The sequence below is a fragment of the Loxodonta africana genome, chromosome 2 (assembly GCF_030014295.1).
Source record: "Loxodonta africana isolate mLoxAfr1 chromosome 2, mLoxAfr1.hap2, whole genome shotgun sequence".
NCBI classification, from domain to species: domain Eukaryota; kingdom Metazoa; phylum Chordata; class Mammalia; order Proboscidea; family Elephantidae; genus Loxodonta; species Loxodonta africana.
In genome coordinates, this window is record NC_087343.1 from 225,812,584 (window position 1) to 225,931,170 (window position 118,587).

At 47.1% G+C, this 118,587-nt stretch overlaps 2 protein-coding genes across 6 annotated transcripts; both read right to left on the reverse strand.

Annotated features, from left to right (window-relative positions):
- Positions 1 to 49,545: 49,545 nt before the first annotated feature.
- Positions 49,546 to 68,721, reverse strand: ICOSLG (inducible T cell costimulator ligand). 5 transcript variants are annotated; one of them, XR_002787950.2, is made up of 8 exons: positions 68,434 to 68,721; positions 65,972 to 66,012; positions 60,529 to 60,876; positions 59,141 to 59,434; positions 56,353 to 56,511; positions 56,140 to 56,230; positions 54,475 to 54,510; positions 49,546 to 53,352 (listed from the first exon to the last, which is right to left on the reverse strand). XR_002787950.2 is itself a non-coding variant. In XM_010598678.3 (7 exons), the coding sequence occupies exons 1-7, from the start codon at positions 68,445 to 68,447 to the stop codon at positions 53,342 to 53,344; spliced, it is 903 nt and encodes a 300-aa protein (XP_010596980.1). In that variant the 5' UTR covers positions 68,448 to 68,721; the 3' UTR covers positions 49,546 to 53,341. The 5 variants fall into 5 exon arrangements, 3 of the variants coding, with proteins under 3 accessions (XP_010596980.1, XP_010596979.1, XP_010596981.1); XR_002787949.2 differs by having other exon boundaries at positions 54,460 to 54,510; XM_010598678.3 differs by lacking the exon at positions 56,140 to 56,230.
- A 7,925-nt stretch (positions 68,722 to 76,646) lies between these two features.
- On the reverse strand, positions 76,647 to 101,268 carry DNMT3L (DNA methyltransferase 3 like). The gene is made up of 11 exons (XM_003419038.3): positions 101,128 to 101,268; positions 100,860 to 100,904; positions 99,774 to 99,853; positions 99,581 to 99,693; positions 98,588 to 98,759; positions 93,496 to 93,583; positions 90,871 to 90,959; positions 87,564 to 87,639; positions 86,505 to 86,644; positions 80,300 to 80,385; positions 76,647 to 77,117 (listed from the first exon to the last, which is right to left on the reverse strand). Exons 1-11 carry the CDS (start codon positions 101,213 to 101,215, stop codon positions 76,952 to 76,954), a joined length of 1,143 nt encoding a protein of 380 aa, XP_003419086.1. The 5' UTR covers positions 101,216 to 101,268; the 3' UTR covers positions 76,647 to 76,951.
- Positions 101,269 to 118,587: the final 17,319 nt, after the last annotated feature.

The window sequence follows — 118,587 nt, forward strand, 5'->3', positions numbered from 1 at the left end:
CTTTTCTCTGTTTATCATGATGTCGTTCATTGGTCCAGTTGTGAAGATTTTTGTTTTCTTTATGTTGAGGTGTAATCCATACTGAAGGCTGTGGTCTTTGATCTTCATTAGTAAGTGCTTCAAGTCCTCTTCACTTTCAGCAAGCAAGGTTGTGTCATCTGCATAACGCAGTTTGTTAATGAGTCTTCCTCCAATCCTGATGCCCTGTTCTTCTTCATATAGTCTAGCTTCTCGGATTATTTGTTCAGTATACAGGTTAAATAGGTATGGTGAAAGAATACAACCCTGACACACACCTTTCCTGACTTTAAACCAATCAGTATCCCCATGTTCTGTCCGAACAACTGCCTCTTGATCTATGTAAAGGTTCCTCATGAGCGCAATTAAGTGTTTTGGAATTCCCGTTCTTCGCAGTGTTATCCATAGTTTGTTATGATCCACACAGTTGAATGCCTTTGCATAGTCAATAAAACACAGGTAAACATCCTTCTGGTATTCTCTGCTTCCAGCCAGGATCCATCTGACAGCAGCAATGATATCCCTCGTTCTACGTCCTCTTCTGAAACAGGCCTGAATTTCTGGCAGTTCCCTGTCGATACACTGCTGCAGCCGTTTTTGAATGATCTTCAGCAAAATTTTGCTTAAGTGTGATATTAATGATATTGTTCTATAATTTCCACATTCAGTTGGATCACCTTTCTTGGGAATAGGCATAAATATGGATCTCTTCCAGTCAGTTGGCCAGGAAGCTGTCTTCCATATTTCTTGGCATAGATGAGTAAGCATCTCCAGCGCTGCATCTGTTTGTTGAAACACCTCAATTGATATTCCATCAATTCCTGGAGCCTTGTTTCTCGCCAGTGCCTTCAGAGCAGCTTGGACTTCTTCCTTCAGTACCATCGGTTCCTGATCATATGCCACCTCTTGAAATGGTTGAATATCAACTAATTCTTTTTGGTATAATGACTCTGTGTATTCCTTCCATCTTCTTTTGATGCTTCCTGTGTCGTTTAATATTTTCCCCCATGGAATCCTTCACTATTGCAACTCGAGGCTTGAATTTTTTCTTCAGTTCTTTCAGCTTGAGAAACACCGAGCATGTTCTTCCCTTTTGGTTTTCCATCTCCAGCTCTTTGCACATGTCATTATAATACTTTACTTTGTCTTCTTGAGAGGCCCTTTGAAATCTTCTGTTCAGTTCTTTTACTTCATCAGTTCTTCCTTTTGCTTTAGCTGTTCGACTCTCAAGAGCAAGTTTCAGAGTCTCCTCTGACATCCATCTTGGTCTTTTCTTTCTTTCCTGACTTTTCATTGACCTCTTGCTTTCTTGATGGATGATGTCCTTGATGTCATTCCACAACTCGTCTGGTCTTCAGTCACTAGTGTTCAATGCATCAAATCTATTCTTGAGATGGTCTCTAAATTCAGGTGGGATATACTCAAGGTCATATTTTGGCTCTCGTGGACTTGCTCTGATTTTCTTCAGTTTCAGCTTGAACTTGCGTATGAGCAATTGATGATCTGTTCCACAGTCAGCCCCTGGCCCTGTTCTGACTGATGATATTGAGCTTTTCTATTGTCTCTTTCCACAGATGTAATCAATTTGATTTCTGTGTGTTCCGTCTGGCGAGGTCCATGTGTATAGTCACCATTTGTGTTGGTGAAAGAAGGTATTTGCAATGAAGAAGTTGTTGGTCTTGCAAAATTCTATCATTTGATCTCTGAAATGTCACCAAGGCCAAATTTTCCAACTACTGGTCCTTCTTCTTTGTTTCCAACTTTCACATTCCAGTCACCAGTAATTATCAATGCATCTTAATTGCATGTTCGATCAATTTCAGACTGTAGCAGCTGATAAAAATCTTCTATTTCTTCATCTTTGGACCTAGTGGTTGGTGCGTAAATTTGAATAATAGTCATATTAGCTGGTCTTCCTTGTAGGCGTATGGATATTATCCTATCACTGACACTGTTGTACTTCAGGATAGATCTTGAAACATTCTTTTTGACAATGAATGCAACACCATTCCTCTTCGAGTTGTCATTCCCAGGATAGTAGACTATATGATTGTCCGATTCAAAATGGCCAATACCAGTCCATTTCAGCTCACTGATGCCTAGGATATCGATGTTTATGCGTTCCATTTCATTTTTGACAAATTCCAATTTTCCTAGATTCATACTTCGTACATTCCAGGTTCCAATTATTAATGGATGTTTGCAGCTGTTTCTTCTCATTTTGAGTCATGCCACGTCAGCAAATGAAGGTCCCAAAAGCTTTACTCCATCCACGTCATTAAGGTCGACTCTACTTTGAGGAGGCAGTTCTTCCCCAGTTGTCTTTTGAGTGCCTTGCAACCTGGAGGACTCATCTTCCAGCACTATATCAGACAATGTTCTGCTGCTATTCATAAGGCTTTCACTGGCTCATGCTTTTCAGAAGTAGACTGCCGGGTCCTTTCTAGTCTGTGTTAGTCTGGAAGCTCAGCTGAAACCTGTCCTCCATGGGTGACCCTGCTGGTATTTGAATACCGGTGGCATAGCTTCCAGCATCACAGCAACACACAAACCCCCACAGTACGACAAACTACTGTAAATCCTATCAATATGATGTGACAAGATGGATTAATGGCAGTTATATTGATGAGATCTACAAGATTAGATAGTGTCTTAAGGCAATCTCTTTAGAGATATAAAAGAGAGAAGCAAGCAGAGAGACATGGGGACTTCATACCACCAAGAAAGCAGCACCAGGATCAGGGCATGTCCTTTGGACCCAAGGTTCCTACACTGAGAGGCTACTAGTCCAAGGGAAGATCGGTGATAAGGACCTTCCTCCAGACCCAACAGAGAAAGCCTTCCCCTGGAGCTGATGCCCTGAATTTGGACTTCTAGCCTACTAGACTATGAGAAAATTAATTTCTCTTTGTTAAAGCCATCCACTTGTGGTATTTCTGCTCTAGCAGCACTAGATGACCAAGACAGGGCCTGACATGCCATTTCAGCTTTGGGATCTCCCAAGTGGAAAGCCAGGATATGGAAAAAGTCCTCAGTCCTACCCATTACGACTTGAACAGTTTTTCCTGAAAAGATATGTGAATGTGAACTTTGTTTGGAAATAGGGTCTTTCTTTGAAGACGTCATCAGTCAGGTTAACATGAGGTCATACGGGAAAAGGGTCTGAATCCTTTCCGAGTGGTGCCTTACAAAAGGGGAGAAGAGACATATGGACAGGGTCGCATAGGAGGAGATGCCATACCATGTAAAGATGCATTTAAAAGCCAAGGAGCACCAAGAAACAACCAGGACTACCAAAAACTGGAAGAGACAAGAAAGGATCCTCCTCCAAAGCCTTCAGAGAGAGCATAGCCCTGCCGATGCCCTGACCTGGACTTCTAGTCTCCAGAACTGTGGGAGAATACAGTCCTGTTTAAAGCCACCCAGTCTGTGGTACGTTGTTATAGCAGTCCCAGGAAACAAAGACACTACCTACGGAAGTGACAGCCTCTATGTGTACTGAGATGTTGTCCTTGTCTTCAGGGGTAATAGCTCATCCACGCTTTCCAGTTACGGTTAGGCAAAGTCAAATGTGTGAGGCCACCTCCAGGCCTGGTCCCCAAAACTCTCCCATGTCCAACCCTCCAAATCCTCTCCCTGTCCTCTGGCTGAACAAGAAGCCTCTGAGGGCCTAGAAGAGGCAGAGCCACCCAGGAGGGAAGGCACCTGGTTCCCTGTGTGACTACGTGGAGCAGATCCCCTGTCCTAATCTATGACGGGAGTGGGAGGGGATAAATTGCTCTGGGTTAAACCAGAGATTCTGTTAGGACAATGGCTTCCAGAGATAAGTATAAACTTTATCCTCACAGCTGACACTTGCTAGGATCACAACAGGTGCCTCTTGGCCTTCTAGCTCCATTGGTCCTCCACATGCATCTGATTGTGTCACCTCCCCTCTCTAAGCCCCTCAGTGACCCCCAGCTGCCCACAAGAGGAAGTTCCTGGCACACAAGGCCTCCTTTGCTGGACTGCACACACCTTCTCTGTGACTAGACCCATGATCCACACATGTTTTGGCTCACATACCCCTAAATGAATTTTGAGAAATTCTATCCCCCCAGCCCATTTGAAATTTAACACCTAAAATTTCTCATGATAAGTTCAAATCGTTGCCACGGATATGATTTTTGATATATTGTAAAAATCAACTGCAGCGCTTTTCACAATAGCCCAAAGGTGGAAACAACCCAAGTGTCCATCAACGGATGAATGAAGGAACCAATTGTGGTCCATCCATACAATGGAATACTGTTCGGCCATAAAGAGAAATGAGGTCCTGATATATGCCACACCATGGACAAACCTTGAAAACATTATGCTGAGTGAAATAAGTCGGGCACAAAAGAAAAATACTGCATGATCTCACTAACAGGAAACACTGAGAGTAGGCAAAGGCGTAGAGCTCAGAGTTGAACAGTGGTCACTAAGGGCGGGAGGAAAATGGAAAGAGGAGAATCTTTGTTTAGCTAGCATTGAGTTTCTGTTCATGGGAATGGAAAACAGGGCAATGGACGCTAGTGATGGTTGCACAACATGACTGATGTCATTGTTTTCTTGAATTGTACAACTGAAAAACGTTGAGTTGGCAAGCCTTGTGTTACCTATATTTTTATAACACTAAAAAAGAGAGAGAGAAAAAAAGAAATTTAAGTGAGTAAAAGGACACACTTGCCCTACATTATCCATACTTTTAATTATTTGAATCTTTTAAATAAAAAAAGTTTTCCTGTAAAAAAAAATGAGTAAAATTGTTCCCTGGACAATAAACTATTGGAAAAATGCTCTTTGTAAAAAAATCAACATTTAAAAACATAGCTGTGATGTCACCCTTGTAAATGTATCCAAACACCGCAGGGATTTGATAATCACCGTCAGCCATTTCAAAAACACACAAGCAAACTCTTCTTTAACATATGGGCATTTTATATTTTCCTTTATTTTCTCTTACGAGGCGTACTTCTCCTCTCACAGAACTTTCTCTAGAGTAAGTGTCAAGAAATCCCATTAAAAAAGATTGGTAAGACTCCTCTGGGAGCCAGCTCAGTTAGGCCCTCCTGGCTGGAAACGGGAAATCTGACGTTCAAAAGGCTTTATTCAGCAGCCATTTACATAATTGTCTTCTGAATTTCTGGGAAGCAGACCAAAAGTCTTTGCCAAACTGTAACTTAGATTTTTTGGTTTACTTTCTTACTAGAGGAGCTCTGGTGGCACGATGGTTAAGAGCTCAGCTGCTAACCGAAAGGTCCACAGTTCAAATCCACCAGCCACTCCTTGGAAGCCCTGCGGGGGGCAGTTCTAGTCTGTCACTATGAGTTGGAATTGGCTCGATGGCAATGGCTTTGGTTTTGGTTTTCATTTAGAGGTAACTTGTTTAAACTTACCTACTTACAAGCAGTTGAAAAATTTTTTTAAAATGTTGTTCATTTCATCCCATCTTTTCCTGCAGAGTAGTTTTGATAATATGCTGCTATGGATTGAATTCGTCCCCCCAAAAATATGTGTTGTAAATTCTAACCTCTATACCTGTGGTTTTAATCCCATTTGGGGATGAATTGTGTTTATTATGTTAATGGACAGGATTAGTGTAGAGTGCATCTTGAGTCAATCTCTTTTGAGAAATAAACGAGATTAAAATAAGCGAGCAGAGGAGAGATGGGGTAAGACTGATGCCAAGACACATGGAGATCTCCAAGGAGCCAGAAAGCAGAAATCGAAGAGACAGGGACCTTCCTTCAGAGCTGACAGAGAGAGAAAGTCTTCCCCAGGAGCTGGAGCCCTGAATTTGGACTTCTAGCCTCCTAAACTGTAAGAGAAGAAATTTCTGTTTGTTACAACCATCCACTTGTGGTATCGTTACCAGGAGGAAACCCCAGGTTCTGCTCTGTGTGACTCGAATCGGCCAATAAACAAGAGACTGAGGTGGGAGAGTAGAAAGGTGTCTTTATTTTGTTGCACAAGGAAAGGAAGCAGCTGAGGTGGCATGAGTCGGGGACCTCACACCACCAAGACAGCAGCACCAGGAGCAAAGGGTGTCCTTTGGGCCTGGGGTTCCTGCACCCGAGAAGCTCCCAAACCAGGGGAAGACTGAAGACAAGGACCCTCCTCCAGAGCCAACAGAGAGAGAAAGCCTTCCCCTGGAGCCCTGAATTTGGACTTGGAGCCTACTAGACTGTGAGAGAATAAACTTCTCTTCATTAAAGCCATCCACTTGTGGTATTTCTGTTACAGCAGCACTAGATGACTAAGACAACGCCTAACATAATTACTGTATGCATTTATAATAAATTATACATGCAAGCTGAGTCAACATACTTCACCTTGTTACTTTGTTTTTAATAATGTAACATAATCCTAGCTAAAACTGTGAGCTCTTTGCAAAAGAAGAGCATTCCTTAGTGAATTGTGTATACGTGTGTGTTTGTGTGTGTGTGTGTGCCAGGAAATATAAGTGCATGAATGAGTATGCACGTGACCTTGAGTACATGGGTGTGGTGTGGTGTGTGGGTATTAGATGTGTGTTTGTGTAAGCATGTGAATGGGCTTAACTCTAACTTGTGGGGGGACTTGCTTAGGTTGTGTGTGCTCTCTTTGCTGTGACTCAGGGTCCCCACACCCCAGTCTGGCATTTCCTGACCATGGTTGGGGCAGGCCAGAGCATTGCCCACCCTCCTGCCGCCTCACTCTGCCACCTGGGAGGACCCATAGCATCCTGGCTCCAGGCTCCAGAGTCATCCAAACCAGGCTCACCCTTCCTGGAGCCTGTGTAGGCCAACCAGTCACTGAGGGGGTGCGGGGCAGAGCAGCAGATGTGACTCGGCCAGCTGAGCGTCCTTCCTCCCATCCAGGGGGACATAGGTGCTTTCAGCAAACCAGTCATCAGGAAGGGAACAGATGGAAGCTGAGGGTCCCCTCCCATGCCCATGTGCTCCTGGAAAGTGCTTAGAGCTTCTGTGTCCCCTCTCTGTCCTGGCACTCAGCTCCTGGTCCCTCCCTCATCCCTGGGCTGGCCTGGCCCTGGTACAACCTCACTTGTACCGTAGGTGTGATAGGTATTATTATGGATTGAACTATGTCCCCCCAAAATGTGTGTTGTAAATCCTAACCTCTATGCCTGTGGTTATAATCTCATTTGGGAATGGTTTGTCTTTGTTATGTTAATGAAAAGGACTGGCACAGGGTGTGTCTTGAGTCAATTTCTTCTGAGATATAAAAGAGATTAAACAAGCGTGAGAGAAGTAAAGATGAAGAAAGAGAGACGCCAAGCCATTAGATAACTAAAGTGGCCAGCATTTTGAAGATAGGGGCTACAGAATTTGCTTTCCTTTGTAACTGAAAAAAGGTTATTAAATAATGTTGTTTTTGTTGTTAGCTGCCCTCGAGTTGGCCCTAACTCATGGCAACCCCACGCACAGTGGGATAAAACACTGCCTGGTCCGACATCATCCCCCTGATCCGATGCAGATCAGACCGCTGCGATCCGTAGGGTTTTCATTAGCTGATTTTTGGAGTTAGATCGCCAGGCCTTTCTTCCTAGTTGGTCTTAGTCTAGAAACTCTGCTGAAATCTGTCCAGCATCATAGCAACACCCAAGCCTCCATTGACAGGTGAGTGGTGGCTGCCCGTGAGGTGCATTGGCGGGGAATGGAACCTAGGTCTTCCTCAGGGAAGGTGAGAATTCTACCACTGAACCAGCACTGTCCTCTATTAAGTAATAACTCAGTTTAAACAAACAAAGAAGCAAAACACAACAAATTATTCTAACGATCTTATAAAAAAAAAAAAAAAAAGATGTCCTTGTGTTTACCTCGCCCACCTTTCCATCCTTTTATAGTCTTTTCCTTCTGCTTCTGATTGTCATCTCTATGCTCACACCATTATTCTACATTTTTCTCCTCTTCAAATACTTACATAGATGATGGCCAATGTTTGCTGCAAGCTCACACAAAACCAAACCCCTCTCTGATCAGCTGAATAATGATCCCCCCAAACATGTCCCCGTCCTAATCCCCGGCGCCCGGGCCTACGTTACCTTACACAGTACAATGGTCTTGGCAGATGTAACAAAGTTAAAGAGCTTGGCTGGAAGAGTATCCTGGATTACCCAGCTGGGCTCAGGGTGATCACAAGGATCCTCAAAAGGGAAATGTAGGAGGGTCAGAGTCAGAGAGAGAAGACGGTGGAAGAAGAACTCAGAGAGGAGAGAAGACAGTGCTGCTGGCCTTGAAGACGGAGGAGAGGCCATGAGCCAAGGAGCACAGGAACCTTTTTGAAGCTGGAAAAGGCAAGGAGACAAATTCTTCTCTAAGACTTTCAGAAGGAACCAGCCCTGCCAACACCTTGACTTTAGCCGGTGAGACTCATCTTGGACTTCTGACCTCCAGGACTGTATGATACTAGATTTGTGTTGTTTTAAGGCACTTACTGTTGTTGTTAGTCACCATCTAGTTGGCTCCAACTCGTGGTGACCCTGTGTAGACCAGAATGAAGTGTTGCCTGGTCTGTGCCACCTTCACGGTCATTGGCATGCTCAAGTCCATTGTTGTGGCCACTGTGTATTTTGAGTGTCTTCCCACCTGGGGGACTCACCTTCCAGCACTATATCAGACAATATTCTGTTGTGACCCATAAGATTTTCACTGGCTAATTTTTGGAAGTAGATCTCCAGGTCTTTCTTCCTAGTCTGTCTTAGTGTGGAAGTTTCACTGAAACCTGTCCACCATGGGTGACTCTGCTTATATTTGAAATACCAGTAAAATAGCTTCCAAACTTTTAGCAACATGCCAGCCACCGCAGTACAATAAGCTGACGTATGGGTGGTGGTTTTTAAGACCCTAAATTGTAGTCATCTGTTACGGTGGCAATAGGAGACAAATACATCATTTGTTATCAGCATTTCCATAAAGCGTGCTTAAACAGCCTGCGAAGGAAAACGTGGCTAGGAAAACTTGGATTACAAGTTCAGGTTTAAGAAAGGCCAAATAACGGGAAGTAATTATTTAAGTGGTATTCACATAAACAGCTTGCAAATATATCTTAACAAACGGAGTGGCCTTAACACTGATGCTTATTTTACCACTTAGAAGAGTAAGATGGCCTTCATTTTAATTACCCTATTAGGAATGTTTCCACATTGTCTTCCTGCTGGCAGCTGCAGAATGAACACATCCATCAAAGCCCTGGCGCTGGGTCCAAGCGTGCAATAAAAAAGTGCTCCTGGCTGCTTCCCATGCCGCAGAGAGGCTGAGGCAGCCGGAGTGGGCGTTTGGACCAGGGAGAGGAGGAGAGGAGAGGAGGTGGGAGGAGAGGTCCCACTTTCTTTCCTACTTGTCTCACATCGCTGGGGTTAGACAGTCCTACTACCAAGGGGGCTTCTCAGCCTGAATCTGGACCCAGAAGAGCTGTGAATGGGCCCTAGACACATCAAAGAAGCACCAGATCTGAGTCTCATTTTTCCTAAACTTCAAATGACCAGGTGGGCCTGGCTTCTCAAATTTCATTGTGATGCTCCCTGACGTGGATGGTGCTCCCTGATGGAGACAGTGCCTCCTAATGGGAATGGTGGTCTCTGATGTGGATAGTGCTGCCTGATGGAGACAATGGCGCCTAATGGGAATAGTGCTGTCTGATGTGAATAGTGCTCCCCGATGGAGACAATGCCTCCTAGTGGGAATGGTCTTCCCTATTGTGGGTAGTGCTCCCTGATGGAGACAATGTCTTCTAACGGGAATGATGCTCCCTGATGTGGATGGTGCTCCCTCATGGAGACAAGGCCTTTATTGGGAATAGTGCTCCATGATGACAATGCTTTTTGATGTGGATGGTACTCCCTGATGTGGGTGGTGCTCCCTGATATGGATGGTGCTCCCTGGTGGGGATGAGAGCCCTGCTCACAGCTGGAGGAAATTCAATCAGCACAAAGAGTAGATGTTGTTTATGGGAAGGAGCTAAGCAAACTTTTTTTTTTTTTCAGGATGTGAAATTTCCTTGGAATGTGGTTCTCTGTGAAGAGATTTAGTTTAATTGTTACCATTCCTGCTTCTTCTTACAAGAAAACAAAATCCATTATGGCTTTAAAACCAATATTAAAATCTGTCATATACTGTTGAGAAAGGAAATGTTCCCAGGTCTGGGACAGAAGGTTTTTCTTTCCCACGATGTGCTTTAGAGTACTTCTGGAGAGGGACCAGCATTCCCTACAAAATGCTGGAATGCGTTTCTGAGTGACCTGAATGAGCCAAAGCCCCTGGCGAGGAGTGAGAGCAGCCCCAGCCAGGCCGCCGTTGTCTGTCCTGGAACCTCACGGTCCTTAACCAAATTTGCTTTTACTTTAGTTAACCGAGTCTAACAGTGATCATCTAACCAAGAGGACTCCATCAGCTGCCTCCCATGGAACTCGTTCTTTCACTGCTACGTAGAAAAGAACTTTGCCATGTATTCCTGCTTGATTCATCAAAATAGTTGTAACACTTTATTTATAGTCTGAAATGTTCAGTATCATTTTATAAAAGATTTGGACAATGCAAACTTCCCCCCAAAGATGCAAAAGAACAAATTATCTAAAGATAAAACCATTGCTGCCGAGTCCATTCGGACTCGTAGCGACCCTATAGGGCAGAGTAGAACTGCCTCACAGGGTTCCAAGGCTGTACTCTTTACAGAAGCAGGTTGCCACATCTTTCTTCCTGAACGGCTGGTGGGTTTGAACCACTCACCTTTTGGTTAGCAGCTGAGTGCTCAACCACTGTGCCACCAGGGCTCTATCTAAAGATAAAATTAAAACCAAACCTGGTGCTGTTGAGGGTCAATGCCAACTCATGTGGGAAATATCCAACTTCTGGGATAAAATTTTAGATACAACTTTTTTTCATTTCCACTAGCTAGGAGAGGTCTTGTCTAAAAATGGGCTGACCACACCAAAATCCCACACAAGGGCTAAGTTCCCTAGTGTGGATAGTGCTCCCTGATGGAGACACTGCCTCCTAATGGGAATGCTGCTCCACGATGAGGACAATGCCCCTTGATGTGGATGATGCTCCCTGATGTGGATAGTGCTCCCTGATGGAGACTATGCCACCTAATGGGAATGGTGCTCCATGGTGAGGACAATGCTCCTTGATGTGGGCGGTGCTCCCTGATGTGGATGGTGCTCCCTGATGTGGATGGTGCTCCCTGGTGGAGACAATACCACCTAATGGGAATAGTCCTCCAGGATGAAGACAATGCTCCTTGACGTGAATGAATGTTACACAAACTGTGGTTAATAATTGGAAACCGTTTCTGCTTCTCTGAGGGATCTGAGCATTTAATAGGTGGGGTTTTCCTGCCCATCAGTAATAAAGATATAATTATAGACTTCAATTGCTTACGATTTTGCCAACTTCCATCATTTATTCAGAATTTGGAATCCACTCGATGGCAATGAGTTTGTTTATATACACACCTTCAACCTTTTAGAGTTGATAGTAGCAGGTTAGTAAAGATTACCCCAAAGCAGTGGCCCTCAGCTGGGGGTGATCTTCTCACCAGGGGACATTCAGCAATGTCTGGAGACAGTTTGAGTTGTCACAACTGGGGTGAGGGTGTTGGGGACAAAAGACTTGGTTTGGCCCTTTGTCTCTGGTTTCTGAAAATTACCTGAGCAATCAAGTTGCCTTTGTTTTCTAAAATAGCCAGGCGAGTAGGAGCTACACGCCCCCACACGTGGCAAACTAATTTCAGGAAGAGATAGGGAGCCTAATGAAGTCATGCATATTTATTGATTGGATCGCTCATAACTATGCATCAAGGCCCAAGTCATACATATTCAGTGAAAAAGAGGAAGACCCTCAATGGGACGGATTGACACAGTAGCTGCAATAATGAGCTCAGACATAGCAACAATGACTGTGAGGATAGTGCAGGACCGGGCAGTGTTTTGTTCAGTTATTATTCATAGGGTGGCTATGAGTCAGAATTGACTCGATGGCACCTAACAACAACATACATATTCACTGAGGTCCCAATGACTAGGAGTCCAGAACCTTGGAGCGCTCTCTTTGGGAGGGCTCCTGGATTGGTGTGAACATCCATGCACCGGAGAGGGAGTGACATGTCCCTGGGGACAATGGAGGCCTCTGTGCTGAGACCTCTCACAGACCTTGATTGGATGCATCTCTACACTTGTATCCTTTCTGGAGAAAACAAATGGGTAACTGGAAGTATAGGTAGCAGTCTCAAAAATTTTGTGAGCTGTTATAGAGGATTAATGAAACCACAGAGCAATGAGCCAGCAGGGGCTGGGAGTACAGAGCTGATTTGTGTAGACCCAGCAAGGGCAGTTGATGAAGAAGGGTAGAGTCCTTCTAGCTTGTGACTTGGTCATCCCAGGGGAAGAAGGAGAGAGAGTGAGAGAGAGAGAGATCAGCTAGTCTGAAGTACAGGGAGTTGTGCAGACTCCTGAGCCTACGGCTGCTCTCTGATGACCTGGCATCAGGTGGCCAGGGATGTTTCAACCTGGCTCAGGATAGCTGGAGGTGAGATCTGACCTAACTCTGGGTAGTCAGGGTCAGAGAGAGAGTTTTTGCATGGAAATGGCTGGTAGTGAGATGTAGAGATATGGGGAGGTGAGGCTTGGATCCACTTCCAGCTGGGAGATGATTCACGCTGGTCCTTGCCACCATTAGAGATAAGTGTGGGGTTTACACAGCCTGCCCCTTTTATAGTGCAGTGGGTAGAGTCAGAGTCCTCACAAGGTGCTGATGGAATCTAGCGAGTGGCGGCCGGGAAAGCTGCTACACATCTCACAATGCAGAGGACAGTTCCCCACAAAGAATTATCCAGCCCCAACTGTCAACAGTGACAAGACTGAAAAACTTTGCCCTAAATAGTTGAATGGTTGGAGCTCAGGAACACTTGCTGAGCTTTGTAGAGGTCACAGGTAGCATTCTGCTGACTGACTGCCCATTAGTGGGTAAGGTGCTTACACCAGGCCTACAGGATGCATGAGAGTCCCTGGGTGGCACAAATGGCTAAAGTCCTTGGTTACTAACCAAAAGTTTGGAGGTTCAAGTCTACCCACAGGCACCTCAGAAGAAAGGCCTGGTGATCTACTTCTGAAAAATCAGTCATTGAAAATTGTGGTGCAGCCAATTACTTAATCCGGGCCTTCTAGCCATAGCCTTTATGACTACCGTGCAATGATTGGGTGGGGGCTGTGCAAATAAGGTGCTTGTGGCTCAGCAGGTGGGTTGGACAGCTTGCTGCTAATGCAAATAAGGTGCATGGAGCCCTTGTGTGGGTGGGACCATGCAAATAATGTGTATGGAACCCTAACGAGGGAATTGCTCAGTGTTGCCATCTCGCTGGGCTTAAAGGGTGATACGGAGAAAGAAAGAAGAGTTGTTACATGGAAGACAGCAAGAGAAGACAGAGCAGCAGTAGCAAGAGTGACAGCAGTTCAAGACAGTAGAAACCAGGAGACTGGTGTGAGCAGGGCCCAGCAGCAGAAAGTGAGAAGAACCTGTCCTGATCAAGAACTGTATCCTGAGTTGTCCCTGTTACTTCTGAGTAATTCCTGATCCCGAGTTGTATCATGTTATTTCCCTAATAAACCACTTAACTGTAAATTTGGTTCATTCTTGAGTTCTGCCATGGAGTTGATTCCGACTCATAGAGACCCTATAGGACAGAGTAGAATTGCCGTATAGGGTCTCCAAGGAGCGGCTGGTGGATTTGAACTGCCAACCTTTTTGTTAGCAGTGAAGCTCTTAACCACTGTGTCACCAGGGCTCAGTGTAGGGAGGGTCCTTAACCTAATCACTTTCAAATGTTAAAAAGAACAGATAGACAGGAAGACACATACAGGGGGAATAGGTGCCAAGGAATGCTGAGGATCACAGGCAGACACCAGAAACTAGCAGAGAAGCTCAGAGAAGGAATCAACATGGCTGAGACCTTCATTTCGACTTTTGGTCTCCTGACTTATGAGAAAATCAATTTCTATTTTTTAAGTCCACCCATTTGTGGTTTCTGTGTTATGGCAATCGTAGGAGGCTAAGATACCAAGCTTTGGCATTCAGTATGAGTCACCACCTCTCCGTCCTGTTAGTATTGTTAACGTCAGCCCAGGTTTGTCTGCCTGCAGAATACAGAGTCTTCCACAGCGCAGCTTCTCTGTTCATCCCTGAAATCTCCTAAATTTGGGGCACAAGCTAGATGAGTTGTCTCCAGTGGTACCCACCATGCAGCTGGTAACTGCTTGCTTTCAAGTCATTCAGTTTAGCACACCTAGTCATTCCTATTTTCTTTTATGTCATGCTGTAGGCTCAGAAATGGTTTGAAGCCATGTTCAGTCCACAGAGTTAAAGAAATGTCAGAGAAAGACAACAATGATTCATTACACGATTCTTCATTCAGTAGTTTAGCCAAGTTCTCTTGGGATAGCATTTTTCATAATTCACTTCCTGGAGCTAAAGATGTGGCCAAAGATCGTCTATAGGAAAGTTGTCCAAGTCAACATTCGTGAGGTCTGCCAATGAAATAAGAAGACTTGGTGGTACTTGGGTGCTAACTGAAAGGTCAGTAGTTCAAACTCATCAACAGCTCTGTGGGAGAAAAATGTGGCAGTCTGCTTATGAAAAGATCACAGCCTTGGAAACCCTATGGGGCAGTTCTACTCTGACCCATACAGTCACTATGAGTCATAACTGACTCAATGACAACAGGTGTGAGCTAATGAAATACTTGTCTCAGCAGCTCTACAATATCGCTCAAAGCTGTAAGCTCTGAGAATGTTGTCTCACTTCGGAGTCCTTAGTGTCCCTGTGGTCCTAGTGACCTGCTGGCCAGTAGAAGATGCCCCAGCCTGCTGCCCTTCGTGGCCTATTCATCTCGGTGAGTCTTTGTTTTGGGACCCTGAGGTCCTCAGCGAGGTCATTGAAGACCTCAGGGGAATAATGCATCTCATTTCTAAGACCTGCTAATCTGCTGTCAGGAAAGGCATCTGGCTTATAACAGTTATTCTCACTAATAACAATTTCATGAGCAAGTTCCTTGCTATGGTCATCCCATCATCAAACATAGCAACCCTGGAAAAGTTGATTACCGTAGGAAAGGATTGGCCTTGGGGCTCTTTTTATTCAAAGGGGAAATCTTTAGATCATTGAGTCAGCCATGGGGCACTCCAAGCAATGTTCCTCCACTGGGTCATGTCTACACTGGAAAAGGCAGAGAAAAGGGAAAGAGAATGAGCCCAGGTCATGGGTCTCTAGACATCCCACCATGGACCTGCTACTCAGTCTCAGAGAAACTCATCAATCACTTGTCACGCTTGGTTCTCTGGGTGGTGTTTGAATTTACTATAAGGACCCCAAAGAGTTGGACATGGCATAGCTTATTCTGCCAGCCAGTGGGATGGAGGAGAGAAGGTCAGTAGGGAAAGGAGACGTTGTAACAGAGAAGGAAACCCAGGCCCATATTGTTAGTTGTTGATTTATCATTCTTAGACCTTATGTATTGGTTTCCTGCTATGAATAGTCAGGTTTAAGCTCTTTTACACCATAATTTCTACTCCTTTGTCTCTCAATATCATTATTTTTAACCAATAATCAGTGTTAATGTTGTTTTGATTGGATAAGTATCACTTACAGCAGAGACCTGTAATGTATTATGATTACATTTCTTATATTGCCATGTTTTTCCTGAACTTTCTAACTGCATTTCTTTCATATATTATTTTATTCATATCCTTATTTTTTTATTCTCTTCATCATGTCCTGTATTCTTTTTTTCCCCAGAGATTTCCAGTTCAGAGCCCTGCATCCGCCTTCTTCAATTTTGATTGGTTTTCTCTAGTTTTGCTGAATGGGAGTTATCTTGGATTTTGTGTTGCTCCTTTCATGAGTTTTTGGGATCCATGTCTTCTTTCTTAGCTTACGCTCTTGTTTTGCTGAAGCGTGTCCTCAAGGGGCTTTCTAAGAAAGGATGTGTAGGAGGTACATGTTTGAGTCATTGCATGCCCATAAACACTTTTATCCACCCTCACACTTGACAGATAGCTAGGATGGAGAGAGAATTATAAGCTAAAATAATCTCTGCCAGCATTTGGAAGCCCTACTCTGTTGCCCCCCAGCAGCTCATGCTGTTGATAACAAAACAAAACAACAAAAAAACTCTGCTGACAGGTTGATTATGGCTCCTCTGTAGGTGACATGTATTTCTTTCTCAAAAAATTTTAGAATCTCCTCTTTTCCTGGATGTTCTGAAATTCACACTGATGGTGTGTGTTTTTCACTCATTGGATGCTTTTAGCCTGAAAATCCATATCCCTTCAGCTCTGAGAAGTTTTCTTCTATTATATCTTTGATGATTTCCTCTGCTTTGTTTTTCTCTGGTTTCTCTTACTATAATTCTTATCAGTCATATATCAAACCTTCTAAATAGATCTTGGTGTTTCCTATCCTTTCTTATTTTCTATGTCTTCTTTTTTACTTCTAGAGAGCCTTCCTTGTCCTTATCTTCCAACCCGTCTACTATGGATTGAGTTGTGTATCCTAGAAACATATGTTTAAGTCCTAACCCACTCACCTTCCCCCCACCTGTAAACATGACCTTGTTTGGAAATGGGGTATTTGAAGATACTATCAGTTAACATGAGGTCATACAAGAGTAGGATGAGTCCTAATCCCATCTGAGTGGTGTCCTTATAAAAGAGGACAAAGTACATAGAGACAGAGAGAGGGAAGATGGTCATGTGAAGATGCACCTACAAGCCAAGGAACGCCAGGGAATGCCTGGGGCCTCCAGAAGCTGGGAGAGACAAGAAAGGGTCCTTCCCTAGAGACTTCAGAGAGGGCATGGCCCTGAATTTGGACTTCTAGCCTCCAGATCTGTGAGAATAAATTTTTGTTGCTTTAAGTCATCCACAGTTTGTGGTGTTTTGTTACGGGGGCCCTAGAAAACTAACACACTAAACGAAACTATCCTGCCATTGAACCTTTAGTAGTGATTTCATTCTAATTTTACAGAAGTTTTTCTTGTGTCTGTTCCTGTTTTACAAAGGCAATGTCTTCTCTAAGGATGTTAACAGCAGGGTGCTCTTTTCTGGTAAGTTCTCTTTCGTTCCTTGATTTATCTATTTCTTTGGGAGTTATTTTTCCTGCATATCTTGGTTTCTCTCCATGTCACAAGGTGATCACTGGCTGTCTGTCCTTAGGAATCAGACAAAAAGGAACCAACTGGGACTTGTGCAATGTCAGGAATCTAGCCATTATGCTGGGGACCTGATAAACTCCAGAATTCAGAGTCTTTGTCACATGGGTTGTTTCTGCCCCTAAGGTAGCCACACGTCCAAAGGCTGGGACGGTCACCTCCACTGCTTGCTGGGGCTGTCTGAGACAGAGCCCCCACAGTGCAGTATTCTTTATCTGGCCTTCTCCCCCACAGTGTTGTATTGAAAAATCATTCCCTTTGCTGGGCTCCCCCTGCCCCCCACCTCCACTCTTGCCCCAGCTTTGCATTTGAATCCTGCTTTTGCTTGGAGGTTATATGTAAACCCAATACAGCCTGCATACTATGATTAAGAATGTTGCCGACGAAGTACGGAACCTGTATGAACTCCCTACTCCTAAACCCCTTTAAAGATAACTTGCCTGCTCACCCTTGGCGAGCAGTCTTGGTGGCAGCAGCTCCAACTGACTTCTTTTCCTTGTAGATGGAAATAAAGTTGCCCTTCCTGTTCTCCCACCTCAATCTCTCATTTATTAGCCAATACGAGTCGTGCCAGCAAAGACCTGGGGTTTCCACTTAGTAACATGTCCAGGCTCAGCCCCTCGGAAGCCTGGCAGAGCAGGGGGCTGGGAGTGAAGAGCCCAATAGAGGGGGTCATGCAATGAGGGGGTGGGCAGGGCTGCCCCAGAATCTGCCCTGAGCGTCTCCTTGGACAAAACTTTCTGTGAGGTGTTAAAAAATAATCAAAACTCACTGAAATTTGAACACAAGGTTTATTCTGAGCAGTTATTCTATATGTCTATGGGGAGGCCATTTTGATTTCCAGAAAAAGCAAATGGCTCGAAGAAGCTAGGTACAATGAGGTTGTAAGGAGAAAAACCTGTTGCCCTTGAGTTGATTCTGACCCATAGAGACAAGACAGCTTCCTGGCCAACTGATTGGAAGAGATCCATATTTATGCCTATTCCCAAGAAAGGTGATCCAACCAAATGCAGAAATTATCAAACGGTATCATTAGTATCATGCGCAAGCAAAATTTTGCTGAAGATCATTCAAAAGCAGCCGCAGCAGTATATCGACAGGGAACTGCCAGAAATTTAGGCTGGATTCAGAAGAGGACATGGAAAGGGGGATATCATTCCTGATGTCAGATGGATCCTGGATGAAAGCAGAGAATACCTGAAGGATGGCTACTTGTGTATTATTGACTATGCAAAGACATTCGACTGTGTGGGTCATAACAAATTATGGATAACATTGCAAAGAATGGGAATTCCAGAACACTTAATTGTTCATGAGGAACCTTTACATAGATCAAGAGGTAGTTGTTTGGACACTGATTGGTTTAAAGTCAGGAAAGGTGTGTGTCAAGGTTGTATCCTTTCACCATACCTGTTCAATCTGTATACTGAACAAATAATCTGAGAAGCTGGACTATATGAAGAGGGATGGGGCATCAGGATTGGAGGAAGATTCATTGAAAAACTGCGTTATGCAGATGACACAACCTTGCTTGCTGAAAGTGAAGAGGACTTGAAGCACTTACTAATGAAGATCAGAGACCACACAGCCTTCAGTATGGATTACATCTCCACATAAAGAAAACAAAACTCCTCACAACTGAACCAATAAGCAACATCATGATAAACAGAGAAAAGTTTGAAGTTGTCAAGGATTTTATCTTACTTGGATCCACAATCAACATCCATGGAAGCAGCAGTCAAGAAATCAAAAGATGCATAGCATTGGGCGAATCTGCTGCAAAGGACCTCTTGAACGTGTTGAAAAGAAAAGATGTCACCTTGAAGACTAAGGTGTGCCTGACCCAAGCCATGGTATTTTCAATAGAATTATATGCATGTGAAAGCTGGACAATGAATAAGAAGACAGAAGAAGAATTGATGCCTTTAAATTGTGGTGTTGGCAAAGAATATTGAATATACCATGGACTGCCAAAAGAACAAACAAATCTGTCTTGGAAGAAGTACAAACAGAATGTTCCTTAGAAGCAAGGATGGTGAAACTCTGTCTTACATAGTTTGGACATGTTGTCAGGAGGGATCAGTCCCTGATGAAGGACATCGTGCTAGGTAAAGTACAGGGTCAGCAGAAAAGAGGAAGACCCTCAATGAGGTGGATTGACACAGAGGCTGCAACAGGGGGCTCAAGCATAACAATGATTGCAAGGATGGCGCAGGACCGGGCAGTGTTTTGTTCTGTTGTGCGTAGGGTTGCAAGGAGTTGGAACTGACTCGACGACACCTAACGACAACAACAAGCCAGAGTAGAACTGCCCCACAGGGTTTCCAAGGAGCAGCTGGTGGATTTGAACTGCTGACCTTTTGGAAAGCAGCCTGAGCTCTTAAAGGACGAAAAAACAAAACAAAATAACCAAACCCATTGCCATTAAGTCCAACTCAGAGTGACTCACATGGTTTTCAAGGAGCACCTGGTAGATTTCAACTGCCAACCATCTGGTTAGCAACCATAGCTCCTAACCATTACACGACCAGGGTTTCCTAAAGGAGAAGAGGAAGGAGAAATACAGAAGATTAACCACTGACCAACCTTAACATGATTGATTGAACCTTGCCTTCCCACTTTACTGAGATCAATGGATATCAGTTCACTAGATGGTCTCTGCCCCTCTACCCTGATGTTCAAATTTAGTAGGACCGGCCTCTAACAGGAAAGAAAGGATTTGGGACTTAGGATGCAAGAAAATTGGCCGGTGGCATGATTTTGATCAGGGATTTCTTTAAAGTGAGTATTCGGTTTTGTGAGTAAGAAACCCTCAAATCAAAGCAAGGTATCTGCTATCAGTTTCTCTCTCTGACAGAGGGTCACTGCATAGGAGGCCAAAATAAGTTGGGCTTTTCAAAACTTTAGGAAACTTCTGTGGATTGCCTGTGATGCATCACCTTCTGGCTTAACGCTTATTCGATAATAAAACTTTTTTTCTCTTTAAAAAAAAAAACTTAGGAAATATCCAGGAAGAAGACAAAGCAAATACTTTCAGAATTACCAACAGGGCAGGAAAGCCAGAGCAGGCATCTTCTCTCCCTGGGGAAGAAAGGACCTGAGAGGCCTATATCCTGGAGCGCCACCATCCTCAAGGTCTGCAAAGGCGCAGCCACCTTTTCGGAGCTTTTCCTCCACTTACCTGTATGTGTGGGCTGATCCAGGTTCAGTCCTCACCTGATCCCCTATGTGCCTCAGTGACCTCATCAAGCCCCCTGCTGTAAATACCACCCCACCCCCCCAGGTGGGTGAGCCCCAGCTGTATACCTGTTACCAAGTGCCAGTCTGAAACAAAGGGTCCTTGTCTTTTCCCTGAGTAAGAATACTCAAGAAAGACAAACTTTATCTGCAGCAAGCTTTATTTTGCTCCAGTCAAGCAAAAGGAGTCGGCAGGGATCTAAGCCTCTCCAAAAGACTGACTTGAAAAGGGAAGCAAGGCTAGGGCTTATACGGGCTCGGTGGAGACAATAGAGTAATGAATATTTAGTGGGCTTCTTTCAAGGGGCAGGTACTTCTCAGAATGGTGGTGTATGGTAATTAGGTTGTCGTACATCTGCAGTCTAAGATAGAACCCACTGATATTCAAGATGGAGTCCTCTCGGCAGCCCTTTGCATCACTTATTATCGGATATAGTGCACGAGCACTTGATCTTTGGCGCTACATCGCCATCTTCAGAGGGCTAAGGAAGGTCAAACAGTGGTCACACTCTGCTCCTCTGCGCATACGAAGTCTGCAAAGAAGGAGGGGACTAGAAAGACACTAAGAAGGAGATAGGAATTCTTGGGCTGCCCCAATCCTATCTCATGTTGACAGGGTGGGTTCCTGTTTACCCAACTTCTAGATGATAAGCTTTTAAAAGCTTTTTTGTTCAGCCACAGTTAATCCTATCAGTCTCATACACCCAGCTCCATCTCTCCAGGAGCTCCCAACTTGGCCCTCTCTGCCCCCACCCCATCTCCACAGGGGAGACAAAAGGCATCCCAGCTTCCTCTGGCAGCCCCTCCTGATCCTCCTCCCAGGCCTCAAAGCAACACTGCCTGCTCCCAGGCCCCCTTCTGCCCCTGCATATCAAGTCATGCAAATACATGCAAATAGATGCAATGGGCCGCACTCCAACATTTTTCAGAGGCCCCTGGGGCCTCCTGACCTTTACTCTGAGGGATTTCTGGTTTCCCTGGATAAATGAGGATAATGAGCAGCTTGAGGAGGGAAACTTCATCTTGTTTGTGTCTGTGACCTCCAGTGGGCACCAAGCATGCAGTAGGCACTCAGTAAGTGCATGCTGAATGGCAGAGTGGCTGACCACTCCAATTAGAGATAAACAAGGAGTGTTGGCCAGTTGGGCTTGGGTGAGGGCTGGCAGAACCTGTGGGGAACAAGTAGTTTGCTCTGTTTGCTTTGCTAGGAGCCGTGGACACAGGGGTCTAACCCCATCTCACCGAGGTCAAAGTGCAGACTTGGAATGTGCTTCTCTTGAAAACAAATTCCAATGACCCCAATACTTGGGGCTTTCTGAGCTCACTGCTTGTGTTTAGAGAAGAGAAAATGTGGCTTGGTCTCCAGAAAATACTTAGGATTCTTCGGAGGACCTGACCATATCCCTGCAGCTCCAGGAAGCCTGAGTGGACACTTGGTCCTGTTCCCTCCCCAGCGCCTGCTCTGGGCTGAGCCTCTAGGGGTGACACCAGGCCCCAGGGCACTGCTCATGTGGCCCCTGAAACCTCGGTGGAAAATGTTGTTGTTAGGTGCCATCAAGTCAGTTCCGACTCATAATGACCCTATGTACAACGGAACAAAATGCTGCCCAATCCCACGCCATCCTTACAATTCATTATGTTTGAGTCCATTGTAGCTACTGTGACAATCCATCCCATTGAGGGTCTTCCTCTTTTTCACTGACACTTAACTTTACCAAGCATGATGTCCCTCTCCAGGGGTTGGTCCCGCATGATAACATGTCCAAAGTACAGGAGGCCAAGTCTGGCCATCCTTTCTTCCAGTGAGCATTCTGGCTGTACTTCTTCCAAGAAAGGTTTGTTTGTTCTTCTGCCAGTCTATGGTATATTCAATATTCTTTGCCACCATAATCCAAAGACATCAGTTCTTCTTTCGCTTTCTTTATTCAAAGCCCAGCTTTCTCATGCATAGGAGACGATTGAAAATACAATGGCTTCAATCTTTTCTCCATTTGTCATGATGGTGCTTTTGTGAGACGATTTTTGTTTTCTTTATGTTGAGGGGTAATCCATACTGAAGGCTGTGGTCTCTGATCTTCATTAGTAAATGCTTCAAGTCCTCTTCACTTTCAGCAAGCAAGGTTATGTCATCTGCATATCACAGGTGGTTAATGAAACTTCCTCCAACCCTGATGTCCCATTCTTCATATAGTGCAGCTCCTTGGATTATCTGCTCAATATACAGACTGAATAGGTATAGTGAAAAGATACAACCCTGATGCACACCTTGCCTGGTTTTAAACCCTACAGTATCCTCTTGTCCTGTTTGAACAACTGCCTCTTGGTCCTTGTACAGGTTCTGCATGAGCACAATTAAATGTTCTGGAATTCCCATTCTTCGCAATGTTATCCGTAATTTGTTATTTGCATAATCAACAAACACAGATCTATATCGGTGGAAAATGGACCTTCTCATGTCTTCCTGACAGCAGCTAGTTAGCTAACTTGGAGCCAGGTGCATAAGTTAGACTCTGGATCTGGGGCACTGTCTTCGTTGATGATGACCTTTCAGAGAGATGGATCCCAAGTTCTTCAGAAAAACATTCCTGGTGTGTAAAGCTGGCAAGAGGCTTATTTCACTTTTAAAAGGATTTACCTCCATTTCAAAGGGACAGAGAAGGTGTTACTGGGAACTCCAAGTCCTGTTCGTTGTGACCTCATCACAGTCAATAAGCAAGAGGCCGAGGTAGGAGCTCAGAAAGCCAGCTGTATTTTGTTGCACAAAGAAAGGAAGAGTCAGGGCTGATGCCTCCAAGACTGCTCAAGGACAGTATTTAGGGAGGTCGCTTTTATAGGGCTTACAAGCAAGGAGATCACGTAAGTTACATCAGCAACATTCTTAACCATGTTACTCAGGTACGGTAAGGGTAACGTATAACTTGGTACATTGCATGTTCAAAAATAGCAGACTATCTCTACCCAAAAGGTGGGGAAGTTACTATGTATGAGGCACTTAATGAGCTAAAAGTTTTCCAGAGTGTCAGTATGGCACCTAAACTAGTTTCAGTGGCTATCATCTAGTTGAGGGCAGCAGTTAAGGAAAGGGGAATCAGGATGTTAATGTAAAGCTACGAGGTGTGTCAAGCAATCTGCCTGAAGCAGTGGAATCTTCCAAAGCCTGGGGTCCTCTGTCTTAAAGGAATTCACAAGTTTTCTAAGGAAATGCTCTAAGAAAAGCGAGGGGGATATCTCTCCATTTTTACACCAGAAAAAATGAACATCTTTTTATTCTTTCTGACTTGGGGGTGATTTTGACCTGTATTTGCCCCTATAGGGTTGACTTGAGGAGTCACATGAGGGAGGCATTTCAGGGGAGTGGAAGACTGGAGGCCAGAGCCCTTGGGCTGAGGATAGAAGAAGTCTGAAGACCCTCTTTAAGGAGGCAGAGGGACATGGATGGCTTGGATGTGGGGGCCAGAGCTGGAAGACAGGGGGCTCATCCACACCTGTAGGATTGACGACTATGACCTTGGACCGAGTACTAAGAGGGGAAACAGTAAGTACAAAGGTCCTGAGGCAGGCGGACCGGAAAACTCAAAATGAGGGCAGAGAGAAGGCGGAAGATTGGGGCTGTGTGGTAGTTGTTTGGGTTTTCACGGTGGGAGTGACACCTGCAGTCTTAGGTGTTGAGGGGAAGAGGGAGGGCTGAAGGCCTAGGAGAAAGGGAAGAGCTAAGGAGGGAACAGTGGGCAAGGAGAGACTGGCAGGCTCTATTTCCTCCCCTTGGATGTTTCCCAAGCGTCCATCCCATGGCCCACTCCAGTGTGCCCTACCTCATTCTCTGAGGACTCCTAAATCCTAGCCTCTGATTTGCTTAACTGTCCTCAGCTCCAGGCCTGTGGATCACCACACCTGATATCCTCCACTTGGGGTCCCCCAGGCCCTCAGAGTCCCATTGTGCAAAATATAACTCACCGGGTTCCAAGATTCCCGTGCCCGCCAGCCTCAGTGACCACTGGGCATAAAAAGACACACTCATCTGGCCTTTTGGGGAGATTCCAAAGCCAGTTGCCATCAAGTCAGTTTTGATTCATGGAGACCCCACGCGTGTCAGAGTAGAACTGTGCTCCACGGGATTCTCGGTGACTGATTTTTTGGAAGCAGATAGTCAGGGCTTTCTTCCCAGGTGCCTCTGAGTGGACTAGAACCTCCAACCTTTTGGTTAACCGCAGAGTGTGTTAACTGTTTGCACCATCCAGGGACTTCAGGTATATTTTAGGAGCTTAGGAATGATTTCGGAGAACTGCTGTATGGGCGTTTTCCAAAAGCAAAAAACATGGGGTGTCTGCTGTGGGAACTCTGCCTTGCTTCTGGCAGATTCTTGCCTCTGATTGCCCTTAAGCTATTTTACAACTTGTAATTCCTAGATAACTGATAGCAACACAAATCGTTCTTGTTTACAGAAGTGCAAATAAATTCTGCTCTGAGGAGTTTCCATCTACTCCCCTCCACCCCATCCACAGAGAAGGTCCCTTTCCCTCCCTGTGTAAACTCACTTCTACGGCGCTTTTCTCCACACCGACTTAGGCTTTTTCACCTTTCCTTTGAACTGGTCTGAATATCTTTCTGGTTCCCTTGTTAGTAATATCTTAAATAAAATCGATTATACATGTTCATTTCATATTTGTATGAGAGTCATGATTTTAACTTTTTTTTTGACAATTCCTTTTTTTTTAAATTGTGCTTTAAGTGAAAGTTTACAGCTTAAGTTAGTTTCTTATACAAAAATTTATACACTCATTGTTATGTGACCCTAGTCGCTATCCCTATAATATGTCAGCGTACTCCTTTCCACCGCGGATTTCCTGTGTCCAGTTAACCAGCTCTTATCCCTTTCTGCCTTCTCATCTCACCTCTGGGCAGGAGCTGCGCAGAGTCTCATGTATCTACTTGACCTAAGACGCACACTCTTCACAAGTATCATTTTATGTCTTATAGTCCAGCCTAATTTTTGTCTGAAGAATTGGCTTCAGGAATGGCTTTAGTTCTGGGTTAGCAGAAAGTCCAGGGGCCGTGTCTTCTGGGGTTCCTGGAGTGGCAGTCAAACCGTTGAGTCTGGTTTTTTAGCTAGAATTTGAGTTCTGCGCCCCACTTTTTTCCTGCTTCCTCAGGGACTGTCTCTTGCGTTCCCTGTCAGGGTGGTCATTGGTGATAGCCAGGCACCATCTAGTTCTTCTGGTCTCAGGCTGATGGAGTTTCTGGTTTATGTGGCCCTTTTTGTTTCTTGGGCTAATATTTTCCTTGTGGCTTCGGTGTTCTTCACACTCCTTTTGCTCCGAGTGGGTTGGGACCAATTGCATCTTAGATGGAGGATGTAATTTAATCCATGACACTGCCTCTATGATGTTAATGAGGGAGAATGGGCAGCAGTTGTGTTAGTAAGGCAGGACTCAACCTACTGGGAAACATTGGTGGTGTAGTGGTTAAGTGCTACAGCTGCTAACCAAAAGATCAGCAGTTTGAATCCACCAGGTGCTCCTTGGAAACTCTATGGGGCAGTTCTACTCTGTCCTATGTGGTCGCTATGAGTCAGAATCGACTCAATGGCAACAGGTTTGGTTTTCCCAGTATTGAGTGGTTGTCCTCCATTTTGTTGATTGTAATTTTATGTTGAGAGGACTAGGGTGGGAATGTCACACCACCATCACTCAGGTCACCTCCCTAATCCAAGGTAAAGGGGGTTTCCCTGGGGTGTGACCTGCACCGCCTTTTATCTCTCAAGAGATAAAAGGAAACGGAAGCAAGCAGAGAGTTGGGGACCTTGTACCACCAAGAAAGCAGCACCAGGAGCAGAGCGCATCCTTTGGACATGGGGTCCCTGTGCCTGAGAAGGTCCTCGACCAGGGGAAGATTGAGGACAAGGACCTTTCTCCAGAACCGACAGAGAGAGAAAGCCTTCCCCTCGAGCCGACACTCTGAATTTAGGCTTGTAACCTACTAGGCTGTGAGAAAATAAGTTACTCTTTGTTAAAGCCATCCACTTGTGATATTCCGTTATGGCAGCACTAGATGACTAAGACAGGCAGGATTTACAACATACAGGAAAATCACACAATACCGGGAATCATGGCCCAGCCCAATTGATACACACATTTTGGGGGGACATAATTCAATCCGTGACAGGATGTTTTGCATATTCATCGTTGTTCTTTATCATTGCATAGTATTCCATTGTGTGAATATCCCATAATTTGTTCATCCATTTGTCTGCTGATGGGAACCTAGGTTGTTTCCATCTTTTTGCTATGGTGAACAGTGCTGCAATGAACTGGGTGTGCACATATCTATTTGTGTGATGACTTTTATTTCTCTAGGATATATTCCAAGGAGCGGAATTGCTGGATCATACGGTACTTCTGTTTCTAGATTTTAAGGAGGCACCAAATCGATTTCCAAAGTGGTTGTACCATTTTACATTCCCACCAGCAGTATATAAGTGTTACAGTCTCTCTACAACCTCTCCAGCTTTTATTATTTTGTGTTTTTTGGATTAATGCCAGCCTTGTTGGAGTGAGATGGTATCTCATTGTAGTTTTGATTTGCATATCTCTAATGGCTAATGATCATGAGCATTTCCTTATGTATCTGTTAGCTGCCTGAATGTCTTCTTTGGTGAAGTGCCTGTTCATATCCTTTGCCCATTTTTTTTTCTTTTACAGGACTACTTTCCCATTAAACAGTTAGTACACATATTGTTTTATGACATTGGTTAACAACCCCACAACATGTCAACACTCTCCCTTCTCAACTATGGGTTCTCTATTATAGGTTTCCTGTCCCTTCCTGCCTTCTAGTCCTTGCTCTAGGGTTGGTGTGCCCCTTCAGTTTCAATTTGTTTTATGGGCCTGTCCACTCTTTGGCTGAAGGGTGAACCCCAAGATTGACTTCATTACTGAGCTGAAAAGGTGTCCAGGGGCCATACTCTCAGGGTTTCTCCAGACTCTGTCAGGCCAGCAAGTCTGGTCTTTCTTTTTGAGTTAGAATTTTGTTCTACATTTTTCTCCAGCTCTGTCTGGGACCCTCTATTGTGATCCCTGTCAGAGCAGTCAGTGGTGGAAGCTGGGCACCATCTACTTGTACTGGGCTTAGTCTGGTACAGACCGTCCATTAGTTCTTTGGACTGATCTTTCCCTTGTATCTTTAGTTTTCTTCGTTCTTCCTTGCTCCTGAAGGGGTGAGACCAGTGAAGTATCCTAGATGGCCACTCACAGCCTTTTAAGACCCCAGACGCTACTCACCAAAGTAGAGTATAGAACATTTTCTTTATAAACTATGTTATTTCACTCAGCGTAATGCCCTTCAGATTCATCCTTGTTATGTGATGCTTCACAGATTCGTCATTGTTCTTTATCGTTGCATAATACTCCACTGTGTGTATGCACCACAGTTTGTTTATCCATTCATCTGTTGATGGGCATCTAGGTTGTTTCCATCTTTTTGCTGTTGTGAACAATGCTGCAATGAACATAGATGTGAATATGTCTCTTCGTGTGATGACTCTTATTTCTCTAGGATATGTTCCTAGGAGTGGGATTGCTGGATCATATGGTATTTCTATTTCAAGCTTTCTAAGGAAGAACCATGTCATTTTCCATAATGGTTGTATCATTTTGCATTCCCACCAGCAGAGCATAAGAGTTCTGATCTCCCCGCAGCTTCTTGAACATTTGTTATTTCCTGTTTTTTTGATTTGTGCCGGTAATGCTGGGGTGAGATGGTATCTCATTGTGGTTTGGATTTGCATTTCTCTAATGGCTAGTGATTACCAGCGTTTCCTCATGTGTCTGTTGGCTGCTTGAATGTCTTCTTTGGTGAAGTGTCTGTTCATTTCCTTTGCCCATTTTTTAATTGGATTATTTGCCTTTTTGTTGCAGAGTATTGGATTTTCTTGTAGATTTTAGAGCTTAGTCTTTTGTCTAATTTGTAATAGCCAAATTTTTTTCCCCAGTCTATAGGTTCTCTTTTTACTCTTTTGGTGAAGCCTTTTGATGAGCATAAGGGTTTAATTTTTAGAAGATCCCAGTTACCTAGCTTATCTTCTGGAGTTTGTATATTGTTGGTTGTGGTCTGCATCCTGTTAAGGCCATGTATTAGGGCCTCTAGTGTTGATCCTATTTTTTCTTCTATGAACTTTATAGTTTTTAACTTTATATTTATGTCTTTGATCCATTTTGAATTAGTTTTTGTATGTGGTGTGAGATATGGCTCCTGTTTCATTTTTTTGCTGATGGACATACAGTTTTGCCAGCACCATTTGTTAAAAAGACTGTCTTTTCCCCAGTTGATGGACTTTGTTGCCCATTTTTTAATTGAGTGATTTGTCTTTTTGTTGTTGAGGTTTTGCAGTGTCTTGCAGATTTTAGAGATTAGACCCTGATTCGATATGTTGTAGCCAAAATTTTTTTTTCCCAGTCTGTAGATTGTCTGTTTGCTCTTAATGAAGCCTTTTGATGAGCATAAGTGTTTGATTTTTAGGAGCTCCCAGTTATCTAGTTTCTCTTCTGATGTTTGTGCATTGTTAGTAATGTTTTGTATACTATTTATACCATGTGTTGGAGTCCTGAGTGTTGTTCTTATTTTTTCTTCCATGATCTTTATCATCTTAGATTTATATTTAGGTCTTTGATCCATTTTGAGTTAGTTTTTGTGCATGGAGTGAGGTATGGGTCTTGTTTCATTTTTTTGCAGATGGATATCCAGTTATGCCAGCACCATTTGTTAAAGAGACTGCCTTTTCCCCATTTAACTGACTTTGGGCCTTTGTCAAATATCAGCTGCTCATAGGTGGATGAAGTTATGTCTGGATTCTCAGTTCTGTTTCATTGGTCTACGTATCTCTTGTTGTACCAGTACCAGGCTGTTTTGACTACCGTGGCAGTATAATAGGTTCTAAAATCAGGTAGTGTGAGGCTTCCCAATTTGTTCTTCTCCAGTAATGCTTTACTTACCTGGGGCCTCTTCCCTTTCCATATGAAGTTGGTTATTTGTTTCCCCATCTCATTAAAAATGTTGTTGGAATTTGGATCGGGATTGCATTGTATCTGTAGATCACTTTGGGTAGAATTGACATTTTGACAGTGTGGAGTCTTCCTATCCATGAGCAAGGTATGTTTTTCTGTTTATGTAGGTCTCTTTTGGTTTCTTGCAGTAGTGTCTTGTAGTTTTCTTTGTATAGGTCTTTTACATTTCTGGTTAGGTTTATTCCTAAGTATTTTATCTTCTTGGCGACTGTTGCAAATGGTATTGACTTGGTGATTTCCTCTTCGACATTCTCTTTTGATGTAGAGGGATCCTAATGATTTTTGTATGTTTGTATGTATCCTGATACTTTGCTGAAATCTTCTATTAGTTCCAGTAGTTTTCTTATAGATTCTTTTGGGTTTTCTTTGTATAAAATCATATCATCTGCATATAGGGATACTTTTACTTCTTCCTTACCAATTTGGATGCCCTTTATTTCTTTTTCTACCCTAATTGCTCTGGCTAGGACCTCCAGCACAATGTTGAATAAGAGTGGTGATAAAGGGCACCTTTTTCTGGTTCCTGTTCTCAAGGGGAATGCTTTCAGACTCTCTCCATTTAGGATGATGCTGGCTATTGGCTTTGAATAAATGCCCTTTTTTTTTTTATTATGCTGAGGAATTTCCCTTCTATTCCTATTTTGCTGAGAGTTTTTACCATGAATGGGTGTCGGACTTTGTCAAATGCCTTTTCTGCATCAATTGATAAGATCATATGGTTCTTGTCTTTTGTTTTATTTATATGATGGATTACACCGATTGTTTTTCTAATGTTAAACCATCCCTGCATACCTGGTATGAATCCCACTTGGTCATGGTGAATTATTTTTTTGATATGTTGTTGAATTCTATTGGCTAGAATTTTGTTGAGGATTTTTGCGTCTATGTTCATGAGAGATATTGGTCTGTAGTTTTATTTTTTGTGGTGTCTTTACCTCGTTCTGGTATCAGGGAGATGGTGGCTTCATAGGGTGAGTTTGGGAGTATTCCATCCTTTTCTATGCTCTGAAATACCTTTAGTAGTGGTGTTAACTCTTCTCTGGAAGTTTGGTAGAATTCTCCAGTGAAGCCGTCAGGGCCAGAGCTTTTTTTTGTTGGGAGTTTTTTAACTACCTCTTCAATCTGTTCTTTTGTGATAGGTTTATTTAGTTCTTCTACCTCTATTTGTCTTAGTTTTTTTTTTTTAGGTAGGTAGTGTGTTTCTAGAAATTTGCCCATTTCCTCTAGGTTTTTGTATTTGTTGGAATACAGTTTTTCATAGTATTCTGTTATGGTTCTGTTAATTTCAGTTGGATCTGTTGTGATATCACCCACCTCATTTCTTATTTGGGTTATTTGCTCCCTCTCCTGTGTTTCTTTTGTCAGCTTGGCCAGTGGTTTATCCATTTTGTCGATCTTTTCAAAGAGCAAGCTTTTGGTCTTTTAACTCTTTCAATCATTTTTCTATTACATATTTCATTTAATTCCGCTCTAATTTTTATTATTTGCTTTCTCCTGGTGCCCGAGGGCTTCTTTTGCTGCTCTCTTTCTACTTGTTTGAGTTTTTGGATGTGTGCATTTATTCGTATAAATTGACCTCTAAGCACTACTTTTGCTGTATCCCAAAGGTCCTGGTAGGATGTGTTTTCATTCTCATCTGATTCTGCGAATTTCTTTATTCTGTCCTGAATTTCTTCTATAACCCAGTAGTGTTTGAGCAAGGTTTTGTTTAGTTTCCATGTATTCGATTTTTTTTTTCCCTTGCTTTTTCTGTTATTGATTTCTGCTTTTATGGCTTTATGGTCAAAAAAGATGCTTTGGAATATTTCAATGTTTTGGATTCTGTTAAGGCTTGCTTTGTGGTCTAATATGTGGTCTATTCTGGAGAATGCTGCATGTGTGTTGGAAAAGAAAGTATACTTGGCTGCTCTTGGTGGAGTGTTCTGTGTATTTCTATGAGATCAAGTTGGTTGATTGTGGTGTTTAGATCTTCCATATCATTACTGAGCATCTTTGTGGATATTCTGTCCTTCACCGAGGGTGGTGTGTTGAAGTCTTCTATTATTATTGTGGAGCTGTCTATTTCTCTTCTCTATGCTATCAGAGTTTGTTTTATGTATTTTGGAACTCCGTCGTTCAGTGTGTAAATATTTATTATGGTTATGTCCTCCTGGTGTACTGACCCTTTAATCATTTCTTAGTGTCCTTTCTTATCCTTTGCTGTGGATTTCACTTTATTCTATTTTGTCAGAGATTAATATTGTGACTCCTGCTCTTTTTGGACTGTTGTTTCCTTAATATATTTTTTCCATCTTTTGAGTTTCAGCTTGTTTATGTCTTTAAGTCTAAGGTGTGCCTCTTGTAGGCAGCATATAGGCCGATCGTGTTTTTATGTGTCCATTCTGCCACTCTCTTTCTCTTTATTAGTGCATTTAGTCCCTTTACATTCAGCGTAATTATTGATAGGTATGAGTTTAGTGCTGTCATTTTGATGTATTTTTGTGTGTGTGTTGTTGACAGTTTCTTTGTTTCATTTAATTTTCTATGCTGAGTTGTTTTTCTTTATGTATTTTCATTGTTGATTTTGTTTTTGCTGGGTCTTTATGTTTTCCTTGTTTTTTATTTTGATGTGTAAGGTTGTTATTTTCCTTTGTAATTACCTTAATATTTGCCCCTATTTTTCTAAGTTTAAACAAATCTTTTATTTCTTTATATCACCTTGATTTCCTCTCCATATGAAATATCTATGACTGTATAATTTAGTCCCTCTTTTTTTGTTTTAATGTTGTCATCTTTTACATATTGACGTCTCTGTTTCCCTATTTTCAATGTTTTAGCTTTGATTTATTTTTGTGACTTCCGTATCTGGGTTGATATCTGGTTGTTCTGCTGTGTGTTCTAGTCTTGGGTTGTTATCTGATATTATTGATTTTCTAACTGGAGGACTCCCTTTAGTATTTCTTGTAATTTTGGTTTGGTTTCTACAAATTCCCCAAACTTCTGTTTACCCGGAAATATCCTAATTTTGCTATCATATTTGAGAGACACTTTTGCTGGGTTTATGATTTTTGGCTGGCAATTTTTTTCCTTTAAATCTTTACATATGTCATTCCGTTGCTCTCTTGCCTATATAGTTTATGCAGAGTAGCCAGAGTTTAGTCTTATTGACTCGCCTTCATAGATGACTTTATCCCTAGCCACTCTTAAAATTCTGTTCATCTTTGGCTTTGGCGAATTTGATTATAATATGTCTTGGTGACTTTCCTTTGGAATCTACCCAGTGTGGGGTTTGATGAGCTTCTTGGGTAGATAACTTCTCATCTTTCATGATATCAGGGAAGTTTTCTGCCAAAAAATCTTCAACAATCCTCTCTGTATTTTCTCTTATCCCCCCTGTTCGGTACTCCAAATCACTTGTAGGTTACTCCTCTTGATAGAGTCCCACATAATTCTTAGGGTTTCTTCATTATTTTTAACTTCTTTTATCTGATTTTTCAAGTGCTTTGTCTTCAGTCTCACTAATTCTGACTTCCATTGCCTCAGTTCTGCTCCTGTGACTTTCTATTGAGTTGTCTAACTCTGAAATTTTATTGTTAATCTTTTGGATTTCTGTTTGTTGTCTCTTTATGGATTCTTGCAGCCTGTTAAATTTGACATTATGGTCTTGTATAACCTTCTTAAGTTCCTCTATTGCTTTATCTGTGTGTACCTTGGCTTGTTCTGCATTTTGCCTGGTCTCTTGAAGAGCTCTGTATACTAGTCTTTTGAATTCTACCTCCAGTATTTCCAAAGTATTCTCTTCCTCTGGAAAATTTCTTGATTTTTTGTTTTGAGTGCTTGCTTAAGCCATCATGGTCTGCCTCTTTATATGATTTGATATTGACTATTGTCTCTGAGCCATCAATAAGTTAATGTATTTATTTATTTTATGTTTGCTTACTGTGTCCTAGCTTTTTGTTTTGTTTTGTTTTACTTTGCCCAAATGGGCTGGTTATGTGATCTCATTTGATTATTGGCGTCTTTGAAGCTCTCATGTCCTGTCACCAGGTGGTTTGAGCTGTTATTAGGTATGTGAACCCAGGAGGTGGTTTACCTTTCTTGTATAGATTCAGCTCATGTGTCCAGGTAGTTGGTCACCAAGTGTGTGGTGGAGGCTCTCACCTACAGTCCTAGATAGGCAGGGATGATTGGAGTAGGCATAGGTATTTGGCTGCACTAGGGAGTCATTTTGCTAAGGAATACAGGGGTCTGACGGCTGCCCCTGAGTCCCTAGGTGGAGGGTATGTCCCTGTTCCCTAAAGCACATAGGCGGGTGGGTTTTGCAGCTGGACTATGGGCACCCTATGCTGTTGGCTATAAGGATTGGGACCCACCACTTGTTCTTGGACACTTGTCACAGGTGGCTAGGTGGAGTGGGTGGTGTCACCAGCCTCCTTGCCCCTGACATGAGTGGGTGAGGACTCCATTTAACAGGCAGGGCAGTGTTAAATGTCACAAATCTACCACTCCCCCATAAAGCTGATAGAGTTGAAAATAGTCTTCAGGTATATACCCTGTTGTACTGTGCTAATGAGTACCTACGGTGTCGAAATGAGCCCACACATTTCTAAGCAGTGGTGAAAGGCATTGAAAGTCCATGGACCCTGTATGCCTGTGCCTAAGCAAAGGGGCTCTGCCTGCCCTGAGTTCCCAGCTTAGGGGAGCTGGCAGATTACTTTTTCCTGTTTGTTAACTTGTTCCCTCTCCAAACCCAGGAGAATGGCTTAAGGTGCATGAAGGGTCATACTTCTGGCCCAGGGGACGCAGCAATCACTGAAGAGGGCTGGACCCGGTGCAGAGGGGGGAGGGGGCAGGTAAATGGGACAGAGATTCTTCCCTAAGGGGGTGTTTTTTTGCTCCACATGATAGGTTAGATGCATGTACTTATCTTTTGCCAATTGAGTGCCGCTTCTTGCTGGTTCTGGAGATTCAAGCAGTCTCTCTGCCGCTCATTCTCTCTCAATGTGAAAAATGTATCCCAAGCGCCACTGCTTGCCTCACCGTGCACTCCAGCCGATCCAGCCTGCAGGGTGCCAGTTCCCACTGGGTCAGGTCTGGCAACTCCTTGCTGCTTCTTAACTGTCTCTCCCTCCCCCTACCACTCAGCCCAATTCCTCAACTTTGCCTTTGATGTTCAAGGCCCCTAGACTGTCACATATAATCGATTCACTTGTTTCTTTGGGGGCCTTTGTTGTAAGAAGGACCACAGGAAGCATCTGACTACTCCGCCATCTTGGCCCTACCTCCAAAGATTACCTTTCTATGTGAGTGATTTAAGGATGGCCACCCTCGGTGGGGCAAAACGTCAGCTCAGCTCAGCTGCCAACCGAGAGTTTGGATGTTTAAGTCCAACAAGGGAAAAAAGGCATGGTGATCTACTTCCGAAAAATCAGCCATTGAAAACCCTGTGAAGCACAGTTCAATGTGGGGTTGCCATGTGAATTTAGGGCTGAGTGAAAAAAAAAAAAAAAAAAAAAAACTTCTCGAAACAAAATCAGAGTCTTGGCTGCTGATCCCAGCACCTGCTCTGTTTCACTTACTCATAATTTAAGAAAATAAAGAAGTCAGATTGCTCGGGAGGAGGACGGGGGTGGTAGCTTTAATCCCAGGAGGCACGTTAGCTTTAAAACCAGAAGGAAATGGTTCTCGTCAGCAGGTTTGTTCAGTCTGGTGAAGTCCGCGGGTGTGGAGGAGACACACACGGGCAGTCCTCAGGAAACGGCAACAAGGGGGTGCGGCTGGGGTGTGGCCATGGGGTATCAGACCCCTAGGGTCGACACCAGCTTGCCAGTGACTTAGGAAATAATATTGGAATCATTATTCCCTGTCCTTGAGCATAGAGAATGTGACCCAGCTGGAGCTGGGCTCACAAGGACTCAGAAGGACGTGTCAATTGAGCCCTGAGGAATAAAGACGATAGCTAGGAGACTCCTGGAAAATATCTTTTAGGGACCCTTTCTCATAAACCAATCAAACAGAACACAAAAGACTTTCCACTCTTATCTTTTTCTATTAGTATTTAGTGAATAGAAAATTGTTGGACCAACGAAGACCCTCCTGATTGTAGTCACTGAAACTTGTACCAGTGATTGTTAAGAAGGACAATCCAAAATGTAGGATCACAGTTTCTAGCCAACCTGTGAAAAGGTGAAGCTTTCAATGGTTTTGCCTGTTTGTAATGTTGATACTGATGGTTCTGTAAGATTCTTTGGACTTGGGCAGACAAGGTTCTAGCAGCATGCTTATCCATTTTCCCATTCTTGCCATTCTGTAACATTCTTTGGACTCAGACAGACAGGGCTGTGGCAGCATGCTTGTCCATTTTCCCATTCTTGCTTATTCTGTAATTTCCTTGGATTTAGGCAGACATGGCTCTGGCAGCATGCTTGTCTGCTTCCCACTTTTGCCTTTTTGAATATATGCCAAATAAAACTTTCTTTTTACGTTACTAAACTTTGTGATTTTTTTTCCTACAACACCAGGGAGATGCCAGGGCCTGACAGCAGACCTGTCTGCATGAACATGGCCTCACAATGGGCCATTTGGACCCCCAGCTCCACCAGGGTCTCCGCAATGCCAGTGCTCAGGAATCACAGGTGGAGGCATTGGGCCATGAATGGGGGACACTGCCTGGCTGCACCTGGTTAGCCAAGCAGCTGCAGCCATTTGCAGACACTGTCACCAGTGCCCCCGCTTGCCCTACTTCATTTCATGCCTGCTCCTCTCACTACCCCCACTCAATTGCCAGCCCCATACCCAGGTTACTGCAACAATTGTTGTTCATTGTCGTAGAGTCAGCTCCTGCTCAAGGTGACCCCGTGTACAACAGAGCGAAACCATACCCAGCCCTCCCCATCTTCACAATGGTTGATATGCTCGAGTCCATTGCTGCGGCCACTGTGTATTTTGAGTGACTTCCCACCTAGGGGGCTCATCTCCCCACACTATATTGAACAGTGTTCTGTGGTGAACCACAGGGTTTCCACTGGTTGATTTTTGGAAGTAGATTGTCAGGCCTTTCTTCCTAGTCTGTCCGAGCCTGGAAGCTCTGCTGAAACCTATCCACCACCGGTGGCTGTTGACATTGAAAATACTGGTGGCACAGCTCCCAGCATCACAGGCACACTTAAGCCACCACGGTACCACAAATGGACAGACGGGTGGTGGACAATGATAATAATGGCAATAACAGTGACTCTAGGGGACTGAGCCCAGGATAGCTCCTGTGGGGCTCTGGTGGTCCTGCAACCACAGCAGAGGGATCAGGACCCTTGCCATTACACTTGTTTTGTGAGGGGTCCTCTCTGCCTTTGCCTCATTTCACTCCAACAGCTGCAGGCCAGGCTGGCGGTGCCCATCACAGAAATTAGTCCCCTGGGGCCCTGGGACCAAGTTACTTAGATTGGCTGGTGCCCCAGAGCCCCAACAAACCCGAAGGCCAGTGCAGCGTCCTGCTCAGAGAGGGCCTGGCAGCCCGCACAGAGCCCAGTGTCCCCAGGTCTGTGGAGAGAAGGTCCTGCTCAGCAACTGTTTCCAAGTGGTTGCCCAAGAATAACTGTGTTTCTGTTTTCTCCCCTCTATGGACCGAACACCTGCTCTCCTGCCCCACAGTTCTTGGGGGGTTTCCACTGTCAGACAGCTGATTCACCTCTAGGGCACTCAGGGGGAGAAGCCTGGGGAAGACAGCAAACACCCGGCTTTTGTCATCATGGGACTCACAGGCATGGGGAGTTCATCTCTTCAAATGCCCATTTGGTCATTCCTTCACTTATTTGTCATTCATCCAACCAGCCATTCATTTATTCACTGACTCATTCATTTGTTCATTCATTCATACATCCACTCATTTGTTCACTCATTCACTCATTCATTCATCTGCCATGCATTCATTCTTTCATTCCTCAGTACTGTCTCAGGCATCCGAGAAGGCAGGCATACCTGCTCACTCAGAGAACAACCATTCCCAGTGGTTATCATGACTTGGGGTGAGGGTGGGTGACGTGGACCTTATTATGGATTGAGTTGTGTTCCCCAAAATGTGTGTCAAGTTGGCTGGGCCGTGATTCCCAGTATTGCGTGATTGTCCACCATTTTGTCATCTGACGTGATTTTCATATGTGTTGTAAATCCTGCCTCTATGACATTGATGAGGTGGGATTAGCAGCAGTTGTGTTAATGAGGAAGGACTCAATCTACAAGATCAGGTTGTGTTTTAAGTCAATGAGAGAAGTGAGCAGAGAGACAGGGGGAACTCATAACACAAAGAAACTTAGAGCCAGGAGAATAGCACGTCCATTGGACCCGGGGTCCCTGTGCTGAGGAGCTCCTTGAACCAGGGAAGATTGATGACAAGGACTTCCCTTCGGAGCTGACAGAGAGAGAAAGCCTTCTCTTGGAGCTGGAGCCCTGAATTTGGACTTCTAGCTTCCTAGACTGTGAGATCAGTATGGATTGCACCTCAGCATAAAGAAAACAAAAATCCTCACAACTGGGCCAATGAGCAACATCGCGATAAATGGAGAAAAGATTGAAGTTGTTAAGGATTTCATTTTACTTGGATCCACAATCAACACCCATGGAAGCAGCAGTCAAGAAATCAAAAGACGCATTGCATTGGGCAAATCTGCTGCGAAAGACCTCTTCAAAGTGTTGAAGAGCGAAGATGTCACCTTGAAGACTAAGGTGTGCCTGACCCAAGCCATAGTATTTTCAATCACATCATATGCATGTGAAAGCTGGACGATGAATAAGGAAGACCAAAGAAGAATTGACGTCTTTGAATCGTGGTGTTGGTGAAGAATATTGAATATACCATGGACTGCCAAAAGAACGAACAAATCTGTCTTGGAAGAAGTACAACCAGAATGCTCCTTAGAAGCAAGGATGGCGAGACTGCGTCTTACATCTTTGGACATGTTGTCAGGAGGGATCAGTCCCTGGAGAAGGACATCATGCTTGGCAGAGTACAGGGTCAGCGGAAAAGAGGAAGACCCTCAAGAAGGCGAATTGACACAGTGGCTGCAACAATGAGCTCAAGCATAGCGATTGTAAGGTTGGCTCAGGACTGGGCAGTGTTCATTCTATTGTGCATGGGGTTGCTATGAGTTGGAACCGACTTGATGGCACCTAACAGCAACAACAACAGACTGTGAGAGGATAAATTTCTCTTTGTTAAAGACATCCACTTGTGGTATTTCTGTTATAGCAGCACTGGATAACTGAGACAGACTCCCAAGAGGTAAAGGGCTCTGGCACAGCCATTATCTAGCACAGTGGTCCTCACCAGGGTGACTCTGTCTCCCAGGGACATTCCAGTGTCTGGAGACACTTATCATTGTCATGACTAGGACAGGTACTACTGGAGTCCAGGGAGGCTGCTAAATACCCCATAGTGCCCAGGATGCCCCCCGAACAAGAAATGATCCAGCCTGTGTCAAGAGTGCCCATGCTCCTTTCCTGGCCTGCGTGTAGATTGTTGAAGTCACCTGCACCTGGGCCTTGTGTGTGGAGTGAGCTCCCCACCCATGCATGACCAATATACTGCCCGGCTGTCCTGCCGGGATGCCTGGTCCTCTGTGAAAACATACCACAAGGGCACCCTCCCAGTCCTTCTCCCTGCCTTCCAGAGGCTGTCCCAGCCCTCCTCACCCTGCCCACCCCGCTTCTGTGATGGCCATAGCTCTGAGACACAGAGGGAATGACATTCGCATTCAGCTCCCTAGTCCCGGCCTGATCCTTAGCATCTCAGTGGATCCTCCCTTCTCCCAGGAGCCCCATGGTGGACCTGAGACATGGGTGGCTGGTCAGGGTGGTGGGGCTGGGTCAGAACTGCTCCCATGCAGATAAGGCTTTGTGGGGAGATGGGGCTTGGATGGGCATGAGGCATGGTGACCAGGTGGGTGCAGGGAGGAGAGAAGAGAGCAAGGCAGGTGGGTAACACCTTGATGGGGAGAGCAGGGCCTCTCAGAGAGCCAGGAGGTGCCTGATCCTGTGGACAGAAGGGTGGCCAGGAACAGTGGACACCAAGGCCAGTCAGAACAGCCTTGAGAAGCTGGTCTTGTCCTGAAGGGGGTGCAGAGCCCTGGGTGCTGGGATGAGTGAGGCCAGGGCTGGACCAGTGATGTGGGACGAAGGCCTGACTTTCAGGAGGCTGAGCTGGAGGCTAGGGCTGAGGCAGGCGTCGAAGACTGGTTCCGGTGAGGTGGCTACAGTGGTCCTCAACAAGGAAGGAGGCCTTGGAGCCTGGGTTGGGAGGACCAGAGTCGGCCTGCTGGTCTCCTCCATGCCCTCCTCCTGCTCTTGGGAAATTCTCGACTGGATATGTTGTTCTCTTACTATGTACTATGTGCTTTTCACAGGTAGGTCTGCAAGTCAGGAGGTAAAGCTCCAACTTGTTCCATCCATGCAGAGCAGAGACCCCAGGGTATGTCACTGTCACAGAGCAGGGCCCTGCGGCTGCCATGGTGCATAACAGAGCCAAGTGAGTATCACCGTCACAGAGCAAGGCCTGGGGGGAGGCACTGTCCCAGAGCGGGACCCCGTGGGGTATCATCTCTGCAGAATGGAGCCCCATGGTGTCATGTCTACTGAGAATGGCCCTGCACATTTGGACATGGACCCTCTAACATGACTGTGAGCACTCTGAAGGCCAAGGGCGGGGGTGTCATTCCCAGGCCTTCCTTGGCTGAAGGATGAGGGGCCTCAACTGCATTAGGTCACACCAGGAGACTGGAGGAGAGTTCTCCAGGCTCCTGTTCACCCCAAGTGAGAAGCTCTGGCCTCTTCCTCTGCCCCCCCCCCCCCCCCCCACGGAAGCACTGACCTGTTGACTTAGAGCTGCTGAGTCAGAGCCCACGGCAACAGCAGTGTAACTGCAACCTTCTCGGTGGGCAACCCTGCAAGTCTGGGCTGGGCCTTTCCAGCAGAGCTCATGGTGGGGGCACTCGGAGGGGCTGCGCACCCCCTGCCCTGCTTATAAGCCACCCAAAGCAGGCCTGGGACCCCCATCCCTCCTGTCCAGCACCCCTGCAAGTGCCCATCTGGGAACACTCGCCCAACCCTCAGACTATGGCCACCGATTCTAGCATACCCTGGGGACCTGGAGCCGGTGTAGATGGCAAACTCTAGAGGCACCTGCTGACGTGCCCACCCTTGATGCCCAAATGACCCAGGATGCTGAGTCACGCTCACTCCCTGTGGCTAGGAGACCCCTCCTTGGGGTTGGGGGTGTTCCCAACTTGGACAAAATTAGGAACAACTAGAGGAAAAAAAATGAAGGTTCGCTGGAATGATGAGTCAAAATCCTTATTAATTTGTTATAATTTTTTTTTTTAAAAACCTACCAACCCCAAAATAAGCCCAGTCGTCCGCCATCTTGACAAACATGTTGATGGAGGCCCAGTTCATGCTTCGCCATCAGACAACTCAGCTCAGTGCGTGCTGCTCCCTGCGCCATCCAAAGCCCCACCTCACGAGGTCTCCCCCAACCACAGTGGGAGAACATTAAGGTTTCTCCATCAGCCTCAGGTCCATCCCTTTAGGAGATGGTGATAACTTATTGGTGTCTGTCTCCCCAGCCAGGTGTCGCTCTGCAGCCAGGGGAGCACGAATGTGCTGGTCATCCAGGTCTTCTTGGCACCCAGGACAGGAGATAATGAGAGAAGGAAGGAAAGAAGGAAGGAAAAAGGGAGTGAGGGAGGGAAGGAAGAAACAAGGGAAGGAGGAAGGAAGGAAGGATGAATACATGGTAAGAGATTTGGGCACTACCAACATCGCTGCCTTAGAAACCTCTGCTGCCCCTCATCAGAAAGTCCTCTTGACTTTATTTTTATTCTCTTCCAGACCCCTGATCACTCTCCAACACTGTCTTGCTTATCTGCCATAGTTTCAGGCCTTTCTGTGTAGCTCACTCTACATCCTCAACCCCTAGACCAGTCCCTGTCCTCCACTCTGTGCTCAGTAAACATTTCTTTCCTCCTGGGGGGCAAATGAATGCTGAATGCGTGAATGTTGAATAATGAATGGATGAGCTCTGAATGAATGAAAGTGAATGAATGTTGAGCAAATGAATGAATGTTGATGAATGAATGGTTGTTGAGAGAGTGAATGAACGCTGAATGCAAGAATAGATAGACGTATGTCAAATATTGACTGAATGAATGTCCAGTGAATTAATGACTGTCGAGTGAATGAACAAATAACTAGAAAGCCACTCACCTGAGCAGTGGCTTCAGAAGAACAAACAGTTTGATGTGAAGGGAAAACTCAGGCTGTGGACCTAACAAAGCCAAACTTGGGGGCTTCAGCTGAGAGTATTAAAAATAGAGGCCGTTAAAAAAATTTTTTAACGAACTGCTGGAAATACCCTGTATCAGAAGGAGCTGCTGTAACCCAAGTCACGAAAGTTCTGTGTCCAGGAGCTGGGGGCTGTTTCTTGTGAAGAGAATGCAAACTGGTGCTTCCCTGGGGAGAGACCATGCGAGAGACCACCAGCTGCTCAGGAGAGGGGGTTGGAAACCAGGTGTTCAAGGGCAGGTTAGGATAACAGTCATTCAATAGTCATAGAAAAAGACATGGGCACTTTCTTTACAAATTTCACAAAAAACTCGAAGGCCCAGTTTAGAAGATTGTTATTTAAGGAAAAAGCCTCTGGCCAATTTTTACCAAGGGTTTTTTTGACAAAAAAGCACTTCCCAAGGTAGGATATTTTGACAGGAAATGCCAAGATCCAGATACATGGTTTGGAGCGTGTCCTGGGCTAAGGGTTGGGCACCAGAAACCAGGGATCAGTGGTAAAAAAAACAAACGCGGTGCTATCAAGTCGATTCCGACTCATAGTGACCCTATAGGACAGAGAAGAACTGCCTGCTAGGGTTTCCAAGGAGTAGCTGGTGGATTCGAACTGTTGGCCTTTTGGTTAGCAGCCGTAGCTCTTAACCACTCTGCCACCAGGGCTCCGGGCTCAATGGTACTTTGGTAAAAACAAACAAACAAAGAAAAACTCCAACCCAGCCTTAACGTACAGTGTTTGCCCGTTTCTGTAGTGTAAATATTCCGTACTCCCACCAGGGTCATTTGCAAGTTACCAGGTGTTTCACACTAGGCTGCAAAATTCCTGAATATTGAATCATCAGTTCCTATTGCCCAAATTCTTGTGCCCGCTGGTGGGATTAGGGTGAGGAAGTGCTCAGGGAACCAAACTGAAGGAGGAAGGCCCTCTCAGGTTCATGCTGGAGCAGGATCTCAGCGTGAGGGCCACCACAAATTTTGTTCCCTGGGCACCTCACTGGCCGTACGCTGTTCCAACTCTGACTTCTATGGGTCACAGGCCTTGAGAGGGCCATCACACCCCTGAACCTCCATCCTCTTTCAGTAAAATGCTCTCACAGTAAGTCAGCAGGACTCCTGTCCTCATCACCACTCTTCCTTCTGGTCCCCCAGGAATGTGATGTTGGCTCTGGAATGTAGGACACAGCTGTCCTCCCCAGGGAGCTTTGAAAATACCGATTCTTGGGTATGCTCACCCCCACCTTCTGACATTATCAGCCAGGGACAGAGCTTTAAAAAAAAAAGGTTGCAATCTTAAAAAAAAAAAAAAAAAAATGTATTGTGCTAAAATACCAAAAACAAACAAAAAAAATTGCCATTGTAACCATTGTTAAGTGTACAATTCAGTGACACTCATCACATTCACCATGTCGTACAAACATCACCACTATCTGTTTCCAAAAGTTTTCGTCACCTCAAACAGAAATTCTGTACCCCTTAACAATAGTTCCCTGTTTCTTCTCCCTTCAGCCTCTGGTAACTACTCATCAACTTTTATCTCTATGCATTTCCTCTTCTAGATATTTCATATAAGCGGGATCACGCAATGTATGTCCTTTTGGGTTGACTTATTTCACTCAGCATTATGTTTTCAAGGTTCATCCATGTCATAGAGCTTCATTTCTCTTTATGGTGGAATAGTATTCCATTGTATGGACTCACACATTGCGTTTATCCATTCATCTGTTGATGGATGCTTGGTTTGTTTCCACCTTTTGGCTATTTTGAATAGTTCTGTAGTGAACATTGGTGTACAAGTATCTGCTTGAGTTCCTCCTTTCAGTTCTCTTGAGTATATACCTAGGAGCAGAATTACTGGGTCATATGGTAATTCTATGTTTAACTTTTTGAGGAACCTCCAAACTGTTTTCCATCATGTTTGTGCAATTTTATAATCCCATCCGAAACAGACGAGAGTTCCAATTTCTCCACACTCTCCCTGGTATTTGTTACTGTCCATTTTTCTGATAGCCATCTGGGATAGAACTTTGCTAAAAGCTTCCAGGCAGTTCTAATGTGACCTGGGTGCGCACTAGCAATTTAACCTGCTCAGAGGGGCTGGGGAAGGGCAGCCATGTACCCACAAAGAACAGTGGGGAGATGCTTGGCACTGTGGAAAGAGTTAGAAGGTACAATTAGAAGAAGATTCTGCTATTAGGGTGTGATATCAGGCAAGCCACTTATCCTGGGCCTTCGGCATCCTTGTCATTGAGAGGGAGCAACCATGCTTGTCCTGCTACACACATATTACTAAGCCATGACGTAAAAGGTCATGCAAACACTCATCATGCTTGCTGTTGGGGGTGTGAAGAAAGACCACACCCTTGCAATAGGCAGGTCCAGGAGGCTGGTTGCAAAGGTATGGTGCAGCCCCCACGGGTGACAGCGCATGGCAGGTGTCAACATAGCAGAGTGGACAAGGGCAGGATCAGCACCACAGAAGAGCAGCACCCGCTGGTCGGGGGCACAGCTTGGACTCATGGGGAGGGAGCTTCAGGAACGCCCTGTCCTCTTCTCTCCCTCCCTCCTTCCAATCTCCTGCTGTGGACCCAACCCAGAGTCAAAGGGCAGATGAGGCAGGGCTGAGGGACCTAGGCTTGAGCACTGTCGTGGACTGAATTATGTCCCGCTAAATATGTGTCAACTTGGTTAGGCCATGATTCCCAGTATTGTGGTGTTGTCCTCCATTATGTGATTGTAATTTTATGTTGAGAGGTGGGATTGTAACACAACTCTTAGTCAGGTCACCTCTCTGATCCAAGGTAAAGCAAGTCTCCCTGGGGTGTGGCCTGCACCACCTTTATCTCTCAAGAGATAAAAGGAAAGGGAAGCAAGCAGAGAGTTAGGGACCTCATATCACCAAGAAAGCAGCACCAGGAGCAGAGCGCTTCCTTTGGACCCAGGGTCCCTGTGCCTGAGAAGCTCCTCGACCAGGGGAAGATTGAGGCAAGGACCTTCCTCCAGAGCCTACAGACAGAGAAAGCCTTCCCCTGGAGCCGGCGCCCTGAATTTGGACTTTTAGCCTACTATACTGTGAGGAAATAAATTTCTCTTTGTTAAAGCCATCCACTTGTGGTATTTCTGTTACAGCAACACTAGATGACTAAGACAACCACAATCTCTTAAATACCCTTCTTGCTTGAGTAAAGTAGCCATGATGGCGTCCACTTGGCTAGACTACAGTGCCCAATTGGTCCAACATTAGCGTAGATGTTGCTATGAGTGTATCTGTAGATGTGGTTAACACTTATAATCAGTGGATTCTACTTAAAGGAGATTATCCTTGATAAGATGTGTGAGGCTGGTCCCCCGCTCTCACTGGGGCTGGGTAGGGGGTAGGATCCAGGGTCTGAAAATACTTTCCCAGCAACCTCCATCGTTTGCAACCCCTTCAGCCCACTCTGTAGAGAAAGCTCTTGTTTGATTAACAGTGGTGAGAATAACAGCGGTGGTAAATACAAACCTACGTTCTAATGAAGCTCTTGGGTGATGTAAACCGTTAAACACTCAGCTGTTAACCCGTTGGATGTTCGAGTCCACCTAGAGGTGCCTTGGAAGAAATGCCTTTACTTCCAAAAAATCATCCATCGAAAACCCTGTGGAGCACAGTTCTACTCTGACACACACGGGGTCACCGGGAATCAGAATCAACTCCATGGCGACTGGTTTGGTTTAATGTCTTAGCAGCATTCTTCAATTCTTCAAATAGGCCCACACGCAGTTCCTGACTTTGTCCTCACAACAACCAGCCCAGGTGAGTGGAACAGGGAGTGGTGCCTGCATTTTGCACAGAGGCTGAGTCAGTTGCTCACGTGCACAGCTGAGGGCCATTGTCCGACCTATGTGGCCCCCAATGTGGCCTCAAGCTGCCCTATACCTTTGCTGGGAAACAGTGAGCTTGCATAATTTTTCCTGTTCCAGAAGGAATTCGGGGCTGGCTCTGGGAAAACCTGTAGGCAAGAGGGCCCTATCCCATGTGGCTCCTGCTGGCTACAAAACAGTCACTTCCTCTTCTAGGCCCTAAAGCAGGCAGGAAGTTCAGGGAGGTGATTTTAACTAAGAGCTGGCTTGCTTTTTCCTCTATTATTTCCTCTTTTTCTGTTATTAGTTGCAGTCGAGTCAGCTCAGACTCAAGGCGACCTCATGCACAACAGAAAAAAACGATGCCGGTCTTACACCATCTTCGCAGTCGCTGGTGGGCTTTGAATCCACTCTGGCAACCACTGTGTTTTCTGAGTGCCTTCCAACCTAGAGGGCTCATCTTCCAGCACTTTATTGGACAATGTTCTCTTGTGATCCATAGGGTTTTCACTGGGCAATTTTCGGAAGTACGTTGCTAGGACTTTGTTCCTAGTCTGTCTTAGCCTGGGAGCTCTGTTGAAGCCTGTCCATCATGGATGACCCTGCAGGCATTTGAAATACCGGGGACAGAACTTCCAGCATCACAGCAACACACAAGCCATCACAGTACCACACGCTGACAGACAGGAGGTGGCCTCTGTCTGGAACTGGTTCTTGGTGAGGTGCTTGCATCTCTTTTGGAAACATTTGTCAGGTCTCTCCAGTCCACGCCATGAGAAGCCCACAGCACACCAGCCCGCATGGCTGGAGTGTCCCTCCCAGGCTTCCCAAGATGGCGCCCCACTGTCCCAAGTCCTGCCCCCAAAGGCAAACGCTCACACACACCCACTTCCCACGCAGGTGGGCCCAGCTTCCCCAGGACGAAAGGACGAAGCAAAGGTGCATTTTCCAGCCAGAATGCAGCTGGCAACGCCCTCTGGTGATGTCCTGGACAGAGCACCTCCTGAAGGCCACTCACACTAGTTTTGACTTTGCATCATGATTCTTCATGATAAAAAAATTCATGCTAACCCTCTTTTCAGTGGATGGAGGGGTAGGGGGTATCTTCCTTGGCCGTGGGCCTCTTACACATAGCCAGTAGCTTTTCCCAGACCTGGGCTGTAATCATCAATGATTCTGTCAGTGGGCTCCTTATTGTTGTGTATTACACCTAATTTTTGCTTGACAATTTATTTTATTATATAGGCTAAAGGGTTTCTGGAGTCCCTGGGTGGTGCAAGTACTTACATGCTCGACTACTAGCTGAAATGTTGGTGCCTCAGAAGAAAGTCCTGGCAATCTGCGTTCAAAAAATCAGCCAATGCTGGAATCGGCAGTACGGCAGCTAAGGACAGCAAGGGGTTTTGGGGTTTACTCTATTGTTAAGTAACATTTTATAAATAATCCCTTCCAGAGCTGGGAGTCCACAGAAAACACAAACTACAACTCTCCTGTGGCCCATCAGGGACTCGCGGACGCCCACGGCCACCCCTCCTGCCCTTTCCCACACCTCACTCCTCAGTTCAGGCCTTTTCCTCCTGGCCCCTCTGAGGACCAGTTGCAACGGGAACACGATGCGAGTTCTCTCCCTTCCTAGACGGGTGATGCTTTGTTTGACTCGGAAAGTGATTTTTTTAAGTAGCTTTTTTCTTAAAAAATAAAGTGTGGTTGGGATCAAATTGAAAACAGCAGCTTGAAAGCAGTGAGTTTATGTTAACGGGGGAGGAACAACTCAGAAAAGGGGGGTGTGACTGGTTGCACAACTTGAAGAATGTAATCAATGTCACTGAATTGTACATGTGGAAACTGCTGAACTGATGTATATTCTCAGCAACAACAACAAAATAAACAACATTTAGGAAAAAAGAAAAGTGTGGGTGAAGTCTCTCGATTTGGGAGCCTGGGACGAGAGGGGCCTGGTCTCTTATGGGTGGCTTTTTTCTCTGGGCAGAGGTCAGCTGTGGCCCTCCTTCTAGCAGAGTGGGGCCAGGCGGGATCGGGGCTGATAGTGGGCCAGGAACTCAGGACACAGAGGTTGTGCTTGGAGTTAATGTGCTGTGCTATACGCGAGGCCTGAGAAGATGGTGATTCATGGCGGGACACTTGCTTCCCAAGCCCGGCCACCCTCCACGGGTCGTCATGGCAAACCCCAGCCCTCTTTAGACCCTGCCAGGTCTCCACCTTATGCCTCTCCTGTCCAGCCCTCTCCTCCCTCCATTGTTCCCAGGCCCAGCAATGGCCACATCCACAGTACGCATCCTGGGTGGGGCTGCAGGTACACCAGGAGGGGCCTGCCCCAGGTGTGGCTGGGCTCAAGGAGAGAGGTCCTGCCTGGTGCAGCCCCTGGCTGGCTCCTCTGCTGGGTGCAGCAAACCCAGTTCCCCACTGTCAGAGACAGGCTTAGGGTGTGGTCAGGGTCACAGTGTGTATATGCTTGTGAATGGGCCCCCAAGGTCTCCTGCTGGGGCGGTGGGCTCCTGCGTGACCCGTGGGCAGGATTCAGCCACAGGACGGGCCATGGGAGGAAAGTACCTGGCACGGAGCAGGTGCCCAGGTAAGAGTTGCTGTGTGGGGCAGTGAGGGGGAGGGGGGAGGTAAGGAACACGATCCAGCTGCCCATCAGCAAGGTGGGTGGGAATGAACAGGCAGGACGTTAGTATAAGAGACAACACAAGAAAAATGAGTAGAAAATTGCCAGATGGGAGAGGGAGGAGGGAGAAGGGGACCTTGGCCAGCCCCTGGCTGGGAAGCGCCACAACACTCCCCCAGGTCACTGTCAGGGCCCGTGTGAGCAAACTAACGAGGGCCGCACCTGAGCCGGTTCCTCAGAAGCCTTAGGTGCTGGGATAGCAGCCTGGTCCTGACAGGTGTTATCAGGAGCGACACAGGCCCAGGGGGCAGACTTTTGGCTGTTCCTCTTGCAGGCTGAACTCCTGCTCCCCTGCAGGTAAATGCAGGCAGGGACCAGGGTCCTCTTGGTAGAGTGCGTGTGTCCTTCCAGTGGGGATGGATCCAGGAGAAGCCCCTTCCCAGTGCCTGGCAAAGCGCCCACTTCGGTGACCAAGTGGGACCTGTCCGAGACACCAGAGAGCGCCCAGAACCCAGCCACCTAGGACAGCCTCTGGTCCCTACCCCCAAGCAATGAGGAGGGGCTTGGTATTGATCCCTGGCCTGAGGGATGGGGCTGTGGGATCCCTGTCTGTGGATGGGGGCCAGCAGGGTGGGGCGGGGGGTGGTGATTGTTGTGTGCCGGAGATGGTTTCTGAGTCTCTAGAAAACCACCAAGTAAACAGCTTTACAGAAGAGGAATTTATCCTCTCACAGTCCAAACCAAAAAACCCGTTGCCGTCTAGTCGATTCTGACTCATAGCCGCCCTATAGGACAGAGTAGAACTGCCCCATAGGGTTTCCAAGGAGCCCCTGGAGGATTTGAATTGACTTTTTGGTTAGCAGCCAAGCTCTTTACCACTGCGCACCAGGGCTCCTCTTGTAGCCTGAGAGGCTGGGAATCCACATTCAGGGCACTGGCTCCAGGGGAGGTCCGTCCTTGTCTATTTCAGCTTCTCTACTAACAGTCGTCGTCCTTCCCTTCCCGGTGTCTCTCTGTCTGTTCTGCTCCTTTTGTAACTCAGAGTGGTTAGGTTTAGAAGCCACACCCACTGTATTTAGGCATGGAGCTCTGGCCGTGCGGTGGTTAAGAGCTCGGCTGCTAACCAAAAGGTTGGCAGGTCAGATCAGCAGCTGCTCCTTGGACACCCTATGGGGCAGATCTGCTCTGTCCTATAGAGTCACTATGAGTTGGAATTGACTTGACAGCAACGGGTTTGGTTTTGGGTTTTTATTAAGGGTGCCTGTTTTCAGAAAAGCTGGCTGGCAGGGAGATGAATAAAAGATGAGCTGCTGAAGGGTTTGAGAGCCGGGCTCAGTGTGCCTCCAGGGAGCAGGGCCTGAGGGAGGACCGGAAACGGTAGTGCCAATTGCATCCTGGCACCATGCCATGGCCAGGCTGCTGTAGAGTGGTTGCCTTTTCTAGAGGCACCCCAGCCCCGACGGCCATCCCAAAGCCACATTGCCCTCCCCAGTTGTGGAGTGTCCAAGCTGCAAGAGCCAGCAGACAGAACCTTTTACAGGAGGGTCAACTGAGGCGTGAAAAGAAGCGATGTACACAGGATGATGGATGATGCACTTAGCTGTCTCCTACTTGCCCCCCCTCCCCTAGTGATGAACCATCCCACACCCTAGCTGTTGTGGATCGAGTTGTGTCCCCCCCAAAATATGTATAAAAGTCCTGGATCCTGTTCGCCAAGTGGATCTTGTTTGGAAAAAAGGTTTTTCTTTTATATTAATGTGGTCACACCAGAGTGGGGTGGGTCCCAAACCTAATCACTTCTGTGTCTTAAAAAGAGCAGATTAGACAAAGACACACACAAGGGAAGACGCTGTGTGAAGACAGACACATGGCAGATGCACCTATAAAAGCCAGGAACCCCAAGGAAAGACCTTTCTCTAAATTCAGACTTCTGGCCCCCTGAACTGTGAGACATTCCTGTTCTTCAAAGCCACTCGCTTGTAGTATTTCTATTACAGCTGCACTAGGAGACTAGACGCTAGCCTGAACTTGAACCTCACTTGATGGTAGTTTCTTGCACACCTACCATGTGAGAAGCCACAGATACCTCCACGGAGACCAGTGATTCCAAAGGACACAGGGTGCCCAGCCCACCTGCCCAGCTCTGAGCACTGTGAGATGGGGAACCCTGGTGCCTGGCCCTTCGGGGCTGGACTGGGTGGGAGGAAGGCTGCCAACACCTGACCTAGTATAGTACCTGGGCCTGGACCTGTTAGAAGGTGTCACCCTCTCCCAGCCCACAGTGAGCTCAGTCAGCTGCTGAACGGAGGCCTGAGGACTGGCAGTGTTCCCCTGAGCCCCAGTATAGCCCTGCCCTTGAACAGGGTGTGACCTCCGAGAGCAGGATTCTCAACCCATGCACTGCTGACACTTGGGCCCAGATCCTTCTTTGTGGCAAGGGGTGTCCTGTGCACTGTAGGATGGTGAGCAGCAACCCTGGCCTCCACCCGCTAGATCCCAGTAGCTACCTCCAGTCTGACAACCAAAAATGTCTCCAGACACTGCCCGATGTCCCCAGTCTTAAACAGAGCACGGCAGCAATGCGCCCACTGGAGCAGCTTGCCTTCTGGAACGTTCTCCTGCTCTGTAGCCAGGTAGAGCTGTCAGACCAAGCACCCCCGCCCAGGACCAGTACTGGGGTGATAACTCAGCAACCAGCCACTAGAGAGCAGAGGTCCTCTTGAGCTCAGATCTGGGTGGAACCCACCAAAAGCTGCAGTGACAGCCTGAGCTGGGCAGGGGGGCAGGGTAGAAGCAGGAGCCCCTGGCCCCCAGCTTGGCGAAGGGCTTCTGCAGCCCCGGTGTATCCGGACAGAGCTAGGCTGGAGACCCTTGCCCCGTTTCCCTGATGAACAGCAATGGTTTGGCAGGAAAGCCAGAACCTGACTCCATCTTCCTGCTGTCTGCTGCCATCTGGTCTGTATGAGGGCCCCAGCCCTGCAGTCCGCTGAGGCCCAGGCAGACAGAGTCTAAGTCTGAAGGCGGGTGCCATGACCCAGGGTCCCGGGAGCTGGGGGACTCCTGGGCAGGCGCAGGTCCCAGAGAGTCTGCCCAGAGTCAGCTCCCTGATCACTTGGCAGGCACCACATTGCCTTTCCATCTGGCCCAGCAGCCTCTCCTGCCTCTCTGCCCCAGATGCTAATGAACAACCATTGTTCTTTCTGGAACAACATGCATCTCCCAGTTAAAGCTTCTGTGGGGACCCCTTGTCACGTGTGTTTAAAAGCCAGCATGAGAATTTTGTGGTTCAAAAATAAACAAAAAAAACCACCTCTTATAACAAGTTACGGAATGACCTCTCAACCACGGACCTCACTTCTCAGTTCTGGTCCACGCTGGGGCCTGAGGAGCGCAGGCTTCCTGAGACCATTGTACTGACTGACCACGGGTGTAACGACACCCCTAACTGAGCTCTAGGGCCACCAGAAGAATCTGAGCAGAAAGGCGAAGGAGGGCATTTGCCCACAACTCCAAGTGCACACAGCATCCTGACAGGGAGGCCAGACCTCCCTGGGTGGTGTGCATACCTGGGTTACCTGGCTGGCCTCCTTTCCAGAACTTTCTCCCTAAGACATCTGAGCAACAACATGGAAACCTCCCCGGGAGGTCAGGGCCCCTGTGTGGATCTGGGCCTCTGCCCAGCTTCTGGCACCTGAGGGGCCTCCGGGCTCCGAGAAACCTGACATTGGAGCTGGAGGTCTTTCTTACAGGCGTGGAGGGCAGGAGTGGTCATGGGGGCTGGGTGGGATGCTGGGGTGGGGTGGGGCAGCTGTGGGTGATTAATGCAGAGAGGCAGTGGGGACGAGTGATCAACAGTGCCTGCCAGGATCTGACAAGACTCCATGGTTGACAGGAACTCACACCCCCGCCATGGGGAACGCCCGCTCTGGGGCACTGCCAAGGTCACGTCTCAAACCCACGTCCCTGGAAATGCGTGTGGCCAGTCCCTCATGGGTTATTTTGTGTGGTCTCTGGGGTGCACGTCCCTTCCTGGCTGCAGAGCCTAGCCCTGGAAAGCACTGTGTCTCACTGGGCGCCTCCCCTGAAGCCAACCTTCCCCTCACAAAATCCCACTGCTTTTGACCAAAATGAATGAGGCCAGGTTTTCTTCCCAGTACTTCCCAGTAAGTGTCTCAAAGGAAAATAATGTCCAGTGAGTCTACAAGGGGTTCTTCACCAGGTGTCATTTACTGAATTAGACACACACATGTGCATACGTACATACGGATCATACAAGACACGTGTGTGCAGACACACGCACACCCCTCACATGGAGACACACACATGCACAGACACATGGGTGTAACAGACCGTGAAAACAAGCCACCTGTAGACACACATACACACACATGTACAGATACACACGCACACAGACACAACAGACTCCGTAGCTTCAGGGTGGAGAATATGGTGGGAGCTTATAGGCAGAAATGCTCAGACCCCCACGGCCTGTGTCTCCTGCAAACCCTGCTTGGCCCCGCCCAGCACAGCCTCCACTTCCCCAGAGGCGTCGGGGAGTGGGGCGCCCTGCTCTTTTTTGCAAACCCAGCTCCCTTCTTCCAGCTGTGAAGCCATGTCCCAACAGAGGTACCAGTCCCCGGTGTAGGTCTCAGGGTCACACGTGTTCCGGGATGGTGGAGCAGCTGGTCATGAGGCCCTGTCTCATTCCACATTTGGCCTCGAAGGCAGCAAGCTTGCCCACTTGGGGACACTCCTGCTGTGGCCTGCTGACCCTTCCAAAAGGGCCTCACTCAGAGTCAGTAGCGGCACCTGTACATCCTTCTAGGCCTGGTCGTGGTCCTGCTGAGGGAGGCCCTGCATGTCCATGCAGGCTGGGGACGCTCCTTGTCCTTGTAAGTGATGCAGCTGGGGGCAAGCCTGTCTGAGTCACTGCCCCGCATTTCACAAATGGACACTTTCTCTAGCTGCCGTGTGAAGTCTGGCCTGGGCATCTCCCCGACGTCCCAACGTCCGGAGGACATTCCTGTCAAACATGGCCTGAGAAGGGAAGGCAAGGAGGTGAGATGCGGTGCCCGCTTTGTCACCTGCTCAGCGCACAGACCGTGAAAACACAGTGCCTTGGGAGTGAGGGTCTCTGGACACCAAACCAAAAAAAACCCAAATCTGTTGCTGTTGAATTGATCCCAACTCACAGAACAGAGAACTACCCTACAGGGTTTCCAAGGAGCTGCTGGTGGATTTGAACTGCCAAGACCTTTTGGTTAGCAGCCAAGCATTTAACCACTGTGCCACCAGGGCTCATTATCTTTCTTCATTTTACCCTAATTAAGAACAGGCAGGCCCTAGTTTCTTGGCAAGCTGTGTTCCAAAAGTTAACTGAGCTTGGCTTGCCTGGACCTCTGGCGGGTATTTCCGGCAGAAATAGAGCAAGTGAGCCACGTGGCCCACGCTCCCTGGGTCAGTGGGTGGGCACCATCCGGGGGATGGGCGTTCCACGCACAGTGCAGTGGGCTGGACATGCCGGGCTCCACTGTCTCCACCAGACCCCTTTCCATAGGGAACAACGGGGCTCAGAGAGGTGCGGCAGTTTGCCAAAGGCACCAAGCCCAAGCAGCCTGTCTACAAAACCCCTTACTCTTGTAGCTCGAGGTCCTGCTAGGTGGTGCTAGGACTCTGAGTGGCTATTCCCACATTGGAGCAGAAATTGTCACCTCCCTTCGAGCCCGTGGACTGCAGACGCACACCTTCCCCAGAAAACACGAAGTCACCACTGAGCCTTACAGACAACTGCCCTGTTATAGACCAGAACCATGTGGTGTCTGCAGCTTAGATAGCCCAGTGGGTGTGTGAGTGGGGTGGTGGGGGGGGAGAGTGGGGAGTTAAGGGGGGAGTGGGGAGATGGGGCTGGCAGAGGGGGTGGGGGAGAGTGGGAAGGAAGGGGTGGGGGTGGGGTGGGGGGTGGGGGGAGTGGAGGGGTGAGGTGAGTAGAGAAGGCGGGCACACAGAAGACAAGGCCAGGCTTAGGTAGACTGTGGTTGAAGCGGGACTAGGGGGAAAAGTGCCTGGGGGATCATCCTAGGAGTCGCCTCTGCTTTTGCAGAGGTTTGGAAAATTCCATTATAAAATGCCAAAGGGGACACGCACTCTCTGCATGCTCACCAATGAGTTCAAGCTCCGGCTGGGCACCCTGGGCACCTGTGGGAGCAAACCACAGGCGTCAGGGCAGCGAAGGGTGGGGAAGGGAGTGCACCGAAGCCCTCAGTGCTTCAGGGAGCAGCAGCACCAACTGCCCCCTCTGCTCGGACTCCCCCCCCCATGGCTCCCGGTGTGGGGCCCCTCGGGCCAACGCCACCACCCTAGGCTCCCTGGACCCCAATTCCCTCACGTGCCTCTTCCTGACCCTGCAGTGTGTGTGGCCTTGTGCGCTGTCCCAAGCCAACTATGGGGTGCATATTCACTTTCTAAATGCTGCACTTCAGAAAAGAGCATGTTAAAATCCATGTAACACAGGTGTTTGGCGTGGATGCGCCGGCCTCCTGGGCACCTGACCCCGCCTGGACCTTCCAGAGCTTCCTTATTGAAGAAGATACCTTTTCAAGTCCAAGGGTACAGGTTCTCTGCTTTTTAAGATTCTCTGTGCCCTGGACTCAGGACCCCCTGCCAGACTGACCAGGTCCGCAGTGCAGGCTGTGGGCAAAGACAATTATCTCCGGGGTAACTGGAATTGGTAACATGAGTCTGGAAACTCAAGAGCAGCCCACAGGGCAAGACAGGAAAGGATATCCACAGGGGAGGCTCCGGCTGCAAGCCAACTCCATCATCAAGGGACCACCGAGTTCCATTTAAACAGTGCTTCCTTTGCTCTGGGAGTCCCTGGGTGCTGCCAACCGTCAGCTGCTAACTGAAAGACTGGCAGTTTGAGTCTACTTAGCAGCGCCTCGGAAAAAAGGCCTGGTGATCTACGTCCAAAAAATCAGCCACTGAAAACTCTATGGATGCAGTTCTCCTCTGACACATACGGGGTCGCTGTGAGTCGGGGTCAACTTGACGGCAACTGGTTTGGCTTTCTGGGTTTATTTTATACAGGTAGTTTAGCAAGAGTGACATAAAGGTGGTTCAAGTCTACCCAGAAGTGCCTTGAAAGAAAGACCTGATGACGTATTTCTGAAGAATCAGCCACTGAGAACTCTGTGGAGCACAGTTCTCCTCTGACACACGTGCGTCACCAAGGGTCAGGACTGACTTGACAGCCACTGAGAACCCTGTGGAGCACAGTTCTCCTCTGACACACGTGCGTCACCAAGGGTCAGGACTGACTTGACGGCCACTGAGAACCCTGTGGAGCACAGTTCTCCTCTGACACACGTGTGTCACCAAGGGTCAGGACTGACTTGACGGCAACTGTTTTTTTTTTTTCTTCACCCCTACCCTCACGGGAGTGTCAAAGAGCCCTGACCTTGTCACTCAGAACCTTGGGGATGGCTGCTGACCTAAGAGACTACCCTGTGCCCACCAAGGTGTGAGCTGGGCACGTCCGGCCCTGCAGGCTTCTCGGACGTGGGCTGATGTAAATCGCTGGCACCATCACACTGGTCTACGCCTGGAGCCGCTTCACTGCAGGTTCTGTTACCAGGTTTTCCATGGTTTAAATGCATACTTTCTAGATCTACCTTGGAGACTGGCTGGAATTACAGACGGCCAGCCATGCCAGTGATTTAAGGCAGGCTCAGTCAGCTTTGTCCGAAGGGAACTCTGGCCAGACCTTGAAACTTGGACTCCATCACTCCCACCCAGAACCCAGAAGACTGGACTTGTCACAGCCACCTTTTGACGTGAGCACGTCTGAACATAGGGTCTCACTTCAAATCCAGTTCCTTGGAGCATTTCAAGTTGCCAATCCTAGTGAACGTGAATGCTGCGAAATGCCAGTTTCAAGTGAAAGCAACATCGTGCAGAGTTAGGAAAGCTTAAAAAGGCAAAACACCCACACCAATGAGATTAGTATAGACAGGCTCCACCCCAAGTCTTGTCTGATACCTGTGTAGCTTCCACGAGAACATCTGTTCTTATAAAGCCAGATGGTCACCACGACCGCCATCACGCCCAGGATGCCAAAGACGATAAAAACGGCCATATTTTTCTCCCGGGGCGTGGCTGGATTATCTGTGATCTTGTCATTGGTTCCAGAGGAAGGTTCTACAAGAAAAGAGGGAAATAACCCAAGACTTAAAGGGCAAGGAGGAAAATGGTCTTTTTTCATCTTTAAGAAGACAACGCTGCAGAGAAGAATTTACTGTACTTTTACGCAAATAACACTCATGCTATGTTTTTCACCAACCCCTTGCGCATTATTTTCCTAGACACGATATGCACGTTATATGGGTAGGCACATTATTTGCGGAAATACAGTATCCCAAAGAACTCAGCCGACATGAGTTTTTGATTTGTACAATGTGAGTTGATGGAGAGAAGGGCTGTCTCTGATAGTGGTGTGTCCTCTCCTCCTGGGACTTTCTCTTCCCCTTCCTACGTTTGTCACCTGTAATTCCTGGGAATGGTTTTGCCAGCCCTTTCTGTGGGTCTCTATCTGGGGAGGGGCTTAGCCGGAAACACAGTTTCCTCCTGTCTTTTGTTTTTAACTGAGGTGAAATCCACAGAACGTAAAATTAGCCATTTTAAAGTGCACACTTCAGTGGCATTTAGTACATTCAAAATGTTATACAACCACTGTTGTTCTTAGGTGCTGTCAAGTCAGTTCCGACTCATAGCAACAGAACGCACACTGCCTGGTCCTGCAGCGTCTTTACAATCCTTGCTATGTTTGAGCCCATGGTTGTAGCCACCTCGTCAATCCATCTTATTGAGGGTCTTCCTCTTTTTCGCTGACCCTCTACTTTACCAAGCATGACGTCCTTCTCCAGGGACTGGTCCCTCCTGATAACACGTCCAAAGTACATAAGATGAAGTCTTGCGATCCTCTCTTCTGAGCAGCCACCACTAACTATCTAATTCCAAAACATTTTCATCATTTCCAAGAGGAAACCCCATACCTGTGAGCAGTCACCCCCGCATCCCTCTTCCCTCTGCCTCCCACAAATCTACTTCCTGTCTCTACGGATTTGTCAATTTTAGACATTTCATATAAACAGAATCATACAATATGTGGCCTTTTGGGTCTGGTTTACTTCACTCAGCATCATCTTTCAAAGCTCATCCATTTTGTGGCAAGTATTAGAACTTAATTCCTTTTTCTGGTTGAATGTATATACCATCTCTTGCCTATTGTGAATAGTGCTGCAATGAACATTGGTATACACGTGTCCCTGCTTTCCCAAATCTCCTGGGTATACACCTAGGGAAACTGCTAGGTCATACACAGATTCTAGGTTTAACTTTTTGAGGAACTGCCACACCATTTTCCACAGCGGCTCAACCACTTTACAATCCCACCAGCAGTGGATGAGGGTTCCAATTTCTCCTGTCTTGTGTCTACCTACTTAGCCCCCAGAGAGCGGTTCTCATATCCAAATGAGCAATAACACCCCTGGGGACTTCCTTACAAATACCCAGTGTTGCTCCAAGCACACCTGGAGAAACAGTGACCTAGGCAGTGGTTCGATCTTGGATGCCCCTTAGAACCATCTGGAAGCTCTTAAAAACTGTTCTGATGCCAGGGACCTGTCCAGAGGTTCTGATCGGATGGGTCTAGGTCAGAGCTTGGGCATGGGGCTTTTACAGGCTGCCCAGGCAACCCTACTGTGTAGCCAGGGTCAGAGCTGCTGCTCCCGAAGAGCCTTCTGGGTTCCATCTTCCAATGCTGGCTTGAACGCCGTGTTCAAAGGCAGCCCTTTCCTAGTCATTCGGGTGGGCTTGGAGACCGTGAGCTTTAAGCTGCAGGAATTCAGGATTCCTGATTTCAGGAAGGAGGGTGTCCTGGTTCTGCAGGGGTTCCTGGCAGTCAGGGCTACCCTCCCACAGGGGGCCATGCTTGGCTTAATGCTCCACTGTCGCCATCTTGAAATTCCTAATAATCTGTGAACACAAGGCCCCTGCATTTTCGTTCTGCACTAGACCCTGCTGGCAGCACACAGACCCCCGTCCTGAGTATCTTCTGCCTCCACCTTCTACCACTCATCTTAGCACGTGGGCCAGGGACACACAGATTGGGAGGGGCTGTGGCCTCTCTGAAAAGGAGTCACCCACCTACAGCCTTGCACGGAGAGAATGTGGGCCAGCAACTTGGGGAGTTTGGTTGTCTCGGGGGCACACGTCCAATGGCAAAGAGTTTGAGTGTGGTTTTAATCCCGACACTGTCACTTCCTAGTCCTGTGGCTTCGGAAAGCTTACACAATCTTTTAGAGCCTCAGTCCCTCATCTGTAAAATGGGCTTCACAAAACTGACCCTGTGAGGCTTAGCGGGGATGAAGTGTACTAAGGGTCCAAACAGTGAGTATGCGTAGCTGCTCATCGTAAGGTTGGAGGTTCAAGTCTGCCCAGAGGCATCTCGGGAGAAAGGCCTGCCAATCTGCTTCCAAAAAATCAGCCACTGAAAACTTCCTGGATCATCGTTCTACTCTGACACCCATGGGGGCGCCATCAGTCAGATTTGACTCAATAGCAACTGCTTGTATTGAGATTCTAGCCCCAAGGCTGTCTTCAGAAACAGCAGTGCTTTTCATACTGTGTCTCGAGCTCAGCCCGCCCCTATTCTCCCTCGCAGCCTCCTTCCTGATGCTGTGCCGGGTCACCTTGTAGGGACTATGTCTCTGCCTGAGAGCCCACCCCAGCCCCCACCGGCCCGCCACGTTAGGTCCTGGGGCTTCACCTGGGTGGCTGCTGACGGTCAGGTTTTGGTGCAGTATCACGTTCTCGATGCAGCACTGGACATTCACGTTGGGGGCCCACTGGACCCTCAGGGTGCTGACCACGTCATACAAGCCTTGTTCATTCATGGAGACCGTGCTGTTCTGTAGCGCCTTGTCCAGCAGGCTGTTGTCCGTCTGGTTGATCCAGTACACGTTGGGTCTTGGGTAGCCATTTGTGGACCTGCATGTGAAGGTGAGCTCCTCGTCCTGGGAGGGGCGGATGGGGGTGCTGACGATGGGCATGCTGTAGTTGGCTGCAGGGGGAGGAAACAGGGGTGAGGGGCGGCAGCACCTGAGGGTCATGAAACAGAGGGGTACACCATGCCCAGGGCCACGGCAGAGGGGGTGGCCTGTGGGACCACTGAACCAGGCAGGGGGTGAGGCCAGAGCCACGTCTGAGAAGTAGACGCAGGCCCTTTTCTGACCAAAAGTCACCCTCCACTCACCCTCCAAAAGGGGGAGCTGATGACTCCAGGTGGGCCTGGAATGTTGCCCACAGCCTGGGCTCCAAGGCCTCACGGGAATCTAGTCCTTCTCACCAGTGCTACGGAGAGCTTGAAATTCATCTGAAACAGACATGGCCTGTCTCCCCATTGAACTGTGCCCTGAGCTCCTTAGTGGACTTTCATTTTTCCCTAAATTCCAATCTCATTCAGTATTTCCTAGCATTCCCTCCCAATTTCATAAAAAACCTAGTGTTAGCTGAGTTGGAGGGTTCAAAGAAAAGACGGCGAGATTGGAAGTTCTTTTGTAAAAACAGGTAGCCTCGGCTTATGGGACAGTTTCTCACACGTTGAATGACTTCAGCCAGGACCAAACCCATTGCCATCGAGTCAATTCCAACTCATAGAGACCCTATAGGACAGAGTCGAACTGCCCCATACGGTTTCCAAGGAGGGGCTGGTGGATTTGAATGGCCGACCTTTTGGTTAGCAGCCAAATGCTTAACCACTGTGCCACCAGGGCTCCAGGAAGATTCATTAATTAATAAAATTATTAATAGATAATTAATAGAAGAGTTTTTATATAATAAAGGAATGTATTAATAATTAATAAAATTAATTACTAATACTTTTTCTAGGGTGTAAGGGAAAAAAAAACACAGTCGCTGTTCAGTCAGCTTTGATTCACTGTCATTCCGTATGTGTCAGAATAGAACTGTGCTCCATACACTTTCTAATGGCTGATTTTTCAGAAGTAGATCGCCAGGCCTTTCTTCCGAGGTACTTCTGGGTGAACGCGAACTGCCAAGTTAGCAGCTGAATATGTTCACCATTTGTACCACCCACGGACTCCCCGGTGTATAAGTCTGGAATGAAATCAGTTCTCTTGGCTTGGATGGTCTTACCTGCCACGTGCAGTATGACATCAACTTCCCAAACTTTTTTTAATTCCTGGGGCTTGCTGAACACAAGGCACTGATACGTCTGCTCATCTTGGGGGGTAATGTTGTATAAATGCAGAGAGAAGTTGCCCCGCTTCATGCTGTCCAGTGACAGCTGGGCCCGGTGCTGGTAGCGGTTATCTTCGTGGCGCCAGGAGCTATTCTCAGAGAGGTAGGCTACCACAGTCTGTGGCTCATTGGTTTGCCAATAAATAAAAAAGTCATTTAAATCAAAACTGCTTCCGCCAGGGTAAATGCAGCTGAGTTCAACACTGCTACCCACGATCCCTTGGACTTCTTTCTTTTGAATATCTGCAATGATTAAAAAACGAAAAAGTTAGTTTTCTAAGTTGGGCTCTGAGCCTGCGAAGTTACTCCACTGGGCCGGCTCCTTGGTTGTGAACCTCAGATACCAGGTCTGACTCATGTACGCAGAAAATGAATTTACCGATAAGATAACACTTCCCCACCACCAACTGCTGTCAGGTAGACTCTGACCCATGGCAACCCCACGTGTGTCAGAGGAGAACCGTGCTCCGAGGGTTTGCGAGGATTCATTTGTCAGTAGATGGCCAGGCCTTTTTTCTGAGGCACCTCTGGGTGGACACGAACCTCCATTTGGTTAGCAGCCGAGACACACTTGCTGTTGTTAGGTGCCGTTGAGTCAATTTCTACTCAGAGCAACCCCGTGCACAACGGAATGAAACACTGCCTGGTTCTGTGCCATCCTCACAATCATATTGCTGTATTTGAGCTAATTGTTATAAAGACCATGTCAATCCATCTCGTTGAAGGTCTTTCTCTTTTTCGCTGACTTTACCAAGCATATGTCCTTCTCTAGGGGCTGGTTCCTCCTGACAACATGTCCAAAGTACGTGAGACAAAGTCTCGCCATCCTTGCTTCTAAGAAGCATTCTGGCTGTACTTCTCCCAAGACAGATTTGTTCATTCTTCTGGCAGTCCGTGGCATATTTAATATTCTTCACCAACACCATAATTCAAAGGCATCAATTCTTCTTTGTTCTTCCTTTTTCATAGTCCAGATTTCACATGCACGTGAGGCCACCGAAAATACCACGGCTTAGGTCACAACTGGGGAAGAGCTGCCTCCTCAAAGTAGAGTCAACTTTAACGATGTGGATGGAGTAAAGCTTTCGATATCTTCATTTGCTCAAGTGGCACAACTCGAAATGTGAAGAAGCAGCTGCAAACATCCATTAGTAACTGGAATGTGGAACGTATGCAGTATGAATCTAGGAAAGCCGGAAGTTGTCAAAAACGAAGTAGAACATTTGAAGATACATTTCCTAGGCATTAGTGAGCTGAAATGGACTGGTATTGGCCATTTAGAATTAGACAATCATATGGTACACTACGCTGGGAATGAAAATTGAAGACAAATGGTGTCACATTCATTGCCAAAAAGAGCTTTTCGAAATTATCCTGAAATACAATGCTGTCAGTAGTAGGATAATATCCATATGCCTACAAGGAAGACGAGTTAATATGACTATTATTCAAATTTACACACAGACCACTAATGCCATAGATGAAGAAGCTGAAGATTTTTACCAACTTCTGCTGTCTGAAATTGATCAAACACACAATCAAGATGCATTGATAATTACTGGTGATTGGAATGCAAAAGCTGGAAACAAAGAAGGATCAGTAGTTGGAAAATACAGCCTTGGTGATAGAAATGGTGCCAGAGAGCACATGATAAGCTTCTGCAAGACCAATGACCTATTCTTTGGAAATGCCTTTTTTCAATAACACAAACGGCGACTATACACGTGGACTTTGCCAGGTGAAATACACAGGAATCAGATAGACTACATCTGTGGAAAGAGTCGAAGGAGAAGCTCAAAATCTTCAGGCGAAACTGAAGAAAATCAAAACAAGTCCACGAGAGCCAAAGTACGACCTTAAGTATATACCACATGAATTTAGAGACCGTCTCAAGAACAGATGTGATGCACTGAAGATACTCCTAGCATTACAAAAATACTTAAAGAGTTCAGACATTTACTGTGAGTTTGCTATGCTGTTCAATATCTATTTCCTGGTTTTGATAAGGCGCTACATAGTATGTAAGAGGCCACCACTGGGACAAGCTGGGTGACGGGTACATTCGCCTCTCCGTACAATTTTTGCAACTTCTCAAGGTCTAGAATTAACTCAAAATTAAAAGCTTTTAAAATTTTAGACATTTATTTCCTTGAACATTATGCTCTTCTAACATCTATCTATATGGGATGGAACTGACAACAGCAGCTTGAAAGATTAGACAGGAACCTTAGGAGGCAGTGAGTTTACATTAAAATAGGGGGAGGAACAACTCAGAAAAGGACGGTGAGAATGCTTGCACGACTTGAAGAATGTAATCAACGTCACTGAATCGTACGTGTTGAAATTTGTTGAATTGGGGTATGTTTTTGCTGTGTACATCCTCAGCAACAACAAAGAAATTATTTAAAAAAATTCAGGTATTTAAACCTTATGGATCAACATTGTGCCAGGTCTCGAAAGGCCTTGCACAGTTCCATTCTCTCGCTTGAAACCCTTGGCAGACATCACGTGGATTACGTCAAGCTAGCCTGCTAAAGGAAGAGACACATGGAGCAGAGCTGAATCAGCCAGGTATCCGAGACAGACATGCGGGAAATCCTAGCCAATAGCAGCAAAATTTTATTAGACTACTGATAGCTGACCACAGATGCATGAGGGGGCTCAGCCAAAACCAGAATAACTGCCTACCCTAGCCCATTGAAAGTCACCTATCTGAAGAATCATGAGTGAAAGAAATACCCATTTTTCCAAGTAACTAAATTGTAGGGTTGTTTGTTTCCTAGTAGTAGCCAACTGATACAGTTGTATCTGAAAGAAGAAAAGGATGCTGATATTTTGCTCCCTGATGGGTTGGATACAAGCAGAGCTTATGAAACACATTAATTAAGTAAAGTTTTGCTGGTAGAAAAGAATAAAGTGAGTGGGTTCTGGGGAGCATCTGATACATGATCTAATAGTTTGGAGTAAGTTGGAGACTAGAATGAGTAAGCTGTGTTCTACGGAGGGTGAAAACAGCAGCCTTGGAAGAGTGGAAATTCTGTTTAAAAGGGGTAGGAGATTCAGATTCTGAATGTGTGGGTTCTTCAGATAATCTGGGAGGTATTCAACAGATGATACAAAAAGCCTTAACTGTTGGTACCACTGTTGAAGAAGGAAAGTTTTGGAGGAAATAAAAGTGAAAGGGTGAAGTGTGGTGTCTGGGGTATTAAATGCTAACAAGCGGCCATCTAAGATGCATCAATTGGTCTCAACCTACCTGGATCAAAGGAAAATGAAGAACACCAAGGTCACACGATAACTATGTGCCCAAGAGACAGAAAGGGCCACACGAACTAGAGACTTACATCATCCTGAGACCAGAAGAACTAGATGGTGCCCGGCCACAACCGATGACTGTCCTGACAGGGAACACAACAGAGAACCCCTGAAGGAGCAGGAGAACAGTGGGATGCAGACCCCAAATTCTCATAAAAAGACCAGACTTAATGGTCTGACTGAGACTAGAGGAATCCGGTGGTCATGGTCCCCAAATCTTCTGTTGGCCCAGGACAGGAACCATTCCCGAAGACGACTCATCAGACAGGGAAGGGACTGGACAATAGGTAGGAGAGAGATGCTGATAAAGAGTGAGCTACTTGTACCAGGTGGACACTTGAGACTGTGTTGGCATCTCCCGTCTGGAGGGGAGATGGGGGGGTAGAGAGGGTTAGAAGCTGGCAAAATGGTCACAAAAGGAGAGACTGGAAGGAGGGAGCGGGCTGACTCATAAGGGGGAGAGTAAATGGGAGTATGTAGTAAAGTGTATATAAGTTTATATGTGACAGACTGACTTGATTTGTAAACTTTCACTTAAAGCACAATAAAAATTATTAAAAAAAATTCAGGTATTTAAAGGGGAATATCAGTTTCTCAACAATGGTATAATGCTAGTCACGCGACATTTTAAAGGTCCCTGTAACACAGTTAATTTCACTGTGCCAACTCCTTAAATGCCTACAGAAAAATCCTCGTGCCCCTGGGCTGGAGAAGGCTTGGCAAGGCCTGGGGGCACAGGGATGGCACCACAGTGGTGGTGCATCCCTATTCCTGGCTCCTGGGGAAGCTGGTGGCCTTCAGGGCCACACGGGGTTGACAGGGGTGAAGAGAGTTGAAGAGATAGGGGCCCTAGAGGACCAAAGCCCTAGCCCATCTGGTAAGGAGAGGAACTGAAACCCACAGGAGGAACTGCATCCCAGTGCTGCTGAATACGAAATGAAACACGAACTATGGCATTTAGAAAAGGTGAACCCTTGCGGCTTTCAATTTTGCGCTTGACTCGATGGTAATGGTTTTTTTTTTTTTTTTACTAATTGAAAGGTTGGTGGTCTGAACTCACCCAGTGGTGCCATGGAAGAAAAGCCTGGTGATCTGCTTCCACGTAGACTGAACCAAAATAAACCCAAACCCAGTGCCGTCGAGTCGATTCTGACTCCCAGTGACCCTAGAGGACAGAGTAGAACTGCCCCACAGGGTTTCCAAGGCGCACTTGGCCGGGATTCAAACTGCCGACTCTTTGGTCAGCAGCCGTAGCACTTAACCACTATGCCACCAGGGTTTCTCCATGTAGACGATGGTCAAGAAAACCCCATGGAGCAGTGTCATGGATTGAATTATGTTCCCCCAAAAATGTGTATCAATTTGCCTGGGCCATGATTCCCAGTATTGTGTGGTTGTCCTCAGTTTTGTGGTTGTAATTTTATGTTAAAGAGGATTAGGCTGGGATAGGAACACCCTTACTCAGGTCTCATCCCTGATCCAATGTAAAGGAAGTTTCCCTGGGGTGTGGCCTGCACCACCTTTTATCTTACAAGAGATAAAAGGAAAGGGAACAACTCATACCACAGCGCATCCTTTAGACCCAGGGTCCCTGCGGGGAGAAACTCCTAGTCCAGGGGAAGATTGACAAGAAGGATCTTCCTCCAGAGCCGACAGAGAGATAAAGCCTTCCCCTGGAGCTGACACCCTAAATTTTGACCTATAGCCTACTTCACTGTGAGGAAATAAACTTCTCTCTGTTAAAGCCGTCCACTTGTGGTATTTGTTATAGCAGCACTAGATGACTAAGACAAGTGCTTCTACCCTGTAACACATGAGGTTGCCATGAGCCAGAAAAGACTCAGTGACAATGGGTTTGGGTTTTTTTGTGTGTTTGTTGGGGGAACCAAGCAGGAAGGGCTGTGCCAAGGGACTTCTAATGCCTGCGTCGCTCTGTCCGTCCTCACTGCTCAGCAGCTGAAGGTTTAGACAGTCATCTTCCCTAAGTGATACACCCCAGAAGTCAAAGCCCACCTACACTTACCAGCTTGCAGGCCAACGAACAGCAGCAAGAGCAGTCCAGGTCTGGAAAGAAAAACAAAAACGGAAAGGAGGTGAGACACAGCGCCAACAGGTGAGTTACCTGCTTCTCATAAGCAGGAAGAGAGTTAGGCCATCATATCAATGTGAACACATCTACCAGGAAGCAGGCCCAGGTTTGCCACATGCCTGGGAACTTAGGGAGAAGAGCCGGGACCACCCGCCTTCCTTCTAGTACAGCAAACCCCAGAGGCTGGGTGCCTTGGCAATGGTCCACTCCCATGTCAACAAAATCACCTGCAAATTTTGGATCTGTCCACCCGGGAGGGATCTTCTAACCAAGATAATTTTGGGAGTGTGAGAGCCAACACCAAGGCCAGGGCCTTTGATCCCTGGTGGCCTAGCCCAAGAAAATGGTTGAAATTAGAAAAAAGCTTTCGGGACATTTACAGCAGCAGCCCTGTTTAAAATTTCACGAGACAGGAAGCATCCAAGATGCCCAACGGCGAGATCAGGTGAATCATAGGACAAGGCTGTGCGGGAACGTGATTATTCTGCAACGGAACCTGGTGGTTCCTCCGTTTCAAGTCCTCTAGCATCTCGCCCCCACCACCTGGACCAGCAAACCCCGTTATGACTTCTGAGCCTTCGATAACCTTCAGCCTGGGGCCCCGCGCCCTCCCCACATGCCTCATCTCAGCCACTCACCCCTGTGGGCATCCCAGGGGCCCCCGTGGGCCAGGAGCTCCTCATGCCCTGAACCACTTCATTGGCTTGGACCATCTGGTCCCAGCGCTGACTCCGGCTCCCCATGAGAGCAGGATCCAGGGTGCCTGTCATCTCTGATTTCCCTGAGTCTCCAAATGGGGTCCCCCAGGGGTCTGTCTGGGGAGATCCTCATCCTCTCTCCAGCTGCTCCCCAGGAAACTTCCATGGCTTATAGGGCTAAAGGCCAGTCATAGGTGGGCCTCCATGTCTCTTGAGACCCCTGCCCTGCCCCTGACAGCTGTCACAGGGCCTGCACCCCGTCTTCTCCCTGGGCTGCCAGGGACTCTCCCCCATGCTCATGTAGGCTGTAGCCTGAAGAAGGGTCTCATCCCGCCCCCTTCCCCACCCTGTACTCTCTTGAGGCTGCGTACTGCTGAGTGGACGGCTGTGATGACCTCCACCCGGCCTCCCTGTCTCCAGTTGTGGCCCCTCTAGTCCTGCATCTTCCAAAGCCACAAGGACCTCTACAGTGCAAAGCCCCATTTCTCTCCCACCATGCCCAGTTCTCTGAAGGCCCCCTGGGCAGTCTGTGCTGACAAGTCCCTCTTGTCAGGCCTCCTCAGGGCATTGGGGGCTTCCTGGGGAGTGGGGGGGGGGAGGTGCATGCTATGGGCTCTTACCCCCTCCAGGTGCAGTCACCACCAACCTTTTGGGACCCCTCCTTGTGCCCTCACCAGAGCTGGCTCTCGGGTCAGCCTCTGCCTTCTAACACCACCCACCAGCCCACAGTCTCTGGCTGCACCCCTCGCCACCCTGCCTTCCAGTCCCAGTCCAGTCCTGGGATCAGAGGAGGGAGCACAGAGTCACCTGGTCTAGGTGTGGATGGCTGATAGCCGTGACAGTCTGGAGACTTTGGCTCTTCTCTGTCATGGGGAAACAATCTTAAACACCATTCTAGCTGGGGAGTATGGCCAGTTGATCCAGGTGTGGGAGACTCTGGTTGGGGGCAGAACACCTGGGCACAGGTGCCTTGACTGTTCCCAAGAAGGCACAGGCTGCCAACCCAATGAGGACCCAACCCAAGGAGGACATGTGCCCTGAAGGGGGTATTTTTTCAAAAAGCCAGGAGCAAAGCTGCCACGCCCTCCCCCAGACTAGCAGGAGGTGAGCAGGGGGCTGGCCCTGGGGTGTCCCACCTTCCCCAGGTTGAAGCTGCTGATGGGGGTGGGTGTGAGGGGGCTTGTCACCAAATGGTGGGCTCCCGCTGGCCTTGGAGGACTCTAACAACCGACCTCTGCACAGCGTGACCACATCTTTAGTCCGTCTTCCTTGGGGGAAATCCCCTAGAGTGGGACACGGGTGCCTGCAGTGGGTGTGTGCCCCGCCTGGAGGGTGCCAGGGCGCTGAGCCTTCCCTCCTTCCAGCGTTCGCTCCGTCCCTTCGCAGGGACCCCGCCCCCCAAGCACACACACACCTTGCCCTTGTCGGTCCGTGAGTCTGGCGAGGGGCCGGGCCTTCCCTCTGTGCCACCGGCGGACAGGTAACCGCGCCCCGCCCGGCCGCCCCACCCCCGCCGGCCGCTGCGCTGCCAGGTGAGCTGGGGAGCCCACTTCGGAGCCCCGGGCGCTGGGGAACACTCGGGGTCCCGGGCCGCGGCCGGACATCGGGGAGTCTTTAGCCCCACCTCTGGCCCGGACGCCCAGCTCCGGATGACGGCGCCTCCACTCCACCCTCGCGCGCGTCCGCCCGCAGGCTCACCTTCTCAGCCGCATGGTGGGGCGGCCCAGTGGGCACGGAGACCTCGGGCCGCGGCAGACCTCAGGCCACGGGAGACTTCTAACCCTGGGGGACCTCCGGCCGCTGGAGACCCCTGGCTGCGGGAGACCTCTGATCGCGGAGACTCGTACTGGGGAGCCGAGCTCCAGCTGTACTGGGGAGCCGAGCTCCGGCTGTACTGGGGAGCCGAGCTCCGGCTGTACGGGGGAGCCGAGCTCCAGCTGTCCCGCCGCCGCGCGTCTGGGCTCTGAAGCTCCGGGACAGCAGCGCGCCGGCTGGAGGGCGCTCTGGGGCCGCCCCTCCCCGTCCCCGCCCCACGGCCCCGCCCCTCCGCCCACGACAATGACCAACCTGCTTGGCGCCGAGCGGAAGCTCGCCTACTCGCCCACGACTCAAGTGCGCTTCGGCCCCGAAAGGGAGCAGGCTCGGGGCTCCCCGTCCACCAGGGCGCGGGCTGGGCGCTGTAGGTGCCCCGAAAGTGGGGCGGAGCGAGTACCTCGGGGGAAGGACGGCCTGGCCCTGCGGGAGGGGCCGCGGGAGGCACGTGCTGCCCCCCCACCTCGAGTACCGCGCGCAGCCCAGTCCGCCTGCCCGCCGCGCCCCTTCCCTGCCTTGTCAAGCTGCGGGCGAATCGCGGGTCCAAGGCTCCAGGCGAGGTCTCGGCCGATGTCAGGCCCCCTTCCTCCCCCTCCCTCCCTTTCCCTCCCCCTTCCTTCCTTTCCCTCCCCCTTCCTTCCTTTCCCTCCCCCTTCCTTCCTTTCCCTCCCCCTTCCTTCCTTTCCCTCCCCTTCCTTCCTTTCCCTCCCCCTCCCTCTACTCTTTCTTTCTCAGCCCCCCTCGTTCTACCCTAACCGCTTCCTCCCCGTCTCTCCTCCAAGTAAGCCCTCTACAGCTGCTTGCAAAGGAGTGAATGGATGGGAGGAGAGAGGACTGAAGGAGAGAAAGGCAGGCAGGCAGCACCCGCCAGTCCAGCCCTGGGATCCCTCACCTACCTTTGCTCCCTGACCGTTTGTGGGGCCCTGCGGGTCTGGTGGCACAGCATATGAGCATGTTAAAGACGCTTAGAGGCCTACAGGAAGGAAATTGTTAAGTTCCTCTAGGCGCAGCTGACTTGGCGCTCGTTTTCTGACCCGTGTTCCTGGGCACCCAGTCTGGGAAAGGCTGCACTGGAGGTCCAGGTGTGTAAAGTCAGTGCCTGCCCCCTAAGGTGGGTGGCAAGGAGGTGAAGGAGGTGGACCGCAAGGACTATGGTCCCCTTCCTGTGCAGAGGCCGCCCCCAGGCAGCCTGGAGTGGGGCTCATGTAGAGAACCGGCCCAGCCCTCCTTGCAGGCACCCTGCCTCAGGTCTTGACACTCTTCTCCCACGTGGCAGGCAGCCTGCTGCCCAGGCTGGTGTGATGGAGAGGCTGTCGTGAGGGGCTGTTCTGTATGTTTCTATAATGCTCTGAGATTCCATAAAATACAGGTCACTATTATGCTTTCAATAATACGTATGTATAATCATTCATAATATGAATATATACCTTGTGCAGCTCTCTAATATTAAGTCATTAGAAACCTGTAAGTCATTAGAAAGTTTCTGAACTTAGACATAGAAACAGAAAACAAGACTGTTGCCACTGACTCGATTCCAACTCATAGTGACCCTATAGGACAGAGTAGAACTGCCCCAAAGGATTTCCAAGGAGCAGCTGGTGGACTTGAACTGCTGACCTTTTGGTTAGCAGCTGAGCTCTCAACCACTGTACCACCAGGGCTCCACAGAAGCAGGTGAAGTACGTCAAGAACATAAACAACCTTTAAGTTCACTTTAACCGAGCATGCTGTGACACAAGAAAACATAAATCTAAATAACCTCCCTACTTTTTAACCTTGAAAAGTAGATGTGTCATTTGGCCACTCTCTGACCCTGGAGGAAAGACGTAACAATACTACTCTTTGACGTCACATATTAGTCCTTGTCGTGTGGCGCCAAGGTAAGAAATTCACATATAAACCCTGAATTTCTGCTCAGTTGCTGAGAGAAGGTAGAGATGGAGCTGAGATTCTGTCCACCACCACTGACCCTGGAGTCTAGCTAGGAGGGACCCCTGCTGAGTTTAAGCTGTGGTTAAGCCTTCCTCCTGAAACCTCTCATTAAAGGTAAAAGCCTGAACTCTAAAGATTTGGACTCTAACCCTGAAACTAACATTGTAATTGTTAATTCTGACCTCTTGTTCTAAATGCACGTTGAGATCTTACTTGCATGCCTTTCCACGACTACGATGCAGTAAACTAAACAAGTTTATGTCTGAAAAACCTGAGTATCTCTATTAATTTTCTAAGATACCTAAAATCCTACATAACAGGGGCTGAGAAGGCCAGAGGTAGTGGCCACAAGAGCAAGGTGGAAGGGACCCTCCTGAACCAGCACGATGTCATCCACTCAGCAAAGATGTCTGAACGCTTACTACCAGCCAGCCCTGTGGGAACAGTGAGGATAAAAGCAAAAAATCAATAAAGATGGAACCCTCTGCCTCATGGAAGTTAACATTCTTGTAGAGGAGGTGGGCAAGGAACAAAATAAGCATGCAAATAGATGGAGTGTGAGACGGGCGACAAGAGTTATTGACAGTGAGGCAGGGAGGGCGGGGGGCTGCAGGTAACACAGGGCTGCTGGGGAAGGGGCCTGCTCAGTTCGCTGTCTGGGAGAAACCCCCTCCTCAGCTAGAGGAGGGATATAAAGAAGCAGGGATCAAGAAAGGAGCCGCCCTCAGGGGGCTGACCCCTTAGCTGGGACATCAGGGACAGGAGGCCCATCCACAGTGGGGTTTAAGTGTGAAGGGAGACACAGTCCACACTTGGTGGGGGGAGGGTGGGCACCATGAAGAAGCAAAGTAAGCTTAGTTCATTACAGATGGGTAAGTAAGCACAAGTAAGCCAGTGCTTACCTTGCCTACTGGGTCATCTGCCCCTATCAGGGAGTGTAAATTTGAAAAGAGGCTTTGATTCTGTAGGAAGGTGCTATGGGGTTGGGAATAAGAGAGATGCCAGCCATACCTAGAAGGAGAATTTTTGATGGGGAGAAAAAATGTGAAATTGTTCCCTAACGATGATCTGATAAGCAAGGTGAGCACTGTGCCTATTGGATAATCCACCCTGGAGGCATCAATCAGAGAGGATCTCAGGCCACTTCCTGGAGCCAGGAAGCCATGTCCAACACTGACCTGAACACAAGTTGCCCAGTATTCATGGTGGGGATGTGGGGACTTCAAGCACAGCACAGCTGGGAGGGGGCATGATGGTGGTGAGCCTTGAGGCCTCCTTCTCCCTGGGCTGCAGCAGCTGTTGGAGAAGGCAGGACAACCAGAGCCTCACTTGGCCTTTCCCTTCCTAGGGCGGGGCTGCCTGAATCCTCTGCTTTCTGGCCCATCCAAGTTCATGCCGATTAGACAGGCTAGGGTCCGGGGCCCACCTCTGGGCCTATCACAGGTCCAGGGGCCTGCGCTGCACTGATTGGCTGACTTCTGTGTCACATATTCTACCTCAAGGGTGGGGCCCAGATAAAATGTGGTGTGGGCGTTGTTGAAAGAATGGGGAATGAGTCCCGGGGGGATAGAAAGCCCATCAAACTAACGATCTCCCTCAAGAGGGTGCTTGCCTGTCTGGCCTGGCTGGAGTCCAGAAGGGCAGCCTCAGTGCCCTGTTGGTGGGGGGCAAGTGCTGCAAGACCCACCCAGGAGTGGGGACTCTGGGACAAGGGGAACATGCCTTTTCTTGGAATGGCAAAGAAGAGTCAGGAAGTGAGTCTGGGCTGGAAAAGGACTTTCAGGGATGACAGGAACACCTGGGGGCCACTTGTGAGGAGGGAGGAGCAAGACCAGCCCCAGGAACATTCACGTAAGTACATGGGCACCATTCCCACCACCCAACGTGGTGGTGTTAGGGCCAGTTGGCTCCAACTCATGGCGACCTTACGTATAACAGCAGAAAACGTTGCCCAGTCCTACATCATCTTCATGATGGCTGGTACGTTTGAATCATTGTTGCAGCCACTGTGTCCATCCATCTCATGGAGGGTTTCCCTCATCTTCATTGACCTTCTACTTTGCCAAACATGATGTCCTTTTCTAGCAATTGGTTTTTCCTGATGACGCAGCCAAAGTAAGTGAGCCAAAGTCTCACTATCCTTGCTTCTAAGGAGTATTTTGTTGTATTTCCTCTAAGATGTTTGTTCTTCTGGCAGTCCATTGCATATTCAATATTCCTCACCACTACCATAATCTAATTGCATCAATTATTCTGTAGTCTGTCCTTTACATTGTCCAGCTCTCCCATGGTTATGAGGAGATTGAAAATGCCATGGCTTGGGTCAGGCACACCTTAGTTGTCGAAGTGACGTTTTTGCTTTTTAAAACTTTAATTTTTTTTTTTTTTTACAGCAGGTTTGCCCAATAAAATACATCATTTGGTTTCTTGACTGCTGCTTCCATGGACATTGATTGTTGATCCAAAAAGAATGACATCATTGACAACTTCAGTTTTTTTCTCCCCTTCTCCCTGGAATGTCTGGGTTCAAATCCCAGCTTGGTTGCTTGGAGAGCTGTTACTTTGGTCAAATTATTTAGCCCCTCAGTGCCTGCATTTTTCCATCTGTAAAGGTGGGGATAGACTCATGGCTTTCTCATAAAGTAGTTACTAAGTTAATACGTGTACGTTAATATATTGATATTACAAATTAATGCACATAAAGTATTCTCACTGGGCTGGCACGAAGGATGCTGAGACCCATGAATAAACAGAAGGCAGCTCAGGAGCCTTCCTGCAGTTGAGGGAAGGAGGTAACCTTTCTCCTTGACCAGGACTGTTTCTCAGGCAGCAGGGCCACCTGGTTTGTTCTGTGGCTGTGGAGAGCAAAGCACACCTGGAAGAATACAGGGGTGCCATCTGGGAACCAAGTAGGAAATGCACACTTGCGATGTGGGGACCAGAACGCCCATGGTGCCAGATGGGAAAGCAAAAAGCACTTCTGTGGACACTTGGAGACCTAGGCTTCCTTCTGGCACCTGGTGGCCGCAGTCGCCTTGGGGTCCAGCACAGTGACATGTCTTTGATAACACAGGCGCTCAGTTGACTCCTAGGGCTTGACTGGCTCCTGGTCCAAGGAAACCGACCTTTCCTCTAGGGTCTTCTAGGGCAGCTGTAACAAAGCACCCTGACTTGGGGGCTTCAAAACAACAGAAATTTATTCCCTCCCAGTTCTGGAGGCCAGTAGCCCAAAATCATTATCAAAGAGTCAGCAGAGTATGCTCGCTCCAAAGGCTCTATGCGAGGATTCTTTCTTGCCTCCTCCAGTGTCTGGTGGCCCCAGGCGTTCCTTGGCCTGTGGCTGCGTGGCTCCAATCTCTGTGTCTGTCATCAGGTGACCTGCTCCTCTTCTGTGTGTCTTATCTCCTTCTTGTAAGCATACTTGTGAAGGCATTTAGGGCCCACCTGGACAGTCCAGGATGATACCCTCATCTCAAGATCCTTAATGTAATCAAAGTCCTTTTTTCCCATATAAGGTCATATTCTTAGGTTCCAGGGATGAGGGTGTGGATGTCTTTGGGGGCCTATTCAACCTCCCCGGGAAGTCCACAAAGGAGGCCCCTGTAGGCAGGATTAGAATATGTAGAGGGAGAATCTCAAGGTGGTGAAGGTGACAATGTCTGCATGTTTGAGGCAGAACTGAGCATGTAAAGTGAGTTCTGGGTAGCAAAAAGACCTGAACAACCCAGCCCCAATAACTTAGAAGCAGCCTGTGCTGATGGGAAATGGACATGATTTATGCTGGGCCCAAGGTGCTGGTTAGTTTGCGTGGAAGCACCCTTGATCACAGATATATCAGAGATCACAGACGCCCCCACACCCCGCCCAGCCCACCTCTGCTGACCAGCTTGGCGTCAGAGGATTTGAGCCTAGCCAGGAAAGTCTTCTTTGTACTGGGATGCTCTTGTCTCTTCCCTCCTCTGTGTTTTCTGTATGTTCCATGACCTTGGTTTCATTTCAGATCTCGCTAAATTAGCCCCTGTACACACTCATGGTACAAGAGTCCAGCATTGTCCACCAAAGAGAGAAGAGGCATCAGTCATGTTGATTCAAGTGAAGACTTTTCTGCTACTTCAGGATATTAAAAAAAAAAAAAATCTTCAAAAGGTCAAATTTTAACCCTACCCTTCTTCCACGAGCCCTGGTGGTACAGTGATTAAGAGCTCAGCTGCTAACCAAAAGGTCAGCAGTTTGAATCCACCAGCCACTCCTTGGAAACCTTATGGGACAGTTCTACTCTGTCCTATAGGGTAGCTATGAGTCGGAACCGACTCGATGGCAACTGGTTTGGGTTTTGTTTGTTTTTCTTCCACGAAGCATCCTGGCCACCAGTAAACTGAAAAAAACCAGTTGCCATTGAGTTGACTCCGACTCATAACGGCCCCTAATGTGTCAGAGCAGAACTGCTCCACGGGGGTTTAGTGGCTGAGTTTTCAGAAGCAGATCACCAGACCTTTCTTCTGAGGTGCCTCTGGGTGAACTGGGACCTCCAACTTTTCTGATGGCAGCCAAGCGAGTTCACCATTTGCATGACCCAGGGATTCCATTACTGGTCACAAAGGTCCCCGAATCCCAGGACGATTTGAGTCAGTTAAGTTAAATCTAGATCCCTTGGGGGAGTTTTCTGGTAATCTGGAAAGATTTCTTGAGGATTAATTACATGTGGCTCAAGACCAGCTTAGTTTGGTGCTCTCTGGTGCTGGTGGAAACCCTGGTGGCGTAGTGGGTAAGAGCTATGGCTGCTAACCAGAAAGTCAGCAGTTTGAATCTACCAGGTGCTCCTTGGAAACTGCATGGGGCAGTTCTACTGTGTCCTATAGGGTCGCTATGAGTCGAAATTGACTTGACGGCAGTGGGTCTGATGTTGGTGGGCTTATCCTCAGCTATCTTCCCACTAAAACCTTATTTGAATTGCAAAGGGAGAAAGGGATCCTGCTTTTCTACAAACATTTCATTCTAAGCGAAGAAGGATCAAGAGGTTACATGCGCAGGGTATGGGTCTGGCCTTGGCCTCTGGACTATATTAAAAAAAAAAAAAAAGTTTGCCTTTGAGTGACAACCCCACGTGTCCGAGTAGAACTATGCTCCACAGGGTTTTCAGTGGCTGATTTTTCAGAAGATCACCAGGCCTGTCTTCTGAGGCACTCTGCTTAGACTCGAACCGCCAACAGCTGAGCTCATTGACAGTTGGCACTATTCAGGGACTTCTCTGGGCTATCTATTCAGTCAGTTCTTCCTTCGCTTACATGGTTTGATACTCTCCACTTTGCAAAGGTTTGGAATGTTTCCTCTAGCTACGACCAGGGAGAGTGATTTTTACTATCAAAGCAGATAGTGGTCATGTTGTGAACGACCATAGACACGTGCAACAAGCATTTATCAACATGTCCTCCCTCCCCCGCCCAGTCTTCCTCACATACACTCCTGGTGTCCCATAGAATAAGCTACATGCTGTGTTTGGGGTCTTAAAAGCCTGTGCGCAGCCATCTAGGATACTCCACCGGTCTCACTCCTTCAGGAGCAAGGGAGAATGAAGAAAACTGAAGATACGAGGCAAGGATTAGTCCAAAGGACTAATGGACCACAACTACCATGGCTTCCACCCGACTGAGTCCAGTACAACGAGATGGTGCCCGTCTGCCACCACTGACTGCTCTGACAGGGATCACAATAGGGGGTCCCAGACAAGCTGGAGAAAAATGTGGAACAAAAAAAAAGACCAGACTTACTAGTCTGACAGAGACTGGAGAAACCCAAAGAGTATGGCCGCTGGACACAATTTCAGCTCAGTAATGAAGTCACTCCTGAGGTTCACCCTTCAGCCTAAGATTGAACATGCCCATAAAACGAAATGAGACCAAAGGGGCACACCAGCCCTGGGGCAAGGACTAGAAGGCAGGAGGGGACAGGAAAGCTGGTAACAGGGACCCCAGGGTTGAAAAGGGAGAGTTTTGACCTGTTATGGGGTTGTTAACCAATGTCATAAAACACTATGTGTACTGTTTAATGAGAAACCAGTTTGTTTTGTAAACCTTCATCTAAAGCACAATTAAAAAAAAAAAAGCATAAGCTATGTGCTGTGTGCTTATGCATAAAAACACCAAGAAATGACCAATTACTGTCTTATAATAAATATATTTTTAATTTTTCAACAGGAGTACAGAAATATTTGGGGCAAGTACAACGTGCAGTAGGACCCCAGGGTCTTCTGTATAACCACACAGTGCTTTGTCCCATCACATGCACATGACGGGCAGTGGGACCCTGCTTCTCCATGACTAAATGAAAGACAGATCTATAGCCACCCTGAGAAAGCAGAAGTCCAGCAAATAAAATAATAGTCTGAAGAAAGGAAAAAAGACAATACTAGGAAAGTTGTTTTTGTTCTAGGAAAACTTTTTTTCTTTTTTCTTTTCATGATATAATGACTCATTCATAGAGAGGAAGTGAGTTCTGTTGAAAAATACTTAAAATATTCTCGAAGGGGGAGAAAGCAGTTCTTGACCAGCGCAGCAGGGGCTGGGGCAGGGAGCCTGGCTCTGAGCCTGTCCTGAGCCAGCAGGGACAGTGCCTCTTCAGCAGCCAGAGCCGAGTCCTTGCTGCAAAGGAAAAGACACATATCACAGAGCTGGGCATGCATCCTCCACCCACGTGGGCCCCCTGGAGTGGGTGCAGTTCACCGGGAGGGTGGGTCAGGAAGGGTGATGTGTGGCGCTGGGCTCACAGTCGGCAATAAATGCATGCACGCTAGACTGGGGCACCCCTCTAGAACTATCCAGAAGACTCTAAGATAAACTGCTTTATAAGATCCATCTTTTGTGAGGTGTCCACAAAACAGTGGGATAACAACACATCACAGGATGAGGGTGCACCCAGGCTGCCTGCCCTGCTTCAGGTGAGACGCAGGTAGGGGCAGGGCTCAGGTACGGTCAGACCAACAACGATCATCTCAGTGCAGGAGCCCCACTTTCCATGTAAAGAGCAGATCTGGAAGCCGTCCCAGAGCGGGAAGTGGGGCCCTCCCAGGGCGGGTCTTCATACAAAGGACAGAGGCGCTGGGGTCAGCTCGCCTGGCTGTGGAACCCAAGCCTTGCTGCCAGGACTCCTGATATACAGAGCCCACCTGACACTGTGCGTCTCTGGGGTCTCATGGCTGCTATGCCGGAAGCAGGTGGGTCGGGGGAGGATGAGACCCTGGCCTTTGGTTCCCCCGCCCAGAGACTGCCACCCTGTTTACGTGCCAGGGCATCCAAGTGGGGTTGGAATGTTTTTTGGTTTACTTGGGGGTTCCAAATGAGGCACCCCTCCTGGTCCTCTCCCCCCACCCCTCCCTCTCAGGCAGCTTGGGGACTGTCTCTTCCCATCTGTGGGGTGGTGGTGGCCGTGGACAGCTGACCATCTCCACAAAGTGACCTTGCTTTCTGTGAATGGGCTTCTGGATCCCCTCTACTAAGGGGGAACCTCCAGCCTGAGAAGGGAGATGCCTGGTAGAAGAGGCAGCTTCCGCTTCACTTCTGGGAATCAGGTGGTCCCGGGAGTGTGGTTAAGGGGTACTCCCCCAGCAGTGAAGGTAGGATCCTGTGAGGGGCCTGTGCTGTGAGGCCAAGCTCAGAAAGAGGGTGGGTTTGGGGGTAGAGGAGAGGAGGAGTGGCCAGTCCTGCTGAGACCTGGAGGGGACCCTCTCTACAGCTTGGGGGAGGGGAGGGAGACACTTTTTTTCCCAGCAGATTTTATGCATCGGGTCTGGGGCGCACCTGCCTGTCATTAGGTCTTAGAGGTGTTATTTTCCTGCTGAATAAGTGGGCTCTGTGGGGAAAAGGGACCTGCCAGGGTCAGGCAGCCAGTGAGGCGCAAAACAGGCTTTACATGCAGGCATTTCTGTGCTGAGACCCCACACACCCCCTCCCCCTCCTCCTCACCTGCCCACCTTGCCCAGCACCTTGAGGAGAGGAACGTGTGAAGAGGGGGAGAGGAAGAGGAAGAGGGAAAGAGAGAGAATATGTGGGTTGGGGGGGGGGTAAGGCACATGGAATGACCTAAGCCTTCTTGAAAGAAAACTTTTTGGAAAACTGCTTCTCCATTGCTGCACTGAGATACGGATCCTGGGTGGTACAGGGTGGAGGGTGACGTGGCAGCGCCAGGCCTGGGCAGCAGCTCTGGCCATGGGATCCCACAATAGCCATGAGCCAGGGAGGCACTGGGATTACAAAGGTTTGGTTTGGGGAGGTAGGGTAGGAAGAAATTTCCAGAAACCCACTCTTAGGCCAGAGAAGACACGACTCTGCTGTCCCAGAAAATACACCCAGCATTCATTCTGCATGAATTTGTGTGCCAGAAGTGCTGGGCCATCTCCTAGGGGTTCCAGTCTTCTCAGAGGACAGATGTGCAGGTGGAGGTGAGGGTGTGGGCAGTGCCAGGATGAGAGAGTGGGGGCCCAGGAGCTTGGCAAGAATGCCACCCAGAGGAGAGGATGCTGAAGCCCAGGCCTGGGTGAGGAGCAGGGGTGGCAGACAGGGGTCTGTGGGGTGAAGCAAGTGTTGGGGGGAGGGGAGGAGAAGAGTGTCTGGACAGCCAGGGAAGAAGTGTGTGTGGGACCCAAGGCATGGTGTATTTGAGGGGCTAGAAGATCAGGATAGCCCTGACGCACCTTGTGGGTGTGTGAGTGTGTGCATGTGAGTGCAGGGTGTGGGCGTGAATGAGTGTCAACGAGTTACAGTGTGTGTGCAAGTGAATGTAAGTGTGGGGCTGTGAGTGTGAATAAGTTTGTATGTAAGAGTGTGTGTGTTCATGAGTGTGAGGGTGTGAGAGTGTATATATGAGTGTGTGTCTGAGCTTTTGTAAATATGTCTGAGTGGGTGTGAGTGTGCTTGTATGAGTGAGTGTAAGTGCGAGCAACTGTGAATGTGTGGGGACGTGAGCATAAGTGAGTGTGTGAGAGTATGAGTGAGTGTGAGTATGTGTGTAAGAGTATGAGTGTGTATGAGTGAGAGTATGAGTGTGTACGAGTAAGTGTGTGAGTATGAGTAAGTGTGTGAGAGTATGAGTGAGTGTGTGAGTATGAAGAAGTGTGAGTATGAGTGAGTCAGTGTGTGTATGAATGTCAGTGAGCGTATGAGTGAGTGCGTGACAGCATAAGTGAGTGTGTGAGTATGAATATGTGAGTATGAGTAGGTGTGTGAGCATGAGAGTGTGTGAGTATGAGTACGTGAGAGCTTGAGTGAACAAATGTGAGAGTAGGTGTGGGAGTATGAGTGTGTGAGTATGAGTGGGTATGTAAGAGTATGAGTGAGTGAATGTGTGAGTATGAGTGAGTGTTAAAATGAGAGTATGAGTTTGTGAGAGTATGAGTGAATGTGTGAGAGTATGAGTATGTGAGAGTATGAGTGTGTGAGAGTATGAGTGTGTGAGAGTATGACTGAATAAGTGTGTGCACATGTGGGGGGGTGGGGTGCTCTGGAAGATTGAGGAGGGTTGAGGCCTTGTGTTGCGTGTTCAGTTTAGCCTTTCCCCTCAGGATACTGAGAAGTACTACAAAGACCTGAGATGAGAGCCTCAGAAAGTATGAGTGGAAAAAAAGAGGAGAGGGTCCCCGAGTGGAAAGTAGCCCTCATGACCCTGAGTGTCCAGCATTTGCTGAGTGGCCCCAAAGGCCCCCCAGTGCAGCACTGGCCTGGCATTAAGCCTGTTTGGGCACTACCCTGACTAGAAAACTCCCCATTTTCTCTGATTTCTGTTCAATGTTCCTCACACTTTGAAAGGACATCGTAGGTGAAATAAGTACCTCCTCACAGCTGGGATGTTGCTCCACACGTACACAGCATTCCTGGTGACTCTGCCGCAGACATCCTGGATGGTCACAGGGTCGGTCTAAGGAGAAACATGACTGCAGATGAACCCGGTTGAATAACAACACTCCTCCTCCCCACGGCCCCACAACTTCCATAGGCTTCAGCCAAAGTCAGACCCTTCCTGGCCCTGAGAATACAGACGAAAGACATTCTAGGCTGATGATGTCTCATCAGCTCATTGACACCGCTTGCACTTCAGTATTTACTTACAAATCGCCTTAGGAGGAAAAAAAAAAGCCAACATAGCATTTTAAACTAAGAACCTATAGTGGTCTTTCATTACCACACAGCATGTTGCCTAGCAAATCCCGACCCACAGCATTAGTCCCTCCTGCGTGGAGGTGGTTCCACACAGGGTAAAGAAGGCCTTGGTCTTCCAGAGTCAACAAGGTGCTTTGTCTCAGGGAGATAAGAGGCTTAGTGGCAGAGAGAAGTTTTCTAAAGTACAAATGCTTCATTGTGCTTGTAAGGAGCCAAGTGGCTGCCTAGGATCCTGGAATCACAGTCACTCTAGAAGCCACTGGGAGGAAAGGGGAAGGGGCAGTGGTAGATCTCTCACCGATGGGAGGGGGAGCCAAGGAAGGGAGAAAGATGTGGAGGAGGAATGGATAAGAGGCCACCTGGTACCCGACATCTAAACACTCAGGGGCCTTCACTCCACGTGACAGCTAATTTTACATGTCAGCTGGGCTAGGCTATGATTCCCAGTGGTTTGACCAAACACTAGACTAGTTGCTGTTCCATAATGTAATTAACGCAATCATCTTGCACAATGTAATGTAATGTAATCCCCTTCCATAATGTAATAAAATGTAATCAATCAGTTGAAAAGGGAGTTCCCTTGGGGTGTGTTCTGCTTTCAGGTTATAAATAGGCAGCACTCACTCTCTCTCTGCTTTGCACTGTTCCCATCACCTACTTGACCTACCAATATTGGGACGAAAGCCTATAGGAGTTTCCAGCCTGCCATCCAACCTATAGATTTTGGACTTGCCAGCTCCCACAACTGCACGAGCCCATCTCTCTCTCTCTCTCTGTGTGTGTGTGTGTGTGTGTGTGTGTATCTCCTACTGGTTCTGTTTCCCTAGAGAACGCTGAGTAAGACATTCTGCTGCTCCAAACTCGGGGAGCCAGCAGAGAAGGGCCCGTGTGGATCAGCCTGAGCTCCACTGCCCAGGACATCCCAGCCTTCTTCTACATCCAGGCCCTTTCTAGGAGCGTAGAGGCCCCTGGAGAGACAGGCCACGGAGGATTTGACACGGGATGTGCCACTGAGTGGTTGGAGCCAAAAGAGACGTTAGCTGTACTTGGCACATTTTGATTTTTTCCCACCGTTGGTGAGATAAAAGTTCCACAGCAAGACAAGAGTGGTTACAGAAAACATGGGAAGTTTCACTTTTTGCTCATTTCTGATTTGGGAGGAATGATTCTGACCTACCAAACTGATGTGCAAAGCAATCAAAAGTCAGTGTTTTTGCTGTCCACTCCGCTTATCAATAACTGCTGTCCAGGTTTGGAGCTGTGTTTTCTACTTGGACCCACCATGACTTATCTGTAGGTTTCTGTTAAACAGAGCACCTTATGAACCTAATCCCAACAGAAGTTACATGGCATTACATGAGCATAAAAAACATTTCCAGATTTCTTAATGAAAGGAAGTAACCACAGACACAGAGGAAAATGAAAGAATCAGGAGATCATTTCATTCACCTTGATGAAAATAAGTTTCATAATTTTAATTAAATAGGTTATATTCTAGGAAAATGTAACTTACCAAAAGGGACCTCAAAAAAGACAGAAAACCAAAAAGAAACCAAAGACACAAGGGAAAGAATAATCAAGTACCACTGCCTCCACCAGACCGAGCCCAGTACAACCAGAAGGTGCCTAGCTACCACCACCAACTGCCCTGACAGGGGTCGTGATAGAGGGTCCTGGACAGGGCTGGAGACCAATGTAGAACAAAATTCTAACTCACAAAAAAAGACCAGACTTACTGGTCTGACAAAGACTGGAGAAACACTGAGAGTATGGCCCCCGGACACCCTTTTAACCCGGTACTGAAGTCTCTCCTGAGCTTCACCCCTCAGCCAAAGATTAGAAAAAAAAAAAACAACCCAAAGATTAGACAGGCCCATAAAACAAAACAAGACTAAAGGGACATAGCAGCCCAGGGCAAGGGCAAGAAGGCAGGAGGGGACAGGCAATCTGGTAATGGGGAATCCAAGGCTGAGAAGGGGAGAGTGTTGACATGTCTTGGGGTTGGCAACCAATGTCACAAAAGAATATGTGTATTGTTAATTGTTTAATGAGAAACTAATTTTCTCTGTAAACCTTCATCTAAAGTACAAAAAAAAAAAAAGTTTAAAAAAAAAGATAGAAAACCTCAGTAGATTAATTTCCATGGGAAAGGCTACTCTTGTTCTAAAACACCCACTCCAGATAGCTTCCCAGGAGATTTCGGTCAATTTTCTAGATTCTTCTTATGAAGCAAGCTTAACATTGATACCACAACACAGCAAAGGTCACACAAAACAAGAAAACTACATACAAACCTCTTTCATGCTTGTCCGCACCAAAATCCTAAATGAAATACTGTTCAACAGAATTTGGCTATACACTAAAAGACTAATGTATGACTAAGTCGGTTTTTTCCCCAGGGATACAAGGATGATTCATTATTTGGAAATGTTTTAGTATATTATATCTTATTAGGAGCCCTGGTGACGCAGTGATTAAGAACTGGGCTGTTAACCAAAAGGTCAGCAGTTAGAATTCACCAGCTGCTCCTTGGAAACCCCGTGGGGCAGTTCTCCTCTGTCCTATATGGTTGCTATGAGTCGGAATTGGTTCAATGGCAATGGGTTTGGTTTTTTGATTTATTTTTTTTAAAGACATTAAAAAGGACATGTGGCAAAATTCAACAGCTGTTATAGATAGAAACCCTAAGAAAATCAAAATTAGCAAGAACTTTTGTAACGTAATAAAATATATTTTACGCAAGTAAAATTCTGCTGAAGATAATTCAAAAACAGTTGCAACAAAAACTGGAAACTGCCAGAAATTCAAGATGGATTAAGGAAAGGACGTGGAATGACGCGTATCATTGCTGATGTCAGATAGATCTTGGCTGAAAGCAGAGAACACCAGAAAGGTGTTTATCTGTGTCTTATTGACTATGCAAAGGCTTTCACTTCTGTGGATCATAACAAATTATGGATAACATTCTGAAGAATGGAAACTCCAGAGCATTTAATTGTGCTCATGAGGAGCCTGTACACAGAGCAAGAGGCAGTCTTTGAAACAGAACAAGAGAATACTGCATGGTTTAAAGCCAGGAGAGGTGTGTGTCAGGGTTGTATCCTTTCACCATACTTATTCAATCTGTATGCTGGGTAAATAATCTGGGAAGCTGGACTATATGAAGACAAACGGGGCATCAGGATTGCAGGAAGACTCAATAACAAGCTGTGCTATGCAGATGACACAACCTTGCTTGCTGAAAGTGAAGAGGACTTGAAGCATTTACTGATGAAAATCAAAGACTACGGCCTTCAGTATAAATTACACTTCAACATAAAAGAAAAACAAAATCCTCACAACTGAGCCAATAAACAACATCATGATAAACAAAGAAAAGACTGAAGCTGTGAAAGCTTTCATTTTACTTGGATTCATAATCAATGCCCATGGAAGCAGCAGTCAAGAAATCAAACAACACATTGCATTGGGCAAATCTGCTGCCAAAGACCTCTTGAAAGTGTTTAAAAGCAAAGATGTCACCCTGAAGACTAAGGTGTGCCTGACCCAAGCCGGAGTATCTTCAATTCTCTCATATGCATGTGAAAGCTGGACAGTGAATAAGGAAGACTGAGGAAGAATTGATGGCTTTGAATTATGGTGTTGGCAAAAAATATTGAATATACCACTGCCTGCCAGAAGAAGGAACAAATCCGTCTTGGAAGAAGTATAGCCAAATGCCCCTTAGAAGCAAGGATGGCAAGACTTTGTCTTATGTACTTTGGACACGTTATCAGGAACAGACAAACTCCTGGAGAGGGGCATCCTGCTTGGTAAAGTAGAGGGTCAGCAAAAAAGAGGAAGCTCCTCAATGAGATGGATTGACACAGTGGCTGCAACAATGGGCTCAAACATAGCCATGATTACGAGAGCGGCACAGGACCAGGCAGTGTTTCATTCTGTTGGACACAGAGTCACTATGAGTTGGAACTGACTCAACAGCGCCTAACAACTAACAACAACAAACAAAAAATCAGCTCCTGTGGAGCCGACTCCAAGTAATGGCGACCCCACGTGTGTCAGAGTAGAGCTGTGCTCCAAAGGGTTTGCAGTGGCTGATTTTTTGGAAGCAGATGGCCAAGCCTTTCTTTCAAGGCGCCTTTCAGTGGACTTGAACCTCCTACCTTTCAGTTAGCAGCTGAGTGCTTAACCACGTGCACCACGCGGGGCTCCTAAAATATATCTACCTCAGCTTAAAAGTCGGCATCAGTTTAGTGTAGAAACATTATAAACATTCCCATAAAGTCAGGGACCAGACCAGAATGTCCCCTGCCACTACTGTGATTGAACATTGTCGCAGAAGTGCTAGCCAAAACCCTCCAACAAGAGAAAGGTATTCGAGGTGTAAAATTAGAAGAAAACTCTGTCACTCTTTGCAGATGATATGATCAAATCCAGAGAAAGTGAATCGACTGAACATTACTGTACTCCGTAAGGATAGCCAATGAGGGAATAGGAACAAAGTTAATATAGAGGAATCAGTAGTTTCGCATATACAAATCGCAACTAGTTAGATGATAAAATGGAAGACTTCACTTGCCATTTTTTTTTTTTTTTTTTTCCTAGTGCCATCACTTGCCATAGGAGGCAAAAAAAGAATGGTGAATTACTTGGGAATAAACTTGATAAGAAATATATAAGAGTGTTTATGACGCACTCCACGGGCAGAATGGAGGGAAAGTGGCCCCCCTCATCCTCTTCCTGGGGGATTGTGAGTCAGGAAACCCCAGATGGAAAGCAGTTTTGCAATATCTGTGACAATTACAAATATATTTACCCTTTGATCAGCAATCTCATTTCTGGAATTTTTCATACAGATAATTCCCATACATGTTTCTTCTTTATAGTGTTGTTTGTAAGAGCTAAAGTTTAGACATAACCCAGTTACCCATCAAGAAGGAACCGCTTAAATACATTTTTAATGTTCACACACAAGAAAACTCCATAAAGTAAAACAAAATAATACATACATGCACACACACAATTAAATCAAAGAATGAGAAAGGTACTTTTTTCAATGGAAAGATTTCCAAGGTCACTGTTAAATGAAAAAAAGCAAGGTGCAGAATGGTGTGTATACTCAGATTTGCTTATATTTCCACAAGCTTTGGAAGGACAACCAAGAAACTAAAAAGTAGGGCCATGGGAAATGAACATATGGGGGCCAGGGCAGGGGAGAGATGTTTACTGTAAACTTTTAGACATTTGTTAAAAGCTCGAACAATGTGGATGTGGTGGAGACACCCAGAAAGGACAGAACATCAGCCTGAGACAGGGGCTGTCCCACATGGAGGGCCAGGAAGCACCCTGGGGCCCAAGTCAGCCCTGTATGGCATGGCTGGCCGACTCCAAAAGTGGCTGATCTGATCACCAGGATTCAGATACGTGGAGAGAAACAACCAGGCTGTGGCGCTCCAACGTGTAGGCATGTGTGAGCGAATGTGTGTGAGTGTATGTACATGTGAATGTGTGTGAATGTATGTGAACGTGTATGGTGTGTGGTGTGTATGTTGTGTGTGTGCATGGGGTGCTGGGGTGTGTATGTGCAGTGTGTGTGTGTGAATGCATATGTGTCTGTGTCTGTGTGTACTGTGTGGTGTGTATGTGTGTGAGTGTGTATGTGCACGTGTGAAGACAGGCAGGGCTCAGGGGAGCAGGAGATGAGCCATATTCCGAGAGCATAGCCTGATGTAGGAGGCCCGTGTCCCGAGAGCCCGGGTGAGTCTGTGCCTCAGCCCTGGGCCCAGGTGTCCCATGGTGGAGAGACACTTCTCTGGGGGTGTGGGGTCAGAGGGGACCCTATCCGGCTGTGCCCCCAGAGAACCCCCCTGCACGCACCTCCAGGAAGCGGGATGCCACAAGCCGGTCATCCGAGGTCAGCACCAGGTTGTCCACGAACATCCAGAAGAAGGGCTGCCTGCTGCCTGGCCTGGGCTGCGCATACTGTAGCACACGGTGGAACTGGAACAGGTACCACCCTGTGGGGAGGGCCACGGCACAGATGGGCAGCTGCCTGGTGTGTGAGGGGCGCGGGTACCCGGGGAGGGGTACCGGAGGAGGGGCCTGAGGGGCGCCCACCAGACATCCGCCCCCACCTGTCCCTTAGCTCTGACCCCACCAGCGGCAAAGTCTCCACCTTCAGGCTCGGGGCACAGACTCAGCTTCACACTCCGTGAGGGGAAACGACCACCAGTCGCTGTTCAGTGACTCCAACTCACAGCGACCCCGAGAATGTCAGAGTGGAACTGTGCTCTGTAGCTCTGCAACGACTGATGTTTGGGAGCACATCACCCGGACCTTCTTCTGAGGAGCCTCTGGGTGGACCTGAACCTCCAACCTTTCGATTAGCAGCTGAGCATATTAGCTGTTTGCACTACCCAGGGACTCCTTAAGAAACGACGGGGGCAGTTCAGACGACACAGTTGAGACAAGAGGGAGGGAAGCCAGACCCCAGAGAGTGCTGCTGAGCTCGTACACAGGTCATTCCATTTAAACCCAGCTCTGGGTGGAGGCTAGGTGAAGGCAGCACTCTACCCGACAGAAAGGCATCTGTGGCTGCCTGGGCAGGGGTCTTGGGGGAGGGTAGCAGGGATGCCTAAGTGGCCCGAGGAAGCCTTTGGGGGTGATGATACACTCATGCTGTAGATCACAGTGATGGTGTCATGGAAGAACTCATGTTGCCAAAATTCATTCAACTGGGCACTTTAGATATGTGCAATTTATCACAGACCAATTATTTCTCAATAAAGCTGTTTTTGAAATGCAGACATTTGCAATTCCTCCCCCCACAGGAGACAGCCAGAGGTGGTACAGAGGGGGTTGGGTGGGAGGAGAGGAGGCAGGACAGGGCAGGAGCACAGAGGAGACTGAGCCCACCACAGTCCATGTGTCTCTTACCAGGAGGCCGCTCGAAGGCATAGCCGAAAGGGGGTGTCGAGCCATACATGAGGTCGAAAGGACCCCAGTCTTCCACCTGCAAGACACGGGCACTGAAGAAGGCTGTGGACAGGTTCTCACCTTACCGGGTGGCTTGTGAGTGCTGAGGACAAGTGTTCCTTCTGGCAAACAGACAAAAACTGGGCACACAGGGATGCCTGCTCGGCTTGCAGGACCTGTGCCATCCAGAACCCAAGCACTCATGGCAGTGACAGACACCAGGGCAGACCTTCCACGAGCATCTCTGTCACCACCACATTACCTGTGGTTGAGCCATGGCCACCTGGGAGGCCAGGCCTCTGAGAGGCTTCCATATAGCAAGTGATGTCTGAGGTTACCCCTTATGCTAAGCATTGCCATTCAAAGAACTGCTCCTGGGACGGTAACACATTGGACGCCAAAGGCTGAAATGAATTTTGTACATGGTATCTGTTGTTTGCGTTGTTCGGTGTGTGTGCTGTCCATTGTGTGTGTCGTCCCTTGTATATGTGGTCCGTTGTGTGGTTCTCCACTGTGTATGTTGTCTGTTGGGTGTGGCTGTCCATTGTGTGTGGTTGTCCATTGTGTGGCTGCATGTTATGTGTGTTGCCTGTGTGTACGTTGTCTGGAAAAAAGAAGAGACCTGCCCAGCAGCTAGTAGCTGGGTGCTAACAGCCAGGCCACATGCTCCCTGCTGAATATAGACAATTCCACAGAACCCGAGTAACCAACCATACCATGACCCTGGAGGAGGAAGACAAGGCCACTCCATAATCACATCTGAACATCAACAAGATAAGGACACTCTTCAACCACAAGGGTAACCCAAGATCCCCTCTCAGGGTGACATGTGGGACCCCTGCTTCTTTATCTATGACAACTTCAGCCCACATCCGAGATCAGAATTAATAAGATACCCCAAATACCACACTCTGCCATTTCCTAACAGCACTTGAACCCGAAGAGACCCTTTGGGCCCTCCCCGAAGTCACTTCACAAAAGCCCAATCCTATAAGCCACAGCCACATCTCCACTGCAGAGCCTCTGAGTGGTTCTTGAGCGTGCTCTGCCATGTTGCAGCAAGCCGGTAAACCTAACTGTACTTGACCGCAGGTGTGTGCCTTGTGGTCCTGGGGCACTGAGAAAAGTCTGACAGGCAGGCGGGTCAGGACAGAAGGAGGTAAGAGTGAGTGGTGGTCCAAGATGAACACCATCTAGCAATCTACGCACAGGCGGGTGCCGTCTGCATTATCTACGGGCCCAGCTAGTTCAAGCTGAGAATGAAGCGGGTCCCCCTGCTGAATGGAAAAGCGGAAGGAAACCAGTGTCTTGAAGGGAACATTCGGTTCTCCTTGAGTCCATTGCCCGGGTCAGAAGAGGAACTTATTTTAAATACCCCTGAAACCTGCAGCCAGGTATGGGGTCAAGGGAGTGGGTGAGAGCCCAGTCTTGGGAATAGATGTGCAGAGGCTCCTGGCCTAGGTGTGCCCTCTATTTTCCCATCTCTACAATGAGGTTGTGTTATCACCATCATCATCATCACCATAATGTCTGCTTCACAGGATGTGAGGATAATGAGGTGAAGTCATTAGTGACAGTTCTGGGAACTCTGACTCTACACGCCTGAACCATCATTGCTATTACTAAGAGCAAGTTCATCATAGAGTCTCAGCTTGGGGTACCCAAGAATGGCTTCTATGTCTGATGGTTCCCTGCAGGTATACTAAGATTAAAGCCTGCAGACGCCTTCAAGTCATTGTCACGGCCCCCATCCTGAACTCCCTACCCTTCAAGGGAGGGTGACCTTGTGAGTGACCCCCCAGAATGGCCCCATGGCAGGAGGTGTAAAGAGGCACCAGTAGGGGGCTGGGGGGGCTTGGGCGGGGCCCACAGGGATGAAGCTCAGGGCTGTGAGGTTGTGGTCCCAGAGCTGTGTGGGGCACCCCTTCCCACATGGATAGACTTGTCCTGGGTAGGGCAGGGGGAGCCCATGGACAACAGAGCTTGGGCCTTTCAAGGCACAGCTAGCAAGGTAGGCTAGCCCCCAGACAGCCTCCCAGGCCAGATGGGGGCACAGCCAGGAGGCTCTGGCAGGCCTCTGGCAGTGGCCAGACCCTCTACTTTAGCCTCTTTCCTGGCTGCTGCCCCCTGTTCCCCCAGCCCCTGGGCTCTCCTGGCCCTTCTGTTCTACCCACTACAAGCCTTCTACTCCCCTGCCCCTTGCCCCCCTGGCCCCTCTGTCTTGCCTGACCCCTTGCCCCCGAGCTCCATGCCTCCCTGGCCCCCTGGCCCCTCTGCTTCCCAGGCCCCTCTGCCTGTGGTCATTTATCTCTCAAGAGCCCTGCAGTCTCGTCCCCTGGCCCCAGGGACCCAGTGGCTTTCCTCCTCTCTGTCCTGTCTGCAGGCACTGGGCAGGCAAGAGATAGGACCTTCCCGGTCCCAGCACTGCCTTTCAAAGGCCTCCTGACCCTCTGCCTTCTAGGCCTGTGAGAGGCCCAGTCCTTCCGCCATCACGCCAAGGCTTCCCTGCTCAGGACCCGACCTGTGAAACGGGCGCTGATGAGTCCTGTCAGCCACTTTCTATGAGACCACTGACCGGGCAACAGGAGATGACCCTCTGAGGAGCTGAGCACACTCTTTGTCCACATCTGGGATCCCAGCCAAGAGAACAGGGAAGAAAGTGGGTCACTGGAACTGCATCACTTCCTCTTCACGTCAGAGGAGGTTCTCAGATCAGCAGCTTGTCCCTTTGAAGACTCAGCATTTTGTGTTAGAGGGAGGAGTGGGGATGTAATCCCCCCTGGCTGGGCAGCCCCGCATTATAAAAACCAGGTGCTGTTCAAGTTGTAACGGACTCATGGTGACCCGTGTGTGGTGGAGATTGAGGTGGCAGGCCAAGATGTTGGATAAGGAGGTCTGCCCAGCTACTGCCTGCCCTGGGCTCGGGCAGCATGGGGACCATGAGACTGTGTCCCCTGATCACCTACCACAGGGTGTCCTTAGTGACTGCCCAGCACCACAGCTCTGTGTCCACTGCCATATTGGTGCCAAGGCCACATGTCCAGTGCTGAGCCCAGCCAATGACTGTGCTGCAGGAAACTCATTCCCAGGACTTTCCCAGGAGCACTGGCTCAAGGACCCCACTGCCTGGCTTTCAAGCTGCTCTGCATCCAGGCCCACCTCCCCCCCTTCACTTCCCCTTCCCCTTCTTTCCCCGTGGTTTCCTCCAGTGCGTCTCTTACACACCCAGCTGCATCCTGGCATCTGACCCAGCGTGGGCAGCACTTACATCCTTCCTAACTACATTGGTGACGTCATCCAGGTGCCTCAGTTGTCTGTGGTCAGAACCACCTTCCAAAAACCCCAAGCTCGTGAGCTCTGGATGGGAAGAAACAAGCACACACAGAGGCTAAAGTCAACTCTGACCCTAAACCAAAAAAACTGAGCCTGTTGCCGTGGAGTCGATTCTGACTCATAGCGACCCTACAGGACAGGGTAGTGGTAGAACTGCTCTACCAGCTTTCCAAGGCTGCACATCTTTACAGAAGTGGAATGCCACATCTTTCTCCCACCAACTCGGAACCTACAGGGAATAAAAGAGGGCAGTGATTCTTTGGGAAAATATGGACTTGAAAACCCTACGGAGCACAGCTCTACTCTGCACACATGGGGTTGCCATGAGTTGGAATTGACTCAACGGCAACTAACAGCAACAACAATGAGACAACCCACTATTAAATGAGCAAGCTTTACTTTCTTAATGGCATGGTGAGGGGACTAAGGCTGAGGATATTGGTCACATTGTCACGTTGTTAGTGAAACAAGCAAGCTTCACTGAGTATCAACCTTACAAAGTCAAGCCTATTAACTGAAAGGAGTCCCTGGGTAGCACAACAGTTAACGTGCTCAGCTGCTAACTGAAAGCTTGGTGGTTTAAGTCCACCCAGAGTTGCTCTCGGAAGCAAGCTCTGGAAATTTACTGCTGAAAAATCAGCCATTGAAAACTCTGTGGAGCACAGTTCTACCCTGACACACATGGTGTTGCTGTGCGTTGGAAGTGACTCGACAGCAGCCAACAACCACACTGATTGCAGTGGGTTATGGCGGTTCAGTGGTAGAGTTCTCACTTCCCATACAGGAAACCTAGGTTTGATTCTCAGCTCAGCCAACGCGCCTCATGCACAGCCACTACCTGCGTGGTACTGGGGTCTTGCATGTGGCTACCATGCTGAACAGGTTTCAGGGGAGCTTCCGGACTAAGATGAACTATGAAGAAAGGCCTGGAAACCTTCTTCTAAAAGTCAGCCAGTGAAGACCCTATGGATCACAGTGGTCCAATCCCCAATCGATCACGGGGGTGGCCCCAGACCGGGCAGCATTTTGTTCTGTTGTGCGTAGGGTTACATGATTGGGGAGCCGACTCCACGGGAACCAATAACAATAACGTTGACTGGGCTGCAATGTTACTCGGTGTGTTAGTGGGTCCACATAGATGTCCCTAAGCAGGCTGTGTGACAGGGAGGTGCGGGCTATGGGGGACCTGTCTTAGAGGAAGCCAGTCTTAGAGGAAGCCATTCTGAGGAACAGGAAGACGTCTAGGCACAGGCCTTATAAAATGGACTTAGAGAAGCTTCATCTCAGATGGGGAGACAAAGGCCATGGCAGCCATGTGGCCCTGACCACTTCTGTTCCTTCAGCCCCACCGCCCAGCAGCATGACCCTGGACAAGCTGTACCCTCTCTGTCCATAATATGAGGATACCCAAAAATCAAACCCATTGCTGTCAGGTCGATTCCGACTCAGAGACCCTATAGGACAGAGTAGAAGTGCCCCATACGGTTTCTAAGGAGCAGATGGTGGATTTGAACTGCCGACCTTCTGGTTAGCAGCTGAGCTCTTAACCACTGCACCACCAGGGCTCCAATATGAGGATAATGCTACTAACAGTATCTACTGTGTGGGGTTGCTGTGCAGACTCGACCCAGAGCACTTAGCCAGTGCTCAGAGTGGGAGCTATCCCCCGACCCCATTTGGTCAGAGACTAAGGAGGGTCCTCCTGGATTCTTCTTATTCCTGTTGGACCCAGAATAGGTGGGTGTTGTGGGTGGATTCGTGTGCCCCAAAAGAGACGATGAAGTTCTAACCCTCCTGTATCTGTGAATGTGAACTTGTTTGGAAATAGGGTCTTTGAAGATGTCATCAGTTAAGGTCACATGAGGTCATACTAGAGTGGAGTGGGTCCTATGACTGATGTTCTCATAAAAGAGGAGAAGAGAGAAAGACAGATACACAGGGAGAACACCATGTGAAGAAAAGGCAGAGATGGGAGTGATGCTTCTATAAGCCAAGGAACACCTGGACCCACCAGAAGCTGGGAGAAAGACCTGGCGATCTGCTCCTGTAAACATTATAGCCTAGAAAACGCTAAGGAGCAGTTCTACCCTGACACATGGGGTCCCTATCAACAGCACCTAACAACAACACCTCCTGGGGAGTATGAGCTCAGGACAGTCGGTCACAGACTGCGGACCATCCCCAGGGAATGTCACCCCTCTGTCTAGCCTGGATGACAGGACCTGGTGTGCATCAAACCCGCCTTTCTAGCCTTGCCTTCCAGATCCCCCACTGCCACTCCTCAGCCTCCTTTCTCCTGAAGATGACCTTCCATCATCTTCCTGCCGTGCCCCTTGGGTGACATCCCCCCATTTTGCCTCAAGGTTTTCCAGAACGCTCCAGTCCTACCAACTTCCTTTGTCACATGCGTTTCTGACTTGGCGTGTTGTTATAAATGCAGTTTGTGGTCCCTCAGTTTCTGCAGGGGCCTCATCTTCCCAGGTCAGGGAGGAGCTCTGGGAACAGGGACGCCATGGTTCTTTCCTCTTATCTCCCCACCCCAGCTGCCCTGAAGACTCACCTTCCTGGATGTCCCCAAAAAGGGACAGCACCCGGACTGGCTCTCTCTTCCACGCAGGCACGGTCTTGTAGATTTCAAAAGGACTCTCCTGTTTATCAAGGAAAAAAAGAAGGTGTTTTGCCAACCACTTGGTCCAGCATAGGTGCTCCCCTTGAGGAACCAAGATGCCGCTGCCTGGCGTGCCCACTTCCTGAGGGCTGGCTGTCCCCACTCCCGGGCTGGTTCTAGCAGTAATGCAGTAGAAGAAGAGCTGGAGGATGGTGTGGGGGGGGGGTTCTGATTTTAAGGGAAGATAAGACTATTTCTTACATACTTTGGGCATTGTCTTAGTCATCTAGTGGTGCTATAACAGAAATACCACTATGTGGCTTTAACAAAGAGAGATTTATTTTTTCACAGTCTCGTAGGCTAGAAGTCCAAATTCAGGGCATCAGCTTCAGGGGAAGGCTTTCTGTCTCTGTTGGCTCTGGAGGAAGGCCCTTGTCATCAACTTTCCCTGGATTAGGAGCTCCTCTGCTCAGGAACCCCAGGTCCAAAGGACATGCTCTGCTCCTGGTACTGCTTTCTTGGTGGTATGAGTTCCCCCCTCTCTGCTTGCTTCCCTTTCTTTTTTATCTCTTGTGAGATAAAAGGTGGTGTAGGCCACATCCCAGGGAAACTTCCTTTACGTTGGATCAGGGATGTAACCTGGGTAAGGGTGTTACAAGCCCATCCTAACCCTCTTTAACATAAAATTACAACCACAAAATGGAAGACAACCACACAGTACTGGGAATCATGGCCTAGCCAAATTGATAAACACATTTTTGGGTAGACATAATACAATCCATGACAGCCATGTTGTCAGGAGAGATCAGGCCCTGGAGAAGAACATCATACTTGGTAAAGTATGGGGTCAAAGAAAAAGAGGAAGACCCTCAATGAGACGGATTGACACAGTGGCTGCGACTATCGGCTCAAGCATAATGATGATTATGGCCATGGCGCAGGATCAGGCAGTGTTTTGTTCTATTGTACATAGGGTCACTATGAGTCGGAACCGACTCAATTGCACCTAACAACAACAATACTACCCCCGTAAGAAACACTTATTTTATCATTCTTAAGTTCTGAGGCTTAAATCTAGAAAATTCCAAATGAGACACTGCCATTAAAAAAAAGAAACAAACCCGTTGCCACCAAGTTGATTCCAACTCATAGTGACCCTATAGGACAGAGTAGAACTGCCCCGTGGGGTTTCCAAAGAGCAGCTGGTGGATTCAAACTCCTGATCTTTTGGTTAGCAGCCAAATGCTTGATCACTGCACCACCAGGGCCCCACTGCCATGGGAGGCTCCTAATTCATCATATCTGCCTTCCAGACACCAGCTTCCCCACTCTGCGGGCCAGGTCATGCCCCAGCCAGCTGCCTGCACTGTCAGTGGGCTCAAGATGTGGCCCACAGTCACCTGGCACCTCCCAAAGCTGGCAGCAGTGAGGCATTCTCTGGCCAAGGGCACGGAGGGATCCCATTGGCCATCCCACACTGCAGTGACCTGTGTGCTCCAAGGGCTGGCACCCTGAGTTCAGCCACAGAGCAGCCCCACAAAGGACAAAGGACACCTCACACTGGCCAGTGGAACAACACCCTGGTCCTCCCAGCCCACCCCTTTTAAGACGCCAGTGCCTCAGGCAGACCCGGGGTGAATTCACTCCTAAAACAGGCCTTGATCAGGCTCCCCTAAAGATGATGAGGCACCAAGAGGTCACATTTGGGGGATGCCCAACTCCTGAAAATGCAGGGCATAGTATTGCTGACTATAGCAGGCACCAGGCCTGAGTGCAGGTGCCCGCCAGCTTGGGGGCTCACAGGAGATCCCAGGTCACCTGTGGAAGGATAAGCAGATGGGACGGGGTACCCAGATGCAAGAAAACAGGTGATAGGGAGCCAAGGAGCTTGGGAAGGGTAGGTGGTCTGAGCTGTCAGAGTAGGTGAAGGAGGTGAGGGCGGTGAGGAGGATAGGGCCAGAGCCCCACACTGGACATGACTAGGGTACTACAGGTTACCCAGGCGCAGTGCTGGTGGCTGGCATGGATCTTCTGGGGAAGGAAAGATGGCGGGAACTCATGTCCCGGTTCTTTAGAACTCAAAGTCAGGCTGCTTATCCTCTACCTGAGCGCTATTCACCGAGTCGTACTTAACAACATTTCTTAATAGTTTAATTCTCTTGTTAAGTGAAATTCCTCCTACAGCTTCAAGCATAGGGATCTTTCTTGCCCTGAGATCTACAGTTTCTGCCATTAGTGTATCTGAGAAGGAGGGTCTACAAGGAACTTGACTTGTTTTCAGAAAAGTACCCTTATCAGGAGTAAACACATTGCATTAGTGTCCCAGAGCTGCCACCACAAAGTACCACACACTGGGTGGCTTATAAGGACAGAAATTTATTGTCTCAAGGTTCTGGAGGCTGGGAGTCCACGGTCAGGGTGTCAGACATGTTGATTTCTTCGGAGACTCTGAGGGAGGATCTGTTCCAGGTCTCTCTCCCAGCTTCTGGTGGCTCCTGGCATTCCTTGGCTTGTAGAGGCATCACTCCATTCTCTGACTTGGTCTTCACATCACCTTCTCTCAGTGTGTCTCTGTGTCTCAAATCCCCTCTCCTTTCTCTTATAAGGACATCAGTCATTGGATTTAGGATCCATTCTAAAGCAGGATGGTCTCATCCCAAGAACCTTAACTTGATCACATTTGCAAAGACCCTCTTTCTAAACAAGATCATGTTCACAGTTACCAGTTAGTACGTGAACATATCATTCTGGGGGACACAATTCAACCCATTACACTTTTTTTTTTTTTTTTAACTTTTATTAAGCTTCAAGTTAACATTTACAAATCCAATCAGTCTGTCACATATAAGTTTACATACATCTTACTCCGTACTCCCGCCTGCTCTTCCCCTATTGAGTCAGCCCTTTCAGTCTCTCCTTTCGTGACAATTTTGCCAGCTTCCCTCTCTCTCTATCCTCCCATCCCCGCTCCAGACAAGAGCTGCCAACACACTCTTAAGTGTCCACCTGATATAATTAGCTCACTCTTCATCAGCATCTCTCTCCCACCCGCTGACCAGTCCCTTTCATGTCTGATGAGTTGTCTTCGGGGATGGTTCCTGTCCTGTGCCGACAGAAGGTTTGGGGAGCAAGGCCGCTGGGATTCCTCTAGTCTCAGTCAGACCATTAAGTAGGGTCTTTTTGTGAGAATTTGGGGTCTGCATCCCACTGATCTCCTGTTCCCTCAGGAGTTCTCTGTTGTGCTCCCTGTCAGGGCAGTCATCGATTGTGGCCGGGCACCAACTAGTTCTTCTGGTCTCAGGATGATGTAGGTCTCTGGTTCATGTGGCCCTTTCTGTCTCTTGGGCTCTTAGTTGTCGTGCGACCTTGGTGTTCTTCATTTTCCTTTGCTCCAGGTGGGTTGAGACCAATTGATGCATCTTAGATGGCCACTTGTTAGCATTTAAGACCCCAGACGCCACATTTCAAAGTGGGATGCAGAATGTTTTCATAATAGAATTATTTTGCCAATTGACTTAGAAGTCCCCTCAAACCATGGTCCCCAGACCCCCACCCCTGCTCTGCTGACCTTTGAAGCATTCATTTTATCCCGGAAACTTCTTTGCTTTTGGTCCAGTCCAATTGAGCTGACCTTCCATGTATTGAGTGTTGTCTTTCCCTTCACCCAAAGCAGTTCTTATCTACTGATTAATCAATAAAAAACCCTCTCCTTCTCTCCCTCCCTCCCCCCTTCGTAACCACAAAAGTATGTGTTCTTCTCAGTTTTTACTATTTCTCAAGCTCTTATAATAGTGGTCTTATACCATATTTGTCCTTTTGCCTCTGACTCATTTTGCTCAGCATAATGCCTTCCAGGTTCCTCCATGTTATGAAATGTTTCACAGATTCGTCACTGTTCTTTATCGATGCGTAGTATTCCATTGTGTGAATATACCACAATTTATTTACCCATTCATCCGTTGATGGACACCTTGGTTGCTTCCAGCTTTTTGCTATTGTAAACAGAGCTGCAATAAACATGGGTGTGCATATATCTGTTTGTGTGAAGGCTCTTGTATCTCTAGGGTATATTCCAAGGAGTGGGATTTCTGGGTTGTATGGTAGTTCTATTTCTAACTGTTTAAGATAATGCCAGATAGATTTCCAAAGTGTCAACCCATTACACTTTGATGGGTCCACAGTTCCTGCTCGCTCCCTGGCTTCTGATGTTGACCATGGGGGGCCTCGAATCTGTACCACTGCCCTGGCTGGGCCAGGAGGCACTGGCACTGCCCTGCTGTTTCGACTCCCTTCAGACAAGCTTCCATCTGCTGGACGTAGGCACATGCAGGGACTCACCAGCCGACCTCTCCTGGGCTCCCTTTCCTACCTGCTAGAAGTGCCTCATTCCCAGGCTTGTAAGAAACGCAACTGCCATGTCAAAGTAACTGTTAAAAACAGGCCACAGAGTGGAATGACAAAGAGCATTTACTTAAAAGCCTTTAACTTCATCACGTATTCAAGCAAATGGGCATTTTGCATCTAGTAACCAGAGGGAAGGGGTCCCTGGGTGGTACAAATGGTTAAGTGCTTGGCTACTAACTGAAAGTATGGTGGTTTGAACTCATCCAGAGATGTTCTGGAAGAAAGGCCAGATGATCTACTTCTGAAAAACCAGCCACTGAAAACCGGATAGAGCACAGTTCTTCTCTGATACACATGGGATTGTCAAGAATTGGCTCTCAATGGCAACGGGTTTGGTTTGTTTTTGTTTTTTCTTTTGGAACCAGAAGAAAATCATACAAGTTTGTTGTCATTGTTTTTGTTGGCTACTGTCGACTCAGCCCCGACCATGGCAACTCCATGCACAGTGGAACAAAACGCTGCCCAGTCCTGCACCATCCCCATGATTGGTTGTTCTGATCCATAGGGTTTCCACTGGCTGGTTTCTGGAAGTAGGTCACCAGGCACTTCTTTCCAGTCCCTTTAGGTCTATTAATGTTGCCACAAGTTCCTGCTCCACTTCTGCTGTGTTCTGTAAGCCCAAACGCTCCCCACTCCTTACTGCCTCCCGGTCGTGGAAGGCCTTCAGCCGTGCCCGCCATTTCTTCCTTCTCTGCAGCAGCCCGTTGCTGGGGAAGGGCAGGCACAAGAAACACACCCAGTTACTCATGGCTTGCACTCTCCCTGAGGTCCCGGGGCTGACCAGCGTATCGACACACTCGAAACAGTAGCATCTAGAGTCAAACAGAAAGCCGCAGTTATTGAAATGGGGTTTCTTTGGTCACTGATGAAACCTCAGGGCTCCTCCTGGTCTTGAGTGAACAACAAAAATCATACCCAGGGCTTATTTCAAAAAGACAAGGCTGGCCCGTCAGTACCCATCTCCATGTGCTGGGAAGGGACACTGTGGGTGTGAAGAAGGAAGGGCCAGCTTAGAGTGATAGGAGTCAAGAGGCTGGGGACAGAGAAGTAGGATTTATGGCAATGATAGATTTAAAAAATCCTTTAAACCACTGTCTTTCCTCCCAAATTCTAAAGCCTAAAGAAACAGCTTCAGGACTGCCAGTAAAACCAAACACAGGAGCACTCAGATGCGGGACAGAATTTTGGAGGTGGGGGAGCCCTAAATACAAGAATGACCTAGAAAGACCAAAGGCAGAGGGGACAGGTACCAGGTGGCAGGTACCATGGATGGGGCTCAGGTTGGTATGTAATGACCAAGGAATGAATATGCCTCTTGCCCATATGGGTGTGGGGTTTCCATCACTCTACTTCATAATGATGAGAGAACAGCTGTACCTTGGCAATAATACTAATTAAAAAAAATCACAAACACAAACCTTTTGCCACCTCACTTCCCATAAGTCCGCCTCACTTCCCATATTTGAGATGGAAACTGAATGCTTTGGGGAGGAAAATTTCCACACCCTGGGCTCAGTAAGTGAGAAGGATGGGAGATTTCCAGACTTGTGGGCAGTAGTTTTTTTGCTCTTCTCCCTCCAGCCACCCGGTTCCAGGGGAGCTGGCTTCTTGGCATGGGTGCCCTGAGCCTCACCGGGTACAGTCGGGGTTTTCACAGATGAGCAGCGTCTCACCCGAGCAGCAGATAGAGCAGTAGGACTGGTATCCATCATCATCATACAAGAAGAGGGAGTCCAGGAACTTGCCCTGGGCAAAGAGCAAAGCATGGCTGGCTTCTGTCCTCTTTGCTTGGAGGCTAAAATGAAACCACCATGTCTCCTGCTTACCTTACATGGAGCACACATTCCTCCCTCAAACAGAGGATGCTCTGTCCAGACCTGGAAACTCCCGCAGCAGATGCAGATGTCTAATGTGAACATTCAAAGTGCAATGTGTATTACAATGTCATCAAAAAGAATAACATACTTAGGAATTGCTGTTAGTCGTTTCTAGCAATTCCAACTAATGGCAACCCCATGTGTGCAGAGTAGGACTGCTCCATAGGGTTTTCAAGGCTGTGACTATTTGGAAGCAGATTACCAGGCCTGCCTTCCTAGGTGCCTCTGAGTGGGTTCAAACTGCCCACCTTTCAGCCAGTAGTTGAGCACTTAATCTTTTGTACCACCCAGGGACCTTACTTAGAAAGAGATTTCACCAAAGAAGTGTGCCCTGAAAACTACAAACATACTAAAAATCTAAATAAATGGAAGACATACCATGTTCATGGATCAGAAAGCTTAACATTAAAATAGCAGTACTCCTCAAATTGACCTACCAATCTGTATCAAAATCCCAGCTAGCTTTTTTGCTGAAATTAAGCTGATCCTGAAAAATTCAAATGGAAGTGCAAGGGGGATCCAGAATAGGCACATTCATAGAGAAAGTAGACTAGTGGTTGCCTAGGCTGCTAACCAAAAGGTTGAAGGTATGAATCCACCTCATAGCACCTCAGGAGAAAGGCCTGGTTATTTACTTCCAAAATATCAGCCACTGAAAACCCTATGGACCTCAGTTCTACTCTGACACACATGCGGTCACCATGAGTTGGAGTCAACTTAATGGCAACTAGTAGTGGTGGTGGAGGGCTGAAGGAGGTAGAGAGAAGGAAATGATTGTTAATGAGCATGGGGTTTCTTTTTGGGGTCATAAAAAAGTTCTAAAATTAGGCTGTGGTGATGGTTGTAAAACTCCAAATATACTAACAAACATTGGATTGCATGCTTCATTGAAGCCACAGGGAGCGTTGGGTAGACAGAAGTGATATGAGCAGGGTACCAGGGGTGTCTGCTGCATTCTTCCAGGAACAACTGTGTGTTAATGCTAAAGCCAATATTCCTGTTTGCCTGGTCATGGCCTAGAGGGTGACCACTCACCTTCTATGTGTCGCTGCTTAACCCTGACTTCATATGCAATAAGATCTGGAAAACAAAATGAGAAAAGCACCTTTGTTCTTCCTCCTGTTTCCCAATTTGAATGTGGCCAAGATGTGAGCATTACCAATGTATCATCTTAAGTCCCAAGAGCTATAGGATCCAGTCTATCCCATCCTGCCCAGGATCCCTGAATGACATGGAATAGTTCAGAAGCCCGAAGCTCTAGACATTGCCCAGGCAGATCCAAGTGGGGAAGTGGGGAACCCACCTCTGCTGGGCCGAGGTGATGGGGGACATGACAGCTCACTGGAGCCCACCAGGATCACATCCATGCTCTGCTCTTCCTCCAGGTCCATGACTGGTCAGGGTTAGGGGTAAACAGGTCACAATGACAGCAGCCACGCGGGACAACCACCCCAGGCACCGTATGGGACACAGACACAAGACACACAGAAGGAGAAAATGGCCTGTCAGCTTCTGTCTGACAGCCTTGGTGCACCCTAGCTGGGGGGCTGAGCAGACAGTGCCTAGCTCAGTCCCTACCCCAGCATGGCTCCCACTGTGACACCCATCCTTCCCGACTCCCTGGAGGAGGAGCAGGAAGAACCCTGAGAAGGGCCAGCAGCGAGAGGGGCACATGGGACCCCTGTGTGAGGCTTGCTGCTGGCACCATCACTCCCTCCCCTCCCAGGCCTTGCCACAGTGTTCCACAAAGGGGAAGGGAGGGAGCTCAAGAAGGCTGGAGTCCACCACCCCCTGCATTCGCCTAAGGCTGGGGACCACTCAGTGGCCCACATACTCCCACATCTTACAGTGTTCCTGAGTCCCCATCAAAGAACTTGCTGAGATGACATCCCCCCGCCCCCCCCATGCCCTCCTCCTCAAAAGCAGGGGTGGCTGGGAAGAAGAAGGGGCTCACGGATGTCACAGGTTGGTTCCCACTGCTCCTTTTCCAGACTGTCCAGACCACTGGCAGCATCAGGGTCTGGGTCAGGGCCCTCCAGGGGCCCCAGGCTCCGGGACCCCGGGGAGGGCAGGGCCATGGGACAGGGGACAGTGCCTCCCAGGAAGCAGGAAGGGCCACAAGGAATGAGGTCCAGGCCAGAAGGCCCAGGGATGCCTGGGGTGCGCAGTCGAGGAGCAGGGGCGTGGGGCGCTGTTTCCGAGTAGCGTGAGGTGCGGGGGCGCTCACGCGGGGAGGCGGGGGTGGAGGCAGGGGCGGTGCTCAGGGTTGGGGCAGGGACTCAGTGTGGGCTCTCAGGGCAGGGTGGGAGTTAGAGATCTCAGTGGCGAAGAGCTCTGGGCTAGGGTGGAGGTGGAGGATTGAGGAGGAGAGGACAGTAGAGGCCCTCAGCGGGGGTCAGCAGTGGGGAGAAGAGGTACTTAGTGTGGTGGTGGGAGGATGGGATGAGAGGCTCTGGGGGCACTCAGGGCAGCAATGGACGCTCAGGGCTGAGGTGGGGAAGTGAGGGTGTGGGTTTAGTGTGAGTGGGGGTTTAGAAAGTTTAACGCAGGATTCTGTTGGGGTGGGAATGGGTGGTCAAGGAGAAGGGCACAAGGGGGCTCTTAGTGTAGACGGGGTTGGGGGTGGAATGGGGAGAAGGGGGCACTCAGTGTTGAGGTGGAGGTAGAAGTTACGGAGCTCAGTGAGGGGGTTGTTCTGGGTAAGGGTGGATGTAGGGGTGGGAAGAAGGGAGCAAAGGGGGCTCAGTTCGGAGGTGGTGGGATGGAGGGGAGGTGCTTGGGGGGGGTGGAGGGGAAAGGGGGAAAGTCAGTTTACCATGGAGAAATGTGACAAACACACCTCATCCAGGTGATCAGGGTCAACACCAACAGTCCTGGATACAATAAGAGCACTTCTCCTCTCTGATCTTCTTTCCCAAACCTGTAACTCCAGTCTAGTCATGAGAAAAACATCCAACAAAGCCCAGTAGAGGGACGCTGTACCATATGCCTGACCAATGCTCCTCAAAACGGTCGAGGTCATGAAAACATAGAAAATCTGAGAAACTTGTCACAGCCCAGAGGAGCCTGAGGAGTCTTGATGACTGGATGTCACATGGTGTCCTGGCTGGGACCCTGGGACACAACAAGGACATGACATGACAACTGAGGAACTCTGAATAAATTGTGGACCCTGTGAGCCAGTGCTGCTAGAGGCGGCTGGTCCCTCACTAGCTGGGTGTTGGTGTTTCCCTCTGGGACATAAACATTTCACAGAGCGCTGACATCAGATAAGACCACTCTGTGACCATGATGGAGTGGGACATAATAAAGATTAAAAAAAACAAGGTCACAGGGTCCTGGACAGAACTAGAGAAAAATGTAGAACAAGATTCTAACTCACAAAAAAAGACCAGGCTTACTGGCCTCACACAGTTTGGAGAAACCCCAAGAGTACTGTTCCCGGACACCCTTTGAGCTCAGTAATGAAGTCATTTCTGAGGCTCACACTTCATCCAAAGACTAGGCAGGGCCATAAAGCAAAACGAGACCAAAGGGGCACACCAGCCCAGGGGCAAGGACTAGAAGGCAGGAGGGGACAGGAAAGCTGGTAGTAGGGAACCCATGGTTGAGAAGGGAGAGTGTTGACATGTTGTGGGGCTGTTAATCAAAGTCATAAAACAATACTGTTTAATGAGAAGCTAGTTCTGTAAATTTTTATCTCAAGTACAATAACACCCCCTCTTCACTGTGCTGCCCACAAACATAACCAAACATCGCCCTCCACTGGCTAAAATGAGGGATGGCTGCCTCTTCCCTCCTGCTGGATGAAAAAAACCACCATATGAGATTCGTTAAAATACTGTTCATAGAATTACCCACCTCTGATGGCACCCAATCCCAATCTCAGTCCTGATGTGGCTCAGGCACAGGTGAGCAGTGAGAACAAGGCAGCCTAGTCAGATTTGTTTGGACCACACTGTGTCCAAGTCCTCCGATGGAGATGCATAATTTCCATCACTGCGTTAAAGTCCCCGAGAAGTCCTGCAATAACAGGTTTGCTTAGTTTATTTCACCCACCACTTCCCCCAAACCCATTTAGGCAAAGGATAGTCCGTTTAAGGTACATTATAGACACTATGTATGAAATTATGTTTCCTGAAATGCTGGTTTTATTATTTGTGTATAGATTATACAGCTTCGTAATTCAATATTCAAAAGGCAGAAAGGAGATACAGTCCTTCATGCTATTGATTTGTGGAATAAAACTTATGGATATCAGGTTTCTCCTCTCTACTACTCTTTCTTTTTCAAAAATTGTTTTACTGTAGTAAACATATACAACAAAAAGTTTGATAATTCACCTTTTTTTACATGCACAATTTGGTGACATTGATTAAGTTAACCATATTGTACAAGCATAGCCTCTCTATGTTTCCAGATTATTCTATAGCCATTTACAGAAACTCCTCCTGGTAACCACTAATAAACTTTGGTCTTTTTGCATTTGCCTATTCTAGATAGTTCATATAAGTGGAATCATACAAGATTTGCCCTTCTATGTCTGACTTGTTTCATTCAGCATAATGTTTTCTACATTCATCTATGTCATCATTGTGTGTACCAGGACTACATTTCTCTTTATGACTGAGTAATACTTTGTTGTCTGCGTATACCACATTTTGTTTATCTGTTCATCCATTGCCGAACACGTGGGTTGTTTTCACATTTTGGCTATTGTGAGTACTGCTTCAATGAACACTGGTATACAAGTTCTTTTTATTTTATTTTTTTTAACTCTTGGATATCTTTTTCTTATTGATTTGAAAGACCTCTTTATATATTAAAGATTTTTAACTCTTACATAATCCTCATGTATAAGTTGCAAATATTCTCCAGCTTGTAATATTCATTTTTGTATTTTGTATACAAACACTCTGCATTATTAAGTCCAATCTGTTAGTCTTCTTTTATGGTTTGCAGTTCTGGTACCATACTTTAAAAGCTCCTCTCTTCCCCAGGATGATATAAACATTCATCTTTATTTTCTTCTAGTATTTTTATTTCATTTTTTCTACTTATATCTTTCCTTTAGCTGGAAATTTTTTGAATGTGGTGTGATGTTTGCAAATGATTAGCTAGCTGTGCTAAGATCATTTATTGAATAATCCATCGAGTTCCCCACGTATTCAGAATGATGCACTTATCACACAGCAAATTCTTAGGAGCAATTGGCTTGCTGTCTGAGCTTTGTATTTCACCCCAGTGATCTATCTATTTTTGCATCAGACTTCCTGTTACACTTACTGTAGCTTTATGGTCTATTTAAATATCCTGTATGGTATGATACTCTTAAAAAATGCCTCATCTCTTCTGGTTCATTCCTCTTCAGAAAGAACATTAGAATCAAGTTCTAGAAAAAATTCCTTTAGTAATTCGATTAGAAATATATTAAATTTATAGATTAATTAAGGAAGAACTAGCTTTTAAAAATACAATTAAGATTTTCAAGCCAGGAATATATCTTTTCTTCATCTTTTTTTTTTTTTAAACATGGGTACCATGGTTTTCTTATTATCTTTAGTCTTCATTATCTGATGTTTGGGTTGGTGTTGTTAGTAGTATTTTTCCTTATATTTTATTTCCTATTTTTAATATAAAAATAGATGTACGTGTGTTATTAACTTTCAGATCAGATTAAGTGGGCGTGTTAAACAAGAAATCCCCTTCTCATTGTCCCATGCCCACCCCAGGGCTCACACCGATTAGGTATCCTTTCACAGGGAGCAGTTTTCTTTTCTTCTCTTCTCTTTTCTCTTCACAACGATTGGGTCACCCTGTACATAGTGTACTGCAACTTGCTTTTCTCCTCCTAACAACAAACCATAGACACCTGTCCAGGTCAGTACACGGCCGCCACACCTTTCTCCCGGGGGGCCATCCACCGAGGTGTTTTTGACCGCCCACTGTTGATGGACATTTTGGTGGTTTCCCCGCTTCCACCTGTCACCTTATCTTGCAGCCGGCTCCCTCCCAAGGAGCATCACGCCTCCTCTCTCTGTCTCTCTCTCTGCACTCTCAGTGGGGCAGGGGGCCTGTGGAAATGTGTACCCCACTGTGCCTCTGGAAGGCATGTCTCCAGAGAACGCTGGCCTTATACACGGGGTTCACAAACTTCAGGCTCAAGATCCGGCCCACCAGAGACCCACAGGGCCCACGAGTGGTCCAGGCCTGCCTCGGGGCCTCAAGAGGCTTAAGGGGCAGACTGAGGACAACTGGAATGGGGGTGCTTTCAGATGCTCTTTGACCCAGAAGCTACCTACATGTTTTCTGCACAAGAGCCTGTTGAGTGCCCCACCCTCCATCTGTCCTGCCATATTCAACCCTGTGTACTTACTTCCTGGTCCAGCTCCCTGTGCCCCCCAGCAGGGGCAGGTGGCTGAGAGAGTGATGGTCACTCAGTTGTCCATCCAGCCACCATCTGCTGACCACTGGGGACGGGCCTGGGCCGAGGACAAAGAGCAAGCATAGCCTGCAGGCCAAGTGGGCCACCAGGCAGGACTGCAGCCTGTGGTCAAGTAGGCAGGAGGGGCCCTGGTGGTGCAGTGGTTAAGAGCTTGGCTGCTAACCAAAAGTTAGGCAGTTCGAAGCCACCAGTTGCTCCTTGAAAACTCTATGGGGCAGTTCTACTCTGCCCTGCAGGATCGCTATGAGTCAGAATCGACTCGACAGCAATGGGTTTGGTTTTTGGTTGAAGGCTGGGGCAGGAAAGCCCTCCCAAGACCTAAGGGTGAGGCCAGAATGACAGGTCTGTTGGGAAGAGTGAGGATTCCACTGTGGAGAGAGCAGGAGCTATCCCTAAGGGCAAAGGCCCCAGCCAGGGGAGGAGGCTGCGGAGCCCAGAGTTAAGTTGAGACGGGGGTTGGAGGAAGGGCAGGTGTAGACCAAGGAGTTCATGTATCCCTTCCAGTGCCTGGGGCTGCCTGGTGGACTTCAAGCCTGGAAGCCCCCCAGCACAGACTCCTAGTCTGTATGTGGGAGCCTATCTATGGGGGGAAGGTGTCAAACTAGCACTGCCCCAGGAGCCTGCATCCATGCCTTGGCCAGGCCCAGGCTCACCTCCCAGATGGTCCCTGGGTCTTGCTGCTTGCTCGGCACCTCAGCCCAGTGCATTCTGGGGCAACCATTTCCCCTAAGTCTCCTGCACCAATTTACATTTCTGGTCTCCAGCCCTTGACAGCAACAGGCAGGCTGTTTCCCGGCCCCTCTAGGTCAGGTACCAGTGCTGCTTCGGGACCCTCTCTGGTTGTCCCCTGTGCTCTGTGCAGGGTGCTGAGCGCCCTCTGCAGGGAAGATCCCCACCAGCGCCCACAACTGCCCTGAAGTGATTTCTCCTTTGTGTTTAGTGCCAGCCTTCCTCCTTCATGGTTTCCTGACTCTCAAGGTGCCTGCTTTCTTTGTTGCTTGTTTATAATTCCTTTGGTAATGGGAATTCCTGCTATAAACCCTGGTTTTGGCCAGGTTCACTTCCAGAGGTGGCACATCCTGGGGGGCAGTGTCCTCCTTCCTGGCCCCACGCTAGCCTGACCCCTCAGTTCTGAGCAAAAGGCCTGGCAAGGTGGAGGATGCTGAGGGTCGAGACCAAATGGGAAGCCCCTGACCAGATGGGAGGCCCCGGCACTGAGTTTTGGTCTGGAAAAGGGCAGATGTGGGGGTGGGCTGGGGCAGGATGGACAAAGTCCTTGGAGACCCTCACATGGGCATCTTGGGCTCCCCCTGAGGGGTGAACAGGAGCTGAGGTGGCAATGGTCCTCACACTCTCTGGCCCTCTTTTCCAGGCTTATAGGGCAGAGGCTGACCTTGGTCCTGGATGCCGGACTCCCAGCTCCAAAACTGTGGGACAATAAATGTCTGCTCTTGTAAGACAATCACTTTGTGGTACTTTGTTACAGCAGCCCCTAGGAAACTCATACACCTGCCCTTTCCCCCCACTCTTACAGGGTGATGCTTTAAATGTTATTGCCTAGCCAAATGCCCTGGAGGCCTTGTAAATGCAAGTTGCTTGTCCCTGAAGACCAGTGCTTAGTTCTCACATTACTTGATCCTTGAGTCACAGTTGAGCATGCCCATGTCCTTGAAATACTTTCTGAACTTGGCTTCCAGGACATGTTCTCTCCCAGTCATTCTCCATCTTACTGGTGGTGCCTTCTCGTTTCTCCTCCTTCCCCAATCTCTAAATGGTAGACTGCCCAAGGAAATGGCTCTCCTTTTCTATCTACACTCACTTCTTGGTGATCTTATTTAGCTTCAGGACTTTAAATAACCTTGACAGCTTGGTGATCTCCAAACTGACATTTTCAGCCAAGACCTCCCCTGGAATTCCAGACTTATGAATCCTTCCACCTACTTAATGTCTCTACGTGGTTGTCTAAAAGCATCTCAAATTCATTGTTTCTGGTGTTCACTTCTCAATCTGATTCAGCCACAGCTTCCCCAAAAGGAAATGCTAGAAATCAAGAACACTGTAACAAAGACGAAGAATGCCTTTGATGGACTCATCAGTAGCCTGATGGGAAGAATAAGTGGACTTGAAGATAGGTCAATAGAAACTTCCCAAACTGAAAGACAAAGAGAAAAAAGAATTTAAAAAATACAAAAGATATTCAAGAACTGTGGGACAATTACAAAAGGTGGATCCCTCTTGGCTCAGTAGTTAAGCACTCGCCTGCTAACCAAAAGGTAGGTGGTTAGAACCCACCAGCTGCAACCTGGGAAAAGATGTGACAGTCTGCTTCCATAAAGATTACAGCCTTGGAAACCCTATGGGACAGTTCTACTCTGTCCTATGGTGTTGCTATGAGTTGGAATCTTTTTTTTTTTTAAGATATCATAATGGAAATACTAGAAGGAGAAAAGAGAACAGAAGAAATATTCAAGTAATGACAGCTGAGAATTTCCCAAAGTTATTGACAGACACCAAACCACAGATTCAAGAAACTCAGAACAAAAATACCAAAAACTGATAAAGGCATTAACAGGAAGGATAGTTTTAGTCCAATATCTCTCATGGACATAGATGCAAAAATCTGCAAGAAAATATTAGCAAATAAAATTTAAAAATATAGATAAAAAGAATTATATACCATGAACAAGTGGGATTTATTCCAGGTATGCAAAGCTGGTTCAATATTTGAAAATCAATGCAATCCATTCTTAGGGATTGAATCTTACCGCCCCCCCCCCCCGCCGCCATAATGTGTATAAACTTGGCTAGGCCATGATTCCCAGTATTTTGTGGTTGCCCACCATTTTGTGATCTGATGTAATTATCCCACGTGTTGTAAATCTTAACCTCTATGATATCAATGAGGCAGGATTAGAGTTAGTTATGTCAATGAGACAGGGCACAATCTACAGGATTAGATTGTATCTTGAGTCAATCTCTTTTGAGATATAAAAGAGAGAAGCTAGTGGAGAGGAGAAGGACTTCCTACCACCAAGAAAAAAGAGGCTGGAGCAGACCTCTTCTTTTGGACACAGGATCCCTATGCTGAGAATCTCCTAGACCCACGGGAATACTAATGACAAGGACCTTCCCCCAGAGCCAACAGAGAAAGCTTTCCCCTGGAGCCCTGGAGCTGGCACCTTGAATTTAGACTTCTAGCCTCCTAGACTGTGAGATAATAAATTTCTGTTTGTTAAAGCCATCTACTTGTGGTATTTCTGTTATAGCAGCAGTAGATGACTAAGACATCCATCATATCAACAGGCTAAAGAAGAAAAAGCATATGGTATCAATAGATGCAGAAAAAGCATTTGACAAAATCTGACATCCATTCATGATACAAACTCTCAGCAAATTAGGAAAACAAAACTCCGATGAAAGAAATAAAAGAAGATTTAAATAAATGGAGAGATAGTCTATGTTCATGGATACCCAGATACGAGAACTTAATACTATTAAGATGCCAATTTTTCCCAATTCGATCTATAGATTCAACACAATCCTAATCATAATTCCAGCAAATTATTTTGTGAATATCAACAAATTGATTCTAAAGTTTATCTGGAGAGGCAGAAGGCCCAGAGTAACCAATACAATGCGAAGAAGAACAAAGTTGGAGGATTGACACTACCTGACTTCAAGACTTAATATAAACCTACAGTGACCAAGACAGTGTAGTGTTGGCAAAAGATAGACAAATAGATAGACAATAGAGAGCCCAGAAATAGACCCACACAACAATAGTCAACTGATCTTTGATAAAGAAGCAAAGGCAATTCAGTGGAGACAGGGTAGTATTTTCAGAAAATGATACTGGAAGAACTGGACATCCACTTGCAAAAATATGACCTAGACACAGGATTTATACCTCTCACAAAAATTAACTCAAAATGGATTGTAGACCTGAAGTAAAATGCAAAATTATACAACTTCTAGAAGATAATATATAAAATCTAAGAGGCCTGGGGTTTGGTCATGAGTTTTTAGGTGCAATACAAAAAGCACAATCCATGAAAAAATAATAGACAAATTGGACTTTATTAAAATTAAAAACTTCTGCTCTGTGAAAGACACTGCTAAGAGAATGAAAAGATAAGTCACAGACTGGAATAAAATATTTATAAAACACAAATCTGATAAAGGACTTCATCAGAAACATACAAAGAACTCTTAAAACTCAGCAATAAGAAAACAAATAACCCCCCAAAATATACACATGGCAAACCAACATATGAAGAGATGCTCAACGCCGTATGTATCAGGGAATTGAAAACTAGAACGAGATACCACTAATCACCTATTTATTGTTTTTCTGTGTCATTGAGTCAATTCCAACTCATAGCGACCCTATATGACAGGGTAGAACTGCCCATAGGGTTTCCTAGGCTATAAATCTTTATGGGAGCAGATTGCCTCGTCTTTTCTCCCCAGGAGCAGTTCAACCACCAACCTTTTGGTTAGCAGCCAAGTGCTTAGTCATTCTGACACCGACCCACCCATTGCCATCAAGTTGATTCCAACTCACAGCGACCCCATAGGATTTCCAAGGCTGTAAATCTCTATGGAAGCCGACTGCCACATCTTTCTCCTGCGGTGCTGCTGGTGGTTTCGAATTGCCAACCATTCAGTTAGCAGTCAAACACTTTAACAACTGCACCACCAGAGCTCCTTAAATCACTGATTAAAAACCTAGGATGGTTAAAATCCAATAAACTGACAATACCAAATGCTGACAAGGATGTGGATCAACAGTAGCTGTCACTCATTGCTAGCAATTTCTCACAAAGGTAAACCTAGGCTTACTATATGATCCAACGGTCTCACTCTTATTTACCAAAATGAGTTGAAAACTTCTGTCCACACAAACACCTGCAAAAGAATCTTTATAGCCAGTTAACTCATAGCTGCCAAAAATTGGAAGCAACAAAGATGTTCTTCAATAGGTGATTGGATTAAAAAACTGTGGTGCCGGAGGGGGCCAAGATGGCTGACTAGGTAGACGCTACCTCGGATCCCTCTTGCAACAAAGACTCGGAAAAACAAGTGAATCGATCACATACATGACAATCTACAAACCCTGAACAACAAACACAGATTTAAAGAGTTGACCTGAGTGACAGAGACGGAGAACGAACAACTACGGGGAAGCAGTGACTGTTTTCGGAGCATGGAGCCAGCGTCCCAGTCAGGTGGCTTCATTAACATTGGAATTTCCTGAGCCAGAGGGAGAACGGCTCTGGCTCCGCGGCTTTTCTTTTCCCCTATTTTTTTTTTTTTTGTCTTTTCCTAACCCATTCTTCCGGCCTGAGAGAAGCAACCACAAAAAACCCAGGGACCAAAAATCCTTCCCTAATTGGACTAAAAACACAGAACCAGCTCCAGCCAAGCATATATGATCCATATCTCGGGCTTTTATCCCTACAGGGAACAAGGTGTCTATTATAATGCAAAGGCATTTCTGATAGTTATCTGACTGCATTTTTTTTTTAGCGGATTTACTGGAAAAACAAGTTTCCCAGGTCTGATATCTCTGCTTATTCAGCAGAGTCCTAACTGACCCACAACAGGGAACTGAGGGCTGAAGCTCCCCCCAGACCACCTAGCCTCTTGCCTTAGAGGTCTAAGGAGGGTGACACCTACCAATCTGTAGAGGTACTTGCATTGGGGACCTAAGGTACAGCTGCAGAGCCCTCCCACCAAGGTGCTTTAGGAATAGAGACGCACCTACCTCACTGACACTTGGGGGAAGCCTGTCAGCATCCTGCTCCCCCTGGAGTGAGAACCCCAGCTGCTAATAGAATCTGGTGCACACAACTATCACCACTACTTCTCAAGGTGGATAGGTGTTAGGGTGCAGCACACACTTGATGACCCAAAATCAGATTCTACTCAAGAATAGTGAATAGACTCAGGCACATATATCTGGCAATAGCCCAAACCAGCTGGTCATAGGTCATAAGTAAGTCAACGGCTACAACAAACAAGACAGCACAATCTAGTAGCCCATCCACGTATATTGAAAGAAAACAAAACAAGATAAGACTCAGTGAGCAAATATAGAATAAATCACTACAATATCTTAGTGATGGCTCGGAGACAGCAGTCGATATCAAAGCACATAAAGAAGCAGACCATGACAGCTTCTACAACCCCTCAAACAAAAGAATCAAAACCTTTCCCAAATAAAGATACAATCCTGGAATTATCAGATACAGAATATAAAAAACTAATTTACAGAATGCTTCAAGACATCAGGGATGACCTCAGAAATGAAATAAGGCAAACTGCAGAAAAAACCAAGGAACACACTGATAAAACAGTTGAAGAACTCAAAAAGATTATTCAAGAACATAGTGGAAAAATTAATAAGTTGCAAGAATCCATAGAGAGATAGCATGCAGAAATCCAAAAGATTAATAATAAAATTACAGAATTAGACAACACAATAGGAAGTCAGAGGAGCAGACTCGAGCAATTAGAATGCAGAGTGGGAAATCTGGAGGACCAGGGAATTAACGCCAACATAGCTGAAAAAAAAATCAGATAAAAGAATTAAAAAAAATGAAGAAACCCTAAGAATCATGTGGGACTCTATCAAGAAGGATAACTTGCGTGTGATTGGAGTCCCAGAACAGGGAGGGAGGACAGAAAACACAGAGAGAATAGTTGAAGATCTGCTGACAGAAAACTTCCCTGACATCATGAAAGACGAAAGGATATCTATCCAAGATGCTCATCGAACTCCATTTAAGATTGATCCAAAAAGAAAAACACCAAGACATATTATCATCAAACTTGCCAAAACCAAAGATAAAGAGAAAATTTTAAAAGCAGCCAGGGATCAAAGAAAGGTATCCTTCAAGGGAGAATCAATAAGAATAAGTTCAGACTACTCAGCAGAAGCCATGCAGGCGAGAAGGCAATGGGATGACATATACAGAGCACTAAAGGAGAAGGACTGCCAGCCAAGGGATAATATAACCAGCAAAACTCTCTCTGAAATATGAAGGCAAAATTAAGATATTTACAGATAAACACAAGCTTAGAGAATTTGCAAAAACCAAACCAAAGCTACAAGAAATACTAAAGGAAATTGTTTGGTCAGAAAACCAATAATATCAGATACCAGCACAACACAAGGTCACAGAACAGAACATCCTGATATCAACTCAAACAGGGAAATCACAAAAACAAATTAAGATTAAAAAAAAAAAAAGCTCAAAACAGGGAATCATTGAAGTCAATATGTAAAAGATCACAATAATCAAAAAGAGGGACTAAATACAGGTGGCATAGAACTGCCATATGGAGAGAGATACAAGGCGATACAGGACAACACAAGTTAGGTTTTTACTTAGAAAAATAGGGGTAAATATTAAGGTAACCACAAAGAGGTATAACAACTCCATAACTCAAAATAAAAACCAAGAAAAACGTAACGACTCAGCAAACATAAAGTCAAATACTATGAAAATGAGGATCTCACAATTTACAAAGAAAAACGTCTCAGCACAAAAAAGTAAGTGGAAAAATGAAATTGTCAACAACACACGCAAAAAGGCCTCAAAATGACAACACTAAACACTTACTTATCTATAATTACGCTGAATGTAAATGGACTAAATGCACCAATAAAGAGACAGAGAGTCACGGACTGGATAAAGAAACACGATCCATCTATATGCTGCCTACAAGAGACACACCTTAGACTTAGAGACACAAACAAACTAAAACTCAAAGGATGGAAAAAAATATATCAAGCAAACAATAAGCAAAAAAGAAGAGGAGTAGCAATATTAATTTCTGACAAAATAGACTTTAAACTTAAATCCACCACAAAGGATAAAGAAGGACACACATAATGATAAAAGGGACAACTGACCAGGAAGATATAACCATATTAAATATTTATGCACCCAATGACAGGGCTGCAAGATACATAAATCAAATTTTAACAGAACTGAAAAGTGAGAGAGACACCTCCACAATTATAGTAGGAGACCTCAACACACCACTTTTGGAGGACAGGACATCCAGTAAGAAGCTCAACAGAGACACGGAAGACCTAATTACAACAATCAACCAACTTGACCTCATTGACTTATACAGAACTCTCCACCCAACTGCTGCAAAGTATACTTTTTTTTCTAGCGCACATGGAACATTCTCTAGAATAGACCACATATTAGGTCATAAAACAAACCTTTGCAGAATCCAAAACATCGAAATATTACAAAGCATCTTCTCAGACCACAAGGCCATAAAAGTGGAAATCAATAACAGAAAAATTAGGGAAAAGAAATCAAATACTTGGAAACTGAACAATACCCTCCTGAAAAAAGACTGGGTTATAGAAGGCATTAAGGAGGGAATAAGGAAATTCATAGAATGCAACGATAATGAAAATACTTCCTATCAAAACCTCTGGGACACAGCAAAAGCAGCGCTCAGAGGCCAATTTATATCGATAAATGCACACATACAAAAAGAAGAAAGAGCCAAAATCAGAGAACTGTCCCTACGACTTGAACAAATAGAAAGTGAGCAACAAAAGAATCCATCAGGCACCAGAAGAAAACAAATAATAAAAATTAGAGCTGAACTAAATGAATTAGAGAACAGAAAAACAATTCAAAGAATTAACAAAGCCAAAAGCTGGTTCTTTGAAAAAATTAACAAAATTGATAAACCACTGGCTAGACTGACTAAAGAAATACAGGAAAGGAAACAAATAACCCGAATAAGAAACGAGAAGGGCCACATCACAACAGACCCAACTGAAATTAAAAGAATCATATCAGATTATTACGAAAAATTGTACTCTAACAAATTTGCAAACCTAGAAGAAATGGATGAATTCCTGGAAAAACACTACCTACCAAAACTAACACAATCAGAAGTAGAACAACTAAATAGACCCAAAACCAAAAATGAGATTGAAACGGTAATCAAAAAACTCCCAACAAAAAAAAGCCCTGGCCCGGATGGCTATACTGCAGAGTTCTACCAAACTTTCAGAGAAGAGTTAACACCACTACTACTAAAGGTATTTCAAAGCATAGAAAATGACGGAATACTACCCAACTCATTCTATGAAGCCACCATCACCCTGATACCAAAACCAGGTAAAGACATTACAAAAAAAGAAAATTACAGACCTATATCCCTCATGAACATAGATGCAAAAATCCTCAACAAAATTCTAGCCAATAGAATTCAACAACATATCAAAAAAATAATTCACCACGTCCAAGTGGGATTTATACCAGGTATGCAAGGCTGGTTTAATATTAGAAAAACCATTAATGTAATCCCCCATATAAATAAAACAAAAGACAAAAACCACATGATCTTATCAATCGATACAGAAAAGGCATTTGACAAAGTCCAACACCCATTTATGATAAAAACTCTCACCAAAATAGGAATTGAAGGAAAATTCCTCAACATAATAAAGGGCATCTATACAAAGCCAACAGCCAAAATCACTCTAAATGGAGAGAGCCTGGAAGCATTTCCCTTGAGAACGGGAACCAGACAAGGATGCCCTTTATCACCGCTCTTATTCAACATTGTGCTAGTGGTCCTAGCCAGAGCAATTAGGCTAGACAAAGAAATAAAGGGCATCCAGATTGGCAAGGAGGAAGTAAAATTATCTCTATTTGCAGATGACATGATCTTATACACAGAAAACCCTAAGGAATCCTCCAGAAAACTACTGAAACTAATAGAAGAGTTTGGCAGAGTCTCAGTTTATAAGATAAATATACAAAAATCACTTGGATTCCTCTACATCAACAAAAAGAACACCGAAGAGGAAATCACCAAATCAATACCATTCACAGTAGCCCCCAAGAAGATAAAATACTTAGGAATAAATCTTACCAAAGATGTAAAAGACCTATACAAAGAAAACTACAAAGCACTACTACAAGAAATTAAAAAGGACTTACTTAAGGGGAAAAACATACCTTGCTCATGGATAGGAAGACTTAACACAGTAAAAATGTCTATTCTACCAAAGGCCATCTATACATACAATGCACTTCCAATCCAAATTCCAATGTCATTTTTTAAGGTAATGGAGAAACAAATCACCAACTTCATATGGAAGGGAAAGAAGCCTCGGATAAGCAAAGCATTACTGAAAAAGAAGAAGCAAGTGGGAGGCCTCACTCTACCTGATTTCAGAACCTATTATACAGCCACAGTAGTCAAAACAGCCTGGTACTGGTACAACAACAGACACATAGACCAGTGGAACAGAATTGAGAACCCAGATGTAAATCCATCCACATATGAGCAGCTGGTATTTGACAAAGGTCCAGTGTCAGTTAATTGGGGAAAAGATAGTCTTTTTAACAAATGGTGCTGGCATAACTGGATATCCATTTGCAAAAAAATGAAACAGGACCCATACCTCACGCCATGCACAAAAACTAACTCCAAATGGATCAAGGACCTAAACGTAAAGACTAAAACGATAAAGATCATGGGGACAACCTTAGAAGCCCTAATACAAGGCATAAACAGAATACAAAACATTATCAAAAATGACGAAGAGAAACCAGATAACTGGGAGCTCCTAAAAATCAAACACCTATGCTCATCTAAAGACTTCACCAAAAGAGTAAAAAGACCACCTACAGACTGGGAAAGAATTTTCAGCTATGACATCTCCGACCAGCGCCTGATCTCTAAAATCTATATGATTCTGTCAAAACTCAACCACAAAAAGACAAACAAACCAATCAAGAAATGGGCAAAGGATATGAACACACATTTCACTAAAGAAGATATTCAGGCAGCTAACAGATACATGAGAAAATGCTCTCGATCATTAGCCATTAGAGAAATGCAAATTAAAATTACGATGAGATTCCATCTCACTCCAACAAGGCTGGCATTAATCCAAAAAACACAAAATAATAAACGTTGGAGAGGCTGCGGAGAGATTGGAACTCTTATACACTGTTGGTGGGAATGTAAAATGGTACAATCACTTTGGAAATCTATCTGGCATTATCTTACATAGTTAGAAATAGAACTACCATAAAAAATCCCATTCCTCGGAATATACCCTAGAGAAATAAGAGCCTTCACACAAACAGATATATGCACAGCCATGTTTATTGCAGCTCTGTTTACAATAGCAAAAAGCTGGAAGCAACCAAGGTGTCCATCAACGGATGAATGGTTAAATAAATTGTGGTATATTCACACAGTGGAATACTATGCATCGATAAAGAACAGTGACAAATCTGTGAAGCATTTCATAACATGGAGGAACCTGGAAGGCATTATGCTGAGTGAAATTAGTCAGAGGCAAAAGGACAAATGTTGTATAAGACCACTATTATAAGATCTTGAGAAATAGTATAAACTGAGAAGGACACATACTTTTGTGGTTACGAGGGGGGCAGGGAGGGAGGGTGGAAGAGGGTTTTTTACTGATTAATTAGTAGATAAGAACTGCTTTGGGTGAAGGGAAGGACAATACTCAATACATGGAAGGTCAGCTCAACTGGACTGGACCAAAAGCAAAGAAGTTTCCGGGATAAATTGAATGCTTCAAAGGTCAGCGGAGCAAGGGCGGGGGTTTGGGGACCATGGTTTAAGGGGACTTCTAGGTCAATTGGCAAAATAATTCTATTATGAAAACATTCTGCATCCCACTTTGAAATGTGGCGTCTGGGGTCTTAAATGCTAACAAGTGGCCATCTAAGATGCATCAATTGGTCTCAACCCACCTGGAGCAAAGGAGAATGAAGAACACCAAGGTCGCACGACAACTAAGAGCCCAAGAGACAGAAAGGGCCACATGAACCAGAGACCTACATCATCCTGAGACCAGAAGAACTAGTTGGTGCCCGGCCACAATCGATGACTGCCCTGACAGGGAGCACAACAGAGAACCCCTGAGGGAGCAGGAGATCAGTGGGATGCAGACCCCAAATTCTCACAAAAAGACCCTACTTAATGGTCTGACTGAGACTAGAGGAATCCCGGCGGTCATGGTCCCCAAACCTTCTGTTGGCCCAGGACAGGAACCATTCCCGAAGACAACTCATCAGACATGAAAGGGACTGGACAGTGGGTAGGAGAGAGATGCTGATGAAGAGTGAGCTAATTATATCAGTGGACACTTGAGACTGTGTTGGCATCTCCTGTCTGGAGGGGGGATGGGAGGATAGAGAGAGTTGGAAGCTGGCAAAATTGTCACTAAAGGAGAGACTGGAAGGGCTGACTCATCAGGTGAGAGCAAGTGGGAGTAAGGAG

What these genes read in the sequence shown, in the direction of transcription:
- ICOSLG (XM_010598677.3), bottom strand. An exon ending in GTTCGTTGGCCTGCAAGCTG is followed by an intron (nt 60,877 to 65,971) that starts GTAAGTGTAGGT and finishes TAATCATTGCAG; the next exon opens with ATATTCAAAAGAAAGAAGTC. An exon ending in TGTCATACTGCACGTGGCAG is followed by an intron (nt 59,435 to 60,528) that starts GTAAGACCATCC and finishes CTCCCCCTGCAG; the next exon opens with CCAACTACAGCATGCCCATC.
- DNMT3L (XM_003419038.3), bottom strand. Translation starts at nt 101,215, where the DNA reads ATGGACCTGGAGGAAGAGCAGAGCATGGATGTGATCCTGGTGGGCTCC. An exon ending in GAATGTGTGCTCCATGTAAG is followed by an intron (nt 99,694 to 99,773) that starts GTAAGCAGGAGA and finishes CTCTTTGCCCAG; the next exon opens with GGCAAGTTCCTGGACTCCCT. An exon ending in GAAAACCCCGACTGTACCCG is followed by an intron (nt 98,760 to 99,580) that starts GTGAGGCTCAGG and finishes GTTTGACTCTAG; the next exon opens with ATGCTACTGTTTCGAGTGTG.